Here is a 139,363-nt window from a genome sequence, read left to right as displayed (position 1 = left end):
ATGACCTGCTGCACTGCACTTGATGACACAGGGAAAACTGCAGTTGCTCGGTGGAAGAGGAGAAGCCCTGGTGCTGGTATTTACTGGCACAGCCATGCTAACAGCAGGACGCAGGGGTAAGGCTGGGATGCCCATGTTTGACCCAGCCTGCTGAGGGACCTCCCCATCTTCTACTGCCCTTGCGATGGAGGGCATCAGCCAAAATACCAGTTACCCCTTACAAGTGCTCTTGGGGGTGCTAGATTGGTATTACGTGTGTCCTGCAAAGGAATATGCATCCTCTAGCATATTCTTCTAGATTTGCACAATAAAGCAGACAACTGGGGCGTGTTTCTCCATGAGCAGGAAGTAAAGCCTCATTTCCTGGAAATTAGTGTCCTGTATTACTGCAAAAATCCCGACTCCGTCCCCACGTCTCCCGTCACACCCACACCAAGCAGAGAGTATGTGCTGTGATGATAAGCACACTAATTAGCAGGCTAAAATGCCCGTGCAGCCTGGCCGGGCAGCTGCTGCCGAGCGGGATGGCAGATGGCCACGCTCGCAGCCTTCCTACCCTGAGCTCGAGTGTTTGGAGGTCAGGTGGGGGAAGGGGTTTTCGGGCAACACACAAAAACTTCTCCTCGGTTCTTCTACGTGTCTTTCAAGTACGGTTGGATTTGGCAACGGAGCTCAAAGCATTGTAGGAGGCACTACCAGATCGTGCAGCACAGTGTTCCCGTAGGAAAGTGGGATAACAGGGCTGGGTTGAGCTGAGCTGCCTGCTGTCTCATGTGACTTCACAAAATCTCTACCTTCTGCATCTCCTAAACATCATCAGCAAGTCTGGAGTTGCAGGTGTCATCACACCAGAACAAGCTCCTGCTGGCTAGAGCCTCTAGCAGTTTCCAAACTTTTCCTTTTCTGGGGTAACACAGAAATACATGCTGGAGTTAGAAAATGTATAAATATTGAAACCAGAAGTGGAGGAACATCTTCGTAAGACTGGAAGAGTTGGTAGGATCCCTCCTATAGTTCCTCTTTCTATAGTTCCTCTATAGGAACCTGCCCCCTTAGATGGTCATTTACTCCAGCATTAAGGCAATGCAGAGTAAGCTATAGGCTCTTTCTCTTCCCCTGCTGATTTCACGGTGCACTCGGTCTGTGCTGGCTTAGGAGAGAGGAACCGGTCAAGCCGAGACCTGTGGCACTACGGGGCTGTTTCGGGATCAGCGTGCACCAATCCAAGTCCATGGTGCTGCTGGCAGGGAGCATCTTGCACTCCTCTGTCCCAGTCCCCTATTCCCACTCTCTGTGTGCTGGCCCTTGTGCTCAGGGAACTGGACCAGGTGGAAAGTAGAGAAAAAAGGAATAAGATGGAGTTTGAGTCTGGATTAATTCATCCGTCTAGCTGACGGCATGACCACTTGATAGCAAGCATCTCCACAAGAGAAGGGGCTGCTTCCTCTTTGAGCAGCAGCTGATACAGAAGCCAGTTACTAAAAAAACGTCATCCATAGGCACAAGCACTGGTGCCAAGAGCAGTCCTGCTTTCCTCCAGCCCCGGCCGCTGTTTCCCAACACCGCAGTGCCCCCGCCTCGTGCTGATGGGTGGTTTCAGCCAGATCTGAGCTGGCGGGAAGCTCCTGGTTAGTTGTCAGCTAAATTAGGGCCCTGACCCAGCACCCCGGGTGGCCGCGTGTGGCCGAGGGTGGTGAGAAGGACATCCGTCTCTCCTGTTCAACACTACCATGGATTTGTGCCCAATTAAAATGACTATTAACTGTGGCCTTCATTAGTAGGATTGACAATGGCAACTTTTAATCAAGCATTTGGCTTGCAGAAGAGGCAGAGGAGGGAAAGGATCGCTTCTCCATTTACCATGGATATGTTAAAAAAAAAAAAAACTAAAAAAATTCCCTGTGAGTAATTTGAGTGTGATACAGCTGGATTTTAAAATTCAGGATTTAGGTGTGGGAGGGATAAAATATATTTTAAATCCCCACTTTCTCTCCCCAGCCAGATGAATTTGAGCAAGCATCAGGTTAAGGTGGTGACTGTTTTCCATGTTGGCTCTTGAATGTTTCTGCCAGAACTGGATTTTTACGGCCCATTTATAACGGGGCTGGAGCAGGGGAAAGGTGCTGTAATGGAGGTGCTGACACCACTTCATCGCACGGCAGCCCTGCTAACGATGACCACAGAGCTGGAGGAGCCGACTTGGCAGCTTATACGGGGCCAAGCCTGACAGAAAGGCTCTTTGAAAATAACTTACTGCTCTAAAAATAAACACAAAAAGACTAACCTTCTTTGCACTGAATGGGTGGCAAAATTGCTCTTGGCTTTATTGGAGTCCCAGGACATTGTCCAGGGCTTCCCCAGCCAGCACTGCCACAGGACGGGGTTAATTGCTTGAGGTGTGGTGGGAATTGCTGGGTGTGATTTATTAAGACTCCTTATCTGATATAGGAGGTACCTGAAGGAGAAAGGAAAAACCAGCTAAGCCAGAATAGCCCTGGCCTTGCTGAGGGTGGAGGCGAAGCAGTGCACAAGACTAAGGGTGTCTTATCTACACCGAGTCCTTCTGTCCCCGTGGGCTGCAGGAGGAGAGCTGCTGGCCACCAAATGTCCTCCCAGCCCCACACCCCAGCCCTCCGGAGCTGTGCTGGGCTGCTGCGGTCCCGCTCTGGGCTTCCTCACACATTTTTCATGACCGTCATCCCTTTCGCTTGTATGGAGTGGAAACCCGTTCCCGGGGAGGAGGAAGAAAGGCTGGGTGCTTTAAGCCACCATGCTGTGGTCTTCAGGGAGTTTCTGATTATGTTCCTGGAGGAACCACTTTTCTCTTTTCTCCCCTTGAAACACACGTTGTGCCACAAACCACAGGGCAAACAGTCAGCAGAGCCAACCGACTGCAGGTGTAGGCAGCAACCGCTCTGCTCGGCACAGGGAGAGGTGGTACTACAGAAAAGAAGTTGCTATTTAACACCAGGTGAAAGCACTTCAGCTGAGGACACCACCATTTATCTTGATTTTTCAAGAAACCAAGTCCAAAGCTGAGTTTTGAGCAAAGCTGAACTCAGTTGTTGTTTGCGGCAGAGAGAACTGTGCAAAAATCAGGAAGTTCTGAGGCTTGCTGAAGCAGAAATGCTTGTTCAAACCGCAAAATCTAAAGGGAAATTTAAGAGAGCCTGGGGCTTTTAACAATAAATTGTTCTTTTTACATAATGAGAGTTTCTCTTAGCAACACAGCAGTGTTTAAGCAGGGAGGTGACACCTAGCCAGAAGGACCCAGAGCATGGGAAATGCAAGGGATGCTCAGGAGATGGGAGAGCAATGGGGGCACCGCAAGAGCTGGGAAAATTAATTCAAAATATGTATTTCAAGTGGACTTCTACGGTGTGGAAAAGCAGGCTATGAACAGATGTTTTAAACTCAAAACATGTTAAGGTGAAAAGCCTCGACGCAGCTGTGCTCAGCAAGGCCCCTGGCATGGTGCGGCACATCCGTTACTGCAGTGCATTGCCTCGCTTCGGAAAATGTATATATTTAGTGGCAGCCAGTGGTTGTGTTTATGCGTTCCCCTGTGACAACGGCGTCGGCTGCGTGGAAACCCAGGTTGCATTAGTAAAGCTAGAAAGCTAACAAACCTGCAGCATCTTTGCATTCACTCCTTTGTGCATATTTACTGAGCTCAAACCCTTTTGCTTTCTTTGTCTCAGATCATGGCCTTGGAAATGCAATAGAAAATTCCAGCAATTCCCCCCAGCTGAGCAGAGGCTGCCACGGGGGCAGGTCCATGCACGGCCACTGGTCCTCTCCACCATCAGACGTCTTCATGTAACTCCAGACTCAGACCGAGATTAGCTTTCACCCGGCATGCATGTTTGCAGTTCTTCCAGGGAGTCTCTATAGGAAGCCTTGTGTGCTGTTGAACGTTTTAATTTCATTTCTCTGTACAGCTTGTAAAAGGCTCCTTGGAAACCAGATCTTTGCATTTGACTTGAGTTCGCTTATCTGCCAAAAGCTGTTTCAAGTTACTCTTTCCAAGCCATGTTAAATGAATCCTTAGGTAAGAAGGAGGTAGCAACAAGTACGGTGTATCTTTGTTGAGAAGTCACCGCTTCTAATTACATTCCCGCCTTATAAGCTTTAATATTGAGGACTACAAAATGAGGTCAACCTCTATTAAATGTAATGACTTTCCCTGTGGAGCTTGCGATGAAAGCAGCTTCACAACAAAGGTTTCTATTTAAGGGGGGGTGTTCTGCTACAAAGAAGTCCCCTAACTCAGTGCAGGGGCTTCATTTTCATTTGCTGGCTACAACAAAATGAAAAGATTTGGGTTGAGACTTTAACCAGTATTTATGTGAGAAAAACAGATAGGAGAAGATGAATTAAAACATGAAGATGGGGAAGAGCAAAAGCCACATTGCTGCAGGAGCTGACCTAGAATCGGTCTGGCAAGCAACACCTTGAACTGCAGGCAGCTCCGGAGAGGGCAGAAAGCACAGCTGCATCCTTTAACCAAACCAGGGCCATCACGGGGCACAGCTGCATGCAGCGAGCAAACGAGGTTATAGAAGAGCAGCAGGTTTGCTTCTTGTTTCCCCTGCAGGTTAGACCTGGTTGGGTCCCCACAGGCGCCCTGAGGAACAGGCAGTGTTGTCTGCTCCTTGAGGAGATGAAATGAAACTTGTAATGGATACAGGAGCTAATTTTGAACCCTGCAAAGAGCACTGTTTGTGCGGCAGTGCCGTGACCTTCTTGCTGGGCAGCTCTTGTGTCCGTGTGCCTGTCAGGCAGATGTTGCCCTGCCCAACCGGTAAGTCTGCAAATCTCTGATTTTCACGTGGCAAAACCGCAGTAGTGCGAGTGGGCTGTTTAGTGCCACTATGGCTGCTTGTGTGGCTCTTCAGCTTGGTGTTTTAAGCTACGTAGGCACAATGCTATCTTAAGAAATAAGTTCTCTTTTACACTAGAAGCTGGAGGTAAACGTGGCCATAATTTTTAAAAATTGCTGTTGCCCCGATAATAGTCTAACAACTGGCAAAGTACGTTTGCTCTTTCTTTAAAGGCATTTTTTCTTCCTGCAGCCTTGCAGGCAGAAATTTGCCAGGCAGTTGTTAAAACATCGTGCCTGCCAAGCGCAAGAGAATTATTTTGGCATCAGCTCTCAGCTAATATTAACGGCGCTGCGTTAAGGTCGCCATGTTTGAGGCTGTGTCAAAAGCAGTTTTAGAAAGGTGGCTGCCGGCGTGTTCACCTCTTGCGTCTGGCTGCTCAGCTCTTCCCCTCCCCCCCGCCACTGCTGCTTAGCTCTCTGCTTTACATTTTTTATCACCGAAGTCAGTTGAAATATCATGCAAATGCTATCTGCCTTTCCTAACGCCCCAGCGTGCTAGTGACGCACTGCAGCCTTTCTCGCAGGAAACAAAAAATTACCCTGGGGTGTGCTGGGAAGTGGGATGCGGACCAACCTTCTCCGCCAGCAGAGATTCTCGCCCTTTAAGAAAAAGCCTGCAGTAATTTTCCATTACCCTGCACAGTCTTGTCTACGTGGCAAGAATTGTTTGTGGAGGCTGGAGCATCACGGGTGAGGCGCAAGCCCCGATCTGGCTGCCGTTGCTTGGCTACGCGCTCGGCATGCCGGCAGCACGCCAGGCTCCTGGGAAGCACCTTTGTTCCCAAGAAGGGATGCGAGTTGTGTTTTCGTGCCGAAGGCAGGGGACAAATGCTGCCTTTCTCAAGCAGCCTGGCAGAACTGGGGTTTCCAAATGGCACGAGCCAGCCAAAATACTCAGTAAAAATAATATGTTCGGGGACTGTCTCCTGTGATGGTTTCTCTGCCTTTGCATAAGGAAATGCCTTATAACGAGCCTGCGTTGTTTGTTTGCTGTTGCGCTGATCATAATAGTCACTTAATCAAGGCAGCATGTTGAATCGGGGAGAAATAATGTCAGCAAAATCTCCCCCTGCTTTTGTTGTTTCCATCTAATAAACTAGATGGATAGTTGTTGTTCTGCAACTTGATTAACAGATTTTTTTTTTTTTTAATGTAAGCTCTGGAGTCCCCGTGGGCAAGTCTCTGCTCTAGTCTGTGGCGGGTTGTCTGAAGTGCCTGAAATATTTCAAATGCCACCAGCAAAATCTGCAGCGGTGTGGAGGACTGGGTTTGCGTGCTTTCCCTGCTCGCTGGGGCTAGGCTTCAAGTACAGCAGCAGTGTTAGCGCAACAGGCATTTTCATGATGTCTCGGGCATGGCTTCAGCTCCGGGATAGCTTGTTTTATTTGTGTGAGGCTTGATACTTCCATTAATAACACAGCTCTGTGTTCCTCTGCTAGTGGTCAAGGACTCTCCCTACATCAGCAGCCAAACCTACACTGATAACTCTTAAGCAAACAAGTCCTCCCTGTTAGGTAATGCTGCCATTTGCTTTCTGCAGCAGCTCCAGGTGCCCTCGGGAGCTGGCCCCCAGGAGGAATGAATGAACCTGTCATTTTGGGGTGTCTGGCTACCTCTGGAAACGTGAGAACTGAAAAACTTGGTATAGGTGGAACACATTGAGCGTCAGCCTTAATTTTGCTTCACGGAGTATGAAGCCAGAGGTGAATTTTATGCTCATAATCTGGCATCCTCCATCATGCAGAGGAATGAACCTCACCCAGCAGAGCCCTGGCACAGCTACAGAGGGGACCACCTACCCAGCCCCGCTCCTTGGGGGGCTCCAGATGGATCGTGGCTCTCCCTAGGGACAGGTATAGCCCTGCCTGCAGCCCTCCCTGTGGCCCTGTCACCCAGCCATGTTTGACTCCTAACCACAACCTCTTTGAGGTTTACAGTTTAAAGATGTTGGCTTCCTGGAGTTTCTCTATAAAATCAGCAATGTTCTCTGCTTTCTGTGCTCCTTCTCTTTTTGGTCCTGTTTCCTCACATCTGGCCTCTCTACCACCTCCTCCTCATCCCTGCTGCCGATGGCTCCGTTGCTGCCACCCAGCAGCTCAGCTGATGGCCCTGCCGTCTGGGGACCTGCCCGGCACTCCCCGTGTCCCAGAGAGCCACGCAGGAAGGGCAGAGCTGGGCATGTTCAGCAGCTTGGCTGTGTGCTGTCTCTCGCCTAGAACATGCTTGTCCTCCATCAGTGAAGTCTGCTTTGTATGTTGAGAGTGACTGAGCAGATGTTTAGGATGGTGAGTTTCCATATCCCTAGGTCAAATTTTCCCATAGGGAAAACTTGATGGTTAGAAACAGCACCTTATCCACCTTACACGCTGCTTGGCTCTCTGTTCAGTTAACTTTTTGACTTGTCTTATCTGTCCTTGGATTGTTTTTTTTAAAAAAAAAGGTCAACTACTGCCTCTTAGCAATTTTAGAAAACCTTGGTATCTAAGAAAAGATGAGTTTGGCTCTTGAAAAGCAATTGTTAGCGGTAGCCCTTTTTCTTTCCATTGTGTTTTCAGATGCGGAAAGCAGAACTTCTGAACTCTTGAGTTTTTTTCAAGAAGGCAAGCTAATACAGAGGCTTGCAAACGAGAGTCCCTTTCTGAAATACATTTGGCCCTGCACTGTGTCTGCTACAATGTGCCACCACCATGGCTTGCCTTTGCTTGGGATTTGCTCCACACAATAAAATGCAGAGGATCCGGTCTGCCAGGAGGAGGGTTTGCCTCCCTTGTTTGAGCAGTTGGGAACGTGGGTGAGTCACTGCCTTGTTTGAGGAATGAAACCTTCCATCCCAGTTCCTTATGCCTTTGTTTGCTTTCAGAACTGCGGTGTCGTTGAAGGTAACTCGCGCTCCCGTGGCTTCTCTGTGGCTCAGTCTTAACGTCCGGTTTCACATTTTGTATTCCTTCTTAAAAGCACATAGATGAGGCTACATCTTTCTACATGCAGCAGGCCTTATGAGATCAGAGCAGGCAAACCCCCTCGTTCCCCAGTGAACAAGGCTTGTTTTCAGTAAAACCAGTGCAGCAGGGTGTAGTTCTACAGCAGCGTTGCTAATTAAAATAGTGGCAATTTCCAAATACAAAATTAGAACAGTCTTTGAGGACAATTTGTTTCAAGACGGCAAGAAAAGCAGAAAAGGAGAGAATGTGTAGGAAAGACACAAAAAACACAGCACAATTTTCTAACTTTTGTAGCTTTCAACTATTTGCTTAAGCTTAGGGACCTGGGGCCATTTTGGGAATGAATTGTCTGATTTCAAAGGTTTTAAATACCTCATATCATATTACTACCTTTGAAAATAAGGTCCCTACTTTATATGGATGCTTAAATATGAGTTTAGGTTCTTTCTTTTATGTTTTGCAGGTTGAAAAATGGAGCTATTAAAAGACTCTTCATACATACATTGTGCCATTTTTCCTTTACTGCAATTTGACATCTAAAACTGATCTTTTCCTTATATAATAGATAGCTTTCATTCTTGGGGTTGTTTTTTTTTTTTTACATTTTGATTTAAGTCTGCCAGTTATTCCCAAAAGCTCAGTATTTATATTTATTCCACAGCAAGCATGTGACTTGTGTGACTGCATAATTATATCAAAATGAATTTGGGTTCCTTTTGTTGCAAAATGTTCTAGGGCTACAGATACGATTTGAATGCATGATAAGCTCTGAGTATTGAGATTACAAGAAAAACTATCTACAAAATCCTACGGATTAAGGTCATGCATGAGATATTTAATTCTCCCTCCTGTGAGGTTCGATTGCAAGATACAGTCTGCTCCCACTGACTTCTTAAAATGAGAAAGCTGAAAAATTGACCAGATTCTGTTAAATTTGCTTTCCTGCTAAGAGGAGCTGGAGGTGTTGAAGAAATAGGGAACTGTGAGGAAAGGAAGAAGCAGGGACCAGGAGGGTCAAAATCCCTGCTGGCTCACAGCTTGAAAGCGAGGCAAGCCACCAAGATGACACTTTTTTCTGCCAGAATTTGATCCACTACAGAATTAACTGTATCAGAAGGGGAAGCTCTTTCTCTTCATTGTTGCCGTGATTGCAGCAGTGTTTCAAGGCAGCAGCTGGGACCAAGGCTCCATTGTGCCAGGCCAAAGAATCTGTGTCCTTGCAAGTAAAAGATGCAAGGTGAGGACAGGAGAAATGTGGAGAGCAGAATGGAGGTGATGGGGGAAGCATGTTGGCCCTATGGAAATTTAGTCATAGGGGTATTTTTTCCCCGGGGTGGATATATGATCGGACAATATACCACAGAGCCTTGACTTGATGGAAGGCAAAACTGAGATTTCTCTTTACTGGCCAGCCAGTCCCCAAAGCACTGAAGACCATTGCTCACCTCTACATCTGCCAGGAGCTGAATTTTTTTTTATGGAGGTGACCATTCTTCTTCTGCTTGAATTTGCTCTGAGAACACCACAAGCTATTGAAATAGCTTTTTTCCACAAGCTATTGAAAATCATCCAACGGGAATAACTTCCAGTAACTGATTCTGACGTACAAATGGGGTGTATCCTTATGGAGAAGAAACCACCCTGTTTTTAACAGTTAAATATCGATCAGCTGCACGCACTCCTTTTCAAAATAACCTGTGGCTGTAACCATTTCACCCTGTTGCAGACATTATCAGTCTCTTCTGTCCTTCATGACGCCTGTAACTAGGGCATCGCTGCTGCCTGACTGCATGTCCCAAGGGAGCCTGGTGGGGTTTGTGCAAGCCTGATTGGACTGAGAAAGGGGTGGAGAAATGCAGTTCTCTGCCCAGGATATATTTAGTGAATGCAGCTGTGGGAAGCAACAGGAACAAGAGAGCTCTTGTATTGCCAGTGCTCTGACAGCTCACATGCCTAAATAATCTGCTATTTTCTTAGCAATACACTTCCCCCCCCCCCCAGTGTTTCTAATTTGAATGTAAACTTATACTTTAATGTAGCCAGAATTCTTCCTGGAGCTTAAAAGTGAGATTTGTTATCATGCCAGCCTTGCTATAGTCCTTCAAGGGGAGCAGCAGGCACCTTCCACAGGCACTGGACCTTCTCCATGGCAAGGAGGGAGGTTTGACTTCATTTTCACCCATTAGAGAGGCTAGCAGTGTAGGAATAAGCCTTTCGTGTACACTGCAGCACTTGCTTGGACTGGAAGCAGCCCTACAGCACTAGTACAGCCCCTCCCAAGCAAATAAACTCTGCTTTTTTTGCTAGGGCTGATGAGCTGGGGTGGAGAGTCTGCTTTCAGTACACCAGGGCACTTCATCGTGCTGTGCAAACTCTGCTGGTCTTCCTGGCATCCCTGAGAGTGTGATCCAATATTCTCTGGTATGTCATGGAATGGAAAAAAAAAAAAGCACAAAAATAGGTTTACCGATCTGCTGGGTCAAACGGGAGCATGTTACTGTTGCTCTGCATTAGGATTAATTTGTCTGTACGCCCTGGCCATGTACAGACTTGCCCCTGGAGAAGAAGACCGAGGCTGGATCTCTGTGCATCTTATTCGCTGGCTTGTTCTGCACAGTGCACAACAAGCCATGAGCTAGTCTGCCTCAAGCATTAAAAGTTTATGACAAATTAAACTGCATCATATAAAAAGAATAATTTTTTTGGTCTTGTTCTAATGCAGTTAAGGGGTTAGAAAAACAAGACTGGTTCAGGGAGGTCCAAAGTATGTCTTTGTGTCGGGGCAGAGCCCAGGGATGATAGAGACATGTACATTTAGAGGGAGACAGACTATGCCATTGCTTTCTTAGAGCTCGCCCCACCTTACGGTGTTTTTCTGTCCACAGTGGCATTGCTGGGAGATGCTGCAGTGACACAGCCGGGTTTCCTCTGCCAGAGCAGCACCCTGACCCTTCTCACCCCACGGTGGGCAGCATGGGTTTGCTGTTCCCGTAGCAGGGACTTGTACCCACCTGAAATCCGTATCAGCAATGCAGTTTCTGTGGGTGGCTTTCATGGTTCCGCCACAGGCTGGCACAGATACTGAAACAAACCCAGTTTTATTAAAATTGTGCGGTACACGTGTTCTGGATGTAGCTGTCCCTTTCGTCACAGCGCGCAAAGGTGGGTGTTTCAGTGGTCAGTTTTTCTATCAAAAGTATTTACTAATGCATAGGAAAATGCATCTGTGAACAAATCTGCACTGAGCTTGATGCCCTGGGTACCCACGCAGTCTTTTCTGTCCCTTAATCTCGCTGAGACTGTGATTGAGACTTTTTCAGCAGTTAAATGGTTAACTTCAGGACTAATTGGCTCTGAGAGCTCCAGTCCTTTGCAACAGATTATTGGCATGCTGGTAAGAGCAGCTCCCTTCCTTCCCTTCCCCCATCATTATAAAAACATGTACTGTAGCGAGAAACCAAATACCACATGGCGCCCTACACGGAGCCCATCAGTGCTCCAGCTCAGTATTTAGCACAAAAGTCCCTTTATATTTGGGAAGCGGAGGGAGAAAATTCTGGAAACGCAAGATCGCGGTGATATCGGCTGAATCGGCAGATTTATGTGCACTGTACAGGGTGCTGGAGTCCAGAGCCCCGCGTACCAGCCCAGGCTGCACGCACCCACTCAACCCACGCCAGCGTGGGGAAGAGTCCCGGGTGTTTTCCGAAAGCTGAAGGCAGATGGGAAAGGCTGGTCCCTGCACAAGGAGAGCTCTCTGCGCTCCCTGTCGCTTCTCTGTTTGTCAGGTTACAGCTTTGTGGAGGGCTCTGAGCAGTCCCTAAGGACTGAATGTAAAGAGAGAAAAATGAAAGCTTAAAAAAAAAAAAAAAAAAAAGTTGCATTTCTGGTTTCCTGCGGGGACGTGTGCGTTTTTAGGCAGCTGTCTACAGAGGCAGTCGCCATTTCGTGAAGCAGCGTTAATGCAGCGGGAGGAGACATGTTGTGTTTATGGGAGTTTGTATTTTAAGGTTTTCTCCTTGGTTTTAATCAAGAGACTCACTCCACCTTCACCGTCTTTCAGTCTAAAGGCTTTCATTTTTAAACTTAAGGTAAAAAAAGGAATAACAACAAGTAAGAAAAACAAGGGGAAAGGGGAAAAGTTCTCCTGAGGGGATCACAGCGTACAACCAAAATCAGGTCTCTCTCCAGGAGACTTCAAAACTTTTAGAGGTGCACCGTGGTTCCAGAAATGTCACCAAGGCCATAGCGAGGATAACCAGGATGATAACGTGTCTGCCCACCCAGCATTGTGGAGGCATAGCTGTGGTGTTCAGGGAAAATGTAGTCTATCAGGTATGTTATCAGTAGAGTATTTGTTTTTAGCATAAAAAGATGTCTGACTGCTCTGTGCACACACAATACCGGCCCCTTTTGACTTGCACGGGCTGACCTGACCTCCAGGTATTGAGATATTAGTTTTGATCTAAAATCTCAGACTACCGCTAGTGCTGCAGAACCGCTCATTTGATCAAAAGAGAAAATACTGATTGTGGCAGGGGCGAGGGCAGACTGAATCGCCTTCAGTGCAAAAAACTTAGAGCAAGCAACAGCATTTTTGTTAAGGGTCTTCGGTGTTGGAGTTTACTTTTTCCACTCTGAGATCTTTCACTTGCAAAATACGTTATAAGGCTCCTCTGTTTAACAAGCCTCTGGGAGCTGGGAGAGGGAGCATTAATGCCGGCGTTTGGGAATACAAGCGATATTGTTGCATTTGATTTTGGCTTCATGTCATTATTTTCTGGTTTCAGAGTCAGGAAAAGCTGCTCATTTATTTTTCATGTAGCTGTATTTTTATCCTGGCTTCTTAAGGAGACAGAGCTTATGAAATTGTGCTACTAGAGGCCTTGAGCTTTTGATCTGATGTTCAGTTTCAACAAATTTCAGTTCTGGAGTTTGTGTGCTTTGGGGGAGGCTGCAGGTTATAGAGACCAATTAGTGCTTCCGCTAAAGAAAGAACTACAAAATGAGTGCAAAGGCTATCTCTTCTGCTTTCCTTGCTGACCAAGCAGTCAGCATCTATGTGCCAGTTGACCGGTCAGTAATGTACAGCTCAGAAATATCGCAGTCTCTGCCTGAATATGGCGCAGGAGTGGGGATGCTGCAGCAATGCAGTGCTAGTTGGGTATGTGGGCTGCTGACTGTCAGAAAAGCAGGCCTCGTTACTTCAGCTGCTCACAAAAAGACTTGATAACTTCTAACCATGATATTCAAATCCAAACTAGGATTGCAAAAAGTATTAGTCATATTTAAAACCAAAAGTAAGTCAGATGCCGCCATGTTAACTGCAGTTGAATTTTGCGAGGTCTTTGATCTCCTCCTCGCTCTGGGTCTAAAAGAGCATTTCCTTTTAAAGCGTGTCACCTGCAAAGACTTCTCTGAGACAGTGATTCCTTCATTGCAGAAAAGCAATGTAAAGAAACCTTTTTGCCACCTCAAGATTATTATTTTCTTGATTGCCCTTTTGTACTCTGCCAGGGTTACATTAAATCCGTAGGTCAAACGTAACTTGAATGCAGTGTGCACTGATGACCAGCAATACATGTAGTACAGAGCTCTAGTATGAAATTCATGCACATCTTTGATTTGTTCGTGTAAGACTGTGCATTATAATGATAATATAAAGCATAGAATAATTTTCATAGATAAAAATTATTTTTCTAGCATATACTAATATGCCTTTCTGAACCTCTTAATTAGGTTAAATTTTTTCCTATGCTTAATTCCATTTTATTAACATCACTTGAGTAGACTTTCTGCATTTAAATAATTGTTCTTCAACTTCCTTTTTGGTTCCAATTTTCATTATCTTTAGTGTGTGTGTGTGTATATATATATATAAAAATATAATAATTTATTAATCTTTTGAACAGAACAGTTTTTGTTCATGCAGCAAAAGTACTGTCCCTGAATATTCATTATCAGCACCTGATACGCTAGCCAGGAGCACAATATCTTAATAACTGGAGTTTAAGGAAAAAAAGCTAGTTATTAAAGTCCCAGTGTTTCATTTTTGTTCGTGGTATGATTCTAAATTATTCAAGCATTTGATTTTATCTCCTACACATACAAACTCATGTTCCCTGCACATTTTTTTCCTCCAAAGTGTTCTATGGTCTCCTTTATCTTATACACTAGGTCAGTGTTCAAATGTACTGTTTAATACCAGTAACATGTGTGGCTTGTTACAATAAAATTTTAGATAGTTTCCCAATTAAATGCATTTTCTTTTGACTTATTTGCTTCTACTTAAGTCTAACATTTGGTCTCTTGATAGTCAATACTCTGTTTTATGGAAAGGTTTTAAAGGTGTACTAAAGGAGATGAATAAGAGGTGAAGTACCTAGCACAATTTAATTTATATTATTCCTTTTGCTATTATTAATAAAAATAGGCAAGAAAAAGAAATGTTGGGGAAAATACAAAGAATAGTGATGCAATTATACCTGCGTGTGTAAAACTACATGCTTGCGCTTACTTTTGAAATTTAGACCTCTGCTTTATGTTCTCTTTCCCTTCTATGGACTGGGTTAGTTCATTTCAGTTGCATTTTCCAAGTACTGACATACATGTTCATTCCTAAATTCACTTCATATGCTTCCAAATCCTTAGGACAACATTTGGTTTAGACACACCAAGAAAAACCTGGAGTGATTCCACTGACCTAAATGTAATTACTCAGTGCTGAATTAAAGGCACAGGCACATAACTTAAGACCCATGTGTCTGGAGTAACAAGAAGAGATCAAAATCTCAGCTTTTGTCATTAAAGTAAATGTTTCTAGACCTTAAAACAAGACACACTGGTAGAGAGAGGTAATACCTTCTTGTTAAATCCGCTACTAAATCTTGAAGAAAATAAGTCACGTTTTGGGCATGTCGAACCTTGTTCAGGTCTTCCACTGGGTGAAATTGCAATGAAAGTTGCAGTCAGATTTTTTCAGACAGTGATCAAGCGCTGTGGATGTCTCACCCAAGATGTCTTGCATTCCCTCTGCTGCCTGAATTGTACAAAAAGCCATTGACCTCATTTTGCGACAGGACTGTACCAACAGTATTTTCTTGGGCTGCTTACATTTTCTTACCAGTTCACCTTCTAATACTAATCTTTGACTAAATATAAAAAAAAAAACAATCCCACACTGTGAATGATTTCAAGCTGAGACAACAGTATCACCATTAATGGCTTTGTCAGAGACAAAGAGTGTTTCAGCATGCAAACCTGTTGCCTGCAACAGTTAAAGCTGCTAATTCTGGAGTTTAGATAGACGACATGCCTGACATGCACAAAACTGCTCTAGGAGCTGCATCAAAGAGCTCTGATGAGCTCTCCTAGCTGGATAAAGCTCTGGCAGGAGCCACTTTATAGCAAATTGACTGTAGGAAGAAAATATAAAAGCCCATGGGAAACATCAGTCTGACACAGAAGCTATTTCTGTTCAGGTGACATTCTAATCCAAGTGTGTCCCTGATATAGTATCACTACATAAAAAATTGATTGGACTCCACATCTAACAAGTATTGACAAATATGAAGAAGTTTGTTTTAAGCGACAAATATAAGGGGTCTTCTCTTTTATATATATATATATGGTACATTACAACATGGTGATTCAGTGCTTTGTCAGACTGTCTATAAAATAAAAAAAGTATATGCTTGTAAGATTTCAGAAAAAAGGCACAGTTGCTTTTCATTCCATGTGGCAATTTGCTGAATAATGCATCATTTTGTCAACTATTGTATAGCAATCAATAAAATGCCCTACAGTGCTACCTGCACACAAGAGACAAGAATGAAGATCGTTATGGAAACAGGCTTGAAACTTGCTTGAAATAAAAATCCCAGTTCTATACTTGCAGTTTGGAAGGCCTGGGTTGTTTTTCTTTTCATTCTAGAGTAGCTGCAATTCATCTTGTTCCATTTGAGTGAAATTCATCATGTTTGCAAGGCTAGTATGAAGCCCTTTGCCTCCAAACCTCCAAGGAGATTTACCAAGAAAGTATACTTGTTGTTATGCTAGTCATCTAAACTTTCCAAAGACTCCACTAGAACTCAAATGGGGAGTTAGTAAAAAATAGAGCTTATAGTTGGGGGAGGGTGGGAGTTGTTCTTGATTTTGATGTATAAACATATATTTGTGCTAAGTCTCTTTTCCTATTTCTGATCATATTCCTCAAACACTTAAGCAATCAAGCTTTACTGGCTCACGTTTGCAGCAAATAAATTTCAAGGACGGACAGATGAATGCCTTTGGAAAATGAACTTTAAATCTGCACAAGGAAGTAATCATGCTAGAATTTCAAATTATCTAAGTTTAAAACAAAACCCAAATTATTATTAATTTCATTGTCTAGATCTTCTAAAAATGTGTTTTTTTCCCAGCTACATTTAAAAGCCAAATATTCTGAAGATTTTGCTTAAAAGTTATAAAATGTTCTCTTCTGACTCTATGCAACAATTGTGTGATATTTTGGAAAATGGGAGACTAATATTTTTATTTTGAAACATCAGATTGGGTATGGCTCTCTTAATCTTGCCAATGCTTTTTTTTTTTACAGACTTTTGATAAAACCATGACGATCTCCCAGCTCAGCAGAACGCTCCTATGACTCTGCAGACTGTATTTACAGCCAGAATGGTAAGTTAAAGAACACTGTTTGCAGCTTCTACCTTTTAAAGAGATTTTAAACCCTACCAATATGTCTAATCCTTGCATGTTTCCAGTTCTGCAAGTTTCCAAGCAGCAAACTTCATCAGTACAGAGAAGTTAAAGCGTGTAAGTCAAGTCACAGAACCTGCCGTTGCATGCTGTAGCTATAGGTATTAAAGTTCCTGGGAAGGGACCCATTAGTTTCTTACTTGCTTTCAAAGGTGATTTCAGTAATAAGAAAAGTTGCATCATTCTTTTTCGTGTAAGGAGACATGTAATACCTTGTTAGCACTTGTATAAACTCTGGTGTCTAAGCAGGTACAGGCAAAATGGTCAATCAGTATTTTTTCTACCATGTCCCAGTCCTCTTATAACAGCTTGCCAAGCCAAGCAGAATAGTTTGTTACCTAAAAGCTGACCTTAAAAAAAACCAAATCATTTCATACAAGTAGCAGGGATTAAGAAAAGGGGTAAAGAAACAGATTTGTTGTTCCAAGCTCCAGTGACTTACTTTAAGAAGCAATTAAACATATTATTAAACAATCACCCAAATTCTTTAAGTTTGAAACTGTCTAGAGTTGTAAACTATCATAAGATTTCATCAAAATAAGGGCTACTGTAACTTCCCACTTTTCTTATACCTCTAAGACTGCTGTTTAAGGCAATCACTGTATGTTAAATGTTGACCAAATACAGAATAAGTACCTTGACTGAGATGGTGACTATTTCTTACAGTTAAGATTGGCAACAAGGGATCATTTGAAGATGATCTACAATGAACTTCAAGTTTCAAACCTCCTTAAGAGAAGTGGACTTGATTTCTCAAAAAAAAAAAAGTATATTCCTTAGTCCAGCTAATATAAAGCACAATAATCCTCTCACTAGACAACAGTTACTGGTCTTTTATTTGCCTTATTGTATACAGGAACTCATGCAAAACTGAAATAGTGAGGTGCGTAGGTTGTTCAGGAGCTCTTAGATCTAAAATTTGAGCTCAGGCCACAAGATCACGTGTACAGAAACAATACTGATTCTTTGAGGCATTGTGACAAACAAGTTAAAAATTTGCTTAGGAAAGACAGTTAAATCCCACAAAATATATTGGTTCCATTTCTCACTTCCATTATGTCTTTATACTTTTTATTGATAACTTATTTTTCTTTGAAAACAGGAATAAAAAGAACTGAATCTTGGTTAAAATTGCTTAATTTTGAATAAACCGAAAAAGCACTGAAGTTTGGCTTAGCAGACTGAAAGATTTTTTTTCTTTACCATATGTTTATGACACTGATAAGAATTTGTTTCTAATTATTCGTTGTAATGAATCTTTTGCTTGCTGCTCACAAGGTTCATCATTCTAAACATGAGCACCATAAAAGTGCTAGTAAAACCACCATATTAACATAATCTTAGTTTTCAGTGTTAAATCCTAGAAACAAAAAGGGCGTATGTAAAAGTTCTCTCTATGTGTGTAGATGTGTTTGCAATTATTCATTACAGGCTGGAACAAAAGTCTGGATTTGAATTCCAGTTCCAGGCCCAGAGCAGAATGAATAGCACGAGCCGATTGCTAGAATTGGTTTTTATCCTTGCTGTTGCTGTTGTTATTGCTTGTCTTCTGACAGTAGCAAAAAGCTTTAGCTAGGATCAATATACCATAATAATCTTCACCAGTCACAGAGGGAAGTTGGTTCCATGCTTAGAAGAACTTTGTCTTTATTTACATTTCTGTCTGTTGACGTTACTCTGTGTCACTGCTATGAAAAGCCCACAGATGACAGCAGTGCAGGCATAGCCGTACTCTTCAGCGTCTTTGTGCGTGCTGCTCCAAAATCCTAGGTTTTCAGAAGCGTGATAGAAGGTAACTTGTATCTGCCTGTACAATTACTGTGATTTTAATAGTGAAGTACTGAGGAAGGAAACAGGAGGGGAAAAAAAAAGCAGATTGTTTTCGCAACATATTACAGGTTACATACAAAAATAGAAAATAGAGCTATACTTTATTCAGGACAAAGTGACAATTTCTGTGAAACTGACACCCAGTTTGGAGGAAAAATGCCTACCACGAAACAGCTTGCTGTGTTCAAAGGGCATTTGATATCCTGTCTGCATATTCTCTATTGAAATAATCCAAACTATTATGTTTGGCTTAGGGCCTAGAAAATTGCTATTGATTCCTCCTGAAAAGTGATAGAGTTTTGGTTGAAGAAAAGTTTGGTGATATTGCATGTCTCTCGATCTTGTTTAGACTCCTGTTTTCCACTTCAAAAGGCAGATACAATACTTAACCGTTTGTCAAATACTGGTGTCAGATCTCTGGCCTTTCCATTATATTTGCGTCTCCAAAGAGCTGTATGCTACATTTGCACCTTATGTATGGCAAAGAACAAGCTTCTTCAGCAATCTTTTGGTATCCTCTGGTACAGAGGGCATGTTGGGGCAGGCAGGGAAGGGACACTGCCCTGTGAAATTACAGTGTGCATTTGCATGTTGTCCCTAAGGGATAATAACAATCTTCATGGGAGCTGGGGGGAAGGAAGAAAGGTTGTAGAAGGAAAATAGTTCATGTGAGTACCAGAAAGTGAGGTTGTGTGCCTCTATCTGGAATTCTAGCCACAGATGCAGTCTCAGAAAATAGTTCCCAAATTAGTAATGGAAACATTAAGTTGTCTCATTATTATCAGATATGTGGTTCATAAAACATGGCTGAAGTATTTGGTCTAATGATACACAAAGCAAGAAAGCGTGTCATCTAAAACAGAAGAAAGAAACTGTATGGAGGAATTTGCACTTGTGTAGAAATGCTGAATTTAGAAGGAAAAAACTGGTGTAACCGCAGAGGCAGTAGGAATGAGAATATTGTGTTTATACAGAGCTGACCATGAGAGATAAAAATGTGAAAAAGGAGACTAGCACTGTTCTACTGTTTCATTGGGAAAGAAGAATGCAAACAGACTGTTACCGGTTTGCGAACAGCAAAGTTGTCTGATGAGTGCCGTGGCTCTGGAGGGAGTGACTGTACTTATGTTCACATACATATATAACTCACTTGAAGCCAAGAAACAGAAGAGGTCACGGATACTTGTGTAAGCTTTTTTGGAGCTGCTTTAGGCCTTGGTGGCCAGGAAGCGGAAGAGCAGCACCGAATATATTTAATGAGGATATTAGACTTCCAGTAATTATTTGGTTACATGTAGCAGAAATAGAGTAAGTGACTTTCAAAAACATTTCTGTCCATAAATGTACATGAATTTTTTTTTAAAGAGGAATAGTCTATTATACTAGACAGTCTGGTATAGTTAGAGAAAATCAGATAACAGTTTGAGCATACAGGTTAGGTCTTGTTCAGTTACAATCTTAAACTCTTCTGGCTGGAATCGCACTATTCTCATAAAGTGCAGTTACGTCTTGAATGCCTGATCTCTTTTCTCCCTTTCATGTGGCTAATGCAAATGATCACACTTTATATATTTTTCTAGAAATGTGCTTGTATTCTGGGAAGAAACAATAGAAAGGCTGGAAATCATACCCTGAACTTCTCATCTCAGTCCTTGCTGTAAAGTCATACCTTGCAGTGTCGGCTGAAAATGCCGACATAAGTAGAAGTGCTTTTGCTGCGCCCTACTTTTATCTAGTTCCTGCCTCATCCTTGGTTGCCTTTCCCCTTTCTTCACTGTTGGTAGTTTTCCAAGGAGGACAGCATCTGGGTTCTGTCCATGCAAACACACGTGAGTAGTTCCACTGAGAGCAAGAGGATTAGCCTTTGCAAGAATCTGAATGGGAATGAAGTTGCAGAACAGGCTTCCTGCTCTTCATAGTCTCCGTAGACCAGAACTGCAATTCTTGTGGGGAGGGAGGGGGGGAAAGGCTTTTTGCCCTCTTCCAGCGAGACGCAGTATTTGCTGTTTTGCTCCACCATTGATTCCTTGGCTGGAGGCTCCCATGCTGTGGTACCTTTATGCAGGCCACCACCATCTCTTCTTTGAAGACTGTAACCACCATCTCACCACTGTCTACAAGCCAGTAGATTTGTGTGTTCCTCCCCTGCTATCCTATACACGGAGGTTGGCTTTTCTCTGTATTTTTACAGGAGAATACATCTCTTGGGTCAAAATCATTTCTCCTCAGGGACATTAGTGAGGGATTCTTTTCAGCTGACCCGCTACTTCCGACTTTTCCAGGACCCAGCTCAGGAGATTGCTGCTTATGTCCAACTGCATGATTTCAAGTGCCAGACTAGCTCCTGAGACCTTCCATAATTATTTTAAGCATTGTTGGTTTAATTGCTGCCATAACTACCTGCATTATTAGTATAAAAAAGGAAGAATGGGACACCTTTCTCTCTGCTTTTAATGGAGTAAGCTGTGCAAATAAAAGGAGGTGAAATGCATGCATATCATTCAAAGTGACTGCTGAAGTATATAGATATTACTTATGCTGTTCTGTCAGGTTTGCTGGGTGTGCCTCTTGCAGAGGAACATCATAACCGACCGGCTGGGGACAGGTTTTTATGACAGTGACCAAGAATGTGGGGGATGCCCCTCTATCGTGCTGATATCTGAAGTGGTTTCCATGGCAGTAGTCAAAATAGGAGACTGTCCTGGTGAGGTTGGCATACGAGACAGTTTCTATGGTGTTGGCTAAAAAAAGCACGATACCTAGTTTTATTTGGGTGTCTGTGATGTTTTCGAGAGGTACTAATGAGGACTGGGACTGATGCTGCAGACAGACAGGTGATGTGGTTGCTCTGGCTCTTTCCACCGGTGGGGCATAAGAGCAGGTTGAGGGTCTGCTCAGACCCTCCGACAATGCAGAGGCGGCCCAGGGCAGTTGGCTGTACTCGGGTCAAGAGAACAAAGGTTTTCGTGGCACCACTTTCTGTGGTGTGGTGGAGCTGGTGCCCAGGCCTGGCTGGCGGGTGGGCTGTGCCAGGGCCCCGGCCGGGCTGGTGCGTATCAAGGGCTAATGAGAACAGAGGTGCTTTTTGTGGGAATGGCAGCATAGGGTGCGATGGCAAAATGGGCCGTTAGGTGAGGGGTTCTTACAAGCCAGGTTAGGGGGGCTGAACCTCACTGTGGATCGGTGCAGGCTGGCAGCCTTGGGCCAAGCGGGGTGCCTTGGGCAGGCTTAAGTATGAAGAGATTTCTGAAGCGTGGGCTAGAAGAGAAGGCGGCGCTCAGACCAAGCGGGGTCACGGCTGAGATGAGGCGGGGTGGGGCTGGGGACGCCCCGGCCAGGTGGGGCTGGGGAGGGGGCGGCAGCAGGGCCCAGGGCCGCCGGCGGGGCGGGCGCTCCGAGCGAGCTACCGCCTCCCGCCTCCCTCCTCCCGCTGAGGGGAGCCTTGTGCGGACGCGGCGCGAGCCCGCGGCGGGCGGGGCGGGGGCGCGAGGAGGCGGGCAGGAGCCAATGGGGAGCGGCCGGCGCCGCTCGCCAACGCTCGGCGGCGGGCGCTGAGGCGGGGGAGCGGCGGGGAGCGCGGCCAATGGGAAGCCGCGGCCGCCGTGCGCGCGGGCCTGGGGTGGGGAGGTCGGAGGAGGGCGCGGCGCGGCCAATGGAAGCGGTGCGCGCGCTCGGGCCTGGCGGGGAGGGCGCGGCGCGGCCAATGGGGAGCGGCGCGCGGCGCGCGCGCAGCCGCGGGCGGGGCGGGGCGAGGGGGGGGCCGCCGCGCGCCGTAGGTAGGGGGCAGGGGCGCGGGCCCGCCCCTTCCTCGCCGCAGTGAGTAGTGAGCGGGCGGCCATGTTGTGCGGGGGGGAGGGGAGGAAGGAGTTGAGAGGAGACGGGAGAGACTCTCTCACACACACGGCACAAGATGGCCGGGGAAGCAGCCGCAGCTGCAGCCGCGCTCCCGGGCGCTTTCCCCGCCGCTCGGAGCGGGGAGGCCCGGCGAGCGCCCCCGGGTGCCGGTCTCGGGGGCCGAGTCGGGCCCGGCACTCTGGGGGTTCCGGGGCGACGGAGGGCGGCGAGCCGGGCTGCCGTGCGGGGCTGCCGACGGGCGGAGGGCAATGGCGCCGGGCTCCGGAGCCCTGCCCGCGCCTCTCCCTCGCCGGGCGGGCGCGGGGCCGTCCCTCACTGCGGGCAGGGCGAGGAGGGGAGCAGCGCCCCGTTCTCAGGGCCCCCGTTGCCTGCCGACGGGCTGCTCTTCGCCGGGTAAGTGCCTGAGTCTCCTCGCTTCTCATTGTCCTTTGTCCTTGGGAGGAAAAACAAAATGTCCTTGGAGCCGGGAGGGGGAGGGGGCGCCTGCCTCTCTCTGTCCCCCCTCGCCGCTCCCTGAGGGGAGCCTTGGGGACCCCCCTTCGTCTTCGTGACCCCTTTTGGGTGAGGGGGGAGCCGCGCAGTTTGGGGAGGGAGCGGCGGGAGAAGGGGTGCTGCAGAGGGAGCCCAGCTCGGCGAGCGCCCCGGTGACACTCGTCGGCTCCCGGGCTGCAGAGCGCTCCCCCTCCCCCCCGCTCATGCAGCAGCGAGGGGGCTCCGCACACCCCGTCCCCCAATGCAGCACGGAGGATGGGGGCAGCTGCAGACGGGTTCCCCGATGCAGCAGTGAGGAGAGGGGGGGCTGCAGACCTGTTCCCCTCCAGTGCAGCATGGAAGGGGGGCATCTGCAAACCAGCTTATAACTCCAATGCAGCAGTAAAGGGAGGGGGGGGAGAGGTGAAGACTGTACTACATCATCAGTTAAATGTTTAGCCCCAAGCCCGTATCTGTTTAAAGAGCATTTGTTGCCCATTGCTGCTCAGATGGGGATATGTTTTCGTAGTTTGTAAGAACAAAGACGCCATGTCCTTTTCTCTTAAAAATAAAACTTGGTGGTTTTTTCGTGGGGTGTTGGCTTTTAACTCTTTCTAAACCAGTAAGAAAAAACAGGCTGCGGATGAGACAGCTTAGTACTTTACTGAAACAATAGATAGAAATTTACTTCACTTGAAAAACAGCAGTTCAGGTGCAGAACTTTAAAGAAAACTCTTAAGAATTACGTGCAATATGATTTTGCAATTAAAACGGCAATACAAAAACTTACAAGCTTAAAAAAAACAAAGCTCGGTCATGCCAAGTCTACAGTTTAAAGTTGGCAAAATACTATAGTTGTGATTTAGACAGACGCTACGAGAAGAAAAGGTAGTTACTTAAATATGAATTATATGATAAGGAAACAAATGGGTTTGTGTGTGACATTAAAAGCTTTTAAAAAGCATTTATTGGGTGTCAGTTTTGTGTTTCGTATTCAGTTTGTGCATTTTTCAGGGAGCTCGCAGTCATTTCTGTTTACGTAGCATTTTTATCGTTGTTTCGATGGTTAATAATTTAGGAGTTGTACAACACCTATTGCAAGACTTTCTAAAAATACAAGTTTAAATGGAATGCCTGATGTTTGCTTTGCGTTGGCTCACATTCAGCAATTGCCAATTTAAGGGTAAAATTGTAATTCCAAATGTATAAAAAGTCACTATAGTAGAGCAAGAGGTAAATATTAAGAACTTTAGTTTTAATTGGAGATTGTGTATAGCCATATTTGTTGGATTTATCTAGTGTACACTTGTACAGGATTATAAAACTCCGTGCAGGTTTTAAATATTGCAGTTGGAGGTAAATCTACGTTTTTCGGTACTTCCTCTGCAAATACGAATCCATCATTACAGCAACGAAAGTTGCCTTTTTTTTTGGAAATATAAATACAAGTTTCAGCAACCATTGGACTTCAGTCACCTTTATGCAAAGTGTTCGGTGTCTTTATTTTAGATTTGGATTATGGTGGTTTTATAACCCCAGCAACAGTTCTGCAGTGTAGAACAGGTTCTGACATACACACTTTGCTGAAAAGAAAGTTCTAGCTTTAGGTGGGTGTCTGCTAATATATTAGAAAAAGAAAAATACAGGGGATAATTTTTTAAATAGCTTTGACTTGTTTCCTTCAGCTACTGAAAATAAAATACAGCTAAGTGTCTCTGAAAATAAATTGCTCTTAATTCTTAACATATTTTATTTAATGGTTCTGCATTTTTGTATATATAAGGTGTAGGAATTTTAATTTATATTTAGATATCTTTTAATGTAACATTAAAGTGTGGGTTTTTTTTAATTACCCACGTATTTACAGAATGATTCCAGACTTATTCTAGAGTATGAAAGTGGTGATAAATATAACTGCTGCAAAATAAAATGTTAAGCCTTTTCACAAAAGGCAAGAAAAGTTGGCTAGAGGTAGTGCAAATATGGTGTTCCTTGTGTTAAAGAGCATAGTTTGGGATCTGATTAAAGGTTAAAGAAGCTGAAGGTTTTAAAACTCTATTCTGAAGGGCAAAGTAGATACCTTTTTGGGGGAGATCAAGTAACTTATGACTTAAAATTCAGAGAAGCTGATGACAGAAGCCATTTTAAAATTACTTTCCTATCACTAGAGGTTGTATTTAATTTTGCATAGCCTTTTTCTAAAGACTTTAATGTGGAAAAAAAAGTACAAGGACTGAGAGGTATTGTGTGATAAATTACTCGTAAGAAAAAAAAAATCTTAAATTGGCTAGACAAATGTCTTTAAGTCATTCAAAATTAAAGTAATGGGAAACAGAAGAGCAGATTGCAGTTATTCATGCAAAAATATAGATCATGCAGTCATTCTTCATCTCCAGTGTTTTTCTTCAGCCAAGTATGTACAGCCACCCGTACTTTTATTTTTAGAGTTGAGTTCTAAAGATACAGTTGCTGCTATCATAAGTTTTTCCTAACTTAATAATTACCTAAAGATCAATAAATTTCAAGCGTCTGACTTGTTCTGCTTTTCTAAAGCAAAATGCTGAAAATTTCCATACTTTCTTTTTTTTAGGTAGAATCCCATGAACAATACCTTATTTCCTGACTGGCTTCCAGAAGAATCGTTCATACCTTATTTTCTTAGGTAAGAGTGGTTATAACTTTTGGTAGTATGTTCATTTCCTTGTTATTTTTTTGATCTTGGGATTTGCCTTTTTGCTACTGTGCAGACGGGAAAAAAAAGAAATCTCATTTTTAAATTGGAGGGGACACATTTTATAAATTATCTGGACTTCTTAAAAGCCTTTTTTGCAGATATGGTTAGACTGTCTTAAAATAATATGATGTTTATGCTGCCAATTCTGTATAAATTTTAGTTTACTAAGGCTATTTAGTAAGTGGATTGTTGTTTTTTTATATATGTATACACATATATATGGATTGTATTTGGAGGAAAATGACAGTATTTTCACATAAAGCCAGAAGTTCCGTATGTCCCATTTCACCAGTGAAAATGTGCATTGAACTTTAAAAATTGTTTGTTTTTTGTACTTAATGAGTTTGTAGCACTGACGCTTGGGGATATTGTAGAATTTGTATATGACAGTAATAACCCTACACTTCAGGTGTTCATACAGAAGGAGATTTTTGGGGCCTGTTTCTCGTTTTTGGAGACCTGAATGCTAATGCTTGTCCAGGATAGAATATTACATTTTTGTACTGTAGGTAAATTTTTTTTTATTAACTGCAAGACATCTTACGTGTTTTGAAAAAGTTTATATCGGTCGAGAACATTAGAACTGTAGGTAAAATCTGTATGTACCTTTGTTTTCAGACAAACCTGGTTTTGTTTTTTTTCTTTAAAGGCTATTACTGGATATTGTTCTTACTTCCAAAGATTAAGATGGCTGGTTGGGTAACAGACCTTGAGCAAAACTCTGTACTGTGCATCCCAGGTATGTTATGCTGTGTTGTGTGTGTGTGTGTTGTCTTTTTTTTTTTTTTTTAATTATCCTGGAAGTAATTTTTTTTTTAGTAAAATAAACATTGAACACTTAAGCTACAGTATTTTACCTTGTTGAATTCTCTTTCAAGTTTTAGTGCATTTGAAAACTGTTAGTATGTACTAACAGTTGATGTATGTACTAATAGTTGATATAAATACAGTAATGTTAACGTCTCCTTACACATCTTGTAAGATTTTCGTGGTCACTCATAAATAACTTATTTTAAGAATCTGAAATGACCGTGTCAACACATTGTAAAATAAAGCTGTGCTTATGAGGATTGCCATCTCTACTAGGGACATTCAGTCTACTCAAACTTTAGAAATGCTTTTCCTTCAGTTCAAGGTATTGGTTCATTTAGCAAGTGACACTCATAAGCTTTTCCTTTCCAATAAATTGTTTTTATACAATAAACATAGAAATTCTCTTTCCAGTGTAAATTTTACTCTGAAAGCCTAAACCTGCACCCATCGTTATGAAGTATCTTGCTGTCCTTCTTACAGTATAAACAAATCAGCTTTCTAATGTGTGGGTTTTTTTTTTTTTTGCACTTTAAGGTTCTGCATTTAGAGACAGTAACATGTTACATTTGAGTCATGCTTTCACCATTGTGTAATTAAAAGTTGGGGATCTTGTTTGCCTGTCTTAACTGGTTCCTTTTCACAGCTTACCATGCTAATGTACTTCAATACATATTCAGGACCTCAAAGCGTAAGGCGTCTTCATGAAGACATGTGTATCAGGATTCTCAAAAATACTCTTGATAAATTATGTAATTTTAAAAGCAAATTATCACGATAACTTAAGAATACACCTGTTATGAACCCGTACCTGAGTGCAGCTGTTCTCTTTGGCTTGGATGAAGGGTTCAGCCTGTTCATATAAGAGAAGTCATACACCAGTTTTGCATAAGCTTTTTAAAAATGTCTCTTCAGGTTATAATAAACCTTTATCTGCAGTAAGTCACTGCTAATATGCAAGACAGAATTCAAATAATATTTATAGATAATAGACATATGCTGTACACTGTGGATGTCCTGCAACAAAGCACAGCTAACGAACAAGGCTGTTAGGTATGTTCTAGAACTTCATTGTGTAACTGTCTGATGTGAAGTTTGAGAATTAGAAGTTTGTGTTAGAAATGATCTGGTACCTTGAGAAGAACAGCAGAACATACTTGAAATCTCATGGGGAATTTTCAATCACCAGATATTGCACGGTCTGTTACGATAAAGGCAAGACTAGCCTGATTCACATAAAAGTCTGATAGTAATGATGGTACTGAACTTGTCAAACTCAAGACTTGTATTCCTAATGTTAAATCCTTAAATGTCTAAAGCTGCAACTTTTAATTGAGCTGCTCTTAAAAAAAAAAAAAAATTTAAAAAATACTGTGCTCAAGAGCAGAGTCATCTGGACTGACCTGAGCGTTGTATGATGAATACGAAATTGAGCACTTTGATCTTAATGGTCTTAAATATTTCCTATATCACCATGGTGCTGTTTGTGCTGAATAGATACTATAATAAAAACAGTTTTAAATTCCCCTTGTTACTTTTGTGACCTCTTTGGAGCTGCCTTTTCTTGTAAGAACAACATGTTTTCATCTAGTAAATGGCAGCTTGATCTTTAGGTTAGGTAGACCTCGGTAAGCTAGGTGCATGCTACTGGGGACTTGAGGAAAGTTTTTAAGTTCATGACCACCCTACAGCATACTAGGGAGGATTGATGAGGTCAGAAGAACGCTCTCTGGTTGAGTCTTAATAACTCTTTCAGTAGAGGAAGCTGTTCCTCTGTGGTGATAACAAAGCCATATTAGGTATTCTCATAGAATTAATTTGTAGCATTGACAGCTTATATGGAAAAACATTGGTGTGGTGATATATGTCATCTTTGCCAAAATACTTTCTTCATTTATCCTGAGAAAGAATCTGATGTCAGGTAAATAGCTTTAGAGCATCTGACCTCACCTCATGCTGTGAAAGGAGATATGCTTTCCTGATTCTTAGAGCTAGCAGTGCCAATCTTTTGGTGAAGGAGTCGTGGACCTGTGATGCAAGGCATGTTTTATGTGGCGTAGGCCATACTGTACATATGACATCTCATTCTATAATTTAAAAATAAGTAGATGCCACAACTATAAGACTACCTAAAAAAAAGTAAATCCATGTTTATTTTTAAATAGGGGATGGATTTTTTAAACACATAAGGGCTACAGCAGTTACTGCAAGTAGTCCGATTAAACGATTTTTAGTTTAATGTTAAATAAATTGAATGTTAAATAGGAAATACAGGTGTTAATCTGAAAGGCTAATTTTTTTCAGCTGAAACTTTTATTTACTAGCTCTGTAGTTTGTGGCTCTTGGCATAAACCTTCAGCTTTTGTGATGCATTCTATAGTTCAGGAGTGAATGTGGTTTGGATATTAAAATCCAAAAAACTCAAAATACAGTGGTATATTTTATAATGGTGGAAAAATGATCACTTGTGTGATCGTATGAATGAAATGTAATACGTTACTAATGTCTCAGTGCTGTTTTTATAAAATGCATTGATTGGTTCATTCATTCACTTCAGAGTAGAGAAGTCTCACTCTTACTAAGTGATACCACCCGGACAAATATTAGATTCCTTTTGCAAAATTTTGCTGAGGTCAGAAGAACACACTCTGGTTGAGTCTTAGGAAGTTTTTCAGTAGAAGAAGCTGTTCCTCTGTGGTGATATAAAGCCATATTAAGTATCCACATTAAAGTTTCTGTGAAATTACCATAACTGGATGCTAACTCTAGAATTAAAGAAAACAGGAACCAACTTGAATGCAGATTATGTTTGTTTAGCTGAGCTGTAAATTATTAAAAATGGCTGAGAGCTGCGAGTTGAAAAATCTTTCAATCATTAACTTTACCTAGTCTTTACATATTAAATCATAGTTTCTAAGTGGCTTTTTTTTGAGTTAAATGGTACATATAGGACAGAAGGAGATTTAAAGGGCGTAAGTAAACCTCTTCACCTAGTTCATGTTTTTGCTTTGTGTGACTGATAGATGCCTCTTGGGTGATCAAAGTTCAGCAACCATGTTGTGTTTCTTACACAAAGTGCCCATCCACCATTTTAGAAGTACTTCAGTTTTGTGCTTCCATTTAATAGCAGCTGTTGGATCAAGTTTTAAATGACTGTTTTAAACCTCTCTTTCATGTTCATTTGGATATTCTGCATGTTTATGCCAGTTTACTACTATAATTTTTTACCATTTCCACTTTCTAAAGGGATCTTTTTCCATATTAATAATTTCAAGTAAATTACATCAACAAAGAAATGACAATTCTGTTTGTCACAGCTTGCTTTCTTTCTACACATCTGAGTAGCTATCAGTTTGAAGAAGAGAGTTTAGACAGTTGTAGAAAATTATGCGTAGTATAATAACACTGAATAGGTTCATTAATTTTTACATATTTGAGGCTATATTCCAATTTAAGTAGATTCTGAGAGATCACGAGAGAAGCAGTTTGCTTGTACGTGTTCAGTGGATAACTTGTATGGCTCCTGATAATGGACGACTTCATGCAGTTGAAATTTACAGTGAAGAAAGAAGGGTTCATGAGTTGTTCTAGAGTTTTAGGTCTTATTTTAATTTTACTACCTCTGCTTAAGGTGATTTTGATGAAGTGTTTATTGATGTGGATTGCCAATAAGCATTTTCAAAGTTGAGTTTTCAAATTTGGGCCTTGCCCATATACGGGTAACTTATTCCGTATTAGTGTGTTAAATAATTCCACTACATCTAGCCAATACGACCTCTTAGTAAAATGAATATTTTAATTATTTTTATGTGAAGAGCAGATCAGTTAGTTTCAGCATACTTCCTCTTGATGCCCGATTTATCTTTTTCAAAAATTTCAAAAAATATTTTTTTATTGTTGTTGTTCCTTTGTTTCTCAAGGGATTTCTGTACAGGAATGGGTCTGAATTTCTTGGGTGGTTTGCACAGGTTCTTTGATAACAGGTTGCCTAGTGATACTTCAAATTTTTTAGAAAAATGTCTTTTGTACTGTATGCTGTGATCTGCTGGGAATGTTTTTTTGGTGGGTGGTTTGTTTTTTTTTTTTTAATTTTATTTGAGGATAGGGCTTTTTTAATAGTCTTAGGATAGTGCTCTGGTCTTTATTTTTAAGTTTTCTTTTAATTCAAGTGTTTGATATATCATTTTCCCTACAGATGTGTTGAGGAATTGATTTACTCACTGTATGCTCTTGGTTGAAGCACTGGTAAGTTGTTATTCCTAATAACATTTACTTTTTAGCTTTAAAAAAACAAAATAAAAAAACAAGGAGCACATGTGGCTATAATGTTTAAGTTGCTGAAGTTTTTTGCTGCGTACATCCTGAAGTTCCTTAAAGTGTGTCTGTGTGCACATGTGCGTTTCCAGAAGGCTCAGTTAGAAGGACCACAGGAGCATTCTTGCTGGGCTCTTAGGAAATAAAGCTATACTTGGATAGTACTCTCAACTTGTCTCACTGGAGAACAGCTTTCATATCTAATTGTAGTTCTTTGGTCTTCTGCTTCTGTGTTTTGACTCCATATTTTGTTGAGATCTATTTGCTTGTTCAGAAGGGTTTGGTACACAAATGTCTGTCTCTACACAGAAGTACTGCACACAGTCTGGATAACAAATGGTGTGGAAAGTATCATAGCAGGTAGAACGTGTCTTACAAGCATCTCGTGTTGTCCTTTTATGCTTCTGTCAGGATCAGTGAGGGTCTTTGAGCAGACAGTAACTGTCTTCTGTTCTATGATTGTTCTGTTTCTGTTCTTCATTCATAAAGCTTCAGCTATGCAGAAAATGGTATGTAATGCTGATACAGTTTCCTGTATTAAACTGCTAGCTCATAGACGTCATTTAGGAATCATTCCCCATGTAGTCAAAATGCAGAACTGGCACGCTTGAGCAGAAAAATTCATTCAGTTCTACACTGGATGAATATGGGAATAGGATTTTCTCCAGTTTCCTTTACTAAAAGGAATTTGGTCTCGATGACCTTTTGCTGTCTTTGGCACATTCAGTGACTCTCTTGGCAGTTGTCTCTGGAAAGACCCAAGTCCTTTTCTCTTCCTGTCTGCTTAAAATTCAGACTCCTTGATTCTACACTTTTAATTAGGGCATCCATTGCATTTCGTGTACATGAATTAACTCTTTTTTTTTTTTTTGTAGTGGGAAGCTCTATTCCTGTAGAACTATGCTTTGGAATATGTGCTTTTCTTTAAGAGACAGCTTCTTGGAGACAGTTCTTTCAGTATGACATGGTACCTGATTGAGTAATGCCTTCCTTAGACTGCAGACAACTTGAGAAAATGTTGTTCCAAGAGGCAAATATTCTCTTGTTTCAGTGGATAGATGATAGATAGTGATTTTTAACTGCCCAATGGCTATGTATGTTAGCAGAGACCTTCAGTGGCCATGCTTACCTTGTACAAACTGCCATCTATGCTGCCTCAGGTGCTAGAAAAGCAGCTACTACCTGTTTGTACTCTGAAATCCCATGCTCTCTTCTTATCTGCTCACATGGTGTGGAGGCTAATGTAGAGCTCTTTTGAAAGGAAGAAGGAGTACGTGGGGGTAAGGTGCAAACCTTGCTAGGCCATGTTATTGTGCTGCTTTTTGGTACATTTAATTTTGAACCAATTTTATCACTGAATTTTCAGTCCTGAAGCAAAACCGTAGAATTAATGAACTTTGAGGAATTCAGTTCTTATTGTGCATACATGTGCTCAGTTTTGATGATATTTGATTAGTGTTTCATCTCTTCTACTACTGTGTTCCGTAAGTTTTATTGCTTTGTTCTTTCAGAAGTCTTAGGCTATTTTTCACACTGCAGGTATGTGTAGAACAGCATATTTCTTCCTATGTTAGGAGAAAATGTTACTCCTTCCAACTGTTCCTCAAAACTCTTCCTATGCTGTCCACTGTTGTCTTTTTTTCCCCAATCACCTGCTATAATCTCTAAACATGTGACTCATATTCCATTTTTATATTAATCTTCATCTGTTTCCTACATCTTTCTATGTGCATTTTTTCTGTTTTCTCTCATTGGATTGTAAATTAGCAGTTGTCAGATCTGGTTTCTTGAGCAGGAATTTGGCTTTTCAGTTACTTACTGAGTAATTTCCTCCATGCCTTTCTGTTTTATAATCCTTACCTAAAGGAAGGAGCGAATGTGAAAGTCTTAATTGACTTAGAAACAGTTGTCTTCAAAAGAAGTTGCATCAAAATGCACTTGTAAAAACATCCAAATGTATGGATCTCGAAAGATCTAGTAATACCCTCTGTTAACATAGGTAATGTTTAGTTGAAGCACTGATTTTTAATTTTTCTTTCTAATAGAGGGGGGAAAATACCTGAAAATGCCAGGAGCTTTATTGAAGTTGGCATACTTTGCTTAATGCAATAAAATTTATTATTTAAAAATAACACCCACAAAAGAGTGCATCTGTGAATATAGTCACATCTTACTTGAAATTAATCTCTAAATCTGAGAAATCTGGCAAACAGCCTTTCTTAGCTAAAAATACCTGATCCTACATGAGTTGTGCTTTTACTCCTGTGCTTACTGAACATCTAATAGTGGTAAAAGCAGACTTAGGACTATCCAGAGTACTTAGTTACTTTTAAAGATTGGACAGAACATCATTATGGACTTCAGATGTCAAAAAAGGGCACGTCTGCTTTTTCCTCTACTGTAAAACTTACTAGAGACGTGTGTTTGAGAATAAAATCTTGCCTTAATGAACTTTGAAATGTAGAACTTCAGGTTTGATTTGCTCAGAACCTCATTCTGTCCATTCAGCTCCCTCTGTTGGAGTGAATTCCCTTTACTAGCGTTATGTCACCTTGGTTTTTAAGTTTAAGCTGTAGTGTGAGAGATTTCACTCTGGAAAACTTTGTACATGTATTGGTGTCTTATGCACTTGCAGTGATGCATGTGTGTTTTACATGTTATTGGCCTTCAACCTCATACTTGACAAACGCAAGGTTTCAATAGATGTGAAATTGCTGAGGCCATGGTTTTGGCCATAAGAGGCATCTTTTATTGCTGTGGTCTCTTAGTAGGCAGAGCAATGAATAAGGAGTTACAAAAACCTGAAGAGAAAGACTTTGTAAACTCATATGTTTCAAAACTGTTGCCTTAAACCTTTAAGCATGGTTGTAAATGGTTTCTGTCTGTTGATACAGAGTGTCGATATGTTACCAGTGATTTGAAAGAAACTTTGGAAGTATTACATGACTGCCCAGGTCCCTTATTTATCATGAGCAAAATACTGTGTTTGGAAACAAATACAGTAAATAGTAGATAATAAAGCTTGAAAAATGGGGTGATGCCTAACTGATGTTACAGAAGGAATGAAATATTTATGTCATCTAACAAAAAAATCGGGCTATTCAATCCTACCTTAAGTGTAGGATCACTGCATATGTCTTAGTGGAGAAGGAGTATATTTTTGCAACATTATTGAAACTTCTTAGTAAAATGTGTAAGAAAACTTAGTAATTCATAAGTAAACAAATGCTGTGAAATCTTTTAAAGCAAATGTAGATTTCACATGAAAAAGTGTACAAATTGCTATTAATATTTTGGCCATTACTGTGGCATCTTTTAGATGTATGAATAACTTTTAGAACAAAGGCTGTTGTAGCATGTTCTTAATTATAATATAACATCCGTTCTGTTTACTGCTAATTATTTTACAAGGTCAAGAGGAGAGTTTAAAATGAATGTGGTGGGGTTACTTGCAAAGTTTTTGGTATAACCAAACGTAGGTAAACCTAGTAGGGAAACTTGCCCTTAAATTGCTTTTGGCAGATCTTGTTAGTGTCTAAGATGGAAGGCTAACCCAACTGAAAAGGGCCTTTCAAGGTTGACTAATATGTAACTAAATTACATTTTTGAGAGGGGGGGAAAGCTGATGCCAGTAATTAAATTTCCCTATGTTAAGCTTTTTACAATAACTATAAAAATTATTTTAACGGTCTTATTTATGGGGTTTCCACTGTGCTCATGTTAGTACTTCTGAATATTTGATTGTGACAATAATGGACAACTTTGTGGTGGTTTACTTTTCATCTTTTGGTACCTTGGTCAAGGCATTAGCATTAAAAATGATTCAAAGTTTTAATTTATCTTCAAATGCCTAAATGGATTTGAAATTAAGCTAGTATACCAATAAGAACTAAAAAAAAAACCCCAAAACCAAAACAACCCAAAAAACCTGTTTATTCAGTTTAGTATGGGAAAAAAATCTTTCAAAATATTTAATTCCTGTCTTAACTGAGGATGAGTTGAATGCTTGAAACAAAGAATTTCTGCAAACTTTGAATGTTCAATTTCTGGTTCTGAAAATGTGAAGATCCTGTGGTTGAATACTATTACAACTACGCACATTGCACAATGCAAAGCAAAGTGAATTACCAGATCCTGCATTCCACTTCTATGTGCTGTACTTCTTTTCCATTGTATTTAAAACAAGGAATTCTATAGAGGAGTATAAAACAGGACAAATGGGCAGTTATGAAAGTCAGACTGAGGCTTGTTGCACTGGTTCCATTGCTGTTTGCTTTGCTATAACTGGTTATTTTGAAATGAGAATGGGGAAACTGGAGTGATGAGGCAGAGACCACTAGATGGCTCCACTGATTGTTGCTGGACTCTGGGTAATTTCTGCATCACTTGTGAAAATTTGCCCGGGATTATCAGGGGAACAACATAGTGGTGGAGTTGGCTTTCAGACAGAAATGAGGTTAAAGGTATACATGTTCAAAAGAATAAATTGACGTTGGAGTGCAGACACTCAAAGTCATGATGACATTTTAAAACCTTTTTTTCTCTGTCAGTCTCTTCTGCAGTTAGCATTGGTTTTAAAATGATGTTCTTAACACTTAGTAACTTCCTGTACTTGATTTTTGCACCTTAAGAGCAGCACTACTTTTTAAGTACATGAGCTTATTTTTCTTGAAAGAAAATGTAAAGATGGGGACATTTGTTTTGTATTTATCCATGTGGAAGTCATTTGATCAGTTTGGTTTGTCACTCACCTGTGGGCTTGGTTGCTGTTATATGAAGAGTAATGTTGGAATATGGATCAGGAGTAGTATGGTGGCCTTGCTAAAGGCAACTAGTGTAACTTGTTACCATTTTCATCTGACTTCTGACACATCCTTTCCCACCAGTAGCTAAACCAGTCATTCCGTTTGTTTATAAGTGTGCGTTTGCTGTTGCACTGTATGTCTTTCATGAGCTGGAAAACTGGGTTAAGATGGTGGAATGTCTTGTCTCCAGTCACCATCTGTATATAGGAAACCAGTTTTCATGCCTATTACATTGGTTTTGATGGATCTCTGTCTTTGAAGAAAGGAGCATGGACAGTAGTTAAAAAATTTTGGCTTTATTATAATAAACTTGGTTTTCCACTAAGCAGTGTCAGCTTTAGTAGATGGGTCAGTCCAATAAAGATGGTTGCCAGAGCAAATATCTCAGATTTCCCACTATTGATTTCTCTAGTGTTTTAACACTATGGAGACATTTCAAATGGAATTTATGGAGCCTGAAAGGGTTCTTGAACTTGAATTGTTCCTCCCCTACTTCTTTATAGTTTTGGTTAAAGTTTATTTTTTTGACTCTTGAACGGATGATTTGACATTGTTTGTTCATGATAAAAGTAGATGTTCTGGAATGTGTAATATGAAATGAAGCATCAGTTATATGTTTAAACCATCTTCAAGGTACAGTAGTTGAATGTCTTAGTTTAAAGATATAATCTGTATTCCAACAGCATTTTTCTTTTAATTTTCCATAAAGAATCCAATCAGATGAAGAGTGTCAAAAGGAGTCTGCGAATGAGACACCAAGATGGCAGTTCCACTGTTGATTGAGAGGTTGAGGAAATGGACTAATGCATGAGTGCTGTGATATGTCTGTCCAAGAAAAGGATGTTAAATCGTGGACTCTCATGTTATTAAACCAGAGAAGATCTGGGTTGTGATCATCCTATCAAAATGGACTTTGCACTTGAATTAATCAGGGGACTGTATCAGTGACTGTCCAATGATGGAACTGTTTGAGGACTGGGTGGCAAAATTTTACTCTCGGGTTGTGTATGCATAACAGGCAAATTCATTTGGTAAGAGATCTGTTGCTACCCCTTTGGAGAAAATGTAATGTTTTTTTAAGTGACTTAATAAAAGGTTTTGGTTTCTTTCACACTTTGTGTTTGTCCTTTCTGGCTGAATATATATTTTTTTTTTTTTATTGTGTTGATATTGAAGTGGGTTACGGTTTTGGTTGCTATTAAAGTGAGAAATACTTTAGCTGCTAAGCACTGAAGGCAAGGTAAAATTTTGTGCTATACTTGATTTAAAAATGTGGTTTTCATTTGCAAATTATCTTCACTTTGCCATGACTTCCAATGAATTTTTATTCGCTGGTTTGTTCATTCAGGTGCTTAATGTTAGGGGTTTTTCAGTACTTGGCCTGTTGTCAGGGTACTTCTGCTGAACTTTCTGAAGTTATTTTAAGATGGAATTGATATCAATTGAAGGCTGGGTAAATATGACAATAAAGGAGTATTTGAATGTTTTGTGTAACTTTTTTAGGTATGCTTCTTCAGTTGTGTATGGGTACAGAAACTTTTCAACAGATTTCCTGGACAACATACTTCCTAAAGAGTCTATTCTGTCTTAAAATTGTTCTGTACAAGTGTCCAATCTGCTTCACCGCTATTTAATGTAGACTTAGCTGTGTGATACTGTACTATGTGTTTGATGAGAAAAAATTGAGTTATTTTTGATATTGCTATAGATGACACGTTAACCTTTACTTACATTTTAAAATGAATTTTAAAATGATTTTAATGTTCAAAAAACAATTTCCTTTCAAGTTTCTTGTGGATCAAATAGTTAAACTGTAGCTGCCTTCCTATGTATGTTTCACCTGAAATTCATAGTTGTCTTTGTTTTATGCTGGAGGGCCAAGATGACAAACGTGGTCCTGAGATAACCTAGGTGTTTTCTTTTAAAAACAAACAAAACCAAACAAAACCCCATTTTGTGTGTTTAACCATTTGGCTTGCTTGGACTTCTTTGTAAGTGTCCATTTTTACCGTGATGAATTGTTCATACCTGTTTAATCCAGCTGTTTTGATGATGCACCCTTGCTTGCTCAAGTTTGGTTTTGCCATGATTTGTATGGTGGAGTTGGATACTGGGACCAACCTAAAGGGATCCCCATTCAGATGAGTGGATTTCCTTAGTGTTGCCCAAAATTGCTTGGAATGGTCTTGCGTTGTGGTGTTTAGTTCTTGTAGTTAGGTGCAAGGGGTCTTCTGTAATTAATTGGTAAACTGAAATTCTTTAAAATGGACTGTGGCAACAGAGTGTACCTACTTAAACCTCTTGATGTGGAAAGATGATGGGTTGTTGGAGGATGTGAATGGCAAGCGTGTGGAGGAGTTGATGGGGACTATCTTGGTTCTACTGGTAGAAGCCAATGTTTTCAGGCTGTTGCGATGCTGTGCCATGGATGTCCCCATAGAAGCCCAAACTAGCCCATTACCCCCTTCCCCCCAGCAGTCCCCCGGTGTCTGATTTCACTGTCTTGTTGTGATGCTTGTGAATGTGCACGATGCCCTTGTACTTTAAGGAGTCTGTTGAACGTGGGAAGACAACTGGTAGTCAGAATACAAGCGGTTAGGGGATGCTTGGATCTCCTCCATTTCCTCTGTGATGCATCCTCTCAGTACTAGGATGTTGTATTTGAGATGTTGCTTGATTTCCAGTGCTACGGCTCGGTTATTATATGGCTTTAAAGTTCATTTGTCATGTTAAAATCTGTTAATGAACATTAATGGGTTAAGAATGTGAATTCGAAATAACCCTTTTAATGGTGTCAGGCTTATTTTACATTAGTGCCTTCGCCTAACTGATGAAAATTGTGTAGCTGTTGGATTTTTGTTGTTGGGGAAAACCACTAGGGAGGCGCTGTCGAGCTGGAGGGGGTTGTTGGCAATGGTGGGCTCGCTTAGGAGCGCCTGATGCTCTTGTCCCAAGCTTTAAGTGCAAGTGTTGGGTGACGAATGGAGGACCTATTGTCTGGGGATACTGCCACTGAATTGAAAAAAAGCTACCCCTTGGGTGGGGTGAGCCCCAAGGTGGGTTGTTGCTGGCTGCATGGCTGTTAGCTCCACTTCCATTCTTTCAAAATGGCTTGTAACAGCACCACTTCCTGTCCAGGGAGGAAGTAATTTTAGCCCAGGCACTGAAATATTTAGCAAATCTTTAAAACAAAAGGCACAAATTCCATTTCTTTCTGGTTTCAAAAGGGTGCCTGAGCCACATGGGGTTAAGGTGCCCCTTCAGCTGGGGTAGTTGGAAGAAGCCAGGGCTGTGGGGGTAGCAGGCACCCTTTAGGTGGAGGCTATCTCTTTTTTTGGTAGAAATGAAGGGGTGGGTCTATGGTACATCACCTGAGTTGTGGGGTAAATGTAGAGAGTGTCAATCAAAGGCAGAGCTCAGAGCTGGGAAGGAGCTCTAGATGGCGGCTGTGCCTTAGAGAGAGCGCGCTCAGCTCCGTGCCTTCCCCAACACTTTACGCAACTTTCCCTAACTTTCGGGCAGCCTCAGGGGGCCCCCACAGCCCCTTGCCTCTCCTAGGCACTAATTGGGGGCCGAGCGGACCTTTTTCGGGCAGAAAAGCAGCTTTTGAGGGCTCCCTTTTCGTGCCTTGCTGGAAAGAAGAAGCCGTGGAGAGAGCCCAGGTCGTTGTTTTTCCAGCTTAGAAGCCATGGCGTACCTCCATTTTTGTGCGCTCTCCTAATGAGCTTTTTCCCTCGGACATTTTTGTACTAATTATCGCTTCTTTTGCTTTATCGGCAGCATATTTTTGGGATTAGAATATATATTTTTTTTCATTCTCTGAAATTCGTATTTTATCATTATAACTCTAAATATTTTGGATCTAATGTTTTTCCACTACCCGAAACTAATATCGACTTGGTCCTGGCGGCGGTGCATGGATCAGGTAGGTGAGCAATTAATAATAATAATTTTTAGATTTCTGCCGTTTTGAGTACTTTGATTTTCGACCGATTTAAGCTGTATTGGGATGACGCAATAAGATACAGAGATTATTTGCATCCAGTGTTACTTTGGGAAAGTTTGCAGGATGCTCCTCTACTGTGTTTATTCTCGGATTTTTCTTCTAAAAACGATTATTTGTTTTAAATCTCCGTTTTGCCGTGTTGATCAGTGTTGTGTATTGTTATAACAATATCATTGCAGCGTCAGGACTTTGTTCCTGATAATGAAAGCCAGTGAAACGAACTGGGACCTTACCTTTCTTTCAACTTTTGACAGTAAATACCTGGGCACAGGACTTCAAAGCAAACAGACACCCCTGACCCCCTCTTAATATTTAAGAATAAAAAGATGATGAGAAATAAGGACAAAAACCAAGGAGAGGAGGGTTCAGTCCACAGCAATGCATCGAGGTATGATCTATCAACTTTCTTTTTTTTTTTTTTTTGTAAAACCTGTGAATACCCTGTTTACTTTGACAGCCTTGGGTTACTGTCAGTGCTTAATACAAAACATTTTACTGATTTTGCTTCCTTTTTAAGGAATGACCTTGAGATTGTTAGCATGCCACACCCTAATTTTTTTTGGTAGCAATTTCTGAAAGTTGTGTTGTGACTTAAGGGCCCATGTCATAGTCAAAAGGTACTGTACCTTTATTCAGGGGAGCCCTTTCCTCTGTATTATGTTTTTCCAGCTTTTGAATTTCAGTTTTTAGGTTTTTTGTGCTGTGAAAAATGACCTTGTCGGTTTAGCCATTGCTGCATTGCACCATTTTACATACAAGGCAAATTTTTCTTTGAAGAATTTCAGAAGTCTAAACTTTAACTGAGGGCCCTACAGAAGCCTGGTGTAGTAGTAAATTATAGTAAATAGACACAAGAAAAAGTTACATGAATGAAAAAAAGCTCATTTTAAAATATAAACTGGAAAGTGCCTGTTTGTCTGATACCCCTTACTTCAAATTTTATTTGAGCTTGTAGAACTTTGATACTGTTTAGGTATTTTAGAATATTTTTATACAATTTAACCAGACTTTCTCCTGCTGGTGATAGCATTTCGTATCATAAAATATACACTGGGACTGTTAACAAGAGGCTCCAAATGCTTTGCTTGTTTGTTTAATGTATTTTTGCTCAGAGTGTTTTATTTACTGTTGTTGAGTAATGAGATTCTTTACAGATTTTTATAAACTTAACCTTGATGTGGGAAAAGCATGAAATACTGGAAATGTTTGTTTGCTAGGAATGCAGAAGTATAATTACTGAATTGCTCATTTTGTATTTAAAGGGTCGGCTTTTTCGAAAATTGGAAACGAAACTGCGTTTTTGTTTTCTAGTTTGTAAATACACTTGAGTTTTGCATTTTGTTAATTTTAATTGAATCGTGGCCTGTTTATTTTTCTCTGGTGTTGTCTTCAGTAATTTTTAAGCAACATTAATAAAAAAGAATTCTGAACTGTCTATTGTATCACATGTGCTCTATGTGATGTTTGCAGGTGTTTGTATAGTATTTTTGATGTCCAGTATTTAACCGCCCTTAAACACACAAACTTGAAATAGTATGGAATTATATATTATCAAATTACTGTAACCTTCTAGCATAAACTTGGATGGTATTCTGGATGTATTAAAATTGCAGTTAAATTTTAAATCCTAAAATGGATACGGGTAAGTTTGTTTAATTTGAAATCATTATTAACTAAATTAGCCTCAGGGACTGTTGAAGCATTACATATAGCACCTATACAGAGCTTTTATAATAATGCAGTTTAAAAAACACATCAGACTTTCAAACCATGCTATCTTTATATTACTGTAAATACTGCAAACAAAATATTGCCTAAAAAGTCGATTTTTTAAAAAAAATTGCTTATGATTCAGCTTATTTAAGTCTTTATGCTTTTTTTAAAATGCATCTTATCAGCAAGAGCAATAATAGGTGTGATTTGTTCAGGAAATCTAAATTAAGGTATTTTATTGGTGTTAGAAGTATTATGCTAAACAGGAGATGAAATTGGAGACATCTAGCAGTAGTTCCACAGAAAGAAGACCTTTGGGGTTTTTGTCCTTAGGGGTATTATATTTGCATAGTGTCTCGTGTGCTTTTGGTGTTTTCATTGAAACATTATTTACCGTAATTGATCAATTTACATGTAACACCTGTTGTGTGAGGTTACCCTTCTATCCCTTCACAATTTTTTCTCAAAATAAACTTGCTGTGGGTAACATCCACTCACCTGAAGGGTGGGAACAATTGAGCACAGGATATTTGTAAGTGAGCCCTGTCGAGCTTATTTCTGAGCTGTGAGTCAGCTGTATGTCGTAAAATGGGCTTTACTTCCTGAGGTTGACTTGAAGTTGTAGGGGAAATGATTTCTAGGAAGTAAAGCCACCACTTTGCTTTACCGTAGCCCAGAAATGCACTGATGTCTGCACTTCACGTGCTGCTGGCCAGCTTTCTCCCCGGTTGTGAGACCAGCTCGGCATCCGTGGAAATATGTGAAGTCCTGTTACATAAACCCTGGTGGGAGGCCTGGGTGATGGAGACGGATGGAAAAGGTAGATATGGCCGGTGCCTTTCACCTGGGCTGGAGAAGCAAAAATGCGGGACTAGAGAAAGGTGTTAAAGCGGAAGAAAATACAATTCCTGTACACCACCTTAGTGTCCTAACTGGGGAAGACGTTTGGAATTGACTCCTACCTTTCCAGTCTTAAGAAAGTGCAAAGGTATATGCTGAGTAAACAAAAATACTGAGAATTGTTCCAAAACAGGTGATTATTCTTGGGAAGGGAAATGGTGTTAACTCTTTACAGTTTGTAAGCTGCGAGGTGTACTCAGTGCTTTCTAGATGAACAGCAACACCTGGCCTTTGTATATTGACAGTAAATCTTCCCAAACTTGAAGCTGATTGTTTTCATGCAACTTTCTCCACCTAGGATAAAAGTTGGGATGCTGCAGTTACTAATAACCACCACCTGTGTATCTGGGACTTGCATTAAATAATTGAACAAAATCCTGGTGTGTTTTCTAGCATCTTCTATGCTGCATTTCTGAAAGGCAGGTGGTGTGAGAGAGTACATCCATGGTGCAACCCTAATGTGAACTTCAGAGGTGAGAGGCAGACTGGGGTCCCCCTGAAGTCCAGGAGTGAGTTTTGTAGGGGATAGCAAGTAACAAGCGGTGGATACGTTGTTCCTCTAGTTTCCCCTGGCCTGCATATGTTGCAGTTGCTCTTGCACCTCCTAAATATCCTGGTGTGGGAATGGTTTCTGCTACAGAGGCTGTAGGGCTGAACAAACCCTTGCATCTGTATCCAGCTCTTGGCTTCTCTAGCACTAAAACATCACTTTTGGAGGGGGGGAGGAAGGTTGTGGTTTGTTAGATCTCAGCCAGTTTTCTATTCAGAGAGCTGAAAGTCTGGGGTCTGAAATGGCGTTTTTTTTTGCTCGGCGGCCACCTTACAGAGGCAGAGTGCTCTGCAGTGTGTGCTGCAGCCTTCGCAGAGCAGAACACCCTCGTTTTACGTGGCAGCCATTTTATGAAGATGTAGTTACATATGAAAGAGGATTGGGGGGGGGGGGGAGGAGGGAAACGAAGATGTTAAACAAAAATTGTCCTCCCTGGCTGCCGATGAAAGCGGAGGACATCCCTTTCTTGTTTCGGTAGCGCTCGGGGAGCCCCGATTTCCCGTGAAAGGAGAGGGGAAGGCTGCACCGCCTGGCATTTTGGTGCGGGTCCAGTTCAGTCACAAAATGGCTGTTCCTTTGTGCCGCATAGCTGACAGACATACTGCATTGCACTGTGTGTACTCTAAAAACAGCAGGAAGTTGCTGGTGGGGAGTTCAAAGGCCATCTTGTGCTCGCTGGGGACGGGGATTGGCTGCGCTCGCTTGGTAACAGGCGGAGGACGGCGGCTCGAGCGGAGGCAGAGCCGTGCCTGCGCGTGATGGCTGCGCGTGCCGCATGGCCTCTCCCACGCCTGCCCATGCACGCCAGCCCTGGGCTCGGGTACTGGGCTGGACTGGGCTGGACTGGGAGCGTGGCCATGGAGCGCGTGGCTGCCGCTGCCTTCCCTCGCTTCCTCTCATCTGGCGGGCGCGGGCTTTTATTAATTTTTTTTTTAATAGTGCAGGCTATTTTGGGAAGCAAGTGACTTGAAAAGGAGCAGGGTTATTTTTGGTGTGGCTTTTTGCTTTTTTCCTTTTTTTTAAACTTCAAAAGGAATTGCAGAATATCGTAGTATTTCTGGAACATCTGGCCTTTTTTTATAGCATTATGGCTTTCAGCATCCGTAAATCACTAAAACTCGCTCTTGCTTTCAACGTGCATTTTGCAACTGATTTTTCTTTGAGCTGAGTGGAAACGTTAAAGATATTTATTAAAATGCCTCTAACTATGGGTTTCAACTTTTCATCCAGGCTGACGGGTTATTTTTTAGCTGTTGCAGCCATCGTGTATGTACCGAGTCTTTCGGTTTCATTTGCACTGCTGGATTCTTTAACGAGGATGGGTTGGTTTTTTTTCCTCCTTTTTAAAGCTTTAACCCTTTATGAAACTGTCTGGAGGCTTTTTGAAAAGGGAAAATGCTTGATTAGTGTAGGACACAAAAGGAATAATGTGCAAGGAATTCATATGAATAATGATGTAATCTGTGTGCAGCACAAAGGAGATTGTTCTTGTTTTGCTTTGTTACTTCTGTTTCACATTAGAAGGAAATGTCTCATCTAATTACGAATGCACAATTCTGAGACTTTCAACTTCTCTGTTTCCTGTTTTGTGATTGCTGCCAGGAATGGATACAGATATACAGTGCTATAAAACAGGCTCACCAACTGCAAGAAGCTACATTTAGCTGAAATTTAATCTCTTCTGTATTGTTCTTTAGTTAAACATCTTAAGCTAATTAATCACATTTTATGTATTCTCTAAATGCATGACTGTTTTTTGCTGAATAAAAATGGAAAAATAGGAATAAAGAGCTCACCTGGGTAATTTTGTAACCCTGCAAAAATGCTTCTGTGGCACACAGCGTGTGCTGCTGCCGGGGCATTGCTATACTTGTGTGCACGTGCGTGCATGCATGCTCCCACACCACTCCTGCCTAAATTTATTAGTGCCTTCAGCCAAGAGAAGCTGACGTGGCTGAGATTCTAGATTAGAGCCTGTTCCGCTTTCTGTTGGGTTGATGTTTCACCTGCTGCACTTTAAGGTAACAGTTGCCCTTATCTGCACCTTCCCCCATTTCCTATATGAGCTGAAGCCGAACATTCCCACGGCTCAGGGAGAAATAATGTCGTGTGGCAGTGCCACAGGGTCATACCCCGACTGCTCGTAAGGGGATGGCACTTCTGAGAACACAGGATCACATGTGTGTCTTGGGAGCAGCGTGGCTGTCCGCATTTGGGCTACAATAACCACACTTGCATTTGCATTAAAACAAACATTTCCACTGTTAACTTTGTTAGAGCTTTGAGAGGACTCCGAGGGAGGGCCAGGAAGGCAGTGATGTTTAATTTTAATCTCTCCAACTTGGTATAGGGAGAAACCAGTTCCCATCTTTGTTTTCATGTTTCACCCCTAGTCTCAGGAAGCTGTTTATACGATTAGTAGGTTACTGAGTTGCTAAGCCTATCTCTCAGGAATTTTTATACTGGTATGTCTCTTTATTCAGGCTTATCACTGCTAGTTTTAAGGAGCACATGAGGGTACCAGCGGCAGATGCAGTGAGACTAGCCACATGGTTAAGTACCTGGGACTGCGAGCAGAAGTGTGGGGACCGAACTGAAGCTTCTGATGCTATGACCCTGCTTCTTTCGAACTTGAGACAGCTAAAGTAAACCTACTTTGGGTGGGTTTGGCAGCTTATGCTGAAATTGCATCTCCTGATACATAACCTGGAGATGTGTATATCCACTGTATCTTGTTTCGTGTTGCAGACAACAGTTCCAGCAGGAATTGCAATGTTAAATGAGGCTGTTAAATTCTGAAGATGGAGAAGTGCTTCTAAATCTCCATTGCCCCTAGCTGAAATCCAGCTCAGGAAGGTGGTGTAATGGATGGAGAAAGATGCTGTTCTGCGTTATCTCTCTCCTTCAAGAAAAATAAATACAAACAGAATGGCACTGGGGGAGGGGATGGCCTGGATTACCATAATTAGATATAAGCAGCCTTCTAGCAAAGGATGTACTGTTCTACTGACATGGTGTCTTACATAAATTTTTCTGGTGTGTTCTTATGAAAAGACGTATGCTGAAATGCCATTTGAAGATGCTCTTTCAACAGGTGGTGGTGTGCTTGTAAAGTCTGTCTTTACATCTTCTAAAGGGTCCTTGAAATGAAAGCAAAAAAGAGTGGATGAAAAATTCACATCTAGTGACTTGCAATGAAGCTTTTGTAAGTTTGTCATGCTGCTAATGCCTCCTTTTCTTGGAGCAGGGAGTGTCTTTTGGATATAGTAAGCAAAACGCTGATGAGTCTTTCCAAATGTGCAGTAGCTCTTACTACATCACTACTTGTGCAGCACTGCTGCTAAATTATAATTTTCAATATACAGCTCGCTTTATATTTACCTGTGGGCTGAGATAATCTACACTTGGTAGTATATGTGTTTTTCTCACCTTGACTTCTAAGGTTAAAAAAATAAAAAGTTTGAAACGGTGATCTCTGATTCCCTTCTGGTATTGTGCTGGTAACGCTCGCATGGCGTTTGGTCTTGGCAGGGCTTCTGTGGAGTATGTTTGCCCAGCACCGGGTGCTTTACAGGACGCTGAACACTTCATTGCTCACGAACCTTTACCCCGGCTGTGAACAAGCGTTGCAATGTCAAGAATCCACTGACTCCACAACACCTGGCTCCTTAGGAAAAAGTTGTGTTGTAACTATTTATGTTTCTTGCAAGTTTTATTGCTAGGTATAGATGACTTAATAGAATTGTTAATATATTAATTATAGGAGTCATTTGCATCTCTTTCATGGGGAGGAACCTCTGCTCTTAACTACAGAGTTGTCACCAGTTGAGAGCTTTGAATGCCATGCGCTGTCTGTAAAACGGAGGCTTAATGATGAGCCTTAAATCTCTTGGTTAAAAACAGCTTTTAACAGTCACTTGGAATAAAACCCTCAGGCCAGGTCAGGCTCCCCTCTTCTGAACTGCGGGTCATCTGGAACCAGAAAGAACACCTTCAAGTTCTTGTTGATCATTTTGGGTCCTAAATTTCCACATTACTGCATTTCTTTAATCTCTTAGGTCTTAAAGGGAGTTTGCAAATGTTAAGGGAGAAAAAACCACCACCCTTCCTCTACTAATTTAAACCAAAATTATGTGTGCGCTCCCCAGTCCGTGGCTGGGCCCCCCCCCCTGCATCTACATGTCCTTTACAAGAATTCGGACGCGGCCTGTGTGCAGAGTTCCCTCGGTGCTGCCACGGAGCTTTAGCCTGGCTGTCTCCTGCCGCGACGGAGCAGAAGCTGTGGCTGCAAAGGCAGAGGGGCACAGCCAGTCGCCCCCTGCCCGCCATCTCGGCCTTGCGGGAAGCTGCGTGCCCCGGGGCTCCTTTCCTCGCCCGGTGTCGGGAGCGTCTCGGCGGTGGGTGCTGCCGGCAGCCAGCCCGGGGCCTCCGGGGGACGGTGGACGTGGAGTGCCGAAACGCTCCGCCGCCTGCCCGGGGAGGGAGACGGGCCCTTTTCAAAACCCCGAGAACTGCAATTGTCCTTCCCTTTCTGTGCAGGGAAGGGGAAGGATGCTGCCTTTGGAGATGCTCAATGGCGCTGCTCAATCAAGCAGACAGGTTTTGGCTCCTTTTGTCTCTGTGCTGTTTTTTTTTTTTTTCTTTTTTTCTTTTCCCACTAAACATCCCAGGCATTTTCAGCCTCTGGCTTAAAGATCAGAGAGCGAGAGAGCGCCAGCTCTCCCAATCATGAATGAACTGCTCGTTTTGCTCGCTTATGCAAGCATAATGTGGTGTCTTTGTAGTGGAGGAAAAAAAACCACTTTTGGAAAATACTTGTCATTCAAGATAGCCCAATGTGCTTTGCAGGGAGCTCGCAGCAGAGCAGCGAGCTCACTGTGTGCTCAGGATTGCTTTGCCTTTGGCATTTGGGATTCCTGTGCTGGGGCAAGTAGCAGTAGCCAGAATGTGTGTGAAGATTTCCCTCTGCCTCCTCCCCTTCCCCTCCTTCGAGCCAAGCTGGAAAGCCAGCACAACCCAATTCAGATGGTTATTTAGATAGGATACCTGCTGAGTGCATAATCCCTCAGTTGTTACAGTAGCACCGTGGCCTTATTGTGCTTGGTGCTGTGTAAATGTAATTAACACCCATCTTCTGCAAGCAAGGTTTGCAGTCACATGTGGAAAATGTGTATATTCTCCATGGTAACTCTTCTCACTTGCCTATTTAAGAAATAATAGTTGCCAGTCACAAAGTGAGGTTGGGGAAATATTTTTCTATTTTTTGAAGGATGTGTTTTTTACCTGGCAGGGGCAACCCTGTAACCTTGGGAGTGTTTGTTGTGCCCCTTGAAAGGCTGCCCAGAGTTGGCCAAACTATATTGTGAGTATTCAAAGTTTTTTGAGACTTGCTTCTAAACAGTATGAAGAGCCTGGGCGCGTTTGGTATATTCCACTTTAAGTTCCTGCTTTGAGACAGATCATTGTTAGAAATACATACCGCGCATGGGTACAGATAGTAGAGTAGCAGGAATATTTTTCTTCCCTCCCTTCCCCCCTTTGCCTGCAGGAAATAAGTTGGGAAAAGCTCTTACGTTGACTGACCCTTCTCAACTCTTATCACTCAGAAAATCTTTGCCTTGGGAGACAGGCAAGCACCAATCACTCTTTGTAACAGACTTTCAGTATAAAATAAAGGGAACTCAAAAAGATAGAAATGAATTTATCTTCAGTATCACCATCTGAGTGTCATTCACTTAGCTCTCCTGCAAGCTCCGTGTACTGTCTGTATGGCCTTGGCTATGCTTACTAGAGCATTTGCTCATATTTTTTTCCCAAAGCAAGGGATAGATCCCATGAAGTTCTTCTCAGTCCTCTGTGGTCCACGTATTATCTCCCTCTGTCAAATGTCCCCTCTTCATCAGATCATCTATGGCCAGAATCACTCTTGTGTTGTTATCCCTGACTTGTTTAACCTAGAGGTGAAATTTAATGTGGTTTGGTGCTTTTTTACAGCTACTGTGTGACTTGGGTGCATGGATCAACATTAACTGATGGGGCATGTTTTTATTTGCAATATATGTAGGCATTTCATATATGTTTGTATATAATAACAGAGAACATCACATTTATAGATCAAATATTCAAAGGAAATGTTAAACAGCAACACAGTATCCAGCTGGGTCAGCGTGTTAGCATCTTCTGTGGTTTGTCACTGTCCCTTTGCGTGTACAAGAGTTTGTGTGTAGGTCACTTTGGGAAGACACATCTGTTTAAATAATTTGAAATTGGTGGCCTCCACTGGCTTTGCTGATCTGTGCTTTAGAGTAAATCTAGAGTTGGTGCCATCGGTGGATGGGTGAGGCTGGCAGCCCTCGCTGAAGAGCTGCAGGGGCTGAGAATCCTCTTTTACTGGTAGAGCTGGATCCGACAGATACCCCTGGTCTGGAGAAGACATCCTGCTCACTTCAGAGAGTCACAGCTCGGCTGTGTCGTGGGTCGGTAGCACCATATGGCAGCAGGTCCGGTGGGCCGACCTGCGGTTCCAGCACATGACTTCACTCGTGTATGTTTGAAGGTTGCCACGGAACTGGAATGTTTGAGCCGTTTGCAGACAGTTTGCTTGGCTCTGCCAGAGAGGGATATTGAGAGGTGGCCAAACTGAGCAGCTGGCTTGCAGCTGGCTTGCTGCTGCCCCAAAATTGGGGTCTTGCTTGACTATCTTCTCCCCTGCAACTTGTCTGTGCTACCAAACGCAGTATACTTCCACTGTTCCCAGTTCTGGTAAAGGCTTGGTCCTGATTTTACTTGCTAAGCTGGCAGAGACCTATTTTGCTGTTTCTCTGGGCTAGTCTTCTGATGTGTTATCAAGTTCAAGTGGCTCATGGAGGAGTCTAGTGGCCTAGTCAGTGCTGGTGGAAGTACCAGGTGAGTACTGGGAACACGGGCTGTAGAGTGAGGATGGGTGGGAGAGGGGAGGGGGTGTCTCCCAGCTACCTGCCTTTGGCCTTTCGGTGGTAGCAAGCCGAGACGTGGATGGACACCTGGGTGTCAGTTATCCATAGGACATGCGACGCTGTGTCCAACAATGTGTAAGAGTTAAGCATACATTTGCCAGAGGGGAACAATAAACTTGGTTTCTGATATTATCCAGCCCCGGATATTATCCAGCCATGGGAGTTTGTGCCAAGGACCTTCACGAGCCTGCACAGGGTGGTTTTGCTGGTGCTGAGTCCCTGCTGAGCTTGCGAAACCCAGTGGAACATTGCTGTTTGGATTCAAGCTCGTTTAGATTCAAAACATTGACAACAATTCTTAAAGCTAGGAGGAGCTTGGCTTGTGGGAGGGTCTTGGGTCATTAATCCTCCTTTATCCCCCTGGCTGAATTCAAGTTCTGTCCATCTAAAGCCAAATTTTAAAGTCTGGGGCAGAATGGTCCCAGTTAGAGCCATTCCCTTGTCAGCTCTTGGTTGCAGAAACGCGTATTGGGTCATTTTTTCAGCTTGTCTTGCACCTTCTGGAAACATATCTACTGTTTGTACTTGTTGAGAGCTTATAAAATGTTGCATTGCTGCTAGCAAAGATGATGCCCTATGAAATGAAGTCATATGCGAAATGTTAAATGCTAAGGCTGGAGGCTTCAGGCACACTGTAATTGCCTTGTAAACTTAGATGCCTGATTGTAAAGGGTCTTATCGCTGCTGTCCAGCTACTTATTTCTGAGAAGGAACATGTCCTTCTTGGTAAGGGATGATTTGGTTTTCTTCCCCTTCAAGTCAGGAGCAGGCTCTTAATTAAAACAGAATTATAGCCTGAAGTATTTCTTAGAAACCAGGGGAACATATTTGGCTGAGTCTTAGCAGATGTCAATTTTTATAGGAGTTTCTCACTTTAAGGGAGTTACTAACAGTCCAACTGTAGCTTTCTTGATGTTCACGGGTGTTTCTCTGCTGAATTTGGAGGGGGCTGGACTGGTTGAATCATGATTTTGCGACAATTATAGCTTATCCCCCACTTACGGTTTAATTGAAAGTAGGTCTTGTTTGGATGTTAACTTGGGGCATTAAAGCAGGGCATATTCCAAAAATAGCTTCTGAAAAGAGGACTTAAATCTCCAGTTATGTACAGTGTAAGGCCTGACTTGACATATAATGTTGCTAATCGTTTATACTCTGTTGACAGGTAGAAATGCTTCCTGATTGTCTCAATGATAGTTAGAAAGGATTATTTTACGGAATTAGCCTTTTCAGTTCTCTCTCTTTATTCTATAGAAATAAAGAAATTCTGTAGAAACAAAGACAAGCACCTATCCTTTTGCCTTGATACCAGGTTGTTTATTAAAACAGAATTATTTGCAACTGCCTTCAAAAGGACATAGCGCTTCGCATCTACGTTTGTTTCTTTAGTAGGGCAAGCGCATGCATACCTGTATGTGCAGATGTGTATGTCATCTGTCTCTGTCACTAGAGAACTCTTTTCATCTGCTCTTTTCAGATGACGCAGTTCACATCTTGGGAAAAAAAAAATTATAGTGTCCAGATAATGTTGTGGATAAAGCAGATTAATTATGGTTATTGATGTGCAGAAAGGCTGTGTCCCTGTGTCCTTGAAATAAAGCTTAGGGCCTTGAGAAACAAAGAGCTCCAGAGTGGGAGGAGGCCAGTAATTACTGTTCTGCCTTTAAACAAATACTGCCAAAGCTGTCTGGCCTCAGTCTAGCCCGGGTTGTTATAATTTCTTCCAGCTATTGCTAATAAATCTGATTGAAGAAAAGTGCCTTCCTCTTCCGTGCGTCCCCATGGAACATGGGATGCCAGCATGACTCAGTCAGAGCCTGATGTTGCCCCTTTGCGTCGTGACAGTAGAGGTTTGGATGCCTCCAGATCCCATGCTTTCGCAGAGGTTGAGTCCCCATCCCCGCAGGAGGCTCTGTGGGACGGTGTCCTGCCGAGCCCTGCCCGTGGAAACCGGCTGTCCCCTGAGCTGCTGGAGCATCATTTCCTTGAGTGGTGTGGCAAAGCTTCCTAATGAAATTCCCTTGGTTTTCTTGAAAAAATCCTGGAACTCTGAAAATTCTCCAACAGAGAAGTTTCATCACTTGCTCTAAGTAGATTCGGCTGCAAAGCAATGTGGTTGAGCGGGATGTGGGGAGCAGATGTCAGCAGATCTGTGGATGTGCTCAATTGTAGTCTAACAGCGTAGTCTATCAGGAGCTGGTGGAAGGCCAAGGCTTACGTAAAGCTGATAAGGGGGATTCAGGCTGGAAAGCAGAACGTCTAAACAAGAATTACTGTCCCTGGGAGTAAAGCACATCCTGGAGAAATATGTAAGCTAATGAAGATGTTTTGGGAACCATCTGAAACAACTAGTAGAAGTGTGATAAGAAGCACCCTCACGCAAACTATCCCCATTATAATACTAACAGTCATGCCCCTTGAGCTGGAGACCCCGGCCCAAGCAGAGACCCCTCACCTTTGGGCGTGTGCAGAATATTAAAGTAGCACTGTAGCTTTAAGTTGAAATAAGAGAAATGTAGACCAATAGAAAACTGCTTTCTGTAATTACTTATGCATATGCATAACTAGACTGTATAAATACTGTACCTGTATGACCGAACTGTGTGCTAGCTTTGTGGAGCTACCGCCTAGCACCCATCTCTGCGCTGACATGAAATAAAAATACCTCTGCCCTGTGTGTATATTGGCGTCTCGCACACCGGGTAAATGACCTCAGGCTTGTGGGGTAACACAGTGAGAAACCTTGCAGAGAGCTGCAGGGCGGCAGGCGGGCAGGGAGAGACGTGGTGGATGGTGCTGGCATTGGGGCATAGCAGGAGAGCACAGCGATGGAGGGCCGTGGTGGAGAAGAGGGGATTGGAAGTTGCAGAAACCGGAGGAAGGGACAGGCAGCGGCAGGGTGTAGCGAGACAGCTGTGCGTGGGGCTGTGCCTTTGGTTGTCACAGATGGGAGTGGGACAGGCAGGAGCGATCGGGCGGCCTGGAAGGGTGGTAGTTCAACTCGATTTTCCAGATTTCCTGCTAGGAGGGAGCGATGCGATACCCCCATCTCCTTCGAAACCAAGCTGGGACGATGAAACCAGCAACCGTCGGTGACGGCTCACCCTCCGCTCCTTCCTGGAAAGGCTCAATTTCTGTCATTTCAGCCTTAGAAATTCTCGTTCACCGCTGTTTCTTTTTTCCCTGTGCATGCTGCACCCTTCCATTTTAGGACTTGCAACAGACCCCGAGCAGCAGCCACCACTGCAACGAAATCGCAAGATGGTGGAAGAGGGATGGCTGTAAAATGGCGGCTGGGAGCCTGGCTGCGCGCCCTGCGCCGGAGGGATTTCTGGAGCAGGTTCCCGCGGCGCTCGGCTGCTGCCCTCTGCCCGCTCCCAGGGAGACGGCAGCCGGGAGCTGAGCTCTGCTGATGCGTGAGCTGCTGGGGGCCAGCCCCGCTAGGTTTCACAATTTTATCTGAGAGTGGAAGACTTATTTCCCTGGTGTAAATTAACCCTATTTGTATGAGGATATACCTATGAATAGTAGCTGACTCTGGTGATCCCGTCTCTATAGCGTGCATTGATTTCTGTAGAATTGTATGTAATTGTACATGTGCTTTTGCTTTTTTGTATTATTTCTTTCTTGAATTGTGAAATCTGAGCAGAGCCTTTGATGTATCTTGTTACTTTTGTACAGAAGGAGAAAAATTAAAAATATGGCTTCCCTCTGTAAAGTTTTCCTGATTCTTCTTTTCATGATGTTCTATCTGCAGCATGCCCTTAAACATTACGAAAGCATCTAGCTGCAGATCAAGAGCTGACTTGGAAAGAGATGCTCCTTGTTCAAAACATTTGTAGTATCATTATCGCCGCACTGCATTTTGGTTTGTGACAGAGTGGGATTTGTAATGCTGCCTTACTAGCATGTGTGTTATAAATTGTAATGAGTTTTCTGTTTTCTTTAATTGGATTTTAAATGAAAAATAGATGTTGAAGTGATTGGGCAAAGGTATTTGAGTATTTTGGCCACCTAAAATAGTTTGACGTCTCTTTGTTTTGTTGAGGAGCCTCCGTTTAGGTGAATATTCTGTATATTAACCCATTTTAATGTAAAGGAAAAAAAGAGAAATACACCTATTCGATGTTCTGCTCTCCCATTATTGGCTACTTGAGAAATGTGCTCTTCACAGCATTGGTATAATCCTTTAAACAGGAACTGCCCCAGCCACGTGCCTGTATAAGCTCCTTTGTGCTGCTCTGTTGCTGAATTTATTCTTTTTGCAAGAAACATATTTACTATAATATATAGTATTATGCATACAGTATTTGGTGCTGGCCTCTTTCAGAAATTGCATGTTGGATTGTTGAACCACTGGCCATAGTAGGGTGTAGTGGAGAGCCATGCCAGAGCAACTGCTTATCTTTAATATAGCAGGATGGTCTCTGGACGTTCTAGCTCCCAGCATATCTTATTCTTGCTCGCTCTGAGCAAGCCAGATCCTCCCTACAGCACTGTGCTGCTGGTATTGCTAATGCTTCTCTTCATGGTACCACCACTCTTTTTGTTTTGGCTGATGAGCAGGAGATACCGTACAGTGATTTGGAGCCTGCACTCTTGCCCATGTGTTCAGTGCCTGTCCTGGGAAGAAATTGTATCTGCTTCAATATGCCAGTGCAGGGTGTCCATTTGGGACAATGCGGTTCATGCTTGCGTTTAGGCTATTCCAAGCTTATCATTGTAGCTTGGACTTGGCTCAGGTTTGCTTGCTGCGTATTTGAAAGTTGTGATAGTACAGTTAAAATGTAATCTCTTCTTTCTCTACCATCAGTCACTCAGCATCCGAAGAAGTCTCTGGCTCTGACTCTGCAAGCCAGTCTGAAAGCGAGCAGGGCAGCGAGTCAAACAGCAGCTCGGAGTCCTCTGAAAGTCAGTCTGAATCCGAAAGTGAATCAACGGGTTCGAAATCCCAGCAGACCCCTCCTGAAACCAAAGAAAAACCTGCCTCTAAGAAGGAAAGGATAGCAGATGTTAAAAAGGTATTGCCCCCGCTGCTCTGCATAGCCATGTTACCCCTGTACCCACCACGAAAGGGCAGAAAGCAGGACCAAAGCTGTCTTCAACTTCCCTGCCACTTCGCACGTTGACCAAACAGCCTTCAACCTCTGGTGTCCCCAAGTCACTCATTGGCTGTTTGGTCTGTGTGCTTGTGCCCTGCTGTTGTCATCCTTGTGAGCAGGAACGTGTGTGTTTGATGGGACAGCCCTTTGGGTACCACATAGGTAGCGATGGGGCTGACTGGTACGAATGAGGGGCAGGCGCCTGTCATCAATACATGACCCTGTCATTTCATCCTCTCCCTCTGTCTTTCCACTCGTCTCTCTCCCCTCCCTCAGAAATAGTAAAGCTTCCCCATGTGATATATAATCAGGAGAATACTTGTCTAGGATTTGAGCCACTTTGGTTTGTTTCCATCCCTGTCTTTCTCTTTGAAAAAAGTAAAGAAATAAAAAAGGAGGAGGAAAAAAGCTATTTAACTTTTATTATTTATTATGTCCAGAACAGTGGTTCTTTGTTCTGTTTTTTTTCTGCAGCTTCCCCCTAGGAATACCCCCCTCAAATAGCCAGGTTTGCCCTCCACCTGTTGCTGTACAGGAGGAAAAGGGATTGCAGGTGTTCAATGCACGTGGTGTCCCTCTGGTTGGCGAGGACCCAAGGAAGCTGTGCCTTGGGTACCTGCTTTACCCGGGGGATGGAGGCACCTGAGTAACACAGTGTGGTGTGAGGTGAGAAAGAGGAGCCCAAATACCCATTTTGGAGACAGGAACTCGGCGAGCTGAGTTTACTTGGAGGGAGGAAAATCAGGTTAGGTCAGTTATTTTGTTTGTTTGTGGTGTGTAACTATCCTGTTCGTTTTAGCCGTGGTTTGCACTTTGCACAGCTTGCTTATGAGAGTGAGTTTTGTGGAGAAAGTCGCTATGTATGCAAAGACTGAGAAGGACAGTGCTTTCAGCCTGTGCTCCCCACTACCTGCAAGAGAGAAGTGAAGGATTTTCTTACCAGCTTCTCCCTCTCACAGATCTCTAGGCTGTCGGCTCAGGTCGTGGCTAAATCTCCTGTGTTCAGACTGCCAAGGAAGGATGCGATTATAAGGCAGTTGTAGTAACACAATATTCAAATTTCTGTTTTATTGTTGATAAGTGGGGACTGAAGGAAGTTTTCTCTTCCTCTGTGGGCTTTGAAGAGCATGTCCCTAACAATAAACCTTAAAATTATCCTATGAGGGAGCACATCCATGCACACGGTGATAATTAGCATGGATGAAACATGAAAAGGTCAGGGCACCCTCTAATAAGAAAGCCTCTCCCTTCCTTAATTTCTCTCTTAATGGGCGTTTTCCTTAGCTAGGTCTAACCTAGGCGTGTTGATACCTGTTCCACTTGAATAACCAATGTAATTAATTATTATATTATTGTTTATTTTGTATTTCTGTCTAAATACACCCATGAAGGTGAAGTTAATTTGCGTTAGGTGCTATTCAGATTTGTCATGGGAGTCGATCCCTCATCCAAAAACCGTGCCATTTAAAAGATGAAAAGACAAGTTCTTCAAACAGTTCGGGGAGTATTTTGAGTTTTTCTTTCATATGAATTTATCTCTCTACTCATATGCCCAACAGATACACACCTTCACATCTGTCCATTGCAGTGTTATCCCATTACTCCTTTAACAGTAGCAGAAAAATTGCTGGGCTGCAGCCTTGTATTCATCACGCTCTCAATCCCAAGTCGCTGCTGCATCTGGCAGTGTGTTTTGATTTCCTTTTCCTGCCAGTGGCTTGCAGAGACATTTGAGGACTGGAGGGAGAGAGAAGCAGAAGGAGAATGAATAGGTTTAGAAAACTGTAAGAGGATAAGCTCTGCTGAGGGAGAGAGGGATTGTTGGTGTAGGTGTTTGAAAGGCATGTTGGTGGTTTGTATCTGCCCTGTAAATCTTCTGGTGTCCTGTGTCACCAACACAGCTCTGCATTCATGTCCCTCAGGGCGTCAGTTCTTGTCTCCCCCTTCTCCTCCTGTCCCTCCAGCAAGAACAATTGCATGCTGTTATACACAGTGTATTAAACTATTTAGGGCCTGGTTACAGCAAATGGAGCACAACCATTCCCAGTGGTCGGCTCTGCAGATCCATGTGTCCTGCGCTGCCAAACCGCATTCGCATCAGTGCATTCAGGAGAAGAACCGGCAGTCCTGCCACCTTGCCTTGCCAAAGGACAGGGTGCTCCGGTCCATTTGCCATCCAGGCTGGGCCACGGAATTCACTTTTGAAGTTGCTGCTGGCGATGTCTCATCATTGGGCTCGTCAGGCATCTGGTGGGGTTTTCTCTCTGGAAAGGAGTTGTGGTGGAAGCTGGTAGCAACAGTGAATTGTCCCTTTGTGTTGGTACATCCATTCATTCCACGTGCAAGGTGTTGCCTCCTTACCTTCAGCACCATTGCTTGCAGAGGCTGGCTATCTCAACGCCCTGTCCTTTGGCCTGAATGAGTTGGAGAGTAATTTGTACCCTGGTGGAAAGATGGACCACTATAAAGATAATGCCGAGATAAAACATTCTGCTTTAGAGTGTTACCAAATACCCCAAAATAATCATAATCCTTTTCAGCCAGTTTTTTAAAGCATCCATCTACTGGTTGCTAATTCCCTAATGGTTTTATGTTGATTTAAAAAAAACCAAACAACATTCACCATCAAACTTCTCTAAAATGTCAGAAATAACTGGGGTGAAGCAGGCCTTCTGATGGTCTGTTTATTTTGCAGATGTGGGAAGAATATCCTGATGTTTATGGGGTTAGGAGGTCAAACCGAAGCAGACAAGAACCATCGCGATTTAATATAAAAGATGAGGTAAGGAAAAAAAAAAAGGATGAGGCATTACTGAACATATAAAAGCAAGCAAACCCAAAGAGCAAAGGCAGGTCTCATCTGCATTGCCTGGTAAACACCGAGTCCTAGCTTGGTGCGTGGATGTTGGAGCTCACAGTTAAGGTCCCAGTCCTGCAGTTGGATCCGCTTGGCCTGAGACCTCTGGAGTCAGCGGGACACTGCGTGGGCTGAGATCTGCATGCACTGATCTGATTGCTGGAATGGGGCGTAATGCAAGTCATGCTCTGCTGTAGAAACATCCTGGAGAGAATGAGACTGTGTGGAAAAAAAAAAAAAAACAAAACCAAAACAAAACACAACACAAATCCAACCAGAAATAAAGGAAACTTCCCAGAAGTACCTCACAACAACAGAACAGTCATTGTTGCCCATCCCGGAATGCATCATGCCGATAAATGCATTTGTGTGTATTCAACTTTATGAACCATCACTTTTCTTTGGTTGAATATTGGGGAGTCTTTTATGCTTCAATTCAAGGCAACAGTGGTCAGAGGCTGGCAGACAAACCTTCTAATTGTTCCTTTTTCAGAACATTGCTTTTTTTCTGAAGATGTAGGAATTAGCTGCCACCTTCATTTGCATCTAACAGGCTTTCTGCATAGAGCTTTTCATCTGCAGGTCTTCAGGAAGGTTGAGTAGCTATAGCAGAGGGGAAGGAAAACCAGAGAGAGGCTTAGACCGAAAGTAAAGCTTGGGGCTTAGAGCTAGGTACAAAAATATGCGGTTGGGAATCTGGAGACAAGTAGCCAGATTTTCAGCAGAGCGAAGCCCAGTGGTGCTCTCTGACGGTCAGGCTATTTGTGCTTTGCCACCAAAATGCGTGTTTGGATGTTCAAGGGGTCCAAGTCACACAGCAAACACAGTTCTCTGGCTCCTTGCTCTGGTGCGTTATCGTTGAGCCTTGTGGCACCCCCGGTGCCACCACCTGCTCCCCCAGACTCCTGTGCTGGATGTCCCACATAGCAGCAGGTTAGGAAGGGGCTTGGGGCACATCATTGACTTAGCTTTTGTTTTCCTTTTCAAGTTCGGCAAAGCCCAGGCTCGCTGGCCGCCTCTCTGTGCGATGCCCCGGCATGCACTGTGCTGGCGATGTCACACCCACCACAGACCTCCGCTGCAGACCCGAGTGCCCTCTTAGGGGCTCAGGTAAGTCCCGTCTTTTTTTGTTTTACAATATTACGTGGTTTTGCAAATGTTGTTTTCTTTTTCGATATCTTTATTTCCTACTCCTTACGGTACGATAAAGTTAAAAAAAAAAAATCTGAGATGTAAAAACTTTGCTATACCACAAAATATTGTAAAAAACAAAAAAAAAAGTCCTCCAAATGACCCCGCTGCCACCTTCGTGAAACGGAAAGCCAAAATTAACAAAATTGGACCACCCCTTTCCACCCCCTCTCTCCGCAAAGCAACACTGACTGGTCCCTATAGGGCAACTCCCATCTGCAGCAGAGTCCGATGGAGGGTGTGACATGTCAGGAGCACAGTGCTGGGGCCTCGCAAAGAGCAGGAGGAGATGGAAAGTCTTGCTTTTGGAAGACCTAAACGCCAAGAGAGAGGAAATAGCATAGCTCGAGCCTGCACGGTGCTGAGCACTCCTTGCTGCTGCTGGAGCTGGCAGAAACCCAAGGCGCTTGATACCTCTTAAGATTGCTTTTTACTTTACAGGGTTAATCCTGTCTCCAGTGACCCGCTCTTGTCGCTTGCTGCTTGGGACTTTCCAGCACAGTGTCTAGGAGCTTTTAATTGCCTTCTTCCCTAACGCTTCTCTGCGGTATTAGCAAACAGCCTTGCCCAGGCAGAGTGGCAGGCTCAGAGCGCAGAACAAGAATCAGTCATCCCACCTCCCCGCCTGCTGCCCCGTGACTCACCCTGGTCGGGGGAGATAGCGTGTAGGTGGAGGTGGTTCAGGTTTTGGGACACTGTTCAATCACTAGTCTGTCCTCTGAGACCAGCAGTTTGGGCAGGGTTATTTCTCTGTTAGAAATGATTGCCTTTTGGGAACTGCCGGGCATGCCGTGTAAGTCTCTGAGCTGCAGGCAGAGAGGGTGATAAGTTGCGATCAATACTGAGGCGTGGGCTGAAAGATCAGGAAGCGAAAGTGCAGTTTTGCATAGGGGTACAGAGCTGCTCAGAGGTCGAGAGCTGTCTCCAGGAATAAAAGCACATCTGAGTTTTTTAGTAAAAACAGTACTTGCCCATGCGTTTTCTTTGCAGTTAATAAATCAACTTCAGGTTTCAGCCAGGGGAAGTGAGACATGCAGAGCCAGGTGCCTTTCAGAGTATTCTGGGGCAATCGAGAAATAAATGTGCCCAAACCAGACACAATCTTTTTGCTATAAAAAGCATGGTTTGAGGTTGGAGTTAGTAATAAATGGCACGGTGCGTCTTTTCTGTGAGAGAGAGGCCAGAAGTCATGCACCAGAGGTGTTCCCAAAATACAGTTGGTTTTATTATCGAAAAAAGATTCTGCGCATTTGCATTTTGATTAATGCTTTGCCTTTTGTCTTTGCTGAAAATTCAAATGCTACCAGTACCACTGGGAGAGAGAAGTTCGCAGACATAAGAAAACTAACCTGGTGAGCTGAGATTCTCCGGCTTTTCTGGAGCACTAGAGCTTGGCCTCTGTTAAGCCTGAAATGAGCAAATCCTCACTTTGACTTTAGTCTGAAATACTTCTTGCCTCTGTTTAAGCAAGTCTTAATCTCTCCTAGTAGGCAGCGTGAGCTCAAGAGGCTCACCTGGACCATGCCAATGGCCTTGAGTCTCTGTTTCTCCTGTCCTGGGCTAGCAATGAGGACACTCATGGACAATCTGTAGGACCAGAACTTTAAAGCTGCTGCTGCATTGCCCTGCTTGGTGCTACGTACGCAGCATCGTTACGTTTTGTACAGCACTGCTCCACGGCAAAATACAGCATAATTAATCTAGTAAAAGTATGCACATTTTTAAGTGCTGGGAGGGAGAAAGAATAAATTAGGTGGACGGAGTCAGTGAGGCGTGGGGAGGGAAGGCTGATCCCTTCAGCCGGAGGTGGGGAAAGCACATTGTGAGAGGCCAGTTCCTAGTCCAGTTGGAAGTAGTGGTGCGGGAATAAGTTGGGCATATTTATAGTGTTTGGTAGGGGAAAGGAGAACTGGGAAAGGCGAGTCATCTTTCCCCTTGGCCACAGCAGCAGCACCCCAGAGGGGCAGCCTGAGCCCAGCAGAGTTTTGCCAGTGCTGGTATTCAGGCTCTGAGAGCGAGGAGCGTGCACCCGGCATCTCTTGCTGGGTTGATGAAAACCCTGGTGGGGACTGGAGACGGATTTTGTCAGCTTAGCTTGTGTCATTCAGGGAGGTGACGTTATTAAAATCCAAGTTGCACACGATTTCCCAACCGGTCTGCTTCCTGATGACGGAGGGTGGCAGGCTGGAGTGCAGATGGGACCTCAGGTGCGTGCTCAGGACCTGGCGTGCTCCCAGCTCTCTGGTTATCATCTGTGCTTCCTTAACCGAGGAATTTACCACCAGCCAGAGCCTGGGGGTTGATGTTGATAACAGGGAGTTACAAGCACAAGCTCTGTTTATGCTGCAGAGTCCAGGGCAGAGGTGCAAACCTCACCCTTGGGCTGATTTGAGCAAGTCAGCGTAGTTTTGCAGCTGGGTCCTGAAATGTGGATTTAAGTGGAATTAAGTAGTTGCTAAAATGTGTTTATGCTTTTTTTTAAAAAAAATTGTTATTATTTATGTATAAAAGGGTAGAAAGCAGCTTTCAGCCAGGGGCTGGTGCCTGGCACCCCAGGGTTAGGATGCCAGGAGGAGCTGGTGAGAAGGAGAGAGGGGTCTGGGGGAGGCGAGGCTGAGTCACCGGTGGCTGGGCGCGGGGCTGCAGGCACTCGGGCAGGGAGGATGTGGGAGCACAAGGCAGGCAGATGACTCAGGCTGGGGACTGGCTGTGTCAGAGGAGGTAGAGCTGGGCTTGACACGCATCCAGAAACAACAATGGTGTCTTTGAGAAACGTAACTGAAGGCGGCTGAATTGCAGTCACAAGTTAAATTTTTCAAGGCAGGAAGAGGTGAGGAAAAGATGTGTCATTAAGAGATGAGCATCAGCTTTGTAGAGGCACCAACAAAGCAGGGGAATAGTAGAGATGTTAGGAAAGTGGACACTAGAAATTTGAAAAACGGGATTTTGGCAAAGAAGTGGAGTTAGTTTCAAAGAGCCAAAGGTTGTATTTGGTTTTCTCCAAACCTGATCTTCTCTGACGCAGAGCAGAAGAAAAGTCCACCTCTCTTTATTTGTGGTTTGCCAAAAGACAGGAAAAAGCAAACATGCATTGAGGGACAGCTCTCAAAAACATGCCAAAATTGGGATGGCAAAGCAGCACGCTTCAGAAAGTGGATAAGAGATTAAAAGAGAAAAAGAAAATTGAGGACTTTTAAACTTAGCTATGTTGAAATTGAAATCTGTGGAATGCTTGGCTTATGTTGCAAGGGTAGGTAGGGCTCTCTGTGGTGTTTGCCAGTCTTCCTGGATGCTTGGTCTATGAGACAGGGATTTCATGCAGGGCTGTGAAACAGGTGGATGAACACATGTTTGTAGTAGGATATGGTGCAAAAAGTGTTATTGTGTCACATGTAAATCTGACACCAAACCACAGTGAAATTCAGGAAAGCTCTTGGTCTAACGTGGCAGTATTTCAGTATATTTTAAGGGAGATGCTGATGCAAGCGAGAAGGAAATTTCTGTTGGTGGAAGGGAAGCTGGAAAATGGAAGTAAAGGATGCAGAAAGAAAACAGGGGTGGGCCATGGCTCTCCAGAGCCTCGACTTTTTCATGTTACAGCTCACACCATTTCACAAAATTCTTGTGTGAAGAGCTCTTGATTGTAGCTGTAGCTAGGAGGGTGGTGGGTGTACCAGGAGATACAAACTGAGGTAGCCGTGGTGATGGACAGACATTACCTAGAGCTAAAGCTGAATACTGCAGCAAAAAGCAGTATGAAACGGAAGATTTCCAGTAAGTGTGTAGAGCAAGCAGTCTTGGAGACTAGTTCTATCATCTTAATACTCCTTTAGAAATCTCACACTGGTTTCTTTAGTTTTCTCCTTGCCAATTTGTGTTTTCTGGGGCAAGTGTATAAGGCAAAGTCATCTGTTGGTCGAGGGGTGTTATTTGTGTGGCAATCTGTTTTTACAGTTGACTGTTTTTTACGAAAATGGGGTTGTGTACAACCTGCCTAAAGATTTTTTTTTTTTTTTTTTTTTAAAAGCTATCTCGGTCTGTAGGAGTTAATGACGCCCACATTTAAAATAGTACATCAAGTAGTTAGAATATCTCTAGATATATTTAGCCAGAGCTACTTCACTGGTGCAGACTGGAGGATTAGGAGGAAGGAAAGCAGCAGGGCACAGCTCTGACCCAGTCAGGTCCTCAGCGACTCAGGAAAGCAAGGACACTCTTGTGATGAGAATATTGTCTTTTTATAAGAATTTCCTTCCTTATAGGAAGTTTCTCTAATGAAGGCAGAGGTCATAATGCATTTGTGTGGCTGCAAAAGTTTCTGCAGTCACAGAAACTAAGCCTGAATGCCCCCAAATATCACAGGATTCTTTGCTGAAATGCCAAGTATGGGGGCTCATGAAAGTACCTTCAGCCACTGCACTTTCAGTTAAAAGCCTTGTAAAACAGCTGAGCCTTAGCGCTGCAGCAGGCCCTGAAAGTGCTGTCCAGAACGCACAAAGTCACGCTGCTGCCCGACTGTCCAGTGTCAGGCAGGAGCGATGCCCACCTTGCACTGTAGGCAGAGGTAGCAGCAGCTGAGCTGCCCTCTCTCCCTCTCTCTCTCTCTCTCTCTCTCTGGGGTACATTTTGCTTCCAGCACTGGGCAGTGCAAGGTTTGGCGGGTTAAATTCACCCTGTGGTTTTGTAATCCGTGGGTATTGCACACACTGCAGGTCTGCCTGGCCACTGCCACCGCTGAGACGGCATCTGCCAGCTATCGGAGGTTGATGCTGAGGGGTAGGTGGGTCGCAGTCTTGCGCATCCCAAGCTCAGGGACTCCAGAACAGATGTTTTAGTAGAGCTCTCCAGCCTTTCTGCAGAGAGTTACCTTCTTCATGCTGAGAGCACAGCGGCATTAACCCCGCAGCCGAGGCGGCGCAGAGGGAATGGTGCCGGGGAGCTGGCTGCTCTTTTGCAGCCCCGTCGCACCAAAGCATCCTTCCAGCGCTGCAGTGAAAGAGCAGTCAAGCTGTGTCTGAGCTCTGACCGCGTGCATGCGTTTCAGTTACGTCCTTGAGGAGACAGTCCAGAGTGAAGCCTACAACCTGATTTTCTTTCTTTTCAATTAAAGGCAAGTAGTGAATCTGAAAATGAGAGCCCAAAAAGAAGAGGCCAGAAGCAAATGAAAAAAACGTAAGTTTCTAGGGAAGGGGTTTTGAATGGTGGTACTTTGCCTTTTTTTATTTTTCAGAACAGTAGTATTGGATTGTTTGATAGGTGTTGTGAACATGGAGAGCTTGTAAAATAAATTATTTAATATTTCCAGTAATAACACTTTGGATGACTAAAATTGAAGTATGAATATGGATCTACAGACAGATGCAATTTCCTAGCTTTTCTTTTGTTTATATTTTCCCACTTTGCCTGTGACAGAATCTGAACAAGTCAGGTTCACTTTGCCAGTCTTTCACTTCTCCATCAGGTTACTTATTCTCTTTCAGAGATACTTAAAACAGTTTAATCCCTGCTCCTCTCCCCTTTTTGATTAATAGAGAATAAAATGCCAAATTATCCTCCTTTATCTTTTATAACCCTCTGCTACAACAAAAGACCTTCCATAAAGGATATTTGGGATGTCTGATCACCATCACTGAGTTCACTTCCAGTCATATTTTACTGCCTTTTTCCATCTAATAAGTACCTTCTTGTTTTTCCAAACACTAAAGTGAACTGAAGGGAACTACAGGCTGCCTGCTGGAGAAAGCTTAAACACAGCCACATGATCCAGCTCTCTTTCTCCTTAAATGTCTCTTAATTTTTCATTCAGCTGTACACACCAGTGCAGAACAGGAGGGAAGGTAATAAAGCGCAGGGAGGACTGCGGTAGTATGGACCTCTCCTGGGCAAGGGGAAGAATCTCTGTGGACTCCCCACATACCCCTTGGAGGGAGGAGAGGCTCCTTCAACGGGCATTTCAGAGCTGCAGCTTTGCTCGGAATTGCCCACGGAGAACCTGCTTCCTTCCACTAATGGTATGGCGTGATTTGGCTTCACACTTGGAAACTTCAATTGCCAGAATTTAGATGGCAGGAGGCTTCTTGCTCCATTTTCTGGGCTACAAGGAGATCATGTAACTGTGCATGTTGTGGCTCGTACTCTGTAAGTGAAAGTGAACACTTCTCTTAAGATTTTTGCAGCTCATTTCAGAAACGCGGAAGTGGAAATGAAAAATAAATAAATTGAAGCACTTGCCCACCCAGTTGTAAGACGTACAGCTCTGCCACAAGCACTGTTGTAGTATGTGTTAAGAGCCACTCTCACTCAAGATATACTGCCCTACATGAACTAAAACCTGACTGAGGCTTCTTCCTAAAAGCAGAGAGAATCATGCCATAAAATCCCCCATGCATTGCACTGAACAACCAAGAGTGCAGTTTTGAACTTTTTCTTGTAATTATGGCCTGCTAGTATTAACCTAGATGACTTGGATGTCTGCTTAGCCAAGTATTTCTGTGGAAATATGATTGCCCTTCATGACCTACATTTCTGACCCTAGAAATAAATGGAAAAGAGAGGTCTCTGGTGAAGAAGAGGATGAAGATGGAGGGGACCAAGGCACCAGTGGAGAGAGTGAGCCTGAACCGAAGAAAGTTAAAGCAAGAAGACCTGCCCAAAGGAGGTGAGGAGTGGTTGGTTCAGTCTCTCTCTTTTTCTGCATATGTCTTTTCTGCCTGTGCTGGGTGGAGAGGTAATCTCTATTTGTCACTAAAGAATTTTTTTTTTCCTGCAATATTACCCTTGTTTACGACCTAGTAAACCTAGGACCTAATTACTCTCTCATCTACCCGTTTCATGCTCCGGTGAGTGATGTAGTGGTTTCCATGGTAGTTAGAGCAGACTAAATCCCTAGGAGTCTAATATTTGAGATTCATGCTTTCTTAAAAACTTACTATAATGGATGTTTACGTAAAACATGCTGTATTATCGCTTTCTATTAATTCTTATTTTAGAACAGTGGCCAAAACCAGTGTTAAAAAGCCTCACAAAACCCAGCGTGGGAAGAAGAGAAAGAAACCGGACTCATCTGAAGATGATGATGACGATGAAGATGATGAGACCCCCAAGAGACAAACTCGACGAAGAGCAGCCAAAAATGTCAGGTATCAAGAAGTGTGGGGGTGCTTGATGATGAGAGCTGGCTGGCTGGGGAAGAGGGAGCAACAGAGGGCCCTGACTCCCTGTGTGATCCTGCAAAGAGACCCGTTGGCCGAGATGTGGTTCTTTTGACAGGTTCATGCTGCGATCATCTGACTTCTCTTTACCTTGTTTTGCCATTTGTAAAGGAGGGAATATTTACCAGTCCCTCTTAGAGAAATGTGGGGAGGTTTGCATAATGTTTCTAAAGCACTCTCAGATGAGATTAAGAATTGCAAGTAATAGATTAAAATGAATAAAATGAGCTGTGCTAGACTGGACCAATTGGCTGAGAGTGGCTGATAGGTAATGCCTTGGGACAGAGCGTTGAGACATGGTGGAGGTAAAGCGTTATCCATCCCCCAAAATACCTTCTCACCTTTTGGCAGTCCTAATAAGGGACTTGCAAAGAGCCACCTGAAGAATATTTTTTGGTGGTTAAATGTTCATCAAAGATGAGAAGTGTAGTTCCTAGGGCAGTGTAGGCACCCATGCAACCTTTCGATGCTCTGCAACCTCCATTGTTAAACATAAAATAATCTTCCACCGGATAGAGGAGACTTTCTCTGTTGATGGTCTTGCTTCTGCTGCAGGGATTGTTCCACCTCCTCGTGAAGCGTCTGGTGTTGGCCATGGTCAGAAAAAGTATATGGACAAGATAGAGTATTAGTCTGATAAAGTGTAGCTATCTGAGCGTCTCAGGGAAAAATACTGAATGGCTAACTTAAGGAACGCATGTGCCGAACATGCACTGAACCCCAGGATAAATGCTGGAGAAGGCTTGCCTCCAGTCCATGCCATTCTGTGTGTTTCTAGACTGGGCAGAGTCAAGGGCTTTTTATCAGTTTGGTTTTGGTCTTGTTCAGTTACAAAGAAGATGATGATTTTGAGACGGATTCTGATGACCTGATAGAGATGACTGGGGAGGGAGCTGATGAACAACAAGACAACAGTGAAACTATTGAGAAAGTCTTGGACATCAGGCTTGGAAAAAAAGGAGGTGCGTAGTTCTGGAAAAAGCCTTTATTTCTGATGTCAATCATGTGCACTCACAATTTCTCTTGAGCTGGTGCAATGCTTTTGCAACTTCAGAGTGGAACCAAGGGTTGTTTCAGTGCTCTTCACCCTTTCCTCTATGGCTCCTATTTATGTCTTCTAGCAGCTTTTGTAAAATCTAGTATTGAAAAACCTAAAATGTCAAGTTTATGTGCTTGGCAGCTTTCATTTAGCGTGCACGCATTTTAAAGACGCATTCATTGTTCTGCAATTCTTGCTTTTCTCTTCTTTGAAATAGAAAATAGATCTTCCAGTAGAGTCAGTTTTCATAGCTCTATTGACAAAGCCATAATGAAAATAAAGCCGATGTTTTGTTCTCATAGCCTTACAAAAGTGTTTTTGTAAAACTGAATGGTCGTGAACATTTTCAAGAGACCTTTGAATTATACTTCAAAGAAAAAGCATTTATGACAGAGAGATTTAAAAAGATTCTGTTGTATGGAAAACTTTTGTGTGCCTGTCTATTGGGTTGCAGAATCTGTAGGATATTCTTTGTGCTGTCACAAAAGATGTATTAGAAAAATAACTTTCTGCTCTAATGCAGTTCATGTCCAGTGCTTGATAACAAAGGTACCGACTGCAGCCTGATTTCTTTTGCAGCCACTGGTGCTTCCACCACAGTGTATGCAACTGAAGCCAATGGCAACCCAAGCGCTGACTTTGATCCTGAAAAGGATGAGGGAGAAGTTCAGTACCTGATCAAATGGAAAGGCTGGTCATACATCCATAGCACATGGGAGAGTGAAGAGTCCCTGCAGCAGCAGAAAGTGAAGGGCCTGAAAAAGCTAGAAAACTTCAAGAAAAAAGAGGAGGAGATCAAGCAATGGTATGCTTTACTTCAACCAGGGATCTGGCCTTGGGCAAATCTTTTTTAGCCAGAGGTTTGCAGAGTCATGACTAAAAACATTTGATTTCTACTTGCAAAACATGTTTCGTCCAAAGCAATTCTTTTCGGTGCACAATACTCATGTCTGTCTCTGCCTACTGATGAACATCCCCCCTCACAGAATGATGTCTGTGGCCATGGTGTTGAAAGAGAGAGGAAGAGGCATAAAATCCACAATACTGCCACTTCCCAGGCGTAAGAATTGGGGCAGCTGACAACAAATAAATGGTGCACAGATTCACCTGGCCCAGGAGGTGACGTGAGGGCTTGCAGCCTTATTAACCCTTGTTAATTATGGGCTTGTCTGTATGCAAGTTTTTGCATCAGTTTATGTCTGACCTCCCCAGGAACTATAAGGGGATCTATGGTGTGTTTCCAAAGTGATAAAGCTGGAATAGCAGCTTCCATCTCTGTTTGATTCTGCTTTTGAGACTGATTCTTGCAGCAGAGTAAGGTGTCATTTAACAGGGAGACAGTATGAACTTCTATGACATTTGCTTCTCAGTAATGATTTGTAATTAGAGGAAGCTTTAAGAAACATGCCATATAAAGCAGTAGTCTGCTTCAGTGACTTGTCTGAATGACAGAACCATATAGGAAAGCAGAATTTCTGTATGTGGCCTCCCTGAGCATTATGACAGAAGCATTATAGTGGGTTTTTGTTTTGGATTTTTTTGCATCTAGGCTGGGCAAGGTATCACCTGAAGATGTAGAATATTTCAACTGCCAACAAGAGCTAGCTTCAGAGCTGAACAAACAGTATCAAATAGTGGAGAGAGTAATTGGTAAGTGAACCCAACACTTTTGTAAAGGGGTGAAGTAAGATGTGGGAACTTTAATGTCTAGCAACAGCAGAACAAGTGTACGGCTCTCTCTTCTTCCCTGTCCTCCAGCATCTCTGGAGAAAAAATCTGATGTTAAGTGTATTTCAGTGTGTGAAATTCAGGGATTTGAACAGTAGAAGTCCAGGTTTACAGATTTGTATTTCCAAGCAATACAAATCAGTCACTCTCCTTGCCTGGAGTATGGGATGATACAGTAGTTTCCAAGGGGATGTTGAAGTTGCTGCTGCTGAAGTTCTTTGACTTCAGCCCTTTGGATGCAAGGTGTTTGCACCCAAAGCAGCAGTACAGGCCTGGCTTTTGTGAGGACCACTTTCTGTGACGTGGTTGAGGATGTGGTTAGGCTTCAAGGCAGCTCAGGGGTTAGATTTTCATGATTACTTATTGAAAATAAAAACAGGACTACTGAGCAATTCAGTGATATCACAGTAATGTCAGTCAGAGGTGCCAGCATCCAGTTGCTTTGGGAATTGGCCTGGAGAGCTGTTTAACCTATTTCCAGTACAATTCCTATGAAAACGCATGGGGTGTGTGGCAGTGACTGCCTGCCCTGCTCCCTCTGCTGGCTGCCAGCACTCCAAACCCTTCCTTCCCTTCTGTCTCCAAACAGCTGTGAAGACCAGCAAGTCTGCAACGGGACATTCAGATTTCCCAGGTAAAGGGGCATTTTTTGGTTCCTCAAAACTTCTCCTACTAGCCGAGACCTGTCTTGTGGTTGTACGGGTGGTTCAGACTGCCCCTGTGAACCACGCTTGTGGTTCAGCCACAGAACCACAGTTGCTGAGGTTTGGGTTTTTTTGCATATTTTGCAGCAAACAGTCGCAAAACGTCCTCGAATGACCCCGAGTACCTGTGTAAGTGGATGGGCCTGCCGTATGCTGAGTGCAGCTGGGAAGACGAGGCTCTGATAAGCAAGAAATTTCAGCACTGCATCGACAGCTTCAACAATCGTAACAACTCCAAAACGATTCCTACCCGGGACTGCAAGGTTTGCTTGCTTCTGTTCTCTCCTGTTGCTGGGTTTCTCCAGGCTGGGTGATGACACAAGCAGTGGGAATGTGAAGTTTTGTCAGGATAAATGTCAGAGAACATTTTCCCATCCTCCCACCAGTGCTTGAATGGTGGTTTGCTGTTCTTGTATTGTACTTTAGGCAGAGATGTGAACCCCCTTTTGGTTTCATCTGCTCTGTGCACAGTGAGAACGTTATGTCCCCCTGGGGAGTGGGAGGCTCAATTAATCCTTGCAAAGTGCTTCCTCCTCAGAAGGAGCTGCTGCAGAAATGCAAAGTTTTAATATCAGTTGGATGAAAAAACAGCACACCTGGGAAAAGAGAAAACCTGCAAGATGCTGACATAGTGGAGGAGAGGGACAGAGATAATGGGAGAAAAAACAAGAGGACAAAAAAGAAAGTGGAGCTTGTTCCATCTAGTGTGCGTTACGTACAGCTTACTGCTCTCCTGGGGAGACTCACAGCCCTGGTCATCAGAACCAGAGGACAGGAGGCAAAACGTAACGCTGCGGAGTGGTTTTCTGAACTGCAGACATAAGCGCTGGCTAGGAAAATGTGGACGGACTTTAAGCAATAAACAGATATACGTTCATTGCTGAATTTTCAATCTTACTTTGTCTTTTTCTTCAGTAGGCTTACAGCATCTTCTTTTCCAGGTATTGAAGCAGAGACCGAGGTTCGTTGCCTTGAAGAAACAGCCTTCTTACATCGGCGGTGAGAACCTGGAGCTGCGAGATTACCAGCTGGAGGGCCTCAACTGGCTCGCTCACTCGTGGTGCAAGTACGTACAGATGCTATGTGACGTTCGTTTTGTCTCCTGATTTTTGTCCCAGTAGGATCTGGTCCTCTTGTTTTCAAGTGGACCCATCGTACTTCTGCAGCTTGAAAGATTTCAAATGTTATCACGCCCAGCTGCATTGCAGACACCGCAAGCAGGAACTATCTAGAGCATGAACTTAAGAAACCTTGTGCAAAAACAAAAAGCGTTTTCCCTGTCTGGGCCTGTTCACATGCTGGACTTGGCTACTGTGTGAGCCTAGTGCATATCAGCCCTAATTTTCCATTGCCCTAACTGAAAAAAAGGTTTCTGGCTCGGCATGCTTACACACTTGTTGAAGTCTTTGAGAAATGTCCTTCTAAAATTAGGCCACTGACTCCCCTCTCCCTTTGCCTTTGTCCTTGCTTGCCAGTTTGGAGTGATCATAGTCTGTTCCTTTTTGCACCTTACTGTGCCACGTACAGTCTGGATGTCCCTGGGGTCCACTTGGAAGTGTTCAGATAAATGTTTTTGCACTACTCCCTTTCTGTCCCTGTCATGGATTGCTATTCATGCTGGTGCACGGTAAATTAGTAGGGGCGGAAACACGCACTCAGACAGGATTTATGTTTGTTCTCTTCCTTTTCAGGAACAACAGCGTGATCCTGGCTGATGAAATGGGCCTGGGCAAGACGATTCAGACAATATCATTCCTGTCGTACCTCTTCCATCAGCACCAGCTGTATGGCCCCTTCCTGGTGGTGGTGCCCTTGTCCACTCTCACCTCATGGCAGAGAGAGTTTGAAGTGTGGGCACCCGAGATAAATGTGGTGGTTTACATCGGAGACCTCATGAGCAGGAACATGGTGTGTAATCAGAAAGCAGGGGCTGTGGGGGTGGGTAGAAACGCTGGGTGCAAAGCAGCAGCTTCTGCGTAACGTATGTGACACGCATTCTGCTGGAGAGGCTGACAGATAGTACTGGCAGTACTGGAGGCAGCTAGAGCTGGTGTGGCTGAGCACTTGGGTATAATTCCCTGCTGCAGGGACTTTTCTACCTTATTTCCATTCTTAGAGTGACCACAGGAGTACTGGCTTCCCTCAGAGGGTCTGGAAACCACTCCTGCACTAGGCTGCAGTAAGGAGCATAGTAGTGTAAAAGTGTTTGCCTCCTATTTTCTGAATTATTCAGGCAACGAAGCACACGAATGTTGTGAGTCTAGTGGTGTCAATAGTGAGATTATGCATTCATTTGGCAGATGAGGGGTAATGTCACAACAGCAAGTTGTTTTGACCTTGTTTTGTTACCTGTGCAAGGGCAGTTGAACCACGCGTGCACTAAAACAAGCTGCTCCTTGGGTACCTTGAGCTCATCAAATGGCGCCTTGAACAACAGGAGCTTTGGACTTGGTTGGAGTCTCTAGCTATAGCTACACTAAAATAACAATTGTTAACTCTTTCCTTTTGATAACATTGGTTGAAGTTAACATTTGTCTCCTCTCACAGATACGTGAATATGAGTGGATCCACTCTCAGTCTAAAAGGTTGAAATTCAATGCACTTATCACAACATACGAGATCCTCCTCAAGGATAAGGTGGGTAATGGTCCAAGGATTTTTTTATTTAGACTTTCGCTTGCAGAGGGGGAAGCCAGCCCCCAACTAGTGGGCTTCACGTCTTTCCTTTGTGGTGATGGAGAATGTATAGCTACTATTTGCTTTTGCTTGCCAGTAATGCACAGGGAATGTGGGACACCCATTGCAGTGTCTTCATTCTTGTGCTGTGGCGGTTGTATTATTCTTTACACTTGTAAGACACCAGGCAGGGTGGTAGCTGGATTTTGCCTGGTTTAATTTAGGCTAGTTAAGAGGACAAAACATTACACTGAACCACTGGCCACAGTGTTAACAATATCTGCATTTTTACACTTGGGAGAAATCTGTCTGCTTAGGAAATGCTCATCAGCCCTGTTAGTCCATCACTGAGTCCTAGTGGAAAACAAGAAGCTTAATACTAATTAAAAAAAAAATAAAAATCAAAACTCTCAGGTTACCTTAACTTTATATAAGCTTGTTTGTCTGCTCTCCTGCTGCTGCTCCGGTGGGGCTAGTGCTACAGCAGGGCCCCAGGGGCATGGAGAAAGGGAGGAGTTAGGGGGTTGGGGGAGGAATCTGCTTTCTGGGTAAAGCAAAGGTGGATTAAAATAGGTATACTTGCTGAAAGACTATTCAGATATGGCAGGAGTGCTATACAGCATGGCTAATTTTCACCTTTCCTTTCCGGGAAGGGAAGACTAGTCTAGGGCTGGGGCAGGGTACCCTGGAAAGCACACGCTGCAATGCTTTCTGGCCGTGGAGGGAGAGGCATGTGCAAGGTGGTGGGGCTTGTCTGACCCAGTGTCTCCTTGGGGCCTGTTTTTTTTTTTACTTCTTTTCCTCCAGGCTGTTTTGGGAAGTATTAACTGGGCCTTTCTAGGCGTGGATGAAGCCCATCGGTTGAAAAATGATGACTCTTTGCTGTACAAAACGTTGATTGACTTCAAGTCCAACCATAGGCTGCTGATCACTGGCACCCCGCTTCAAAATTCACTCAAAGAGCTCTGGTCCCTGCTGCATTTCATCATGCCAGAGAAGTAAGACTCCTTTTGGTCCTTCAAAAAATACCTCTGTGTCCATTCTTGTCTATTAAATAGACTCAAGGGAGTGCAGAATGGCAGAAATCCCTGAATTAAATTCAGTGGAGTTAGAGCAATGAAAGGGGAATAAACATTGGTGGGGAAAATCAGAGGTTAAATGCCTAACACGAGGATTATTTCTGGCAGCAAATTGAATGGGGAAACCTAATACATGTCTTTCAAATCTGTCTGCTGTCTTAGAGCCATCTCTAAAAACTAAACTTGTTTTAAGCAATCATCTCAACCATTTCTGAGGTTTCCAGTACATTGCGGTTCAGCCACCCTCGCCAACCATTTTATGTCAGTCTCTAGGAGTATTGCTCAAGGACGATGCTGTCTAGCCGATTGTTCGCGTGTCTGCGTTATAACAAATGCTTTGTTTTCTTTAAAACAAAATGGGCTAAGACAAGCAAGCCCCAAAACTCACCAAAATTATGTTTGACTGCAAAAAGAGCTGTCCCCCAAATTATTTTTGCTGGATCACAGAAAGAGTGAAGGAAAGATTTGAGGTCTCCCAAGCTGGAGGAGGAGAACAGATCTCTGCATTTCAAAGGAGCTGTTGGAGGAAGCCGCAATCCAAAAAAGCCTTCAGAGCAGTGTAAAACATAGTCCAGTTGTCAAAGCCCTGCCTAGGGGAGGGCACTGTGGAAAGTTCAGGAACTGCTGCCAGGTAAATGCCAGCAGGAGACAGCAGAGCAGAATACTAGAAAACCTGGGATTTTGGGTCCTGGGAGTCAGTGTGGAGCTCAAAGATAAGATGTTAGGGAGGCACCTAAGCCTAGAGAGCTTCTAGCTTTACCAACAGTCTGTTTAGTTAGCCAGAGCAGTGGGAACCTTTTATCTTCCACTGTATCTCCATCAAATTCATGATCTCCTGTCTTCTTGTGCAACAGGAGCATAGCCAGTAGATGATGTTTGGTGCAATAAGACAAGAGGTATTCTGACCCCTCTCTGCTCCTCGTTTCTGTTGCTAGATTTGAGTTCTGGGAGGATTTTGAAGAGGATCATGGAAAAGGTAGAGAGAATGGCTACCAGAGCCTTCACAAAGTCCTGGAGCCATTTCTCCTACGCAGAGTGAAGAAAGATGTGGAGAAATCTTTGCCAGCCAAAGTGGAGCAGATCCTCCGTGTGGAAATGTCTGCTTTGCAGAAACAGTATTACAAGTGAGTCATTTATTAAGTTACTGGGAGTGCCAGTAGAAATGGGCACATCTTTCTGTGTGCCTTGGGAATATATTTCAGTATACTTTGTCCTTCAGAATGCCATGTGACAGCCATCACCTGTAGTAGCAGGGGCTTCACGCTAGGAATCTGAGGTAGGGTCCTGTGGTATTTTTTCCTCTTTAGTAGTCTGGAGATGCTTTTTTAGTGTGATACAGTTCAGGTGGCCAGTTTCACGGGACAGGGGCAATGTTGTTTTTTTGGGGGGGAATAAAGCACCCCACAAAATTGTGGTGCTGTTTAATGTTAAACTGTAATAATATCAAGAGGAAAGTAAGATCAGGGTTTCTAGTGAGGAAACAGCACTATCCTGTAGAAGAAGTGAAGAGAGATGGAGGGAGGGGAGTAGACTGATGCCTGAACAAGATGTCCCTGAAAGTTTTATTCCTCCCAGGCTCTAGCATGCCCAGTCTGCACTGTGAAATGATCTGGACTTTTTGTTTTCCTGCCTGCAGGTGGATTTTGACAAGAAACTACAAAGCTCTTTCAAAGGGAACAAGGGGGAGCACATCTGGTTTCCTGAACATTGTGATGGAGTTGAAAAAGTGCTGCAACCACTGCTACCTTATCAAACCTCCTGAGGAAAACGAGAGAGAGAATGGCCTTGAGACACTGCAGGTGGGCAGTGTCTTTGGTTACCATTGTTTTTCCTTAACTTTCCCCTTTCTTTTGTCCTTCCACCAAGATGAGATCTGGTGAATCGTTAGCTTCTGGTGCTTCTCCATTAGAAATAGTCCTCACAGCTGAGCCACTGCATCTCCTGCTCTCCCCTTCCACTGCAGGCAAAGTTTTGTGGCCATCTAGAGTGGGAGGTGCATGCAATATAAGATCTGTCTTGGATGATTCATTTTGTGTGCGGCCTCTGCTCTGTAAATCCAGATGATTTGATTAGAGATGTATGGGAGAAGCATGACCCCAAAAGAACCTGATCTTTGCATGTCTCTGTGTAGTGTAAATAAGGGTAAGGTTGCAAAGCATCAGCTGGAATTACGGTTACTTCTTCAGTCTCTGATCAGGAGCAGTGGAAAGCTAATTCTCTTGGACAAGCTGCTGACCAGGCTGCGGGAAAGAGGCAACAGAGTGCTGATCTTCTCCCAGATGGTGAGGATGCTGGACATCTTGGCAGAGTACCTGACTATCAAACACTACCCTTTTCAGGTGAGAAACATCAGCATGGAAAACAGTGGAGTTCACTTGAAAATTCAAGAAAATGCAGAGGGAGCCTAGGCAATGGGAGTCCCTGAGTTTCCCAGAGGTTGGTGGCTGGGATTACAGGTTGCACTTACTGAAATACACTGGAAGGAACTGGGAAGTCCCTTCATTTCAGTGCGGCCCCATCTCTGCAAAATGCCTCCTCCGATAGCCCCTGCTTTGGCCTTCGTCCTGTGATAAATCCCGAGGAGAGGATAGCAAATGCAGAGACCCTGGCTGGGAGCCTGTAACGGGAGCTGCAGTGTCACCCGCTGTGTGACTAGTGCCTGAGCATACCCCCCCTCCTGCCCTTGCGACACAGCGGGCTAAGGCAGTGCAGTTATTTTTAATTGGCAGTTATTTTTAATGATTAAATGCTGCAGGCAGGGAAGGGGGCTGTAGGGCTCCCAGAACTTGGGTGCAGCAGTTCTTCAGGGCTCCTTTACCGTCTTTCTTTTATCATTATTATTGATTTTTCCAGCGCTTGGACGGCTCAATCAAAGGGGAGATCCGAAAGCAGGCGCTGGATCACTTCAACGCTGACGGCTCTGAGGTACCGCAGCTGGGGCTGTCCTGCCTCAGGAGGGTCCGGGTGGGCTGCCCGAGCAGCGGGCGTTATGGCTGAGCCACAGGCTGTGACTGCCAAGAGGGGATTGGTTCAGTTCGCTTCTTTTTACAGCACTCCAGATACTTTAAAAGACATATATAAAGACAGATATAGCACGTTTTGCAACTAGCCATATTGCTTATTTTAAATCTCCCACACCCAAAGAAAAAGGCTGCACATCACATTTCCAGAAAGTCCCGAAGAGGCTGGGAAGAGGCAGAATTTAGCAATTCTTTCCCCGTGGTCTGCGGAATGAGACGGTTGCTAAATGATTCCTCCAGTCTGAAACTGGTTTTGGATATGAAATGGCAAAGCAAAAAGGGGGATTTTAAGTGTCAGCAGGCAGCGGAGTGTGGTGTTGGAGGTGAAAGTCTCCAGCGTAATAGGAGAGGGCACCTCAAGCCTCTCATCTGGGCTTGCTGACTCACAGTGACTGGTGCAAGGCACTTGTTTTCTGCCACAGTCAGCGCAGCCGTGAGAAATACCTTTCCTCGCTGCAGAAGCCTGGACTGGAGGGTGATTCTTGGCTGACACAGGAGAGACAGCTAGGTGCTTCGTGGTCGTGGGAAAGTTAACAAATAAAAGTGAGAAGGAGACAGCAGTGCGGGTGGGAAAGGAGCAGGAATGCCCACGGAAGCTGCCCTTTTCCCTCCCTTGGGGGCATCCATGGGGGCTCAGGCATCCTGGCTGTAACCTGGCATCCTGTGCCCTTGGGCAGTGACTCAAACAGTTTGTGTTAGCTGCTGATCTCACCCCCAGCAGGCTTCAGGCAACAAAAATCACGTGTTTGCCTGCTGCCTTTGTAGGAGTCTGGTGGGCAGCGTGGTCCAACCTTCAACAGTGACTCCAAGGTGCCCTTGCCCTGAGCTGCTTGCGTTGCTCTCCCATAACGATGCATGCTGGGCCCTTCCTGGAGCAGCACACCTTTCCCCCCTGCCAGCACCGCCTCACCTTGTGCCTCAGCTTAAAGACCAGTGGTACTTAGCCTGCGTGAGGAGGGTGTGTGGGAAGGAAATCCTTTTTCTGCTGTCTTGAGAAGCATGAGTGCATCAGAGCCCTCCCTCCGTTTCCTTGCATAGCTTTGAAGTCATCGTTGCTGTTTTATGCCACAGTTACAGGCTGGCTAACTCATGGATGCCTTTTTTTTGTTTGTTTTTTTCCTTCCCCCCCAGGACTTCTGTTTCTTGTTGTCAACGCGAGCTGGAGGGCTGGGAATTAATTTGGCCTCTGCTGATACTGTTGTTATCTTTGACTCGGACTGGAACCCCCAAAATGATCTTCAGGCTCAGGCTCGGGCTCACCGGATTGGGCAAAAGAAGCAGGTCAGAAGAGTTACCTGGGTTGTTTTCTCTGTGGCTTCAGTGTGTGCATCTAAATGGGCTCCCACCTCACCAGAGCTTCTGAAAACATGGTCTTTTTGCCCCCAGTCCTGACTCCAGAGAGTGCTGCCAACTCAAGGGAAGCTCATTTAAAAGCCAGGAAACAAAAAATCAGCTCAAATTTGCCAGATGCCAAGTCTTTCTGTTGGTTTTGGATTCTGGCATGTTTCAAAACCAAGAACCCAACCCATGGCATCGCACTTCTCAGCCTAGTGGACTCTGTTCTTTCTTGCCCTGAAAAACTTGGAAAGTAGAACATCCACCTTTACTAGGGTTTTATTAGATATGTGAAAAGTTTGATGCTAGTTTGGATTTAGAGTGATTGTTTCAGAAGATTTTTACTCTGTGCTTAGTCACACTGCAGGATCTGTGCTAACCAGCCTGATTTTAGCTGATGCCCCGAAATATAAAAAGTATGTGATGGTTTTTATTGTAAAAAGACACATCTGTGCATGAAGGGACCATGTCAGCAGACTGGTCTTGTGCAAAACCACTGAGGGATGCATCGCTGCATCAGCAGAGCATGTTCAGGTCCAGGAAATAGCTCTGTTCTTTTCTTGCCCTTCAGGTAAATATATACCGCCTGGTCACAAAGGGTACAGTAGAGGAGGAGATCATTGAGAGGGCCAAGAAGAAAATGGTTCTGGATCATTTGGTGATCCAGCGTATGGACACCACTGGCCGGACTGTTCTGGACAACAACTCTGGGCGATCCAAGTAAGTGATTGTGTCAGGAGGCAGAGATGTCTGGTACAGCATGTGGCACAACCAGCTTCACCGGCCGGTATCTCACAATATTTGTTTGATAGGGTACAGGGCAGAAGGCTAATAAATAATGGGAGCATCCACTGATTGGGGTCATGCAACCATTAATTTGGATATAGAGGATAAAAATTATCAGAAATCGGAAACTAGTTTTAATGCATTACCTGTTTTTCCTTCTGTATTCCTCCCAGAGATCATCCTGGTCTGAGGAAACCTGGTGGTGGAAGAGCTGCAGTTTGGCAGCGACCTCAGACTCTCCCCATTTCCCCCCAGTAGATGGAGGTTGTTCCCTTTACAGTAGTTGTCTGTGCTAGAGCGGGAAAGAGATGAGGAACTGAATAAAAAGGCTTTTTATAGTGCTGGGTAGAAAACTTACTTCTTGCTCTAATTAGGAAAAACTTTGGTATGGTTTTGCGCTGTAGCAGGGCTGACTTAACGGCTCAAAACACATTTTCCTTCTCGTTTGTTCTTGCAGCTCAAATCCTTTCAATAAAGAGGAGCTGACAGCTATTCTGAAGTTTGGAGCTGAAGATCTCTTCAAGGAGCTTGAAGGGGAAGAATCAGAGCCTCAGGTAGCTTGAAATTGAAATCACATAGCTGTTTGCAGTCCTCTGAATGTCTGCATGGGGGATCGTGTGTATTTGCTCCCTCTTTGTACTTGCCCTGTGCATGAGAGCAGGTTGGTGAGTAGGGCATGTGTGAGTCCAGAGAAGCTGAAAGAAGAGAGCTCTGGGGTTGGGGGATCAGGGGTTGAGAAGAGCCTTGTTGGTGGTGTTTAAATAGTAATGGTCACCAAGAGAGTCCCTTGGCTCCCAAGGATTCATTAGCTAGTTATAGCACAGCATGCTGAAAGCTCCTGTCCCTGCCTCCTCTGAGCACCTCTTCAGCATCCTTTTTTGGTTGTTCTCATAGAGAGGCAGGAGTCAGCACAGCGAAGTCGAATAGGTCGCTCTGTCCTGCCTCAGCACAGCATTGCTTGACAGTTTCGTATTGAGTGCTTTGACCAGTTCTCTTAATGGCCGCAGTAGCACAGCTTCCCCCAAGGGAAACAGTCCCTAGTTAATACATCTCACTGTCTGGAGATTTTCCCTGCTGCTCAGCCTTGATGTTCCTTTGCTTCTGTCCTATCACCCTTACTTCTACTCTTTTGTACCACTTGAGATAGTTCATCCCTGCCCTCAGTGATGACACCCTGCAGATATTTGCACTTTATTTAGCTCATATCAGCACATGTGTGTTTAGCTATTGCACCCCACGAGTCTGTTCTCAAAGCCTCTTATTTCCTGCTGTGCTTGGCACCCTCCACCTTTATCACTCTTTCTGACTGGTAGGAGATGGACATTGATGAGATTTTGCGTCTGGCTGAAACACGAGAGAATGAAGTGTCCACCAGTGCCACCGACGAGCTCCTCTCCCAGTTCAAGGTACGGACCCCCAGCCTGTAGTGGGGTGCAGGAATGTGGCTCCCCACATCTTGCCACGGTGGTAAGGTCAGTAACAGACAGGACAGATCAGGCCTGATGAGAGGTGACCTGTACAAAGCAGTTTACTGAGGGGTTGTCTGGGTTTGGTAGCTGGGGAGATATGTAGGTATTAATTTCATTTCAAGTAAGTGGTTTTGAAGGCTGTGAATAAAATGCAGAATTTCCCAAATTTGGAAACAAAACCAATAACTTACAGAGGCTCAGCAGTACGTCTTAAACTGCACGTACTTCCTCAAAAGCTGTTAGCCCAAAGATGTGTCAAGGAATGTAGTGACATAGGGATAAATTATAAATTAGTTATGGAAATGTTGGCAAAATTCCTATAGGGAAGGAGTTGAGGCTTAGCAGACAGCTCTGGGGTATTCCTGCCAGGGGAGGGAATTTCTAAAAGTGTTCCTTTGCTTATAAAAGGTGGCCAACTTTGCAACCATGGAGGAGGAAGAGACAGAGCTGGATGAGCGGTCCCAGAAGGACTGGGATGATATCATTCCAGAGGAGCAGAGGAAAAAGGTGGAGGAGGAAGAAAGGCAGAAAGAATTGGAGGAAATCTACATGCTGCCTCGAATCCGGAGCTCAACTAAAAAGGTATGGCCCATCTCGAGAAGCTGAGAGGCAGGAGGTGAGAGCTGGCAAAGGCAACACTCAAGGGAAGCCTTCTTGCCATCTGAGTGCTTCTTTCCTTCCTCCAAAGTTGGTTAGGAGTAAAGCACAGAGGTAGCACATTGACCTCTTGTTGGCATCATGCGTTGGGCCCATGGTTTGTAATGCAGTGTGAGGGCCCATATTGGATTTGGTACGACTCGTCTTAGCAGACAAAATAAAGAGAACCTGTAGTGGGCACAGGGCAAAATATCCAACTGTATAATGCAGATTTTACTGCAGTTTATGCCGTGTTCTGGCTGTTTCTTTTCCTTGGGCTCTCTAGCTCCCCGGGCTGCTCTTGCCTAAATGTGGCTCTTGCAGGCAAAAGAGATGGTGTCTTCCCAAGTTCTTTTTTAGGTGATGGGATCTACCCCAATCCAACAGAAAGCAGACTGTGCAAGGAAACTCTTCTGGGATATGGGACTTTAAGGGGTTATGAACTGTTCTTTGGGATGAGCTGGGGAAAAACATTAAAGTGAAAACTAGAGAGAAGGATAATTCATATCGGATGATTCCAGATCCATTTCTGAGGAGTCCTGGTTTTCAAAACAGCCTAAGGGAGTGTGGCACAAAACCATGGTAATCAATGTGTTTTAATGTATCTTATACCTTAGTAAATCAAAATGCAACTGTGAAACTGCTGGCTAGAAGGCTCTAAAGGGAGGATGACCACCAGAACCTTAGCTAGCTGGAAACTGCAAGGGCGTGCAGCCTCTCTGGGTTGATTACATGGGCTTCTGCATCTTCAGGAAGAGATGCCAAGGTGTTCTACAGTCTGAACGTGAAATAGTGCCAGTGCATGGGAGGGACAGAAAGGTTGACAGATTAGCAGTTGTTAACTGTACTGCTGTTTTTCTGGTACATACAGGCTCAGACAAATGACAGTGAATCAGATGCAGAAACTAAGAGAAGGCTTCAGAGATCATCTGGATCAGAAAGCGAGACTGATGATACCGATGACGAGAAGAGACCAAAGCGCAGGGGGCGTCCTCGAAGTGTTAGAAAAGATACTGTGGAAGGATTTACTGACGCTGAAATCAGGAGGTCAGTGCTGGGCACAAGAGACAGTTCAGAAAACAAATATAGAAATCCCATGCAGGTGGACAAAATCCCAGATTAATTCAGGAGGTGTTCACCTGTAAGCATGTCAGTGGTTTAGCTGGAGCTGGTTCACTGGGCCAGCTTCTGCACCTTTGTATAATTCAGTTTGCTCCCAGCTGATGACCTTAACATTCAGGTCTGTGCAAAATGGACTGGATTGTCTTTATTCAGGCTGCAGCGAAGCTGGTACCTTCCTAAAATTAATCCGTGTTGTAACTGCCCTTCCTGGGCCAAGTGGATTGAGCTAATTCCGTATTACACGTGAGGTCTTAGGTGCCATGAGATACAGAGCTGGAGAAGCCAAGGACTCTGGCCTTCCTGACATTTTTCTGGCAGTAGTCCTGCTGATTTAAGCTTTAAGTGAAAGGCAAGCTCTGGCAAAATAACCCCATGAGAAGCACTGGTCCCGTTGATCCCAGCGGTTGCGTATCTTCTTCTGCACTGTGTCCGTGAAGGCAGCTGGGGGCTGAATTTCAGAGCATTATTTTCTTCTCATCTCTTCTAATTCTTGAGCCTTTTCCAAAGATCTTTGTCTTAGGGCTCTGCCCAGATGTTTAGCCAAAGATGGAAAAGAGGGGGTTGTGAGTTTTCCTTGACACTCTCTCTGTGTCTGAGTTGACGTATTTTTAAACAGGAGATGGTCAGACTTTTCGGATTGTGGTAGCTGCCCCATATCCAGCCTGAAACCATAAAGAAGGAAAGAGGTGTTGTGATGTGAACTATAGCAGCCGTTTAGGTTATTGTGGTGTAGCAGAAAGAAGCTGAAAGAGCACAAGATGAAAAAAAGAAGGGAAAAAATTAACTCATTTTAAAAATAATGTGTAGTTGAAGCCATTGGGTCTACTCCCAGCACTGTTCAGTTGTAGCAATGGTGTCTGACTCTTGCCCTAAAGTTGTGTGTTAGCCATGGCAGTGATTTTCACAGTAAAAATAAGACATAAAAATAAATAGCAATCCTTGTCTGCAAACCTCTGTGATGGATTGCACCACATTTGGCTCTTCTGTGATGGGTCGTTACACTTATAGCCTGAGCGTTAAAATTACTAATGACATTGATTTAATGCTTCTTTTCTCCTTGGAAAAATGAAGTTAATAATTACCAACATGGTGTGAGCCAATGCTTTCTTTCGATGTTTTTTTTACACTGCAGTTATGAGTCCTTTTTTTTTTTTTTTCTTCATCTGTGAAACATCCAACATTCATAATAATGTTGTGGTGTTCTCCAGCTGAGGTCACAGAACTCTTTGTGGGGGCTAATGGATTAAGCTTCCCAGTCCTGAGTGATGCTTAGCTAATCAGCGTGGAATGCAAGGTTGATAACGTGGCAGGCTGTAATTAATATATTCAAGCGTATCTGTGATATTGGACCCACTTTTTATAGCAGTTGGTTTAGTTTCTGTTTTATTTTATTTGTGTAGGTTTATCAAGGCTTACAAGAAGTTTGGACTCCCTCTTGAACGGTAAGTCCCAACCTGGCCCTGCTCCAGAGGGTTATCACGGGGGGACGTTGTGTTTCTAAGCACGGCCATACACACATTGCTATGGGTGTTTGATACAACCTCCACAGACAGCACAAAGCCTTGCTGTCGTGTGATCAGTAACCCACGCACTGCCTTACGGTCCCTCGTGTCTCACTTGATGGGCACTGATGAATGCTGGCCAAAAAGCAGCCAGAGCAGTAGTGGCACTGGGCTGTACGCAGCATCATCCTGCTGGCAGAGTCTGGCCCTTGGGGCATTGCCACTCTGCCTAGAAAGGAGAGAGAGCAGCCATCTGAACAGCAAATGCTACCCAAAGCACTTGCCAAGCTTCTCTATGCGTATTAGTTTCAAGACTGAATTCAGAGCATCTTTTGTTGCCATATCCCTCTTGCAGTGAAGTGGGGAGAGGCACGCAGCATCCTTGAGCGTGGGTCTGCAGAGCCCTGCACAGGTGCTGTGGCCCAGCATAAGTGAGGCAGGAAGGGAGATGGGCACATGTGCTGGGTCCGGAAAGCTGTAGCCCTTGCTGAGGTCTCAGAGCTGAGCGGATCCCTCATGGATCCCTGCATATATTGTATGAGAAACGACTGTGTTTTTTCATCTGGTTGTACTCTTCTGTTGTGAAACACAAGGCTTGCGTATGGGCCTTGACATTACTGACTTCAGCCAGGCAAAAGGGACAGCAGATGGCAGCTTTTGACCTTCAAATGGAGTTAATGTGGAACTGGGAAGGCATGAAGAAACACTGGACAGTCACAGAGGGTGCCTGTTGTGCTCAAGATAGACAGTTCTCACCTTTGCTTTAATACTAAAAAATCCAAAGGATTGGATCGGTTATACTGCATTAGCACTGTACGGCAGTTGTTAGACCTATAAAAAGATTAAAACTGTGTTGTTTCCTGCATGAACTCCACTCATGAAGGTTTCGTACATTCATACATATACAGCATTGACTGCTAAAAGATATGAAACAATTGTTCTGGAAGTGACTGGGAGCAGATATGCTGTATCAAATACAAAACTTGCAGTTCTTTTTTCCCCTTTTGCAGGCTGGAGTGTATTGCCCGGGATGCTGAGCTGGTGGATAAGTCTGTGGCTGATCTGAAACGGTTAGGAGAACTCATCCACAATAGCTGTGTGTCAGCAATGCAAGAATACGAGGAGCAGCTGAAAGAAAATCCAGGTGAAGGTAAGTGAGAGGGTTTTGTGTGCTGCTGTTATGATGTTTTTGGGAGTGTTCCATGGAGCTGGTGAGAAAACCGTTCCCTTGCTGGACAGAGAAGCATGCCACATTGCGACCTAAAAGCAAAGAACAAGCACACACTTAAAGCATCCCATCTCTGCCAGGCCGCCCTCACCAACAGAGAGAAACCCCTGAGTCTTCTGCTCAGACTGGACAGTGCCATTTGGGTCTGTTAGCTTCTGCTGAACACAGGTTTTCCTGAGGAGAGGCTGAAGTCATCAGCTTGTTTAATGCTGGGCCACAAGGAAAAGCAGATCATATTTTAACTGCTCCTGGGACTGGGAATCAAACTGGTGCTGTGTACTGCATGGTAAAGCTGGATCCACAATTAGCACTTCCCAACTCACCACTCTATGTATGGCTGTTCTGTGCTGTTGGTTTGGAGATACAGGGGTCTGGGCTGGATTTCCTGCTGGGTCTCTGCCTGTTGCAGCTGAACAAAACTACTGAAGCAACAGCTCCAGCGTACTTAGATGTATTTTTAAGAAAATGATACTGGGAGGTGTTTAGATTGCAGATCTAAGTGAGTCAGTGAAAGAAAACTTATCTTTTGGGCCTGCCTTAGCAGACAGCCTTATGTTTAAATACGAGGTTGCAGGCGAGGCCTTGATCTCTGTGTGTCTAGACATTTTTACAGAGGCACTTCTTTCTGTACGAGTTCTCTTAGTTGCTGTATTTTATTGTTGAGCAGGGAAAGGACCTGGAAAAAGAAGAGGTCCTACTATCAAGATTTCTGGTGTCCAAGTCAATGTGAAATCCATCATCCAGCATGAAGAGGAGTTTGAAATGCTGCATAAATCCATTCCCACGGACCCAGAGGAAAGGAAGAAGTGAGTTTGGCTAAGTAGGCAATGCGGAAAGAGGCTCAGGGAATTTGGATTTTGTAGTGGAAAGAGAATAGCCTAGATATGTGGATTTGCTTTATCCTCCACAGTATTAAAAGTAGCTCATGTTTGAAATGCCTTCAGGTACCGCCTGACGTGCCGTGTCAAAGCTGCCCATTTTGATGTAGACTGGGGAGTGGAGGAGGATTCTCGCTTGTTAGTGGGAATTTACGAGCATGGTTATGGAAACTGGGAGCTAATTAAAACAGATCCGGAATTGAAGTTGTCTGATAAGGTAGGTCGCTTTGCTTGTGGCTTGCATTGGGTCCATTGCAGTGTTCATAGAGAACATGTTTGATTTACTCCAGAAACAGATGTTTATGTTTGTAACCACTCCAAAAATAATAATAAATAATAATGAGGAAAATAGTGACCTCCATGGAATGTTGCATGCTTGATGGAAAGCAGAGTTGTGTTATTTGATTGGCAGTACATTTTCTCTGAACAGTACCATATGAACCACACTGAAATGATGCAGGAAGAAAACGGTAATGCTGACATGTGCGGTTACATGCACAGTATAGAGGGTGCATTGCATAATCGTGACTTGATATTTCCTTGAGCATCTCACAAGAAGCTGAGTCTGAATTTCTGTGTGGAAATAATTTGTCACAGATTTGACACTGCTTATGTCAAGACTGGTCTGTGTTAGCTTTGAGGGTATAGTTACATGACTGGCTATGGCAGCAAAGCCAGCTGGAAAGCCTCCATCTAGTTCCACTATTCCTCAGTCATTCCCATAAGAACTGTTTATGGGGGCCATGTTGAAATGATCCAGGTTAAAAATAAGCCGCCATCCATTGTGTCAGCACAATGGAAGGAGAGTGAACTGCAACACAGGGCTGAGGAACATCAAGAATCTCTACACTCGCTTTGCTGCCAGTATGGTACATTCCCATGACATACATCCCTGCTAGTGTTTTTAGCGGAGATCAGGCTGTGGCTGAGCACCCTCCTACATGAAGTTCAGAAAAGCATTTTACAATGGAAACAATTGCCTGAGACACACCACCCAATTTCCAATTAAGTATGAAGGTAACCTAGTTGGCAAGCCAAGATACTTCCTCCACGAAGTGGCACCTGGCAGCCTTGTTTTCCACTAAAAATTCTGCATCTGTATCGTTGCGGTGGTAACGTCTCGGGTTACCAGAGGGGACCAGCCTGCTGTGACAAGACTGTCAAACAAATCTGATGTGTCAAGGAGAGTGCACTCAGTTTTGCAGCTCAAGGTCCCAAACATAGTTTGCAAAGGTTTTTTTCCTTCTTTTTGCACACTTACAAGAAAGATCATAGAGAGTCTAAAGAGCTGCCTTGGGGTCCTTTCACAAAAGGCCAAGGGGAGGGATGCTTACTAGGAGCTTCGCTTTTGGCTAGACAGGGAGAGTCTGTGTGGGAGCTGGAAGAAATGTTTGAACCTTCTTGTTCCCCCAGAAGGTGCAGCATCTCCAACCCTTTGCTGGGCCTGGAAGGACTGCTGCTAGTGTGTATCTCTTGTCAAGGTTTGATAGGTGCATGTGGGTGTATATATATTTTTTTCTTCTTTATCAAAGATCCTACCTGTTGAGACAGATAAGAAACCTCAGGGAAAACAGCTCCAGACCCGAGTTGATTATCTACTGAAACTGCTGAAGAAAGATCTGGACAAGAAAGAAAACATGAAAGATGGGGAAGAGGTGAGATGTGGCTGCTTGATTCTGAGGGTTTCAGGATGAGTGGTTGGCTGATGGCAGGAGACAGCCTGTGTTCCCAGGTCACTGAACATCATCTACGTGAAAGAATAAGGAATTGTCTGTTGTCTGATTTCATTGTGATACTGAAATGATAATTAGTAATGGGCAGGTAATTATTACACTTACTGAATGACTCAGGCTCATCAGGTTTCCTGCCACCCTGCAGGACCTGCACCTGTTTGCAAGATGTTCAGGAGATGGGGCGTGTCCCCATGAAGTAGCTGTAGCGATTTGCTTGCCCTGACTTGTTCTGTTGTTCTGTGTTTTCACCAGGGCAAGCTAAAGAAGAGGAAACCACGAGTAAAGAAAGAGAACAAGGCTCCCAAAGTCAAAGATGAGCATGGGAATGAACTCTCCTCTCCTCGGCACTCAGACAACCAGTCAGAAGAAGGTGAAGTCAAGGTGAGTCAACTTGGTGGATAGCGGCTTTTCCAGGTTTCCTTGAGCTATGTTGTTACTGCAGAAACTCACCTTGAGAAGCACCCCTAGCAAACGCCCCGTGGAGTCGGGGGACGCTACAGAGTGCATTCCCACAGGAGACTGGTAGACTCACAAAAACACATATACAGCTGTCGGGGTGAAAGAAGGACCTTTCCCACCCACTCTTTTAGGTTAGTGCTTTAAGTGTTTTGGGGGATCGTAGAATGGCCACACACATCCACATATTCACTTGGAGGAAAGGTTGTCTCGGGACAAAGTCTGTTGCCCTTATAAAGGAGAGAAAGAAGAATTGTTTCCTTCTCCTTTTCAGTACGTCAGCCAGTGGTGAAGCTGGAGTTTACCAAGGTCATGCTGTTGCTTAGAAAACCTCCTGTCTTTGAGTGGTTTGGCTTGTAGTCTAAGGCTTTTTGTTCATGTGCTGATCAGTATCTACCTTAGGGGCTGAGTGTTCTCGAGCGCAGCTGGCATAGGAAAGCAGTGCTTAGCTACAGTTTGCCAGCTAGTTACAGATTGGGGCTCGTCTGGTTTTTTTATACCCTTTTGTCACGGGTTGGGTGGGTTGCAGCTGGTTAAGCAGGGCTTGCTGTCTGGTTAAAGAGGTGTGAGGGCAAATTTGGATGGACCTCAAAAATTGCTTGCGTTTCAAGGATGTAAGTTTTGTGGAGGAAAATGTATGTGAGGTGAGGGACTCCAACTTTGACTGTGCTGTGACTGATTTTCTAGGAGGATGGCTTGGAAAAGAGCCCAGTGAAAAAGAAACAGAAGAAGAAAGAGAACAAAGAGAACAAGGAAAAACAGACAACTACTAAGAAAGAAAAGGAAAGCGATAAAGAGAAAAAGAAGACAAAAGACAAGAAAGAGAAGGTATGTGGTACTCTCAGGAGCAGTTTAAGAGATAGGAAAGTCTCGGAGCAGAAGGGCAAGGTATGAGACTTATGATTCATTAAAGGCCCTCTGTGAAGAGACATCAATGAAGCACTGTGGGGTGAGGATATTATGCCTTTTTCAGCCCTCCTGAATTCTTAATGTGAAGAATTGCAATAAAAAGTAGAAAAGGCAATATATCCTAAAGCTTGATGGAATGTGAGCAAAAAGGAAGATATTTTGTCAGACTTCCTTTAAAGTACAGCCGTCCCTGTGACAGCGATATGGCCAAATAGCTGATGTTAAGGAAGAAAGGGAGAAAGAGCCTGGAGCACTCAGATCAAAGTTCTGTTCAGCTGTGATTTATCACAGGGCTGGCAGCTCCTTGTCTGTATTCCCCTCTAATTTAAACTCACCCCAAATAACCCAACTGTCCACACCATCAAGGCTGTAACTTGTCCTTGTTGCTGTTCAGGACTCACCAGAATGAGTGTTTTGACATCAATGGTATGTTGTGGACTAAAATGTCCCTTGAATTTTGGGTACAACTGCCCTGAGGCTGGATTCAAATTGGAAGGGGGGTAAAAGCTTCTATAATAATGACCTGAAGTACCTGTCCAAGGGGCAGGTACGTACTGCATGCCCAGTGTGTTTTGACACTGAGATCATAAGTGCAAACCAAGAAGCTTTGTTACATATGTAGGGGAAAGTTTGCTTTCCAGTGATTTTTGGTGTAACTTTGACTCTAAAGGGCTTTGCCTGCAGATAAGTCATATAAGTCAAAATTTACAGTAACAGCCCGTGATTTGAGGTTGCTTTCCAGAGGGTCTGAGGATTAGTGACATCACATGAAGTTGCAGATCCTCATAGACATGAGACTACTCTGAACTCTGTCCTTTGCAAGGGACGTACATTCTGTAGCTTAACCTCTCTTCCAAGTCTTCATCGTTGGTTTTTCTTTCCATGAGTATGAACATTGTATTCACATCCAAAACGTTGGCTCTGATTTCTCTCTACTCCCTCACGGATGACGTAAAGCTAAATAGAGGCATTGCAGCTAAACAGTTTGAGATCTTGGGAGGAAAGTTGTAGGAGTGGTGCCTGGGGTTTAACAACTGCCAGTAACAATAGTGTGGAGGTTGTTAGTTGGATCACTTGGGATCCTGCAGTCTGGCTCATCATGTGATGTGTGTAATTTGTCTTTGTAAAGCCTAAAAGTGGTGAAGCCAAATCTGGAAGTAAAGGGAAGAGATCACAAGGTCCCGTCCACATTACAGCAGGGAGTGAACCGATCCCCATTGGAGAAGACGAGGACGATGATCTGGACCAAGAAACATTCAGCATAGTGAGTATTTTCCTCAGGAGATGGGAGGCAGTGGCAGAGAACCTAGAAAGGCAGCTGGGGTTTACTTGCACCGTTATCCAAGGACGTGTTTTAGGTGTCAGGGTGGGAGCCCCCTCATAGTGCCCCACAGTGATTTTCCTCTGGCCGATCTGAGAGCATGGCAGAACAACCCTGTACAAGAGTTGTCCACCAGCCTCCTCTGTGCCTACCAGCTGGCTGCTGTAAATGGCACTTCAGCTAGAAGAAACTTCAAAGCTCTTCCAGCTCCCAGTTCTCACCAAGCAATTGCACTGTTAAAGGGTTCAGATAACCCTCTTCAAAATTCAGCTTTGCGTGAGCACGCATGTTATCCCCTCCCTCTGCCAGGATGCCAGCCAGGGCAGAGGAGGGCACCATGTCAACAGAGCATGCAGAAGGGCTCTTCACCCGCTAAGTTCCCACCACTCATTTGACAGCCCGGGGTTACAGAAGACCCTGCAGCCTTACATGGCAGTCTCTCTCCTGTAGAAGCCAAGAAGCCATCGGGGCTCTTCCAGGCAGGGAAATACAGGAGAGTTTTGAGGATGAGCTTGTATGGAGGTACGGAGTTGTCTGAGCTGTAAGCACTTCTCTAGCTGTGTAAATGCTCTTGCAGCAAACATGCCTGCAAGAGCATGTTTGCTGCAAGAGCTTGTTGTAAAATTAGCTTTTTAGTAAAAGTTGTCATGACAGACTCTCCTTGGCCTGACTCGCACAGGGAAATGCTGAAATATCAGTTTTTAAAAACAGTTCTCTGAATTAAAATCTCTGTACTCCCTGCAGGTCCTGTGTTATTTTTGTCTTTTTTTTTTTTCTTTAACTTTCCCTCTGTGGTGCACGAAAGGTCCAGTCAGGCAGTAGAAACCTGTCTGATTTACTGCCAGTGCACAGCGTTGATGCACACAGCTGAAAAAGATGGTGCTTTCATCTCATGTCTTCCAGTTTTGGTAAAAGCGATAGATTAAAGTGACCACAGATGGGGATGGACAGGGAGGCTATTGAGTGAGCACTCATTCAGCTGGGGCTGTTGGTTCAGCCTGTCGATGCTCGGTTACGCTTCCCTGCCTGCCGTGGGATCAGTGCAAGAGCAGACTGTGTGCGGTTATGGTTTGCAAAGCAAATTGTTTCCTCTAAAAGGGGGGGCAGTGAAGATGGGGAGGCTCTCATCTTTTCCTGATTATTTTCTGCAGCGTGTCTAACAAATTGCTATTTTCATAGCTGCTTTCTCCTTGTCTAATGGTCAGACAAAGCTAGTATCTCATGCTAATGAACTTCTTCCAGCTCTGTCTGATTAACAAGGGAACAGTGTAGAGCCCTGTGCCAAATGAATCACTTTCTGCTCTCTGTTGCTTTTTCAAGTGCAAGGAAAGGATGAGACCAGTGAAAAAAGCACTGAAGCAACTCGATAAGCCTGATAAGGGACTGACGGTTCAAGAACAGCTAGAGCACACACGCAACTGCCTCCTAAAAATTGGGGACCGCATCTCTGAGTGCCTTAAAGCCTACACTGACCAGGATCATATCAAGCTATGGAGAAGGTGAGGGATTGTTTTGTTTTCTTTGGCCGGTCTATGATATCTAAAAATGGTAGTCAGAGGCTGCTAGGTTCTATGTGGATGAGTGTACCACTTGCCTCTTATTTAACCTGTGAAGTCTTGCATTGTCTAGCCCACTCACTCCATGACCAGTCTCAGGTGAGGGTTTTGTCTGCAACTTGTGCTGGTTTCATTGAAATTGATTTCAGAGCTAGTTTAGATAAACCGGTGCAAACCTCTTTATTTTACTTTGAAGAACTTGGTTCCAGCTCTCCTCATCATCCTGTCCTGAGCTGGGTTGAGACTGTTTTCCAGAGAGGCTAGAACTGATTTGATGTTGGTTTGAAAGCAGATGGCAGTTAAACTGCTGATGTAGCAATTAACAGAAAATGTTCATGTCCTTCTAGGAACCTATGGATATTTGTGTCAAAATTCACAGAATTTGATGCCAGAAAACTGCACAAACTCTACAAGATGGCTCATAAGAAAAGATCGCAGGAAGAGGAGGTGAGATCCGAAGTGCCTTCCCTCTGATTGCCGTCTTTAAAATGTGCTGCACTTGAAGCATCAATACTTTCTGTCTCTTATCATGGGCTTTCTTTATTGTTGTTGGCATTTTCTTAGCATCTAAACAGTCCTGGTTGCGTTTGCCTCCTCTTTCATGTGGAATTTCTTCTCTCACCTAACAACACTGGTCACTTTGTCCTAGATGTTCTGACCATTGCTTGGTGTGGCACATTGTGTTGAGTTGACTTTTTGAGTGAAAAGCCTGGGAATGCTGCCCTGTAGGGATAGGATGTAGAAGCAGAGCTGCGTGGGGCAGAACTGCGCCTGTCCTCCACCACACTTATACTGTTGCCATTCATACTACGCTTGGGCACGGTTGATTCACAAAGCCCTTGCGAAGAGGTGGGTGGTCCACAGCATGGGAAGTCTCCAGATAAATCCAGAGCCTGACAGACAAGGTTGTTGCTCACATAGTCTGAATCTTTTGGTGGAAGAGCAGTTGAGCTGTAACCCTCTCTTGCACCTTGCAGGAACAAAAGAAGAAGGAGGACATGTCCAGCATGAAGAAGCCGTTCCGCCCAGAGCCTTCAGGCTCCAGCCGCGATTCTGTGATGTCCCAGTCTCACGTGCCTCACAACCCTCATTCACAGAAGATCCACCTGCCCCCTTCCCACACCCAGCAGCAGATGCACGGGCACCCGCGTGACAACTACGGCCATCCAAACAAGAGACATTTCAGCAACACAGGTGAGGGCTGGCAAGCCAGGAGAAACCATCCCTTCCAACCTAATAGCTGCTTGCTCTTGGACACAAATCCTTCTGGGACTTGTGGCTGGTCAGGTTTAAAGGTGATGGGATGGAACGTATATTATCACTGTACTTACTGCTGGACTAGAAAACATGATGATATAGTGATAAAAAGAGTGTAAGAACACGACAGAATAAGATTTGCTAGAACAATGATAAAGAAATTCAAAGAATAAAATTGGGCCCACATAGTTTAGGGAGGAGAAAGTTAAAGGGGCACCGCAATAGTTACTATTTTTTTGAGAATTCAGCAAAGTAATGGGCTTAAACTAAAGTATGAAAGACACTTACTGGTGCTTTCCTCATTGCAGACCGAGGAGAGTGGCAGAGGGATCGAAAGTTCAACTACGGTGGCAACAGCAACCAGATGTGGGGTGGGGAGCGGCATCACCAGTATGAGCAGCACTGGTACAAGGACCACCACTACGGGGATCGGCGATCTCGTGGAGAGCCCCACCGGAGCTCTGGGAACTACAGACCAAATAACCTCTCCCGCAAGAGGCCATACGAACAGTACAACAGTGACCGAGACCACAGAGGCCACCGAGATTATTATGACAGGTAATTCCCTTTCATCTCAGAAAGGATGGGAGGAGTTTGCAACGATGCACCTGGCCGCGGTGGCCAGGCTTTCCTTGGGGAACTGATCTCCATCCATTCGTTTTCTCTCTGCAGGCACCACCACGATTCCAAGCGTCGACGATCCGATGAGTTCAGGCCTCAGAACTACCACCAGCAGGATTTCCGACGGATGTCTGATCACAGGCCACCCATGGGATACCATGGCCAAGGACCTTCGGACCACTACCGGTCCTTCCACACAGACAAATCGGGAGATTACAAACAGCCTCTCCCTCCACCTCACCCTGCAGTGTCGGACCCTCGCTCACCCCCCTCTCAGAAATCCCCCCACGATTCCAAGTCACCTCTTGATCACAGGTCACCTCTGGATAGGTCATTAGAACAGAAAAACAATCCAGATTATAACTGGAACATTCGGAAAACATAAAGTGACTGAGAGGGGGAAAGTGCACGTCTGAAATACTTGGTTTGATGCAACAGCGGCTGGTTTTTCCAAGCCAGCAACCAGAAACTTTGAACATGCTGCTATCATCTTGCTGGGTCAAGGAGGATTTTGGGGGAGCAGGTGGAGGAAGATTTTTCCCTAGCTCTCAGTTCTGATTTGGATTCTCATTTCCTTTCCCCTCTTCTACCATTGAATGCTGGAACCAGCCTTGCTGCCTCATTCTTTGTTTTGTTTTTGTTTTCCCCAGTCTCGGACTCAAGGGAAGTTTCCCCAGCCAGTGTTTCCCCAAACCGAGAAGGCGGATCGATGCTGCTTAGGATTGTGCAGAAGGCTGTGTGCCTGCTCTGACTTGATGTTACATGACAGACTGCTTTGGGATTGGGGATAAACTGGTTGGGCTGGGCTTTGTGTGTAACCAGCATAGGACAATGGGAGGATATTCAAAGAGGGACAGCCAGAGTCCCTCAGCTTGGTTGAAAGAGGGACTCGACGTCCCTGCAGAGTGACTCCAAAGGAATGCGAGCCATGCTGGTGACAATCCATCGCTTTTCTGGCCACATTATCATTTCTCATGTCTTTATCCATTTCAAGAAACTGGCTCTGCTTTGAGTGCCGTTGTGTCCCCTGCAACAGAAGAGGTGCGGGGCATCCTCCTCCCACCTCAGGGGCTGGAACTGGCAAATCTTGACCTCGAGGGGCTTTGGGATACGTGGAAAAAAAAGACAGACTTCCTTAGCAAAGGCTTAGTTCACTTCTAACCAGTAGGAAAGAAATTGGATTGAGAACAGTATTTCCCAGTGGACAGGGCTCAGGAATTCATAACAAAACTCCTCTTCTCTTCTGACGTGGACAGCTTGGATGGTCCAGGAGCTAACACTGATGCTGACTGGGAGCTGCAAGGTCAAAAGACAGCTCTGGGCATCTGGGGATCCTGAAGCTCCTAATCTCCCTGTCACTCAAGTGCTCTAGTCTTTGGGCAAGTCATTTCTCTCTGTGCTTTGCAAAACAGTGATCACAAACCTTTACTGCAACCAAAGGATAAGGGATGGTAGAGCAGAGTTAAATAGGAATCCAGTGGCCTGATCACTGTTTAGCAAATGGTCACCTTCCTGCCACCGTTCCAGCAGTCAGCAGTAACTCTGAATTGCTAAAAGTACCTGCACTGAACAACCTTCTGTCTGTCTAAATTGGAAATGTGCCTGGGGACTTAGCACCTAAGTGAGCAGGGAGAGAATGAGGAATTCAGGACTGGGTCCTTAAAAATCCTTGGAGCAAATGTCTTGGGAGCCCAGCATGGCAGACGGAAAAAAGGAGTCTGCAGCCCAGCTCAGTGGACTTCAGAGCAAACACTACTCCAAGTATTCGAGCCACAGCATATGATGCAGAACAGTGTCCAGCCTGGAGACCGTGGTGTGGTGAGAGGGGTTGTGCACAGATTGCTGGCCAGAAGTAGCTTGGGTGATTATTTTTCAGGTCCTAGGTCTTTGTTCGTAGAGTCACATCCCTGGAGACCACAAAGCTCTCCCAACAGCTGGGCTGCCCAGAGCATGGTGTCTAGGGATGCATCATCTCCCGGAGCTCAGTATTAAAGACCAGGCTGTTCCAGACTCCTCTTTTTCGTGGGGGACAGAAGCTGGGCCTCCTATTAAGATGCCAGTATCTGACCCTAATAAGCTGTGATGTCCTTTCCCCAAAAGACTGAAGGGAGATGGGTGTTCAGGGCTGGCTTCCTGACTCCAGCCAGCGCCTCGGAAGGCGCACACAAACCGACACTAATTCCCCCATGTCCCCCCTCCACGCAGTGCATCCCTTGAAATCCACTGCTGTCACTCACCCCTTTCTGAGCCCGCTGCTTTAATGGGACACACGGGAAGTGTTTTGCTCCCCTTTTGTTTTTATTTTGCAAGATTTCCACCAAATGCGGGCAATTTTGCTTCCTTAGGGGGGAACCGGTACGGGCAATGCTGTACTGCCCTGAGAAAGTGTTATGCTTGTGTTTACCTGTGCAGGAGGAGGTGAAGGTGAGTCTTCCACAGTTCCCCTTGGAGCTGCCGGGTGATGGGAGGTGTTGAGATTGTGTGTTTCCACTGCGTTTCTCACTAAGCTGTGATTGCAGGCGCGCTTGCTGTGATATTCAACAAAGAGGTCCTTTCTTTTCAGAGGTATTAGCTTTTAATGTGAAAATGGAAGAAACCTCAAAGGGGCAAAGAGAATTGCTCTTTTTGTTCACCAAGCGGTGCGCTATCGTGATGGAAAGTTTGTGCCATGCACTTGTAGCAAAAGGCAATACTGGCCAGACCAGTGTTATGGTTGGTGCAGGAAAACTTTGAACCCTAGCAAGAGGCTTTTTCTGTGTCCAGACATGGGGGTTTCTGCTCGCCCTGGGTTCCAGGTATGAGGTTGGTTGGGGTTTCATTCTTGTGCAACAGCAAAAGCTTTACCCATATCCACCGAAGAGCTGTCCCCACTGAAGTCACATATTTTTGTTCACTTGTGGTGGGTGGGTCTTCACTGGGTTTGGCTTTAATGAAGCTGGAAAACTAGATTTGGGAGAAAGTCCTCCCCAAGCGCACACACGCACGCATATTTTACGTCCCCTCAACAGGGACCATAACCAGACACAGTCACTTGGATGTGAGTGGGATCAGAGGGGACAGCCATAGACTTCACTGCATTGTTTGTGTCAACATCTGGTACAGCTCTTCCTTCCAAACCAGCTGTGGGATTCCTTCTAACCTCTTTGCAGGAAAAAGTAGCAACTTGCTGGGTTTTTATTTTTAAAAAAAGCTTTTCAGCCTGACCCCTTTGGAAATGGTGTAAAGTTGTGAATTCACACAATGGAAGTCCTGCAGACCAAAACCTGCTGTGGACAGGCGATGCGGTGCCCAACCCAAGTGGATACTTAACAGCTCTCTGAAGTCCTTACATGAACAGTTTAAGTGATCCACACAAAAATACTATTCTGCTTTCACCCGTTTCCTCCCAACCTCCGCCTCCCCTCCAGGGAGAGAAGGACTCTTACTGTAAAAATGTGGACTTTTAAACCTGTTGACTAAAAACAGTAATTAATATTAATTTATATTTGTGAAAAAATGCCACTGTCCTAGTGATTTCTGATGTAAATATGTTGTTTATATAGTATGTATTAAATTTTCCTACATTGTAAAACTGCTGTACTTTTGATTCTTGTATATTAAAAAGTGTTACTGAGATTTTCAGAACCGCGCCAGCGTGGTGTGTCTGGGGGGGTCCTACAGCCCCTCGGTACAGCAGCAGGCCTGGTGGAAGCACAGGGGGAGCCCCCAAAACCGGGGCTGTTACGGGATCACGGGGCCCTTTCCTGCCAGCCCCGGGCATGCCGGGATGGGTATTTTCACTGTGCAGGAATAAGCATGTTCTTGGCTGGTTTACATAGTTTCACAGTCCGTGGTGATAAGAGACTTGGAAATCCCTTCGGATGGGAATTTCCACCCGATCAGGAGAAGCCATGCATTTCCTCACCCGTTTCCACCAGGATTTCACTGGGATGGTACCGATGTTTATGTGTTTATCCAACCTCCGTCTTTTCTGGATCTCTGTGGGTGTGTAGACTTCTTTTTGATCCTTTCTTGGGAGAATTCCCCTTTCTCTAGGAGAAGTGCTGCTCCGGCTGCATTGGTGAAGTTCTCTGCTCTGTCCCTGGCCCCTCCTGGGCAGGACGTGCATCTCCCCTCTCCCCGGGTGGGATGCGATGGCATCCTGTGGGCTGCTTTGGTTTGGTCTTTACCCTCCACCCGTTCACACGGCAAGACACAGTGCAGGGATTGAAGCCATTTCTCCCAAGTTTATAAGAGCTCATTGTAAAAAGGGCTTTTCACACCTGTAGCCACTGGATCCAGCCCTTCCCAGCTTCTGCTGCTGAGGCAAGTTTCAGCCAAGAGTGAAATTTCACAGTGGAGTTATATGTCCCTGAAAAATGGATTTCCTAATGGAAAGAGTGACTCGCTGTTAGCCGTGGGGCTGCGGCAAGGAGAGGGGGCTCGGCTGGAGGGAGGCGCAGGGACTATGGGCAGCTGGTCTGGGTGTCCCTGCCCGGAGCACAGGGGTGTGAATCTACCCGAGGCAGGGTGATCTTCTTAATTCACCACTGATTCATCTTTTAACAAAGGGGTACCCACAGGAAAGCTGGAGAAGCAGGGGCCTGAGGAACCGGAGCAGTGCGACAGGTAAGGATGCTGGGGGACATCGGCATCGGCTCCCCGGCACAGCTCAGCCCGGCGTCCCCCTGCCAACCTGTACCTGCAGCACCATGCTGCGAACGGTTAAATCCTGAGGCCTTGTCAAAGCCGGTGGGGAAATGACCCCTTGGCATGATGCAACCTCCCGCATCTCTGCAGGGCCAGTCGGTCCCACAGGACATGAGGACATGGTCCATAAGGACATGGTCCATGCAGGGCTGTGGCCATCCCAGGGTGCCAGGGCTGGGCTGTGTCCACACCGTGCAGGCTGGAGCTGCGGTCGCTGCCGCCGACTTATCTCAGTGAGGGGACCCATTGCCCAAGGTGGCCAGCAAAGCCGTTGAGCGGCCGCAGGGAGCAGGACCCCCAGTGCTGCCTCACACCCACCCCAATGAGGGGACAGGGGGGCCGAGAAGCCCCCTTTTTGCTTTATGCCGTGCCGGAGCGGACCCTCTAGAGGGCAGCCGGTTCCCAGCAAAAAGCCTTTTTTTGGGGAACAATATTCTGCAGTTGCGGTTGTTCCCAGACAGCCGGGTGCGAAGAGCAGCCGGGCGGCTGCGGTGTCCCAGCCCACCCCGAGCGGTCGGATGCAAAGCTCAGAGCAGCCAAGGCTCTGGCCTGAGGCCAGGGGATGGGCAGGCACAGCCAAAACGGGGCTTGAAACCATGCCTGAGACACCAGGCTGTGGCACTTAAGCAGCCATCTACCGCAGGATGATGTGCTGCAGACAGAGGGGTAGGACGGGACGGGACCTTGGAGACCTCAGGGGCTGCCCGCAGAAGCTGGGTCCGCACCCTCACCGGCAGCGGAGCATGACCTGGAGAGCAATTTGAACCTCTCAGATGCCATAGGGTCATTGCGGCCACCACTGCCCCCGTGTCCCTGCATGGCCTGTGCCTTCCCCAGTCACCTCCTGGGAAAGCTTCAGTGCCACACGTGATTAACGAGGACGGGAGCATCCCGGTCGCTCGGGGGTCACCATCCCCTTACATCCAGCACTTTGTCCCACCAGGAGACGCAGGTGTGCTCTTGCTGCCCGCTCCCTGCCCAAGGCTGGTGAGCAGGGGACCATTGGTGATGTCTTGGCAGGGCAGCGAGCAAGGGAGACCCCAACCTCCCGTGCTCTGGGCAGTTTTTATATGACTTTGCAGATCTGGCTAAAGCCGAGCTCGTGTGAGCTGGTGCAAGTGGTGGCAGAGGGAGTGGGTTTGACTCTGAAAGCTGCCAGTTCTTCATGGCTCTGAAGGAGCGGGAGGTTGGGTCTCAAATCTCTGGTGCTGGGTGTCTTTGCACGGATTTGCCCAAATAACATGTGTTTTCAGTTGGTACCTGTGTCCCGCCCAGCCTCAGCATCTCCCTGGCCCCAGCTGCAGGAGCAAGGAGTCCTTCAGCTTTTCAAAAAGGAAAATGAACAAAAAAAAAAAGCAGTTCTGGTTTCCCTCATTAGAGGGCAGTAACAGACCCGACTGGGGCCAAGAGCGATGCCCCAGAAAGGGAAGATCATCGGGGCACGCATCCCAGCTGCTGGGGTGAGCAGGGGAAGGGCGACGGGACCCGCTTGGACTCCATTGCTGCCTGTCTCCTTTCCCAGCGAGGCTCAGCTCCAATAGTTTATTATCTCTATTTTCTCCCCCCACCTCCTTTTTATTTTTCTCATTTGGCTGTAGATAAATAAAACCCCAGAGTGAAATTCTCAGGAGAATTTAGGACACCTCTCAAAGGGTCCTTGGGTTACAGATGGAAGAAAGCTGCTTTAGTGGATGCAGAAATGGGGCAGCATTCGCATCTGGAGTGGCGAACAGCACCCTCCAACACACCAGGAACAAAAGGACACCCACTCATTTATTGTCAAAAAACCTCAAACTTTACTTGCATTTCTCTCAATAAATAATTTACAGTATATACACGCGGTGACACTCCCGTGGGTCTCAACGCAGGGAGGAGGTGGGGGGGGGCTTCTTGTAATGCCCCCCCCCTTTGCCTACGTTTTTTTTTGTTTGTTTGTTTCCAAGTATCGGGTCTTTCTTGGCCACACTTCACCTTTAACCAGAACTGGGTCAAACACAACCAAAATAAAGTGCTTCACTGTTTGCTTCTAAAATAGGGATACCCCAACCACCATGCGACAGCTGGCCACCACTGGAGTGCTCACCTGGACAGTGGGACTGAGCCACACCGAAATCAAATAGACTTTCCTTGGCTGGAAATTACCCCTAAACCACAGCGCATCGTGCCATAGGGTGATGGAAAGGGAGGTCTAAGGGATGTATTGACTTATTGGCATGCTGTGGCTTGGCCAGCTAAGACTGCTTTCAATAAGCACCGTGTCTTCAGAGGGACGCTTTGCACAGCTGCTGTTATCTATGGGGTAACACAGCAAGAAACAAATGTTTCCTCTTGCCCAGTGACAAATTTTGGGCTTTCAAAACTTGCGTTTTGAAGTTCTAGGGAAGACAAGACAAAAACTTGGTTCTTCCTGGAACAAAGGAAACAAAAAGTCCAAATCAGTCTGGCTGAACAATTAGTGCATTGGGAAACTAAACTGTCCTGTGCCGTGGTCCAGTGGTTGCTCTCCTCAGCGCCTCCAAACTGTGATATCTTCATTTCAAAATCTCCCTACACAGAGTCCCTGGGGCACCAGCAAACAAAGCAAGGAGCAAAGTAGTAAACACATCTTTTTGTTTCTTTTCTTTCCTTAAACATTTAAAAACCAATTACAACTCTTCCTCTGTACAGTCACACGAGATCAATGCCAGGGCTCTATATATTAAAGAGACAATATAAATTACATCCATTGACACAATTTTGCATTTCTCTGCTGCTTTACAAATGGAGCTCTAGAGCTGTTAGGACACAATGAATAGTCATGTTGAGTATTTACACCAGGCTGCCTCTTGGCACCAGTTCAGACTGCCAAAGTAGCCTGTTCCCACCTCTTTTGGTGCTAGCTTGTCTCATCATGCCCACAGACCTCCCTTGAGAGCAGGAGGTGCCCCCAAGAATGTGTTTTGGGGCTTGTTTCTGGGATCTTCCCCCTGAGGAAAGGAAGGGAAACCCATCAGGATGTCTCCAAGACACAGACCAAAGGTGGTCTTGCTGTTTGTTCGGTGAGCAATGAGGTGAACCACATGGAGAGGAGGAGATGGGCAGCACTACATGGTGGGGAGGGAGATTATTGATGGTTCCGAGGCAGGGAACAGACATTTGGAGGCAGCTGGGGGGTCCTCTGCTGCATCCCATCTCCTGGCTGGATTTCTAACATTGCCCCATTTCCGATTCAAGCCCAGAAGGGCTTAAGGTGCAACTGGTCTGCAGTGGGGTAGCAAGTCGCGGCCCCAGGACAAGGAGCGGAGCAGAGACCTAGCAGCAAACAAACAGAGCATGACGCTCCTGCTCCATCCCAGGGCCTGGCGGAGCCGCACACAGGCAACTGGGTGCAAGGCTGGAGGCAGGTGCAGATCGGGTCTCCCACTGAGCAGCTTCCCTGCTGCCAGTTTTAGGGGACCAGAGAGCAAATGGTGCGAGGAACTCATCCAACGCTGGGCAGAAGTAGCAGAAACTGCTTGAATACTGGCCAGGTTTCTCCCGTTGCCGTCAAGAGTCCTCGGTGGGTCCGGGCAGAGACAAGGGAGCCAGGAATAAAGCTACTGCGTGAGTCAGCCGAATGAACTGGCTAAAATAGGAGATGCCCTTTGAACCACAGCAAACGCAAGCTGAGGCTTGAGGAACGTGTCCTCCTTCCACCCAGAAGATAGCTGGCACCGGTGGCTGGGCAAGCGTGGGACCATTCCCCACCATGTTGGCCCCCTGCACCACTTTCTGCAATGATGGGGCTGCAGGCAGAGCGAGACATGCCCAAAAACTGGAGCACAGCCCCAGCGAGCAGAAAGCCCAGCCCCGTTGTGCTGGCCAGGCTTGGGCCCGTCTCGCTGCTCTGCACCCTCCTTGCAGGCTCAGCTCTCTGAAGACAAAGCCACGTTCATGCATGCCAATGTCACAGTCACCATGTGCATTTTTGGGACCTGGGGGAGTGCTACAAGGAGGTGGGGGCTCCTTGGCACCCACACTACTGGGAGGAGGAGGGGGAGGAGGAGGAGGAGGAGGTGGAGAAAGGGAGGTGAGGAAGGTCCAGATAAGGTACAGTCCAGCAAAAACTCCTGACTGGTCCCATTGGCAGCATGTTCCTCCCAGGCAAGAGCTGGGAAGATGGAGGACCTGGTGCCAAAGAGAGGGACTGAGGTTCGAGGAAAACCCATGCGGCTCTGATATCCAACCTCCCGTTGTCCAGCACTGCCATCTCATCTCTGGTTCCCTCCTGCTCCCCTTTCCCCGCTCTCCATGGTGCGAAGGAGCAAACCTCTATAACAAGCACAACCAACACTGACTCAAACACAGCAGTGCTACCCAGAGGGCAGGGGGGGTCCCCGAGGGAGCCGTGTTGCCCGGGGCCAGGTCCCGTGTCCTTTCATAGAGGTGCAGCTTGTCTTTGTTGGAGTGAAGCATCTTCACGTCCTCAAAGGCATAGTAAGCAGCCAGCATGAAGTTGACATCCCCCGTGGTGAGGAGGTCGAAGACGCAGGACTGAAAGTAGAGGTCCTCCACGGGCAGCTTTTCCCTGCACTTGGCCGTGGCTGTTTCGTACGTGAAGGCCTCGGGGGGTGCCGGCAGGCTGGGCCCCTTCCTACGAGCACGACCCTCTGTGGCCTGAGCCGAGCGGATGGTCTGGAAGTCAATCTGTTGGTTGAGCGGACAACCGCGGAGGCACAGGTAGAGGCCCTGACTGTCCCGGTCCTCCACAGCATTGACTACCTCCTCCGGCATGCGCACGGCAAAGGTGAGGTACCGGCCCACCTGCCTCACCACGATGGTGGTGCCAATGTACTTTGCCTGGATCTCGATGTGTTGGCCTGACACCTTCTCAGTGATCTTCAGGCTGTTGGCTCCGTGCTTGTCCCCACCGTTCTTGGAGCCATCAGCAAAGGCAGCGGGGAGCTCATCCATCTCTGCCTGGTACACTTTCTGGTCCACACACTCCTGGAAGCTCTTGAAGATGATGGTGAGCTGTGGGGGAGGAAAGAAAGGAACAGTCTTCAGGGTTACAACCAGCAATGACCACCTGAGAGCACACAGTCACCCCCAGAAGTGGCACTGGGAGGTGGAGGAGCTATCTGCTCAGCCCGGACAGGAGCATGGCCTTCACCTCATGGGCAGGTGCTTCATCCTAGAGAAGTTGCCCCAACTTTTAGGCACCAAGCATGGCCATCCTGCTTCCGCACAAGGATGAGGACACCGTGTACGGAGTCAAGACCCAGAGGCTGGACTTGAATGTACCACCTGGATCTGCGCTGTTATCTCCAGGTCCAACACAGGCGCTCCCTTGTAGCTGGAGCTGGTTGGAGTATCACTACTCACAGGCTTGTGGCAGCATGCCCATGCACGCAGCACTGTCTTGCCTCCAGGGCCTGGCAGATGGTAGAGGGGGATGAGCCCTGACTCTCCTAGAGGTGGTGGAGCTTCTCCTCTGGCTCCCATGGCATTTACATCCCAACGGCTGGACCTCTTCCTTTCCCTGGCCACTCCCAGACCAACAGGGTCTTCTCCTCTGGGCCCCAGAACATGTCGTGCTCCATCTCAACCATGCAGACACACGTGTTCAGCATGTTCAAGTGGGCAGGCCCTTCTAGGGGTCATATGGGCATAGACTGAGTCCAACACAGCTCCTCACCCTTGGCTGGGCTCAAACGTGGGTCCCTTGCTGGAGTAAGGACCTTACAGCACTTGCTCTTCCCTTGCTGACCTGGATTTGGGGGGAAGGCTTGATGAGGAGGAGGAAAAGTAGAGTTTGCATGGCAGGAAGAACAACTTGCTCTTCTTCCCATGCAAAGTCTACGCTTGCTCTTTCACCTCTTGCAAAAGTGGTCTTCCTCTTGTACCTCTTTCCATGAGGGAGGAGTAGTAAGGGGCCACTCCTCCCACACAGCCCCCATGAAGGGGCAGACTGAGACCTGGCCAGAGCGGGGCAGGGCTGGAGGAGAGATGGCTCCAGCAGCTACATGGCACATACGCTGGAGGGCTGAGTATGAAGGGATAAACTGAGGCTCCCCAAGGACTGGGCTGAGCACGGTGGTGGCTCCCAGCACCTCTGCTCCCAGTGGTGCTGGCGAGGAGCCCAGAGCTGTCCACAGCCCTGGCAATGTCCCTCTCTCCCACCTACTCCTCTGCCGAGTGCCCAGATGCTCCCAGCCCCATGGCAGCCCTGCTATCCCCTCCTCAACCATGTCACGAGGCAGCACCGTGCCCTGCGTTTCAGGCTGCACTACGCCTCACATGGACCTCCTGCTACCTCCTCTGAGTCCAGCCCTGCCTCTGGCTGGACAAAAAAGGGTAGACCAGAGAACATCATGCAAAAACACAAAGAGTCCCGTGGACCGAGAGGCTCCCATCCTTTCCAACAGCACATGGTCCTCTAGCAATGACCCAGTAATGCTTTCCACAGCTCATGCTGCAGAACTCATGCCTAATCCCTCCTCACCACAAGCCCGTGAGGCAGGTAACAGGTGAAAAGGCACAATTAAGATGGTGATCCTGGGATCCAGCCTCGAAATTGCAGGTCCCTGGGGTCCTTACGGACCACATTCCTCAAGCAAGACTTCCTTGCAAGCTTCAACAGGTTTTGATGTCTTTTTGTAGGTAAGGAGTTGAAAGCATCATTAAGTATCTTTAAGGAGGTTTATTAGGGACAGGTCAAAATCAAAAGGCCAGCTCAGGCTAAAAAGGTCACATCCAGAGCTGAAAAGCAGTCCCTGTCCTACATGTGCTTCTCTCCTCTCCCCACAGGCAGGGAGAAGCAGATCTCCCAGACACAGCGGGACAGGACATCTTCCAAAAGCAAGAAGATGCCTCCTGCTGAGCCTCCCTTTTTTTGGCACAAAAAGTGGCCTGTTAGCTTTAGAGCTTGTGCACCACGGAGCAACATGACAGTTCATCAGCTCCAGGTCTCTCCTGAAGCTAAGGCCATGTCACACAAGTCCTGCTGTATCATGGCAGCACATTTTCACTTGGGCTTTCCCAGTGTTTGCTCTATACCTTCAGGATATTTGTTTAGGCTGTCAAAGCACCACCAGAACAGACTGTGCCCCACAAAATGCCTTGCCTTGGCTGCAAACCAGACAGACAATTATGAGCCTGGGCAGAGGGGAAGGCAGTGCAAGGAGCTCAGCTCCCTCCAGGCTTTTCCCTGAAAGCTGGAGCCTCCCTGAAGAGCAGTCCCAGCTTTGCTTTGACCTTGGGTGTCCCTCAAAAGGTGCCACCATCATTCCTGGCTTGGCTGTTCACAGCAACCTGGAGTCCCCCAGGTGGGAGCCCTCTTAATTTGCCATCCTCGACTTTGGCCATGATTGCCCTCCGAGCTGCAGCATCTCGGCCTGCTAACCATGATGAGGCTGGACGTGCTCAGGAAGAAACCACAGGCCATTTAAGTGAAGGCGGGGACAGAGGAAGGATGGGCATCTGATATTTAGGGCCAAACGCTCCAATTCAGAGGAGCTCCCATCTGGTCTTACCCTCCCCAAGGAGATGTGCAAATGGTGGAGGAGAGACACAGTGGAAAGAAAGGCTGTTCAGAAGCACCTCTGCCCGTGCCCACCTCTGCTCATGGGGATGTGCCCGAGGCTCACCTTGCTGGTGGCGGTGGCCATGGAGCCAGGCAGCACCGGCGTGTTGGTGACCTGGACGTTCAGGTAGTTATTGTCTATGAGCGGCCAAGCCCCTTGCACCTTGCAGGTTTGGAAAGTGTCTGTGAAAGTCCTGAGGTGGGGGTCCCCGAAGAGCCCGCAGTGGGTATAGTTGGGGGCAGCCGAGTGTTTGTGAAAGCTCTTCTCATAGTGGCAGATTTCAGGGCTGTCGGAGCGCTCCTGGCTATCCCCGGGGGGCAATGTCCGGAGGCGGGGCTGGGACGTGGGGCCATCCTTGGAGCAGTTGTGTTGCACCATGAGATCGTCTATGCCATGCACGGCGGAGTGGTAGGCCAGGTCACCCCTGCAGGTGCGGGCAGTACGGCGGGTGCAGTGCGCGTAGGCGCGCAGCGCCGTGCAAAATTCAGGCGCCTCCTCCGTGCCCAGATGGTGGGAGCCCGACGTGGCCGCCCAGAACTCAGAGTTGCACTTGAGGATCTTGCATGGAGACGTCACTGCGGGAGGGGAGGAAAACACAAGGTGGTCAATGCTTGCATGCCTGCGTGTGGGACATCCAACTCTACCCCCACCAAGAGGTTGGTGTCCTCCTCCTGCAGCCCAAACTCATGACGTTGGCTCTACCGCGTGATGCGGCCTTGCTCACCAGACATGACCCCCTCACATGACCCAACCCTCATGCATCAAAGCCAAATAAACCAACAGGATCTGCCCCAATTTAAGCCAAGAAGGGAAAGAGCATCCAGTCTTTAGATGAATGCTCCTGGAGGGGAAAACCAGGGTGGGGAAGAATGGGACATATTCATTAGCGGGGATAAGGCAGGATCATTAATGTGGGGGCAGATGCAATGGGATTTTAGTGTCTTTTTACGGTTTGACATTCAAAGGTCTGTGCTGCACGAAATACTGTGCGTTGTGTCCAGACTGAGCTCCACCAGGGCAAAAAGCTGTCTGCCTTCCCTTTCCTCCTTCACGGGCACGGGGAACCCAGCCCCGGCATGACCGCTGTGCCCCAGACACATGCCAACCTGGAGAGGTTAGAGCAGGATCTGTGCCGTGACTAACCCTGCACAGCAGAGCCAGCGGCCACCGCACCATCCTCAGGGCTGCAGCAGTGCCAGGAGCAGCGCTTGCCTGTGTCCCCATGTCCCCGGAAAGAAGCAGGAGCCAAAAAAGCTCTTTCTTTCCTGTCGTGCGCCTCTGCCCAGCCCCAGGAGCCCATTCCCCGCCACGGCTCGCTGAGAGAGAACAAGAGGTGGAGGAGAAAAACCGGCGCGGCAGGGTGCGGGGATGCCAGCCGAGCCCCCGCCTCCCCTTCGCACCCGCCTTGCATCGCCCATGCGGAGGCGAAGCCAAAGGCAGCAGGGCCTTCGCCGGGCTCAGCTGGAGCCCCGGTGCTTGCTGGCAAGGTGGAGGAAGACAAAGAAAATTCAGATCCTGTTCCCCCCGCTCCCAACGTCTGCTCCCTGGGGCAGCGTGGCTTCCCTGGAGCAGACTTGAAAGCAGCTGTGCAAAAAGCACATGGCCACCAGTGAGCATCACACAGACACTGCTCTGCCTGTGCCAATTTGGAGCCATGCTGGGTGAACCCAGGCTCACGCCACTTAAAATTAATGGTGTTTTCCTTCCTCTCCTCTTAATCGACCCCCTTGGCGGGCTGGGAGACAGGATGGGCTCAGGCACAAAAGGCAGCAGAAGGACGAGAAGAAAAGCCCCACCACTTCCAGATGCTTTCGTGGTGCCTCTCGCAGGCATACACATATATTCCTGTCTCGGGGTTTGTTTAGAAGGAGGCTGGCAAGGCATCTGTGCCAAAACCATTTCAGATTTGTTTAAAAAGAAAGTTACAAAACCCAGTATTGTTTCAGGGAAAACAGTATGTTTTAGTTTTAAACACTGCAGTGCTGGAAACCTAAACATAGTTGGTGCTGGAAAATCAGAAAGGGAGACCAAGGCTATAAAACACGAAGCAGTCCAGCTTTAAGAAACAAGCCTGTCTCCTCTCCCTTTCCAAGAGTGAAGTGCAAATAGGAAATGGTGACAGGTTCCTCACAGTTTTAAAATTCATGTTTAATAAACTCACATGCTCGCAACAGCACCAAGAACCCAGGAGCTGTTTCATCTTGGCAGCATCCCATTTAAACCTGCAAGAAGCACTGTGGAAAGCCTTTAACTCATCATTGACCAGAGGTGACTTGATAACAAGCTTTTGACCTGGGACATGGGCTCACATTTCTGCTGAGCCTTCTGCCTTTATGGGTCCAATTTAAAAACATTTATTATTTCATGTCCCTTTTGTTTCTCGGCATTTCTCTTAGATGAGAAACATGATGCAAATGATGTCTTATTACCAGCATGCAGAAAAGCCCAGCTCCCCAGTGCTGCCTGCCTTGGCTCTGGAGGCTATACATTCAAACACAGCTGTTGCAGTATGGTATAGCTAGCACAGTGCCTAAACTCAGAGGGAGAAATAAGGGATGGTATTGAATGCAGGCGATCACACACGGCAGCACAGTCGGAGTGACAGGAGCAAGTGAGTTTGCTGGCACGGGGCGTGCAAGCAGGGGTGCTTTGTGGCGAGACGCTCGCGGTGCGGGTGTGGGTTTTTCAGGGTGAAAACCAAGGAAAATGCATCTCACTCCCTCTGATGAGAGACTGCGAGCATAGCTTTGCAGATCCCCCAGGACCTTCCCAGTGGAAGGCAGGAATCAAAAAACCATGCAGGAGTGTGCCCAGTGCCACCATTGCCCGTTATCCCAAACAGTTGTGGCATCAGGCAATTAAAATCATTGCTCTCCTAGTAGTTATGCTAATGTACAGCTTGAGGATGCCTCGAGGTTGCACGCGGCCGAACACGCCGTCGCTGCAGACGGATTTGCCAGCACAGCCCCCGGAGAAGCTGGAGGCCACGTCCCTGGACACGCAGGACCCACACACCCCACTTCACCTGACAGCTCGGTAAGGCAACAGGATACGCCGTGCAAAGCATCCCATCCAGCGAGCAGCTTGCAGAGACCAGGTTGCTCCAGCCCTTCAGCCACTGTGTAGAGGTTTTTTTTTTTTTTTTAGCAGGAATAAAGCCATAGCCTGCTGCTCTTTAAGGGCATGCTTCATTCACTTGGATCAGGAGATGCAGGCGTGAACTGTGGCAGCCTACAGACGGAGCGGGCTGCTGCAAAACAGCCCCCTGACACGCGGTGCTAAACGCATCCCCGTGCCGAGCATCCCTCGCCACCGCACCACCCCAGGGTCACGCAAGACTTTATAAGGTACTGAGTTAAAAAAAACCCCAAAACCAACAAAACCAAGGGCAGGGAAGCCCATCTCCTTCCTCCCTGGGCCTGAAGGGGGAGCGTTCTTCTTTAAGATGTTATCGCTCCGGTTTTGGCACCCGTCCCCTTTTCGCTGTTTCACTCAGGGCCCCATATAAGGCCAGATTTCCAAAGCCAGGTGCCGCAGTGGCAGAGGCGGTGTGCGAGTGGGGCCGCGCACCCTCCCCGGCGGCTCACGCCTGGGCTTTCCCATAGACGCTTCTCCAACCACACCGGTGGCCGCTGGGTTCGGCAAACGCCTGGTGCTGCTGGGGAGGAACCATGGCCGATAAAGGCCGCGGAGAACAGGCACGACCCTCTCCCCCTCCCGACAAGCACGCCTTGCCTTGTCCCCTCTGGCAGCAGCTTTGGCACAGCGGTGCAGGCTCATTTGTACCCAGGCCAAGAAACGATGTTTATTCAATTTCGCATAATCTATTTTCCATTGACTCACAATGGATCTGTTTTTCAACCACAGATGACTTAGCACAGAAACAAACTCCTCTCAAGCAGGAGCCCAGCAAGGCTCTCCTGGGATCTGTGAGACACCCCTGGGTCTGGGTGATGCCACCACCCTTGTCCATCGCAAAGGGTCCTTTATCCCGGGGACGGGTGACTTCAACCCCTGGTAGCCCAGCCACCTCCCAACCTCCCCATCATCTTCTCCTTTCAAGAGCTTTGCGCCACTCAAACCAGGGACAAAATTTCCTTCGGTATCTTGAAACCAATGGTTTTGGAGCATTTAAAGCCAGAAGAAATCATTCAATCACCTGGACTAAGACAGCCCCCCTGTGCACAGCCCGCTGCCCCGTGTTTGTTCAGGTATACCTCCCATGAGGACTTCTGTGGTCTGCGCAGTCTGAAAAGCCACCCCTTTCCTCAGCGGGCCGTTTCAGGAGTTTATCACCTTTACAAAACGTGGGTCTTGGTTCTAAGTGGATTTTATCTGACTTCATTGTAAGGACATAAAAAGAACCAGCGATTTTCTCCAAAGCAGTAAAAGGTCCGTTAGTAACCAGTATGTTTCCCACAAAGATATTTACACACTGCAATCAAGTCACTTGTCAATCCTCTAGATAAGCTAAACGGTTTGCACTTTTAAGTTCTCACTGGAAGGTGTTTGCCCAGCCCCACCATCAGACCTCCCTCCAGCAGGCTTGTTTCCTGCAAAACCTACCACCCCGACGAGCCATACCGATGCGGGACACGCGCTCGCCGCTCTCCTGAGGCCGCCCTTTTCGCCGGGGCATTGCACGCAGCGGCACCAAGATGTGCCGTTTGGCCGTGACCTCTTCCAGAGCTCCCGGTTGGCAAAGCACCGGTCCTCCATCCCGCAAGCATCCCGTGGTCCACCTGCCCTGGCGAGCTCCCACGTGCTCGGGAGCCTGGGGTATTGCACGACGCAGGTCCCACTGCTCTGCCCTCGTCATTGGTACGTTATATTACACGCTGTTAAATTAAATGTTCAAACATCTTACAGGCACGCATCTAACTTTTAACAGCCTTTTAATTACTGGTGCCCCTATTTTCCCTTCAGCTGGTGTCAGGTTACCTGGATTTCATTTACCTAAATCATGCTTTTTCAGAAAACTAGCACAAAATCAACAATTCATCTGTTCTCCTGTAATTTCTCTAGCAAAGAAAATTACTGGAAATTAATTTCAGTAAGCAAAAGCCAATTATTTTAAGACTCTTGGGTGCATGTTAACCAGACCTGTTAATTTTAAAGCGTTCACTGCTAAGAGATGTTGTTTAATATCCTCTTGGTTACTAACGGGCTGGAAACTATTTCATCACCCACATGTGATGCAAATACATCATCCCGCGTCTTTCCAAATATATGGATTGAAGTGTAGATGTGCAAGCCTCACACATGCAGTAAAAGGCTTTTTCGGAGAACACAGTAAAACGTAATTACCTTTGGCCTCAGATCTGAGCACCTAGACTTAGGCTCCTAAACACATATTTATTTAAGTAATCTAAATAAACATATTTATGCTGACACCTCAATAGGAAAGGCACGATTCTCGGAGGTGCTAAATACCAGCAACATCTACCAGCTTCAAGGAGATGTGGGCTGCTCGGCTCCGGGGCGGACAGCAGTCACCACCAGCACCAAAATGACCACAAGAGTTAAAAAAAATCACATTGCTCCTCAAAAACCTGGCTGACGGGATCCCTTCCAGCAAGATTCTGGGAGTCCAAAGCAAAAGCAGAGGGGATGACCAACATCAGCCCTTTGCATCCAGCCCCTCGCACTGTCCCTGGCCCAGCGGGGAAGTCTACACGAGCCACCCCACATGCCAACCACGCTGGACCCACGTCTTGGTGCCCGCAAGGGCTGCAAGGCTGACGTGCATCAGCCGGTGCCTTGTCATGCCAAGGAGAGAAATGAGCCCATCGGTGCGATCCGTAGCCCTGATGGATGGGGTGTCCTGGGCAGGGGCAGCTCTCCTGCGGCCCCAAAGGGCACCGTGGGGCGAGGAAGACCCAAGGGCCACATGACCCAAGCTTCATGAAAGGATTTGTGCGCGATGGCAGTGCTGGGCTCTTCCAGCGACCTCCTTTGAACTGTTAATCAAGCACAATCTTGCAGAATAATAGCCTGGTTATTATTGCCTTGTTTGCATAACAAAGAGGCCCAATAAAACTGATTTGACTGTGCTCAGAGGGGGTGTGAAAGATCAGCCCTGAGAAAAGAGCTGCAGGAATGCAGCAAACTGCTCCAAAGCCTCAACCCAGGAAGAAAGACAATGCAATTTGCCATTAAGAAAAGCCCAATAGACCAATAAATTACCCATGTGCAAAGGGATTAGATCAGGTTTCAGTTGCACTGAAGTGGGGGGAGGAGGACCAGGAGGAGGGAACCGAAGGAGAAAAATAAACCTGACTCTCTTAAAGCGCTGGAGCTCATATTTTGCAAGGGCGTGCATGGGGAGGTCGGCTTGGAGGGGCCACCTTCCAGGCTGGGGCCTGGGTTTTGTGCCCTCTTCCACTGGCAAAAGCAACAGATGCATTACATCCAGGCAAAGGACATGCTGATAGAGTGACCGTAAGATGTATCTGAGAGCACACCTCAATCCATGCCACTTTTTTTAACCCAGTCCTTGTCTTGTTCAAGAGGATGCTGGGGAAAGGCTTTCTCCAGTTTCTTCCAAGTCAAAAGAGGGACACAGAAGGAGGTTTCTCGTTTCAACATGTGTCAATCACTAAAGCATCTGGAGGACCTGCCACGGCCAACTCCCTTTTGTCCTCAGTGCCGAGTTCATGGCCCCCCATCTCTCCTCTCCTGGCGTCGCGGAGACACAGGGCAAGCACGGGCAGGAAAAAAGCAGAGTCAGTGTCTTCACCGGCTACGGCACGAACCGTTGGATGCTGCCGAAGGAGCCCTTGATCATTCCTGTCACTTAGTCAGCTCTTTTGGCTCAGAGAGTCAGCTTACCGCTGACCCAGCATGCTCAGTGGGGGTGAATGTGTCTCTCCCCAGCCCCCCCGGCCAGCATTGCTCCTCCACGCTCCCCTCGACATCCCCATGCACGGAGAAGGGCGAGCAAACACCATCGGAGAGGACATCAACCATGCAGCTCGTAGCCAGGGCCGTGAGCGGCTGACGATGCTGCTTTGAGAATTACCGGCAAATCCTGGGAGGCACGATGGGCTGAAAGGAGGAACCAGTGTTTACAGCCAAAGCAGCAACAGAGTCACAGACTTTGCTCTTAAAACTTCATCCTGGGATTCAGGCGTCAGCATTGCCTTTGCCGCAACCGTTGAGCTTTCACCAGCTCGGAGGAAGCAGAGCTGGTGGATGGTTCGGAGGATGCGGGTTTTGCTCCATGGATGCATACCGTGAGCTGGTGGATGGAGGACGAGGAGGGAGGGAAGCGATCTCCTCTGATTCTCCGTCTGCAGAAGGGTGCTAACGAAGCTGGCTCCCCGCCATGGCGTGCCGTGGGCTGGAAAGCAGTGCTGGAGCTGCACACCTGGGCTTTCCCAGCTGGGGAGCACCCAGCCGCTTTCACCAACAGTTCTCAAGAGCTGGTAAGTCCCCTTGAGGGGAGTGGTCCATTTTACAGATGAGGACGCTGAGGATGTGAAGGGTTTCACCCAAGATGAGCCCGGTGGGAAGAGAGGTGGATTCACTCTCTCATCCCCTGCATGAAGCATCACCCTCATCTTCCTCCCCCGGCCAACACCACCCATGTCCCCATCCCTCTGAAGCAGCGGTACCTGGACAAGGCCACCTCCGCCAGCCACCCCCATCACTGAGTGTTTCAGGTTTCCATCAGACATCACTCTCTCCATGCCGAAGCTGTTTTCCCAGGGTGCCTTTGAAGGCACGGCTGCCACCCACCAGCGCCCGGGGGCCCCCCAGGTGTGGCAGTGGGTCCCTCGCCCTCCTCCCCCTCGCCCAGGCCGCGGCAGGGCTGGCAGGGAAACGCTTTCTGCTCACAGGTGTGGATTCCCTCTAGGAATAATCATCCCCGCCGTGCTCTTGTGAAATTTCAACCCTTCAAACGCAGAGGTAAATGAGACACGAAACGAGGAGATGGAGAAAAGCCCGGAGCACATAAATCTGGATGAGGCAAATTTATACAATTAAACGCCTGCCAAAAAATTGCGGCATCTCAATCGGAGGCGTTGGTTTGCGCGCAGGGCGTGGGGTGGTAGCTGCCCGGCTGGCAGGCTGCAGCCCCACGAGCCCACTGAAAACCCATGCGGGCACCCGACTGATGCTGGAGCCGCACCTGGGGATACACGGGGATCTAGTGGATCCCTCCTGTGGGCTGGGCTCCCACCCAGCACCAGACTCGCTCCCCATCGCTCACACCCCATGGAATCCACAATATCTATTCCTCCTTCACAGCCACAGACCTTCAGAGGTTTATTTATTTTTAAATGCACCTGATTGCTGTCCCCCTGGGCTCAGGTTTTAATTTTAAGAGAAAAAATAACTTTCTAAGTGGAACCCAGCCCCCCCAGTCCCACTGCTCGGCACTCTCTCATCCCCAGCACAGTGATGCTCTCACAAAGAGCAAAGCCCAGAGCCAGGATCCATCCCTAAACCATCCTGCCACATGTCCTCATCATCTCAGACAGGGCCGGCTGGAGCGTGTCATAAGGCAAAAAAAAAAGGTAACTTGTCCGAAAACCAAAATGCCGTAGATCATTACTGGGGCTTTGGGGACCAAAGTCAACAGCTGTCCAGGAAGGAGAGGAAACTGAGGGAGGAGAAAATAATTTGGGCTCAAGTGAAGCTTGCTCTCTGCCTGACCCATAAAACCCCCCTATACGCAGGGACAGCTCTGCTTGCTGGGAATTAAACGGCCAAACTCCCCTGGATGCTCATGCAGCGGAAAGCGGACTCGACACCCTTCTGGTGCTCCACCCTGAAGGACTTACTGTTCTCACATCTGCAGGGACGCCAGCCTCCGGCTGCCCCGCACACCACGGCTGGGCTGTTAGACAGAGCGGCTCAGTCTGCGCCTACGAGGGCTGCGTGTGTGTAGGAGCCAGCTTGTTCTCCGCAGTAAGAGCCCGATGACTTCATCAAGGGGATGGCATCTGGTTTTGCAGTTGGCCATAATTCAATTCTCCCCCTTGCTGCAGGAATTTCAGCTGGTGAAGCAGTGATTTACTCAGCCGGGCTGCACTTGAGTGCAGAGCAATCTTGAGGCTACAATCGAACGCCCTGTTATTTTGAGAGCTCACGGACAAGGGAATAAATATCCTCTTCTTTTCATCCCAGTAGTTGCCAAGTGCAGGGTACAAAGCTTTTTAAAGGCATTTAGGGGCTCTCGTCTTACAAGTGCGCTCCGAGTGCCGTGCCCGGCCAGGCAGGGCCCTGCCTGCACAGCTTGCTCCTCATCTGCAGCATCAAGACAGGATTTGCCAGGACAGCCAGAAAAAGGCCAGGGCACCCCCTCACCTGCCCCACCATGGCTGCATCTCCGAGCATCCCCCATCCTCCCCAAAAACCCTTCCCCATCACCCCAGCACGCATCAGTCCTGGCTTGCAGCAGCCCTGAGTTCACCCTGGCCCCCTTCAAACCACCTGGGACCCTGATGGTCTTTTGGTCCTGGGTTCCCACACTCCCTCTTATTCCAAGTTTGGTGTCTGCTCCAATGGGAAAAGCAAATCAAACCAAATCAAACCCATCCAGCTGGGTCAAACGCCCCCCATCTTTAACCTTCTTTGCTGTCCCACTAACGCTCACCCCTTGGGAGCCGCAGGACTCGGCTGGGGGGTCCCCCGAAGGACTGATGGACTGAGGAGGGGCTCGCTCGGGCGGTGCACCGCCCTGCCAGAGCCTACAGTTGCCTTATGGGATGTGCCTATCAGGGAGCCAAAAGAGAGACCGCAAAACTCATTGTCACTGGGGCCCGATCCAGCGCCGCAGCCCGGCTTTCCGGGGACAGCAGGGTGGTGCAGAGACCGAGCAGAGCCCCCGCGTTAGGAAGTTTTTACGGCTGCCCAGCCCCGTGAGCACTTTCATGTGCACATCTGACTCGGCGCAGCTGTTTGGGCCACAAAGAAGGAAACCTCAGCTGCTGCCATGCTGCCATTATAAACCCAAAGTCACTCTTAATATCCCCCCACCCGCCCCCCGTTCCCAGTAACCAAGGGCCATGAATTTCAGGATTTTCTGTGGAAAAAAGCAACATATCCACCCCATCTGCAGTAAAAACAAGGTGCTTCCTTCCAGCCCCACAATGAGCTTTGCTGGCAATTGCAGAGAACTCCCTGTTCCAAGTACGAGACCGGCTCCGAGCGAGCAACAAAACAGGGAAGCCAAAATATTTCCAGGTTTACGTTTGAATCCCTCCCTTCTTCTCTGCCCTGACAGCATCCCGCACAGGCATGCTCCTCCCTTGCCGCCACCTTCCCCAGTCCCTGGCCCGGCTCCCCGTTCGTGGCATTGGGGAGGTGTTGTTTTAAGGGCCTCTAAGCCCCCCTTCTCAATTTCGGCTTAATGCTGCAATCACGTCCCTCCCTTCCACTGAGACAAAAGCCATTTATCAACTGATCCGATACACCTCCAGTAGGGACGGATCCTTATCTGGAATCAACCAAATTGCCCAGATGGACCAAGGGCAGAAAATCCCAATTTTTTTTTCTTTTTGGAAGCAGGCGTGTATTACAGCTGAAACGACAAACATGGAAAGCCAAAGCAAACCAGAGTATGAGGGGGGAGAGCAAAGCCTGACATCTGGGGCAAAACACACAGGGCCAGATTTTGAAAGTACAAAAGGGTACAAAAGGATTTGCGAGAAAACTCGGCACAGCCGGTACTGGGAGGCACAGGCGGGGGTCAGCTCAGCACCCCGGGAAATCAGGGTCCCAGCCGGGAGGGGAGAGCACCCACGAGCATCTGACGCTGGGACTTGGCACAAGCCCTGGGCAGGACTTCTGCCAGGGAAACTGTCAGCAGTGGCCTGCTCTGCCCAAACCTCCTTCTCCTGCTGACCCACGCAGGGGGGACCCATGCCAGTGCCCCCAGCCCAAGGGTGCTTGACGGTGGGGGCTGCCCAAGAGGCGGCAGGGTGAAGCCACTGGCGTGAGAGCAGCATGAGCGGGAATCCAGCCCAGGGTGTGAGCGTGGTGGTGGTGGGGGGGTTAAGCAAATAAATAACAGGGCAGGACTTGGCGGGGCACTGATCTGACATGCCAAGTGCCCGCCTGGGCAGCCTCCAGCGGCCCCGCTCACCCGGGGCTCTCAGGAGGGGTGCAAAGCTTCCTCAGGCCTGGGAACCTGCTGGGAACCCACAAATTCCCAGGAAGCACAGGGGACAAGAGGCAAAGGATATGCCAGGGAATAAATCCCCCCCCCTTTTTCCTACCTTCCCACCCCAAAAGCTTTCGACGAAAGCCCCCGGCGTGCTCCCAGCCCTGCGCACGGGGAGCACCGTCTCCGCCTGCGCCCCGCTCCTGCGGGCTCTGGATCGCCTCGTTCTGCCAGTTCTTTGCACCTTATTTGACTGCTGAAGGGAGAATCAAACAAAGCAGCCAGCCAGATCTCCTATCAAGTTCTTTCTTGCACCGTAAATCTCACAGCCTCAACGCTTTGCAACTCAAACTCTCCGAAAAGGGCGTTAAGCAACACATATGGGAGCAGCTCCACAGTTTCCAGAAAAAACAAGGGGGTTCGGCTTCCAGCCTGCTGGGAAGTCCCCTGGGAGAAGTGGGGTGCAGAGGGACACCTCAGTGCTCAGGGCAGCGCCGAAAAGGCTCGCTTTCCTGCAAGAGGGCTAAGAGGGCAAAGGGGGGAGGAAGGGCGTAAAGCAGTTATTTATTTATTTACTACATGTGTGTGCAAGACTGCTTCACCTACGGTTATGCAAAAGAAAGGCAGAGGCGATTTAAAAATTAATAAATTAAAAAAAAAAGGGGGAAAGTTTTACTAAATTAAAAAGGTAAACGGGGAGATTTAAGCGTTAGGGCTTTTCTTTCTCCCTCCTGCTTTCTCTCCTTCCCCCCCACCGCCTTGCAAATGAAAAAAAAAAAAGGAGGTAAAGAAACTGGAGAGTTTTGGAAGGAACAAATCCGCCTCTGTGGACTGGGTTTCCCCTCCCCCAACAAAAACAAGCACTCGGGGCTTGAAGGAATTTGCAGGCAGAGATCTGCCAAAAACATTGTGAAAAACTATGGGGGATTCATTGGAAACAGATGGCGTTTTCAGCTGTAATTCTGAAATTCTCTCCTTTTCTGACACAATACAAACAAACTGGGGATGGGGAGGGGGGGAGGCAGAGACCAGCAATAGGTGCGAGCGGCCGGGGGTGCGCGGGAAGGGCCGGCGGGCCAGGGCTCGGCCGGGGGAGCCGATGCTGGCGGGACCATTTGGTTGCCATCCCGCCCTCCGACAGCCCAACAGCTCCCGGCCCGGCCGGGGCAAGTCTTGCAACGAAATAATGGTGCTGAGCCCAAAGCACCCCAGCCCGAGGCCGGGAAGGGGGGCGGCGGGGAGAAGGGGGAGCCCGCTCCGCGCCGCCCGCGCATCCTCCGCCGCCCGCCGCGCTGCCCGGCCCAGGTGAGCCCCGGGGCCGCGCTCCCCGCGCCGTGGGGCCGTGCGACCCCCCCACGGCCACCCGAGCTTCCCGAAATCACAAAGCAACGCCCCTCCTTACCCCCTCCGCGACCTCCCTCTGGCTCTTCCCTTCCCGGGGGGCTCGGAGCGGGGACCCCCCGCCCCCCGCACTCGAGGGCAGAAATCCGGCACCTGGGGTGTTAATGTGTGGGTCGCCCCCCCCCTCCTTTCAAGGCACAGAGCACACCCGGGAACCGGAGAACAACGTAACCTGCCTGACGCTGTCAGAAACAAGCCCCGGCTGCCTTCGCCCGGGATCGCTTTGATTTCGCCCATCTCCTTCCTTGTGGGATGAGGCAGCGGGGAGACAAAGAAGATGAGGTCAAGGAAAAACACCCACCGCAACTGCCTGGGGAAAAGGGAATGGGGGGGACACCCCCCCCCCCAAAACTGAGCCCCACTTGCTTATTTTAAACATGTGGCAAACTGCTGCAAAGAGAGGGAGAGAGAAAGAGGCCCAGAGACGGGGAACTGAGGCGGCTATCCAAGGGCTGCGAGAAATACAGGAAAAAAATTCTTCAAAATGAAGAGGCTGTTCCTTACCTGAAGGGAAGATGCAGAGAAAGACAGGGAGGATTTGGAAAAGTCCCAGGGCTGTGGATCCTGCCCCTCTCCCCATACCCATCCATCCAGCTCGAGCTTTAACCACTATCCTCTCCCTGGAAGAAGAGTTTAAAAAGAAAAAAAAAAAAAAAAAGGAGAAGGGAAGAGAGGAAGAGAAGAACAAAAGGGAAAAATAAATCAATCGAAAGGAAGAACTGAAAACCAAAATAAAATCAAAAGCCCCACATGGCTCCGCGGAGCGAGGGAGGGACGGGCGGCCCCAGCTCCGGGCTCCTGTGGCCTCCGCACTGAAAGATTACACAGACTTTTTCTCCTTCTCCTCCTCCTCTCCTTCCCCTCCCATTACAAAACAGCCCAGACCATCAATCATCCCGGCTGCCTTCCAATGCCTGCATCCTCTCCCCGCGCCTCCTCCACTCCGGAGCGCGGCCGCCCGCCTCCCCGGCCATGCTGCTCCGGCGGCGTGGAAGGGGCGGGGGAACGGGCGCCGTGCGCCGCAGCCATGGAGGGCGAGGGCAGGAAGGAGCCGGGGAGACCCGCGCGAGGGGGTTGTTGCTGTGGGTCGAGCCACCAAACCCTCCCGTGGCCTGTGGGGACGGGGGTCGCGGGTCCCAGGCAGGCTGGGCTGCGGGAAGGGCGCGGGAGGTTGCGGCCCGTCTCCCCGCCGGCGTGCATGGCAGCTCGGTTGCAATCGGGGAGAGGGGCGTCCTCCCACCCCAGCGGGGTCTCGACGGCCAGCGCGCCCTCCCTGCCTCTTTCCCGTGGGCCTAACGAGCGCTTTCGATTTCCCCCCAAATTAAGGCATTTGGGGTAAAGGGGCCGTTGTACAGCAGAGGGGGGGAAACTGAGGCAGGGAGACGCGAGGCTGCTCGTGCGATGCTGCGGCCCCCGGCCCGCTGGGGCATGGCCCCCCAGCGCAAGGAGCTCCTCCGCGCTGCCCCAGCCCTGGCTGCGCAGGAGGTGTGAGCGTTTCACAACCTTGCCAGGTCGTTCACTGGCACTGGCAGCGGTGAAGTAAGCTCAGATGACTCAGAAACGGCAAGTCTCATAGATCCTTATCGTTAGACCAACAGTCCTCGGAGAGGGGGATGACTGTTGGGGGTCCCTGAATCCAGCTGCCAGCCCGCTGAGGACTGATGGAGAGGACTAACGTGTACCTATGCTCTCTCAGGACCTCCACCACAGCCTAGTCTGCACCACCAGCCTGCATATCGACCTGGATGTTCAGCTTTCGCTGGGGGAAAGTCTCACCAGTTGTGTTGGTACAGTTGTCCTGGAGGTCTCACTTTGTAAGCACCCTGTAGAGAGCCTTTGGGCAGCCCCCGGGCAGACGGCAGTCCTGGGAGCACCCTCCCTGCTCATGGACCATGCAGAGGGAGCAGCAGCTCGAAGCACACAGGCATTTGCCTGCTGGGCTTCAAAATCCTGCTCTTTTCCACCTCCTGCGATGCCACAGCATGAGGTTGGATCTGTTGGATCTGAGGTTGGAGCAGGTTGGATCTGCAGCCCCACCATCCCAGCGGTCTGCTCCACCCAGGAAAGGGCTAGGCCAGGAGGGAGGCAACCCCTTAACAGCCCACTTGGATCTATTTAAAATTTCTCTTGAAGGGTGTTTTAGCCACAGTGACCTAAGACAACTTCACTTCTGAATGAGAGTGCCCACGGGTGTAATATGCTTTAATGAATATGCTTTAATGTATATTCTTTAACTTCTCTGTTTTAGATCATTAGCCCTCCTGTGATTGAGTGCCCCCTTGCCATCCTAATGTTTCATCTCCTTTCTCTTGGGGACCTTATACGAAGAATAAAAGGATGCTGGTTGTTTTACACAACCCTTCTCCCAAGTCTGTAAATGCCCTTTAACAACAGGTCTTTCGTCCTGCAGCTTGGTATAGGCCTGGGATGCTCCTTGACTTTGCTTCTAGTTGTCCTTGGAAACGCCCTTCTCTTCTGCCTCACAAACACCCTTAAGGATGCTTTTTGGAGCAATGGTAACTTAAAGTCTCCAGTAAGAGTTTGTCATTTCCTCCCTGTCATGGATATGAATCTGTGATTCAGCTGCAGCAAATATCCCACGGAAGGTGAGGTGAGGAAGAGGAGATGGGAGTAAATATCCAAGAAGCAAAGATATCTATTAATACCTATCTAGTTCTCCTTGGGGGCTTGAGCCCCCTTGCCTCCAGATGAAGGAGGAGCTTCACTGGGGCTTTGTCCACGCTGCAACTGGAATTAAAATGCTGAAGCTTTTCCATCTGGGACCCAGATGGGATCCAAAAATCCTGGGGCCTTGCCTGCTTGACTGGAGATCTGTCTTGGTCCTGATCCTCCTACAGCTGCACTCAGATGATGTCCACTAAAGTCAGAAGGAGCTCTGCGTGCAGAAGAGCTGCCAGACCGGGCTGAGCTGGGCAGGAGATGAAAGCTGGCAGGCTGGATCCAGACCTGTAGCAAAGGCAGTGTGGGAGGAACGCCTACTCGAAGCACCTCTTTGTGGGGGATGTCAAACAGGGGCAAATATGTCCAAACGCTGCCAGCTGCTGCTACCACCCAAGAAGAAATGCCTGCTGATGCTGATGGGATGTGTAGGCAGCTGGAGCTGGAAGGGGCCTGGGGAGGCTGGAAAGAGCCTGGGAGGAGGAGGAAGAGGGTCCACGAGCTGGGGAGAGCCCAGGCAGGGGGGAGAGAACCAGGGGATGGGGTTTCAGACCCCAAATCCTTTCTTCTTGCTCTCAGCCTGTCCTCTTGCAATGCAACTTTTGTTTTTATTTCAGTCTGAAAAACATCACTTCTGCTATTATCCCAGCTGATGACCTATAGCACGATCTATTTATTTTTAACTCAAAAAAACATCTGAATTATGAACTTTTAAAATCCAGCTGCTAAATAGTTGCTGCGAGGCTGGTTTGATTGTTTGACCTAAAGAGCCACTTTGGTATTGCTGTTTTGTGGCAAGCTGACACATTGCAACGATAGACTGGAACCCAGTTTGAAGCATTATTTTTAAAATAAGACCCTTGTTGGAGCTTCTACCTTAGGTGTAGGGAAAACTGTGCTGCCATAAAGCAACGGTCCGATGCCCCTGACTCCAGTTTGTAAAAATTTCTCCTTGATTTTGCTCAGTTGCATCATGCATTGCAAATGGGATTGCTGTTTTTGGCACTGATCAAAGCAGTGGATTTCGCTGGAGAAAACAACAGATGTGTCCAAACCGTAACTGCAGAGCAGGAAAAGGCCCCAAATAAGGTGTGTTCTGAAATACTGCTCCCCCTTCCACGTTTTTTGAATAACCTTCACCTTTATGATTAGCTAAATCAAAGATCCAGACTTTAAATCACCTAACTGAAATGCAGGTCATGTGAAATTTGGATCTCTGCCTTGTTTAATGGGGATATCTAGGCTTGGAAACGTGGAGGGACTGTTTTCCCCTGCTTCTTTATTTCTTGAAGCCCGGCTGGGGCTCCCCGTTTAGGCAGCACCGAGCTCAATGCTCTTTGCAAACAGTATGTGGGAAACCACCCACCGCTAAAATGCAAACACCTCTGAGGCACAGCAGAGTTCCGCTGCGCAGCGGCTCGGCTCCGGGGGCAAAGGCACCTCTGTGGTCACCTACACATTGATTCTCGCGATTGGTGTCATTACGGAGGGGTGACATGCAAATCACAGCCGGGGTTAGCCGATAGCATTCTCCAAGGTATTTGCAGGATGAGCAGGAAGAGTCCTGGTTCCCAGGGGAAACTCAGCTGGGATCACTCATCTGAACTTCACTTTTCTCTGCCCTGTGTCATGCTGTGCATGGCTGTGGGCTTCAGTGGGGCTGAATGAATGTGTCTAATTTGAACCCTAAGGTTTACAGATGATACCTCCCCTTACAGCCTTCCTAATGGAATTATTCACTACCTATAATTATATGGCTAAAATAGTAAACATGGGTATTTCTGAGGACTGTAACTAGTAGTTAGAGGAATGGATGTCAGGGCTCCTGGTCTGCCTCTGACTCTCCCATGAACTTTCTGCGTGGCCACTCTTCACGCAACTATCTCCACACAGCTTCAGCACGTGCCTTTGACTGCTCTGCCTCAGGACAAGGCGTTCAACGAACGCTGCTCGTGGCCTGGCTGGGATAAGCCCGTGATTGCTTGTGCAGGAAGCTAATCCTGAAATGTTCTGCAATGATACGTGTTTGGGGTGAGCAGCAAAAAGGAAATCGCTCCTTAAGGAGGAAGAAAGGAAGTTTGGAGTGGAACCCCCCAAACTGTTGTCTGGGGAGGTCTGACAACTGATCCCAAAATGTTCGTGGAAGTAAAACCCAAACACCTGTGCTCCGAACAGTTCCCTTATTAAAGAAAAAACCTCTGAAGAAGAAGAAAACCAAAAAAAACCCCCTTCATCTTTCTGCAGTAACAGCCACACCTCTCACGTTTGCAATACTGGAAAATGCTGCATTTCATTTTAAAGACCTTCCTTTTACTCGTCACTCCATTTTTTTACCATTTTACAGTTTCCCTGGCTGACAGCATGAGCAGACGCTCTCCCTGAGCTGTGCACCTCGAAGCTGCCGAAAATGCAACTAAACCCCCTTCCCTACAAACCGGTATGGTTACTAACCTACTAACCCTACTAACGACACTTGGTAAAGCAGCTGGCAGGGGAAGTGTCCCACCAAGCTCTCACTAGTGCCCTGCACTGAACTTTTGCAGTAACTGAATGGGGCAGGCGGAGGTGATGGCACAGAGCTGGGCTTTGAAGATCGACCCACTCCTGCGTAGCAAAGTGCAGAGAAGAGTTTGCTGGTTTAGCTCATCCACCTCCCCACAGCTGCCCCTATGAACATTACACTCACCAATCTGGCTGTGTAAAAAGAGGCCAGTGGGTTGAAGGTGGAATAAAATATAGCTTTGTAACACCAAGAAATAAAGTAGTAAGAATGCTTTGTTGACCTGCATCTTTGCATCCACAGATTAACGGCAGCCCCAACTGAAGTTGCTGTGAGTATCCCTGCTGTGGGCTCTCCGAAATGCCTGCTCCAAGCTCACGGCCATAAAAGTCACCTCTAAAAGCTCGCAACCAGCCAGGCTGGACACGGGGAAGGGAAGATGGGCTGGTGGAAAACTTCCAGTCTCACTCATGACAGGAAGCAAAACAAGCAGGGATATTTTCAGGCAAAGAGAGTTCATCACGTCAACTTTTTTTGACTGGTGGCATTCATTCGTGTCTCTCCCTTTCCCTTGCTTGCAAAGCCCTGTGGGGTGAGGCCTGACTCCTACACGTGGGAGCATGTAACCATCCCTTGTTCGGCCATGTTTGGAGGGCTGGCTGGAATTCACCATCTGTATATTTAGTTCTCTGCAGGGAGCTGGTCTTCCTGGCCCACTCTCCTCTTTGGGGTAAATATCAAGCAATATCTCTTTAGTGTATCTTCTTCACACCTGAGCTCCCTTCTATAAAAAAAATAAAAGGTGGGCTGGGAGGTTCCCAAGAGCAAGTTCGAATGGCCAAATTCAGCTCAGCAGAAAAGATGGATAAATCTGAACTGTCAAAAAATAAACAGCACAGGAATTGCAGAGAACGGTGTGTTTATCAGCAGAGACAGAAACCAGTCTGTGTAATGGGAAAGTCGTTCTCTGCTGCTTTTAAAAACTACTGGTATCTTGAGAAAGTGCAAACATAGCTCCCTAATTCCCCCCCGCCCAACTGAGAGGTCAGCTAAGGACATCTCCTGGATCTCATTTAAAAGGGGGAGATGGCATTGAGTGTTTGCAAATCTACATCTCCAGCCCTGTCAGAAAGTGGTGTTTGAAGGATCCTATGGAAAAAGCTCTGTGAAATCCAACCACCTTTCCCAGGTCCCCTTCTGTCAATTCCTGACAGCGATGGCAGAAATACAACCCACTGCAGGACGCCTTTCCTGCACTCTCGGTCATGAAACAGTAAGTGACAGTGTCATCGGCCGATTTAAAACTTTTTCCTGAATATCTGAGAAAGAGACCTTCCTTCTTATGGGAAAAAAAAACCCCAAACCACAAAACCAAACAACTTTAATCCACCACCTCTGCAGGTATTTCGGCAAATGAAACTGGGAGTTTTTGTGGAGGGGGAGCAGCGCCGAGGTGGCACCGGGAGTCCTCCTGGGTGTGACTGACCTGGGGCTGGGCTGGAGCCGGGCTGGGGCTGGGGCTGAGACTGGGCTGGGGCTGGGACTGAGACTGGGACTCGAGGTGGGCTGGCGCCGTGGCTGGGACTGGAGGTGGGCTGGGGCTGGGGCTGGGACTGCGACTGGAGGTGGGCTGAGGCTGGACTGGGACTGGAGGTGGGCTGAGACTGGAGCTGGGGCTGGGGCTGGGACTGCGACTGGAGGTGGGCTGAGGCTGGACTGGGGCTGGACTGGGACTGGAGGTGGGCTGAGACTGGAGCTGTGGCTGAGGCTGGACTGGGGCTGGACTGGGACTGGAGGTGGGCTGAGACTGGAGCTGGGGCTGGGGCTGGGACTGCGACTGGAGGTGGGCTGAGGCTGGACTGGGGCTGGACTGGGACTGGAGGTGGGCTGAGACTGGAGCTGTGGCTGAGGCTGGACTGGGGCTGGACTGGGACTGGAGGTGGGCTGAGACTGGAGCTGGGGCTGGGGCTGGGACTGCGACTGGAGGTGGGCTGAGGCTAGGGCTGGACTGGGCTGGGGCTGGGGCTGGGGCTGCGGCCCCACTGGGTGGTGCTGTTATCCCTGCGCCGTCTGCAAAAGTATCCAGTTTATAAAATAAATGCAACCCAACGCCGCCTTAAACCACATGACATAACAGCAGCTTGCGAGCTCCCATTAAAATCTCAATTTGGGGAAATTGATTCTACCTCTGAGCAATTGCGATGCAATTACTCCAACAGGCAGCAATCAAGAATCACATCAAAACAACACCAAACTTTCATCTCCTGCCTTGCAACCACCACCACAACAAAAAGCACCTGTCTTGCGAACACAGCCCAGTTTCCTTAAACGTATATAAGAATTTAGGAAGGGCAACGTGCAGGTCCCAAGAGTGGAAGCAAGCCTCGACAGGGGCTGCTCTGGCTGGTGCCTCTGAAATGTCCTGACTGGGGGTTCTGTTCTACCCCCCCCCCCCCCCCCCCCGGCTCCTGGCTGAGGTTATGGGCTATTTACGGACTCAGTTCATCAGGAGCAAAGTCTCCCCCCGGCCAGACATGCTCCAGCTGCCCATCCTCTCCCTGCGCACAGATGTGGCCGTCCCTGCCCATGTCCCACATCTGTCCAGCTGTCACCCCTCCCCTTCTTTCCCTCGGAGCTTGCAAACACCCCCAGCGCCTTGTGCAACCGCGGGAGTTAAGGGAAAGCTTTGTGTCTCCGCAAACGAAGCGCTCCGGTCTCGATAATCACGATCAGCCCCGTGATGATTTAGCCAACGGAAAGGGGAAAATATTGGGGAGGAGATTTTCAGTTCTCATCAGTGGTCTGCAAGGAATTCCTCGATTGACTTAGCCCAGCAGGGTGCATTTTTAGTGGCAACCATTAGAAGGGAGGATAAATGAATTACCGCATGCACGCCAGGCTAGTAGCAAGCCGGCCGGAGGGAGCCAGCTGGGCAGAGAAAATGGGAAGAATCGAGGTTTCTTACACAAACGGCTCGGGAGGGAGGAGGCAGCCGGGGACCGGGAGCCACAGCCTCAACAGGTCCCGCGGAGGAAGGGCCATGCAGGGAGCCGGGCAGCATGCGGCCGGGGGGGCCCGCGCAGCCCCCCGCCCCCGCTTACCTTGGCGGCCGCATCAGCCTCTCCAGCCCGCCGCGGGGGTCGGTGCAGGGAGCGGCGGCTTTTTTTGTTTTTGGTTTTTTGGTTTTTTTTCCAGGAGGGGGAGATAAAACAAAAATAAACCCGAATACAATACAACTAAATCAAATCAAATCAAATAAAACAGTCAAAACCCCCAGGGCAGAAGCGGCGGTGGCGGTGGCGGGGGGGCAGCCCCCCCTCCCGGCGCAGGGCAGCCCCGGCGGGGTGCAGCGCGGCCTCGCTCAGCGGGACGCGGGGAGCCGCATCGCCCTCCCGGAGCATGTGAGAGGCAGCGGAGGAGATAGAGCCAGATAGGGAGGTCCCCTCCCTCCCTCCTTCCTCCCTCCCTCCTTCCCTCCGCACACGCTGAGCAGCGTCGTTAGCTTGCAGCGGCGGAGGCAGGGCAGGCGCAGCCCCCGGGCAGGCGGAGGGGGAGCTGGGGGGGTCCCCGCTGCACCGCCCCCCCCCCCAGCACCCCCTCTCCCTCTGCAGGCAGCCAGGGCTGGGGGAGGTGGAGGGGGGCTTGCAGGGTACACCCCCTCCCGGAGGGGTGGGGATGCTCCACCTGCAGCGGGAGGGTATAGAGGGGAAGGGGGGCTTGGGGGGGCACCCCCTTTTCAGCGACTGGGGCGTGTATAGGCGCTGAGAGCATCTTTGCGTTGACGGGGGATTGTGGCAAGGACTGGGGTTGGGAGCGGGAAGAGGACCCTCTGCAGGACTGCGTTCGTGCAGTAGGGAAGGGATGGAGACCCCGGGCTGCCCTAACGGCCCCTCGGTGTAGCCCCCCGCCCCAGCTGCCCCAGCACCCAGCATTGCCATCGGGGTGAGCCTGGGGTGAGCACCCATCTCCCACGGAGGCCTGGGGGGACTGATTTTGGCATGCATGGGTACCAGGGTGCCTGCTTTTCTGCTGCTGTGATGGGAAAGCTCTGGGTGCAAGGCTGTGCCAGCCCGAGTGTCAGACACACAATTAATTACTGCAGCCCCAGAGCCACAAACGTGCTAAATATGCTGTCACCGTAGTGCGTGGATAATAGCAGCCCTTTGCAAAGTGTTTCTTTCTCCCCTTTCTTTTTTTTTTCCTGTGCAAGAGACAACAATTGCAGAGAGCACACAGCAGCCCTCAGCTGCTTGATTAAGTCAGCAGTGAAGACAAAATGTGCCTGTACAGCTCAGGCTTAAGGAGGGATTTGAGTGTGTGTTAGGTACAAATTAGAAAATGGATGTGATTTAATCACAACAAATCTAAACAGCCCTGCTACGGAAACCCTGCCATCAAAGAGGTCTTTTTCTTAAATGTGGATACTACAGGTGTATAGTGCTGACAAAGGAACAATGTGTTTGGGGATGAATTGTTAAAGCAAGAACCAGAGAAAAGACTGGGGAAAGCCTGATGCATACCAGATAAGTTATCAGCTATAGAAGGAACGGCTTCCTTCCCTAATAAGTATTTGCAAATCAGTTCACAGTTCTGGATACTGTGGTGTCTGGATCCTATAGTACAGACAGAGCCGCTTCTGTCAGGCCTGGGACGCTGCACAGACAGGAAACCAGGCACAAACCCTGCCTGAGAGAAGGTAAACTGCTTGTTCAGAGAAGCCCAAGTGAATGCAGCAGACAAAGAGGAGAGGGGGGAGAAGTGATCGCAAGCCCAGGCCTTCCTGCAGGTGTGCACAGTGGGTCGGGCTCGAGTCCCAGGCTGTAAAATACCGTACGCTGGAGCGTTACTAATCTGAGCACTTGGGGACTGTGCCACCACTGTTGGGGGGGTGGGGGGGGATCACCACCTCAAACACATCGTCTTTGGTTGTACTGTGGAAGTGCTTCCCTGAGAAGACAAAGCACAAGACAGAAGAAATGCTAACGCATAGGGCGCTGGAAGTGCCTTGGTAACAGCAGCAGAGCATCTCGGCGTCAGCAAATTGGTGCTGAGCCTGGTTCTTGTTGGGAACCGGGAGCCCCGAAGCAGGGAGGCTCCCAGCAAAGCACAGCCGCACTTGCGGGAACTCTCAGAAGTCTCCGCTGGCCACTTCCCCCAGCTCTTATCAGCATGCCGTTAATCTTTGGCATCGCAACAGGAGTTGGCACCTTCAGTTCCAAGTGCAAGGTGCATGTCTTTGACCTTGCCATTTCCGCCATAAACACCCAGCAAGGTGTAAAGCGTAGGTGTAGGTGTAACGGCACCCCTCCGCAGGCACCCTTCTGCATGAGCTTCGCCCTGGGGTGAGAGCAACACCCAGCTAAGAGGGCATTACTGTAGATGCAGCAGATAACTGCGGATCATGGGAGAAGAGAAGGACTTGATGGAGAATGGACTATTGGCCTTTTAGAGAGGCTCCAAGAGCAGTGGTGTAAATTTGCTCCTGGTGTGTAAAGTACAGCCAGGTGAAAATTAAATCCAGAATATTCAGATTTCCCTTTTCTTTGCTTGTCCTGGGAATCCCCAATTTAGTACCTGTGACCAGTTTCACCTACTTGTACTGAAGATGAACTTGCTCCTCTCCCTGCACAGGGACCTGCTTGGCCACAAAACAAACAAAGCAAATAGTGCCAGTACACTTTGTCCTTCCAGAAATGATTAAGACAACACAACTGAGTAGGCAGTTGAAGGAGGAGCTTGGCCATGGGAGAAGAGGGATGGTAGTGCAAGATCCACCAGCAGCAGGCAGGTGGCTGTCCTGAGGAGCAGGAGGGTTCAGGTGACCTGGGGAATGTTGATGGGTTGGGGCATGTGGTAGAGATCGCTTCACAGCTCACTGAAGCTGATGGAAGTAATCTTCAAGGGTTTGTGGGCGTCACCAGGTTGAGATGCAGGGGCAATGGAGAGTGTGAGACACATGAGGTTTTCATTTGTCATTTTCCTCCATGCACAAGAGTCACCTAAACCTATTATTTTGAAGGCATTTTCCATGCTGCAGCTATCTTCCTTGACCTCTAAAAGATCTGGCTGATCCTGATCTCAAGATGAAAGATTGCCACCTCATGGGCCGTGAACACCCGTCCGTGAGATTAGGCTCTGAATTATTAATACAATCAATGACTACCTCTTTTCATCCTAGAAGAGGCACAAAGAAAAGCTACAGGGGCCCTGAAAGGGAGGGAGGGAGGATTCTCAAGTAAGGGGGAAGAAGTCACCAGTGGAAACTGGTTTTCTTTGGGTGGAAACGCCTCCTGTGTCTGTTTTATTCTGGAGGCAGGAACAATGGCACCATTCAGGAGGTGATGACCCAGCTGTGTTGGTAGGGCTGATGGTGGCACTGAGAAACTCCCCGTGGGGACCGTGTGTCTGGGGAAGGACATCCTTCCTTCCAGCCCCTTTCCTGTATTCAGTGCATCGTGGGCTAAACCAAAACGGGGTCCCCAAGAGCCTAAACTGCAGAGCTAAAGCATGTGGAAGCGTCAAGGAGAGGAAGGGCTGGGGAGCAGAGACCTGTTTATCCTTCCAGTGCCACAAAGCTACCGACATCTATGTTATGTTACCCACGCAAGGAAGTGAGACCTGACCCCCCAGGCACGTGACGGAGCCTGTGTTTTGTGGGGTGCATTTAGCTCTGTGTGGCGTTTCTTCACCATGGGGAGGACATGGATGTCTCCAGACTGGAGCCCGGCAGTGGGCCAGTGCAGGATGGACTGCAAGGCTGCGCGTTTGCTGCCTGGAACGTGGTAGCCTTTCCTTTCCCCTCTCCTCTGTGAACGCTTCAGTATGGAGGTGTTGTCAACATGTGCTGTTGGGTCTCTCTTCTGATCTTTACCCTTTTTCTTGGCTTGGGCCTGACCTACCTATTTGGGACACTTCAGTGAAATTGGTTCCTTTCTGCTCCTTTCCCTGTTGAATTTGGGAGGAAGGTACCATGGCCCCATCCTGATCACGGACCAGGGAAAAGGCACAACTCCCCAGTTCTGAGCCCCATGTAGAAAATGAAGCCAACTGGAAACCAAAAATAAAATACTATCTTCACTCCATTTTTTCAAGAGGTTTTAAAAAAAAAGCTATTGTGCTAATAGAGCTATTCTTTCTGGGTAGATAATACAAAGCATTGCTTCAGAGCCAGCCAAAATGTCTGAGAAACATTTTTTTCCTCATTTTCATTAAAGTTCATATCAACATTGCAAATAAGATAAGAAAAGAAGTGTACAGTTACAATTATGTAGTGCTTTGTGATTGCAAACAGATTCTGTAATCCCTACTCAGGGGGTTTTAGAGCTGAATTTAGCTTCTTTCAGAGCATAAAGTTGAGCTCAGCCAAGACTGCTCTCCTACTCCGTACGATCTTCATCTGTGCTCTGGTCACACGAGAGACCCGCAGCAAGCCAGGCTGCACAGCCAAGCAAAATCTCACAGATGCATCAGCTGCCCTGGCCGGGGACCAAGCCTCCTTTTTTCCTATGCAGCCATTTATTAATATTCTTCTATTACTTTTAAACCAACGTTTGCTTAAAGCATCACAAAACAATACTGGTTCAACTGCAGCCTGCGCAGTAAATGCACAGCATAGCTACTGAGAAACACCAGAAGTCCTTTCTGTTGCCAGGTATTGCTAGAGAAAATATTTAAACCTTGGTTCAACAGAGAATTTATAATTCTGCCACACCAGGAGTTCACCGCTGCTGAAAAGCTGCATGTGGGCACATTGCTCGTCTGCCAGAGTCCCTGGTGAAAAATGTGAAGATCCAGCAAACGTACCATGGAAAAGGCTGTTGAGCTTCACATCTCTGGGTACGAGCCTATCAGCGGCTGCAGCCAAGGAATCCTCGTCACCGTGGCTAAGAGCGAGCATTTATGGGCTCTGACCTGGTCAACCGTGTCCTCTCCTGAGTGGGGCCGTGGCCCATGGGCAAAGGCAGGATCCTGAGCAGGTGGAAATATTTCTTCTCCCTCGCCTGTACTTCTAAACCATCTGACCTCAAGGTATTTGCACCAGGCATGGGAGTAATCCCTTGTGTTCAGTGTGGCCATCCCATGTCTAAATTTAGGCACGAGTTGAAATACCTGACTGAGTGGGGGCCTTAGCGTAACATTTATAGTAGAGCAGCCCCTGTCAGTTATATGGACTCAATGGAGCGATGCAGTCCACAAGAAACATTAAATTCAGTGCCAGGCTTCGCACAGATAAAGCTATAGAGACAGACAGACGGACAGGAGTCAAGTGCATCTGGGCTTCTGGGGAGCAACCCCAGCTGCTCATGGCTTCTGCTGTCATTCCTTGACTTTACATCACAAGATGGAAAGAGCAAAGGATATAAGCTCAGTGGCAAGAGGATGCCGCCTCAGCAAAAATAGTCCCTCACTGTGGTACAGAGCTCTACCTCCATTTCCAGGCAGCTGTTAGATTAGAGAAACATTTTTATATCAGTATATCTCCTGGAGCAGTCTGCAAAGAGTAGCTTGGGGAGGCATTTGGTTTTTATGTGATTTTAGGTTGCAGTTTGCAAAAGTGCTTTGTTCCTAAAATGCTGATTAGGTTTCCTGCAGAGACTGGTGCATTAGAGGCAAGTCTGGCTAGAAGGTCCATGAGACATCACCTGCCAAGCAGTTTGGAGAACCTAAGCCTCCCTAGGTAATTCAGTCCCATTAGGTGCCTCCTGCAAGACACCAGCCTGTGTAGTCTTCAGTTCAGAAGGCTACATCTGAAGAGAGAGTGTTGGGGAAAAATTAAATGCAATTGGAAAATTCAGTTAAGGATTTTGGTGTTGTTCTGGAGAGATGGTGTTAAGTTCCATCTCAATCACTTCCAGAGTTGATGACTTATATCTAGAAATAAAGAGTAAGGGAGGTTGGAGCTCCAAAAAGCAAAGGAGTTGCGTGGAGGAGTTCAATGCCAGCAAAATGGCATGAAGAAGCTGAAGAAGCATTAAACAATTAATACTGCTGGGTTAAGGCATCTAAGACCCTTCTCCTCCAAAGCAGATTTTTTCGGTCTGCGTGCAGCCTGCCCCGGCAGAGAGGTTAGCCCAGCATCCCCATCCCTGCCAGCCCAGCATGGACCCCCACCGTGCACGGCTGTGATGTCCCCCTCCCCGGGACCAGCCACCCTCCCCTCGCTGTTGCCGGTGGCTCGCTATCGCTCGCTGCTCCGCTCCAGCGCCTGCTTGCCAGGGGAATACAAATTGGGCAGCACTGAAGCATATGGAGGGGAAGAATGCTCAGCTGTGAATTTCGGGGACGGGTATTATACAAACCCAGCCACCAGCACATCACCTTTTCAAAGGCTTCAAATCCGCTACAAATTGCTTCTGAATGACAATGGGAATTTCTCGCCCTTCACAAAGCCCCCCATATTAGCATCTTTATTGGAATAAACTAGCTAATTTCTCCAGTTGGAGGGCTGGTCTGGAGAATCCCTAATTCCAATTAGATGGGTATTCATCAACACCCTGACGCTTACAGGGCAACAGGGATGCTGCTGTCTGGTCCGGCGAGTGGCTCGCCACCTGCCCAAGTCCAGATCAGAGACAAAGAGAAGGGGAGAGCTCGGTCCCCGGGGCCAGCAGCAAAGCAGGACATCGCAGGGAGAGAGGAGTCCTTTTAATCCTCAATTTGTTCTTTGTGGCATTTGGTAATTCCCAGGCACAGGGTGGGGAGGATGAACCTGTGCTTGCAGGAATAATGATAAATATATGCCCTTCGCTATCATTCAGGTCCCTTTATGACAAATATACCTACGGCTAAGCCAGGCTGACTGACTGCAGCTGGACTGAAACACACATGGACTAGAAGAAGATATAGTCTGTCTGTCTATCCATCCTGAACAACTGTACGGCAGTTTGTCATTAGGTTCAGCATTTATCTTGTAAAATGGTTAATGGGATTTCGCCAAACCAAGGGCTGATGCCTTGCAGTTGGCAGTGTTGCAAAGATGAAATTTCTTCTTTGTTGCTAGTGATAAATTCCATAAAGAAAAAGGAACAAAGAAGAGAAAAGCCAAACTCCATAAATATAAATATCCCAAATCTAAAACTTGATCTTGCAGGTAAGCAGAGCTCATGTCTTATTATGGATTGAAAATGTGAAGCCTTAGGACGGCTTTTCTTAGATTTATGCTCCTCGGAGCAGGGGTTTTTTGGGCATTTGCAGTGCAGTGCTGGCCTGACCCATTTGCAGTGCAGTGCTGGCTCAGGACTGTGCCAGGACTGTCCCCACAAATAACCCTGATCTGTAGCCCCAGTACCAGCCATGCTGTAGTAACTGCAGGGTTATCAGAGGGAGCAAGGAGAATGGACAATGTGCCTTTTTGCCTATAGCAGGTATCGTTCACCTCTGATCCGTTTGGTCAGAAGTGGCTCAGATCAGTTGGATTCAGTAGCTCTGACTGTCAGCAGCACAATATTTCCCCTGCGATTTAACCCATGGGGCATGGTAGTCCAGGAACACTGAAGTCTCCATGGTGTCACTTGAGGGGGGACAGGTCCTTTGGATTTTATTCTCTTACGAGGTCAGACTTGGTGGAGGAATTCTGAAAATGTCTCATCTCTGTGCTGAACAAACACATCCCAAAGGCAGAGCAGGGCTAGTTTTGACACCGTCTGTCTAATTGTCAGAACAGCGAAAGCCCCCCCAGATGTGTGACATTGGAGGCAAAGCTGGCAACTTCAGAGTCGTTATAAATGCTCTGTCTCTCCCTGTCTGCTGTGTACCAGGCAAAGCAGCAAGCCCATGTCAGGTTGCTGTCTCCATGCTTCTCCCATTGATAAATATTGGCTCAGCCTCTCCGTGGTGTTGCCTGAATATGATGCGACATATTCTGCTCGCTGCCCTTCATGCAGAGCACCAGCCACCCAGCGTGACAAGCCCTTTCCTGATCTCCCTCCCACCTCCTCTGAGGGTTAATGGAAACAGGAGATGGGCTGCCGAAATGCCGGTAAACAAGGCTCAGCTTCTGGGGGGGAGAGGGTCAAAGGACAAAAACGAGGACAAGTCTGTACGCAGCCCCGGCGGCTGCTGCTGCCACCTGCCACAGCCCCAGGATGGAAATTGCTGCTTGACTCTCCCTTCCTCCCGTTGAAGGTATCACCCTTTCTCTAGACTGTGCTTATTTGGGCTAAAAAATGATTTGTTGTATATGTTAGAGGGTTTCTTCTCCCCTAGACAAGTGGCTCATGAAGGTCTCATGATGCAAGTTGTCTCCTTCTGGGCTTTTTCTGAGACGGAGGCACAAGGGTTCCTGCTGAGGAGGGGATTTGACCCATCATGTGCAGAGCCGTGTGCGTTTGCTGTCCGTCACCCAAACCACCGGGCCACCTCCCTGCCCAGTGCAACACGTTACACAGGCAGATCGCGGAGTCCTAACCATGGTGCTGAGTGCTTTGTGATCACGAATGAGCCCTGCTATGGACTTATTTATGCTGGACAAATTATATTTGAGAATTGCTTCACCAACCACTGATAGGCAGCCACTGCTGGGGTGGGATGTGGGAGCCTTGATAAGACTAGAGGCTTTCCTACCCCTTGCAAGTGCTCCTATCCCAAGTATCAACCATCTTTCAGCAGTGCTCTGGTGATGGGATTAACGTGCATTAGGAGTTTTTGTTCTCATCTCTCCCAGGGAGGATCAAATGCAGTGAAATATCTCATTTTGCTGGTTGCTTTTTGAAAAATGTGTGGTATGTGTTAATGTTAGAAAGGCAAGGTCAAAGGAACAGGACCACAGGACACAGGGTTGGAAAAAGCCTTTTAGGACATGGAGTTCGGTCCATGTTATTGTAGCCCTATTTGCACTGTTTTAAAAGTAGTGCAGTTGTTTACCCTCAGCACTTGTGCTGCAAGGCTGTTCCTGGATCACAACTGTTTTCTGTGAAGAAATGTGGAAGAAAAGCTGTGGGTCTTGTGTCACTTGTCCTTCGACAAAAGACCAAACCCTGTACCAACTCAGTGTGAGCTCTGTCTCCTGCACCCACAGGCATTATTCTTCCTGGGCAAGTTTCCACTCTACCCAAGGAGCACAAGTTATTGCTGATATTTATCCCAGAGTTTTACGTTGGCCATTTAGGCTGAAGGAACATGAACTTGAGTTTGAGCAGTGTTTCAGCAGAAATCAGCATTGAATGGAGACCAACTTCAGTTTGTAGGAGACAACTATGGAATAGTTTAGGAAGGATGCGGAGTGTATCATATCCAGCTGAAAGAAGCATTGGTATGGGCAAGTTTAAACACCAAAAGCCATTTAGCCAGCATGAATACATGAAGTACATTGCCGCTGGCATGAGATACAGCTGTTAACTAAGCCCTTTGATGGACAACGGGTCCCATGTGACATCTCCACCGACTACCTCCTGCACATTTGGATTCCCCACCCATCTGTGACTCATTTCTTTCGTGGGGCCGATGCCCCCAGCCTGACCTGCTCGAGCTCAGAGTCATCTCAGCCTGAAACTGTTCCTCACGTGGTGCAGAAGTGTTTTTAGGTCAACTGCTTGGGGATAATTTGTGCTATGGTACTTCTAGTTTGGTACGTATAGTACCGAGAGCTCTGGAGAAGTCCCCTTGTAATGGTGCCTCACATATTGCTTTTCTTGGCTTTTCCTTCCTGAAGTTCATCCTCCTTCCTGGATTGCAGTAGTGCTGGGGTGGATCAGTGTCCAAAGAGGGTTGCACCTTCCTCCGAGCAGATGTGACACTTAGCAGCGACTGGAGGTGACCACCAAGTAGATCTGGGTCATGCGCCTGCCGTATGGTTTGAAGCGAGTCCCACACTGAATGGTGCAAATGGGAGGGTTATAAACCCTTTCAGGAAACAGATTTACAAAGACAGGAGTTCTTTTACGAGCGGTGGAGTGAAATTAGTGGTAGCAATGGCAGAAACACTGTTTTTGTGGTGAAGAAAACATTGTGTGGACAATGCCAATACAGCTCGACCAGCTTCCTGCAAAACTCTTCTGAGCAGTTTGTTTCACTTTGGCTGTTGGCACCATCTCCCAGACATATTCTGTTCGCTAGTGATTTTAGCCGAGTTTTCAAAAGCCAGGCCTCCAAACTCAGTGTTGTTGCTGAATCAGAGGTAGATTTGCCAGAAATGCCTGGACTCAAACCTGACTGTGAGCTCTCTCCAAACTGTCTTGGACCAGAGCTGATGTCCCACCCAAGTCAGCAACCATAGATGGAACGAGGATGGCAATGGATAAAGTGCCACAGTGGTATTAGATGTTGTCTTGGCTGCTGGGCTGGGGTGGGAAGGCACAGGTTATGTTTTATGAGGGATGAGTCTTCTCTCCCCGCGGCCTGAGCGTTGTTGGCTCCAGCTCCCTCACGCTGAAAGTTCTAAAGGCCTGATTGCACACTGGATACCTGACAGGCACCCCTGGGCATGGACATTGGGCAGACCCTTCTCCAGCACTTCCTATAACAGTCATACACTTTTATGTCTTTTATGCTCTTCATGCCCACAGAGCCCCAGCTACGCTGTGGGATTAAAATTAACCGTGGTTAATTTTAGACAGTTCTGGTGCGGGGCATGACCTGGAATTGGAGCAACCCAGCAAACTGCACAGTGCTTTAAGGGATGAAATGAAGGAGCTAAAATGAGAGGCTGGTCTTGTGGGGATGGAGTGCAGTCCCTCCAAAACCCTGAAGGCAGATGGGGCAATGAAGGGAAACTACTCACACCAGCATTTGTCAGGATGCTGCGATTAGCAGCCCTGACTCTGCTCATGGGAGATTTCCATTTTCAAAGTTAATAATGCACCAGCAGGAGGGAGCAGGGAACCAAAAGCTGGATTTTTCAACTGTTAATTATCAAGGTCACATTGCATTTATGTTGGATTTTCCTGCTGTTGTATTTTAATTTCATTACAGTTGTGTTTGTTAGGATATAGCTGGTATGAGCACGGATGAGCACTGAGAGAATTCCCCCTGCAGAACATGCTCTTTTTCCAAACAGGCAATTCATGCATTGCTTGTTTGTAGCAGCATTTTTCTGGAAGACAAGCCATTTTCTTCCCTTTAAAAGGACTTGGGGAAAAAGGACTATCATTTCCAGGCAGAAATTTTTCTGAGGAGGATATTTTTGCGCCTGGCTAAGGAGAGACACGAAAAGGTCAAAGAAAATTAAAATCACATGCTCAGAACATTTCAAGGCAGGTGTTTTTTCTAAACCAGAATTCAGTGTTTGGAGGGTGTATCCCAGGATTTATGCTCCTCCTAACATTTCACCTGTTGCACTAGTACTGGAGGGCAAATGATTTCATAACCCTAGGCAGCCTGGTTTCCCTGGACCCAACTCAATAACTTTGCTTTAAACTCATCACAATTTTTGCAGCTAGAATGAAGCCTCAGATGAGCGCTCTGGTCTGGCTGCTCATCACTGCATTTCACTTGGCATGTAGGCTACGGATGAGGAATGCACAGAATTTCCTTTTCCACCCCATCAGATCCTCTGTCTTGAGCCTGGCCCAGCCCCAAGAGCACAACGGATGCAGCTGGAGAAGGGCAGGTCCAATCTTGCTGCTAAGCTCCAGTGACACTTAACCTCCTCTGCTGTGTGATCAGCCAGCAGCTGGAGGTGGATGCTAATAAGTGGCCGAGCATCAGCTGCTGTCTATTGAAATGAGTCGTTTGTGAACGAAGAGGAGTTTATTTTTGGGAAGGCTTTTCCTGGGAATTTATAACCTAAGAAGGCTGGAGGAGGCTGATGGAGTCTAAGGCTCTTGTGGGAGAAGAAGGAGGTGGCCTTGAATCTGGGTGAAGGTGGTTTCCTGATTTTGCATCTTGATTTCTCCATTGGTGTTGCTCTACTTGAGCAGGTAATGGGACTGTAGGCTTTCCTTCTGCCTGCCAAAGATTGCTGCCAGCACTCTTGTCCCAGCGTGAAAACTGACTGCAACTAATTGTAATTTCTTAGTGTCAGCAGTAGGTGGGAATCAATAAGGAGCTTTGAGCTATCAAATAATGAGACCAGTTAATCCCTTGTGTTGCTCCAGGAAAGGTGTTAGGGAGGAACGTTAGCTCTTTGGGGCAAACTGTCTCCTTAGTGACACCTATGCTCCGTGAGACAACGAGGCTTTCCCACAGGTCTGTTAGCTTGGCCTTGGTTGCAATGGGAGCTGTAAACATAGGATCAAATTCTGTCTTATCTCATCCCTAAAAATTATTTTTCTTGGCCGGGAATAGAACACTAACTGGCTTCTTTCCTAAAGCAGCTGTGCAGCAAAGATGGGATTGAATGAACCTCTTTCCCTTGAGCTTAGGAACAACTCAAGATGGGTAGAAAACTGCTATTGCATCACTGGTACAGAAATAACTCTAATTCACACCATGTACAAAGATACCAGAGTCTGATTAAGAACAGCGATGGCTGTACTGGTCAAAACTATCTTTACTGCATGAGGAAAACAAGTTTTATCCCAAGGATGCTGCTAAGAAATGAAGAAAAGGGTTTTTCTTTTCTTTTCTTTTTTTTTTTTGGTGGAATCATCCCAGCAAACAGTGTATAAATTGCTGGAAGAAAGTCAGACTTCAGAAGGCATTAGAAAATATTCCTCTTCCTCCCCAGATTATAGATTTCTTTTATTGGAAGAACAGTGCCTTGAAAACAGCCTGTAATGAAATTTGCCGTTTAATTAGTCTTCATTTTATTTATGTATTTAATTTTGCTGAAATAGTTAAAGACCACTCAGGTTGAGGGAATCTCCTTTTTTTCTTCTGCATATTTCCTTATCTTAAAATTTTTAAGACTGTCAAACGTTCCCTTCTGATTTTGCTAGGAGGACTTCCTTGGCTGTGTAGAGGCAGGTTTGCCTAATAATGTTTATTAACTTAATCAAAATATTAACAAAGACATCTTTTAAACAAAGTGCTGGCTAGGCACTGGAATGAAATAGCTGTTAACAAAACCTATGAGCTTAAACTAGAAAGGAACTTTCCTCAATCATTCAGCTTTGTGTTCCTAATGGTGTCATTATTTTGCTATTCAGTAACCATATAAAGCTCAATTCTCACTTTAATTTTTCACATCAAAAATCAAAGAGAAATCAAAAGTAATTTCTGGAGAGAAGTTTTTCAGGCTTTTCTCTCCAGCAAAAAGGAATCTAATCTTAATTCTCCTACATATTGCTCTGTCTGGCCTCTTGGCCAATTATGGTGGGTTGGATTTAGCTTAACCCAAAGCAATCATCAGGTCATGGTGACTCTGGAAACAATTTTTTTTTTTTTAAACTGAACTATTTTGTTCTTGTCTCTTCCCCCCACTTGCTATAAAGCAAAAGGCTTCAGTTGTCTTTTCTCCAGAGAGATCAGCAGCAGCATGTGGAGCAAGTGCTGTGCTAATTAAATTCCGTCTTGGTTTAATCTAAGCAGGGATTTCAGTTAAACTCTGTTTGTTCAGTGACCCCCCCAGCACAGAA

General features: G+C 46.6%; 2 protein-coding genes and 1 long non-coding RNA gene across 10 annotated transcripts; 1 reads left to right on the top strand and 2 right to left on the bottom strand.

Annotated features, from left to right (window-relative positions):
- Positions 1–22,247: 22,247 nt before the first annotated feature.
- CHD2 (chromodomain helicase DNA binding protein 2) lies at positions 22,248–94,712 on the top strand. 8 transcript variants are annotated; one of them, XM_072869550.1, is made up of 42 exons: positions 22,248–22,662; positions 25,331–25,402; positions 26,124–26,213; positions 30,480–30,529; positions 39,664–39,797; positions 54,381–54,588; positions 57,365–57,451; positions 63,828–63,889; positions 65,253–65,375; positions 65,707–65,856; positions 66,757–66,890; positions 67,547–67,772; positions 68,517–68,617; positions 69,285–69,329; positions 69,487–69,662; positions 70,341–70,465; positions 71,091–71,307; positions 71,947–72,036; positions 72,883–73,073; positions 74,090–74,278; positions 74,791–74,953; positions 75,341–75,493; positions 76,008–76,079; positions 77,306–77,455; positions 78,081–78,229; positions 78,753–78,849; positions 79,609–79,701; positions 80,173–80,346; positions 81,272–81,447; positions 82,923–82,964; positions 84,035–84,174; positions 84,917–85,058; positions 85,197–85,347; positions 86,663–86,785; positions 87,116–87,244; positions 88,007–88,147; positions 89,358–89,492; positions 90,870–91,048; positions 91,453–91,552; positions 92,083–92,299; positions 92,671–92,920; positions 93,035–94,712. In XM_072869550.1, exons 5-42 carry the CDS (start codon positions 39,736–39,738, stop codon positions 93,366–93,368), a joined length of 5,496 nt encoding a protein of 1,831 aa, XP_072725651.1. In that variant the 5' UTR covers positions 22,248–22,662; positions 25,331–25,402; positions 26,124–26,213; positions 30,480–30,529; positions 39,664–39,735; the 3' UTR covers positions 93,369–94,712. The 8 variants fall into 8 exon arrangements, with proteins under 8 accessions (XP_072725651.1, XP_072725656.1, XP_072725649.1 ...); XM_072869548.1 differs by lacking the exons at positions 22,248–22,662; positions 25,331–25,402; positions 26,124–26,213; positions 30,480–30,529 and adding an exon at positions 38,420–39,332; XM_072869547.1 differs by lacking the exons at positions 22,248–22,662; positions 25,331–25,402; positions 26,124–26,213; positions 30,480–30,529 and adding an exon at positions 38,421–39,328.
- Positions 58,092–60,286, bottom strand: LOC140655280 (uncharacterized). The gene is made up of 3 exons (XR_012043746.1): positions 60,232–60,286; positions 60,067–60,124; positions 58,092–58,129 (listed from the first exon to the last, which is right to left on the bottom strand). It is a non-coding gene; the product is annotated as an uncharacterized lncRNA (long non-coding RNA).
- Positions 94,713–99,467: 4,755 nt separating the features above from the next.
- RGMA (repulsive guidance molecule BMP co-receptor a) lies at positions 99,468–118,551 on the bottom strand. The gene is made up of 3 exons (XM_072870744.1): positions 118,235–118,551; positions 105,280–105,791; positions 99,468–102,664 (listed from the first exon to the last, which is right to left on the bottom strand). The coding sequence occupies exons 1-3, from the start codon at positions 118,314–118,316 to the stop codon at positions 101,963–101,965; spliced, it is 1,296 nt and encodes a 431-aa protein (XP_072726845.1). The 5' UTR covers positions 118,317–118,551; the 3' UTR covers positions 99,468–101,962.
- Between the last annotated feature and the right edge of the window lie 20,812 nt (positions 118,552–139,363).

The sequence above is a fragment of the Ciconia boyciana genome, chromosome 8, assembly GCF_034638445.1.
Source record: "Ciconia boyciana chromosome 8, ASM3463844v1, whole genome shotgun sequence".
Lineage (NCBI taxonomy): Eukaryota > Metazoa > Chordata > Aves > Ciconiiformes > Ciconiidae > Ciconia > Ciconia boyciana.
This window is presented reverse-complemented; position numbering and strand designations above follow the sequence as displayed.

Excerpts from the sequence above, each read along its gene's own strand:
- CHD2 (XM_072869550.1), top strand. The coding sequence starts at position 39,736 with ATGATGAGAAATAAGGACAAAAACCAAGGAGAGGAGGGTTCAGTCCAC. Across the intron at positions 88,148-89,357 it reads CAAAAGACAAGAAAGAGAAG|CCTAAAAGTGGTGAAGCCAA; the intron begins GTATGTGGTACT and ends GTCTTTGTAAAG. Across the intron at positions 89,493-90,869 it reads ACCAAGAAACATTCAGCATA|TGCAAGGAAAGGATGAGACC; the intron begins GTGAGTATTTTC and ends TGCTTTTTCAAG.
- RGMA (XM_072870744.1), bottom strand. The coding sequence starts at position 118,316 with ATGGGTATGGGGAGAGGGGCAGGATCCACAGCCCTGGGACTTTTCCAA. Across the intron at positions 105,792-118,234 it reads TCTCTGCATCTTCCCTTCAG|TGACGTCTCCATGCAAGATC; the intron begins GTAAGGAACAGC and ends CCCCTCCCGCAG. Across the intron at positions 102,665-105,279 it reads TGGCCACCGCCACCAGCAAG|CTCACCATCATCTTCAAGAG; the intron begins GTGAGCCTCGGG and ends CCTCCCCCACAG.